General features: G+C 49.4%; 6 protein-coding genes across 14 annotated transcripts; 3 read left to right on the top strand and 3 right to left on the bottom strand.

Annotated features, from left to right (window-relative positions):
* The first annotated feature begins 4,900 nt into the window (after positions 1-4,900).
* Positions 4,901-6,412, top strand: FNDC11 (fibronectin type III domain containing 11). Its single transcript, XM_030503145.1, has one exon. It carries the CDS (start codon positions 4,916-4,918, stop codon positions 5,837-5,839), a length of 924 nt encoding a protein of 307 aa, XP_030359005.1. The 5' UTR covers positions 4,901-4,915; the 3' UTR covers positions 5,840-6,412.
* HELZ2 (helicase with zinc finger 2) lies at positions 6,384-27,449 on the bottom strand. Its single transcript, XM_030503030.1, is given in 20 exon segments — positions 6,384-9,761; positions 10,347-10,514; positions 10,954-11,110; positions 11,412-11,630; positions 11,809-11,943; positions 12,422-12,614; positions 13,098-13,214; positions 13,899-14,040; positions 14,286-14,453; positions 14,682-14,813; positions 15,191-15,276; positions 16,030-19,531; positions 20,794-20,869; positions 21,309-22,092; positions 23,095-23,727; positions 24,092-24,615; positions 25,231-25,308; positions 25,310-25,339; positions 25,948-26,131; positions 26,222-27,449. Coding segments are annotated over 20 exon segments (7,938 nt in total). The 5' UTR covers positions 26,707-27,449; the 3' UTR covers positions 6,384-9,636.
* Positions 27,450-37,816: 10,367 nt separating this feature from the next.
* Positions 37,817-53,078, bottom strand: GMEB2 (glucocorticoid modulatory element binding protein 2). Of its 4 annotated transcripts, none has more exons than XM_030503073.1 (10): positions 52,888-53,078; positions 50,188-50,332; positions 46,674-46,771; positions 45,775-45,902; positions 44,148-44,251; positions 42,717-42,874; positions 41,101-41,172; positions 40,412-40,549; positions 39,753-39,875; positions 37,817-39,645 (listed from the first exon to the last, which is right to left on the bottom strand). In XM_030503073.1, exons 2-10 carry the CDS (start codon positions 50,316-50,318, stop codon positions 38,999-39,001), a joined length of 1,599 nt encoding a protein of 532 aa, XP_030358933.1. In that variant the 5' UTR covers positions 50,319-50,332; positions 52,888-53,078; the 3' UTR covers positions 37,817-38,998. The 4 variants fall into 4 exon arrangements, with proteins under 4 accessions (XP_030358933.1, XP_030358931.1, XP_030358932.1 ...); XM_030503071.1 differs by having other exon boundaries at positions 45,775-45,905; positions 52,888-52,968; XM_030503072.1 differs by lacking the exon at positions 52,888-53,078 and adding an exon at positions 51,693-51,772 and having other exon boundaries at positions 45,775-45,905.
* A 3,234-nt stretch (positions 53,079-56,312) lies between these two features.
* STMN3 (stathmin 3) lies at positions 56,313-73,188 on the bottom strand. Of its 2 annotated transcripts, XM_030503139.1 has the most exons (6): positions 73,095-73,188; positions 72,784-72,949; positions 63,542-63,637; positions 62,949-63,124; positions 62,046-62,237; positions 56,313-61,539 (listed from the first exon to the last, which is right to left on the bottom strand). In XM_030503139.1, the coding sequence occupies exons 2-6, from the start codon at positions 72,800-72,802 to the stop codon at positions 61,480-61,482; spliced, it is 543 nt and encodes a 180-aa protein (XP_030358999.1). In that variant the 5' UTR covers positions 72,803-72,949; positions 73,095-73,188; the 3' UTR covers positions 56,313-61,479. The 2 variants fall into 2 exon arrangements, with proteins under 2 accessions (XP_030358999.1, XP_030358997.1); XM_030503137.1 differs by lacking the exon at positions 73,095-73,188 and having other exon boundaries at positions 72,784-73,081.
* Positions 73,189-77,014: 3,826 nt separating this feature from the next.
* RTEL1 (regulator of telomere elongation helicase 1) lies at positions 77,015-118,537 on the top strand. Of its 4 annotated transcripts, none has more exons than XM_030503033.1 (36): positions 77,015-77,037; positions 77,336-77,453; positions 78,491-78,689; positions 79,059-79,152; positions 80,059-80,140; positions 80,474-80,534; positions 80,783-80,858; positions 81,557-81,641; positions 82,326-82,391; positions 82,773-82,926; positions 83,498-83,536; positions 84,166-84,244; positions 84,886-84,983; positions 85,674-85,729; positions 88,098-88,172; positions 88,931-89,009; positions 92,311-92,443; positions 92,602-92,715; positions 94,459-94,499; positions 95,347-95,432; positions 95,713-95,790; positions 96,422-96,499; positions 97,735-97,878; positions 98,721-98,836; positions 99,668-99,791; positions 100,811-100,964; positions 102,560-102,714; positions 105,549-105,644; positions 107,417-107,627; positions 107,893-108,030; positions 108,575-108,691; positions 110,587-110,829; positions 112,410-112,577; positions 113,113-113,289; positions 113,816-113,919; positions 117,546-118,537. In XM_030503033.1, the coding sequence occupies exons 2-36, from the start codon at positions 77,352-77,354 to the stop codon at positions 117,618-117,620; spliced, it is 3,897 nt and encodes a 1,298-aa protein (XP_030358893.1). In that variant the 5' UTR covers positions 77,015-77,037; positions 77,336-77,351; the 3' UTR covers positions 117,621-118,537. The 4 variants fall into 4 exon arrangements, with proteins under 4 accessions (XP_030358893.1, XP_030358892.1, XP_030358894.1 ...); XM_030503032.1 differs by having other exon boundaries at positions 108,572-108,691; XM_030503034.1 differs by lacking the exon at positions 95,713-95,790 and having other exon boundaries at positions 108,572-108,691.
* A 1,504-nt stretch (positions 118,538-120,041) lies between these two features.
* On the top strand, positions 120,042-132,622 carry TNFRSF6B (TNF receptor superfamily member 6b). Of its 2 annotated transcripts, XM_030503115.1 has the most exons (7): positions 120,042-120,158; positions 124,269-124,908; positions 125,203-125,343; positions 125,802-125,966; positions 126,515-126,893; positions 128,954-129,151; positions 131,746-132,622. In XM_030503115.1, the coding sequence occupies exons 4-7, from the start codon at positions 125,922-125,924 to the stop codon at positions 132,018-132,020; spliced, it is 897 nt and encodes a 298-aa protein (XP_030358975.1). In that variant the 5' UTR covers positions 120,042-120,158; positions 124,269-124,908; positions 125,203-125,343; positions 125,802-125,921; the 3' UTR covers positions 132,021-132,622. The 2 variants fall into 2 exon arrangements, with proteins under 2 accessions (XP_030358975.1, XP_030358977.1); XM_030503117.1 differs by having other exon boundaries at positions 124,269-125,343; positions 125,805-125,966.
* Positions 132,623-134,537: the final 1,915 nt, after the last annotated feature.

The raw sequence follows: 134,537 nt of genomic DNA, 5'->3' as shown, positions 1-134,537 counted from the left end.
CTTCTATCTGGAGCTCAGCGACAGGACTAACAAGTTCTTTATTTTGATGCTGTGGACAGGACAGGGCACAATGACAAACGTGGCAGACAAGAGCTGTCAGCTCCGCTGCAGAGAGCTCAGCTGACGGGAGAGGGGGGAAAAGGTGCTTCAAACACATTTGGTTTGTATTAATGCAAAGGGGTTTGTGGAGTGCTATAAACTCTGGTGGTTGAATCGATCCCTGGTGCAAAGCTACTGAAAACAGTAAAATTTCACCTGCAGACTATAATCAGGTTTAAGTTCGTATTCCTAAAACCAAGACAGCAGCTTGGGCAGGTATGCAGAGCAGGGGCAGCCAAAGGGATCCCATTTTTCCATACTAAATTTGGGGTGAAGTTTATTGTTTAGAACAGTGAGTACAAGCAAGCTCAGTGCAAAAGTCTCTTCACAACCCCAGTGATAAACCCTGAGCACAGAAAGTGCTCAGGTGACATCCAAACCCTGCCAAAGCGAGGAGCAAAGCCCAGGACTTCACCTCTGCTGTGTGAGATGCTGCACTTGGCTCTCAGCACTTGCATCTCCTACCTCCGGCCTTTTCAGGTCAGTTCTGGGGTACGGGAGCACTGTGACCAGCGCGGAGCTCGCCAGCTCGAGGGCAGACGTGCTCCATAGAGAGTTCTTACATAGAAAGACACCAGCACATCTTTAGAAGCTTAACCCCCACCTCAGCATTGGCCGCGGCTGGAACAGGAGCTGAGGTTGGCTGGACCTCCACAGGACTCTTCCTACATCCTTAAGCCCTGACACCACCAAGGCCAAGGGGGAAGGAGAGATCCAGCTCCCAGCACACACAACCCTAAGGACAGGATCGGGATGCATGACATGAGCATGATCACTCGCTTCCTACAGAAACCTGGCATTAATACCCAACACTGATCTCTGCTACTCGCCCCCCCCAAGGCAAGGCCATCAACCTGCCGTCATTCATATTTGTTATCTTCCTTGTCTGTTAGAAATCACACCTGACAACTGTCTAGTTAATCTTTTGGCAGCTGTGGAATGAAATGGTAAGCTCCAGCTGCCTTGAGAAGATGCATTGATTTCTTAGAATGACAGGTCGCCTCCTCCCTCGGTGCTCAAGCAGGAGCTCTGGGCTGCTCTGGTGGATCTTACCTATCATTCAATTAAAAAGGCTTAGCAGAGAGGCACCAGGTAAGCACATGAGGCAGCATTAAGGCTAAGCCCTGACCCAAAGATCTAATCGCAGGGAGTATGAAGGCACCTTCAAGACACAGGAGGCCTGGCCAGTTTGCTGATGAACACACACACCAGGCATGTATTGAGCTTGTGAACCAGATGAGCCAGTCTCTTCTCCACAATAAAACAACCAACTGGCCAGTCCTGCAGCAAAGCAGAGCAGGAAAAGCCCTTCCCACCCAAAAGGTAGTTTGCTGCACTTAATGGAGAAGTTTATATTCTATTTCAACATATCTCTAATGAGGATTATGTGTTTAAGTTCACAAAACTCCTGACGCTTTGTGGAACAGTCTTATCTCACTGTGGAGAGCAAAGCACTGGAGTGTGTTTGGCATCAGATGTAAAGACTGCAAAGTCACCTTTGATAAGAGAAAATATCCCCACCCACAGCATTCCATGAAGCCCAGCAGCCGCCATTAGTGCCTCAGAATTCCTGATGCTTTCCTGGGCGAATATTAACATCTCCAAAGCAGCAAAGAGCAAAGCTGAAGCACATCTGTGGGTGTCCCAGGTCCCTCCCATGCATGACTTTAAGGTTTCCCAGAATGGAGCCAGCTTCTCTGCTCAGTGCTGTGCTCACTGCACCTTGTGCTGAGCTAGCATTTACCATTTCCTGGCTGTCATAGAATGGTTAGACTTGGAAGGGGCCTTAAAGAGGGTTGGGAGGGACCTTAAAGGGTCCCTTTGCTACTTCATCTCTGTCTGCGGAGACTTAGCTGAAGGCCACGTCCCTGCAGTTTGCTGCAGAGGTCTGGGTTTGGCAAAAGAGAACAGAGCTTTAAATCAACCCACAGCAGCTCAGTGGCTCCTTGGAGCTGGGGCACATAGAACACTGAAGCTGCTGCCTGGTTCCGTGGAGCAGAGGTGAAACACGATGGAGGAGCAATGAGAATGTCTCGTACGTGGAAGCAAAGCTTTGGAAATCATATGAACGCAAACCTGCGGTGCTCAGAACACCCAAATCCCCCACGCTGGGAGTGGCATCACGCTGAGATCACAAGAGCCGGGAGTTCCGTTCCGCTTGTGTTCCGTATAAGAGCTGCTGGTGGAATCAAGGAGGCAGAGGGGCAGCGCGGCCGCGCTCCTCACACCACACACCCACATCTCCCCCGGGTGTCCCCGCACCCACCGGGAACCACGTTTCCTCCGGGACCGGAGAAGCAGTTTATGAGGTGAAGGTACAAATGATTCTGGGGCCGATAGTTGGGGTACGTCCCTATAGCTGGGGACATAGGCTGAAAGGCTGAGAGCTGGGCTGGGTCAGCCTGGAGAAGAGGAGGCTCCGTAAGGGAAGACCTGAGAGCAGCTCCAGTGCCTAAAGGGGCTCCAGGAAACCTGGAGAGGGGCTTTGGACAAGGGCCTGTAGGGACAGGACAAGGGCCTGTAGGGACAGGACAAGGGGAAATGGCTTTAACCTGCCAGAGGGGAGATTGAGTTGAGCTCTGGGGCAGAAGCTCTTCCCTGTGAGGGTGCTGAGGCGCTGGCACAGGGTGCCCAGAGAAGCTGTGGCTGCCCCATCCCTGGCAGTGTTCAAGGCCAGGTTGGACACAGGGGCTTGGAGCAACCCGCTCTAGTGGAAGGTGTCCCTGCCCGTGGCAGGGGGTTGGAACTGGATGAGCTTGAAGGTCCCTTCAGCCCAAACCAGTCTGTGATGCTTCGATTAAACCACTGCCACCAGGAGCAAAAAGCATCACAGTGAAAAGCAGAAGCTTGAGACAGTGGAGCTGAGGGCCCTGTCCCAGGACCGCACACCACACTGCATCACCATGGCAACGGGGATGGCAACCGGGGCCACGGGAGGAAGCCACAGCTCTGGGCTTGAGCTGGGTGCCCTGACTCCCCTGAGTGCCCCCGGTTGCTGTGGGTGCCTCCTTCCATCCCGTCCAGACTCTGGGTGATCTCAAGGCAACGCAGCCCCAGCTTGGGCGATTGCATCCTCCTGGCTACAAACACAGTGCGGCTACTGGGAAACCAGCCGTTTCTGGCAAGGAAAACAAGGCATATAAAAAAAGAAAGGGAAAACACGCACAATCCCTGCTCTGTCTGTGGGCAAACTGGCTGCTGGAGAGAGCCAAATCACTCTGAGAGTGGGGTACCATAACCCGGTGCATGTGCTGTCCCTGGTGCGCTCCATACAGGGATGCTGGGAGCGGGCTCTGCTCTGGGTTACGTGGGTTTTTGGTGTGTGGAATGAAAAAAGGGAAATGGAAATTCCGCTTGTTTCTGAAGTTGACAGCTCCCTTGGATAAAAGGTTGCTGTGAATGAGTGAATTAGTATAAATTGCACAGCAGCTAAAGGCCAGACAGCTGAAAGGTTTACAAACACTTGAAACCCCTCCAAAGAAGTGTTATTAGTTCTGTTATGTGTTTAGCGAAAATGAGGCTAAGAAAAATGGCTCTGTCAATCAGATACCACCATCCAGCTTCTACCAGATACCTAAGAATTAAAATACCCCAGTTAGATACAAGAACTTAAATGTAAGCAGAAAATTACATAGGAGGAGAGTTACCTGCTGCTGGATTGTATCAGCACAGGCTGATTGGGCACACAAAAATCTTACTTCCAGGTTTCCCTACTTCTTTCTTTTTCAAATCAAGCAAGTTCAGCTTGTGAAAGCCACATTTTCGATGTCAAGCTGGGTTCTCATGATGGTATCACCAACAACAGGGACACAGGCATTTATTTAACTGATTTCTGTCTATGAGACGTAAGCTGCATGAGCACAACAGAGAAACCCCTTTGCCCTGGCACCATCGACCAGGGCATGTCTTTGCCAGTAAATGAAATACTGAAGGCTGCGACAGCAGATAAGGCATTGCAAAGGACCACCTAAACACCTTCTTAACAGCCAACTCTGATCTGTTCACAGTTGCTTTGCATGTGTTTCATGCTCTTACTGTACATTGTTTAGACACTAACAGCATCCTACAAGAAAGCAAGTAGTTATCATGGTCCAAGGTGATGATGTAAGCTAAAATCTAAGAAAGGGAGAGTAATACAGCACTGAAAACACCAGGTTATGGCTGTCAGTCCACTCTTGAAGGTAGAGGACGCAAGGAAAAGCACCAGCTTTCCTCTTGAAAGCTGTTGTGAGGCAGCACTCGGTGTATTGCGTGGTTCTGGCTGCTGAATCCCAGCTCACGTGGGGGGCAGAGGGTTAATTTGAATCACCAGGGTGATTATGTAGCTGCAGAACTGGGTTAGAGGATGGGTCTCAAACCTCAACAGCCTGGCAGATTACAGAGAGAGAAAAATAGACATCTCCAGAGATGTAGAAGAATGGAAAGAAATTGCTTACAGGAGTACAAAGGCATCTAATTAGAATGGAACAGAAGATAATAAGATACAGAGGAATTTTGGCAGAGTATATCAGAGAATAGTTCCTAACAGTGAATATTATTAAGCAGAGGTAGAAACGCTCAAAAGGGGGAGGGCAGAAGGAGCCCAGCTAGGTGGAATGTGGAAAAGTAGACTACACAAAACATCAGAAATCGTACAACTAGAAAGGAAAATTCCTCTGGAACTACATGTAGTCTAACAGCTTTTTCCCATTTAAAATTGATAAAGCTAAGCTTGAAGAGAGTCACAGCCGTGGTTATGCTCCCTCACAGCTGCTTTTCCTATGGTCGTTAGTGTTGTTATTGCTGTTTTCTTGCGCAGCAACCGAGCTTTGGAATCATGGCTGCGATTTCCAATAAGCGTAAGAGCAGCTCGGAGCGCACTGCGCACAGGGAAGAACAAGGCAGTGCCAACTGGGAGCTGTACTTGCGAAGGAGAAGCCTCATCCAGCAGTTCCTGCACTCCAGCCTGAGCCTCCACTACCTCCAGCAGCAACAGGACAAGGTTCAGCTTCTGAAGAGGTGTTCCTTTTACTTGGATATTGAGCCCAAACATGTGAACGTGAGAGACCAGAACCACGTGATGCATCGCACCGAGATCCTGCAGCTCATAGACCGCCAGCGGCTCCAGAGGATGCGGAAGGTGGGAAGAACCCAGACCGAAATCCAGCTGTTGCTTCTAACGGAGCTGTTGGAACAGCTGCAACAAGGTTGGGAGGAGTTGAGCTTCTATGTAAAGGCCTGTGACATGCTAACTTTCCTCTCCCACTGGGACGTGATTAGGCAGAAACTGTCGAAGCTCACCGGATTTATGGAAACTCTCCTTTCCTTGGAATTTCCAGGGAAGATCTGTGTCAAGCACAGCCTGGTGTCCCATGCGGACCTTACAGGTACCAGACCCCCCAGCATTAGGCTTTCCCTCTATACCAAGATGCCAGTGGTTTTCGATCGCAAAGAATCTTTTGCACACAAGAACTGGGCCAGGCTCAAGTGGTTTACTGAGAATCAGGAGTCACACGTGGAAAAATGCGAGCTGAGCTTTAACTTACTGACCGTCGGCTTGGAAGTGGGATTCGGTAGGACCCACCAAGTCAGCTCCAACTCATGCATAGTCCCGGACCTGAAGCCTGGCAGATCATACGAGTTCACCATTAGAAGAGTACCCGAACGTACACTTGTCTTTGGAGAGTGGCGTGACACCATTATTCTGACAACTTACACCGCAGAAGACATGGAGAGCAGCACTTGTGCACCAGAAGGATGAGGTGACACGCAAGAACATGCTTCTCATTTTATTCATTTGGAGCCATATGAGTGAGAACTATTAAAGGCGAACTTAATTTTTAAGCATTAGGAGTAAACCTGACCTCGTTCTTGTTTTGAACAACAGTTTTATGAATGGCTTCCCCAAATCCTTCCAGGTTCCAACCTTCTCACACTAAACAACATCCTTTGGCAGTGTCAGGACTCAACACTTCCCCCTGCCAGAACTCACAGGTGGCAGCAGCGAGAAGCAGGCAGACACCTTGGAGTTAGATGATCTTCAAGGTGCTTTCCAACCCAAACCATTCTATGATTCTATGCAAAGCACAGGATATAGAAGCATCTCCATCACCCACGGCTGTCCATCCACCGAAAGATGCCCAGTGCCAGCTCTTGCAATGCTGTTTTGTTTCTCCCCCCACCTAAAACACCTGAACTGAATCCTAAGCTCTCAAATCACTCACTTTGATTTATCTCCATCTCTAGTTCCTCTCACCCTCTACGCACTGGCGTGTACTGCAGTTAATGCAGTACCATTTGGTTCAGTCCATACAGAGCCATCCCCACACGGATTCCAGTCAAACCATCACAGAAACAGAGATTTTAGTAATAAAATTTATTATTTAAATAAATCAAAATCATTTTTACAATTATGGCTTAAATATAAAAAAAAGGGAATGTTTGAGGTTCATTCTTATAAACGGTAGGAGCAGGTAAAAATATCTGTATCCAAAACATCATTTGAGGTTTGCTGCAAGTCACAGACGTACAAAAGATAAAAACCTGCCCCGTCTAAAGTTCCTCGGTTTCATACTTCACGACACATACCATTTCATTTCTATTTAAAAAAACCCCAACAATTTATTGCAGTAAATTGATTGTCCAACACACGTCTGTCCAAACCCTCAAGAACAGTCCTATGGGCCTCTCCTTTGCCAGCCAAGGAGAGGTTTCCTTGTTCTGGATGCCTGTGAGGTCACTGCCAGCCCAAGGAGGACACAGGGTGATGGCTGCAACCCCATGGACCATCACAAGCTGACGCCTGGCACATTGCTTCCTGCTTGCACAGGTTCCCCTGATTCAACTCAGGCCCAAGCTCTAGCTAGTTCTGAGGAAATTAAGTTTTCCTGTTGGATGAATCTACATTTGTATCCTGCAACAAGGTTCTTTTGTCTGTGAGCTGCAGAAAACATAGAGCCTGTGATCAGACAGTATCCTGTGCTGCCAGTGGATTCCTATTGGAATTACCAAAGGTTTTTGGTAATTGAAGAACATGTGCTTGAACATAAAATTCTTTCAGAAGTAAATTCCAAGCTCTGTGTGCAAATGAAACTGGACTACTTGGAACTCTCTTTTCTCTATTTCGATGACTCTCTCTATCCATTCATATATTCAGCTGTCATTAACAGTCTATAAAAAGTTGGATTAATTGCACTTCCAGCTATCCCTGACTCCTGCAGCTGCAGGACCAACTCTACAGGTACCTGCTCACAGGCCAAGCAGCCCAAGAGTCCAGCCCAGCTCGGGTGAACTAGGGCAGCGTTTTCAAACAGTGCCTATATAATGCATCCTCAGAGGGACAAAGATGACGTATATTGTCTTGCAACACAGAGGTGACCAAGCAAAGCATCTCATGACCCTCCAAGGGGTAGCAGTAAACATTTTTTCCCCACCGAGAGCAAGGGAGATGCTTTGTGAGGTCTCTTTCTTGGTCTATACAAACACATGGGCAAACCCCACACAACAGCACTGGACTAAGCCACCAGTCTTGGGGTGAGTCACCTCGTTTGTGCTACATGGAATGAAATAACCAGCAAAAAACACCAGGGAGGAGCCTCTACGCTGACATTAGATCACGAAAATGAGACCCGCTGGTTCTAAAGAGACCAAGGTGACATTGTTGGAATAATGCTGGCCCCATGCTAAAGTATTTATCCCAACAATTCCAACATCTTTTGCAATTCTCCAATCACCTTGGAGATACATGATTACATTTAACAATTAGATTAGTCCACAAAAAAATTCCTATGCAAGATTATTTTGGAATTGCAAAATCCAGGCTGGTGCAGAAGAAGATCCCAACCAGGATGACTTCAAAGAGGAACAATAAACTTTGCATCTTACCAGCTTTTATCGAGCATCTTTAGAACAAGCAGGAGATACTTCCTATGGGTTTTGGTCCCTCACGGAATCACCAGCCATATGCCTGTTGTTATGCTTCAGTAAGACAAGAGCAAGCCTGGGTGGGCTCTTGCGTACAGATCAAACCCACCACATGCAGAAGTGCAGGAAGGTAGTTTAAAATAAGAGAACAACAGAAAAATTCTCCATAGGTTCTTGAGTCAAGTCTAACACAGTCATGAGAAGAAACACACCGTTAAAGGAGGACTTTTCCAGACACAGCGCTTCCTTATTGCACATTCTTCCACACTGGAAAGAGCCATGCTGCATTTTCGGTTGCAAACACAGGACAGCATTCACCCCTGCCGTTGTGCTGTGAAGTCCTGGGGACCCCTCGCTTGCACCAAGGAGGACTCGTGTCCCAGCACAGTATATACTTGGTCTAAAACCACCGGGATTGCATCTTGGCTCCATCCCACAAGAACATCTAGAGACAGCCACGCGTGTGGTCTCGGGGAGAGCTGAGGCAGGCACTTCATACATTCAGGATTGAAATGAGATAAAAGACCCCCTCCCTCAAAACTACCATGCTTCAAAAAGCAGCTCCATGATTCAGCAGAGAGCTCTACACCTGCGTCAGCCATACGTTACTGGGCGAAAGCAGCCTGCTCTAGTGAATCACAGCTTCCAGTTCACAGCAGTTTGGCTACTTACAATAACAAAAGTACATTATACACATATAAGCTGTGGGCACATTGATCAATTCTCCATCACCGCTCTTAAAAACTCAGGCTATAAAACTGTGAAACAAATTCACAGAGTTAAAAGTTAATAAATTAGAAGCAGCTTTAAAAAAATCGTGGGGTAGGAAAAGTGGGGGCTCTCCCAGGAGGAGATCCCAAATGAAACCCAGAAGAGATTAAAATACACTTACAAATGCCAACATTTCCTGGAAGGAGTGGCCCTTGCTTTTCATTAACGTTACAATGCTGAAGACAACCTCCTTTGTACAAAGAAGAAGTAAATCTATTTACAAAATCAACTTGGCCTTGGCTCTGTGAAATTTACATGCTCAGAGAACAGCGTTTTGGCTAAACAAAGAGTGGAACATGGTTCTCTTTGCTTTCTTCCTTCACTTAAAAACAACAATAAAAAAAACCACATTGGTTTTCTGCTTTGAGAAACGAGAAGCCTTAAAAATCCCCTGGCCTTGGTTTTAAAAGGAGTAGTAGCACTCAGAAGCTTTGGTCCTCTATGGCAAACAGCAGCTTGCTGCGTGGCTCCATTGCGTGCAGGAATTCCACCCTCAGCGAATGGACTGAGCATTTGGTCCCCAAAGCACAGCTATGCTTGCAGGCAGGATGGAGGCTCCGCTGAGCATCTTCTGGTTAAAAAAATAGCATCATCATCAATAAAGTCACACCCCCATCCATCCGTTTCCAATGTTTTTTGGTTTGCTAGAGCTGAAAGTTCCTATCCAAGGTTGCACTGATTTAAAAACCCCAAGATGCCAAAGCACGCACTGAAGCGGAGCTGTGGCTGTGCAGGGAGCATCCTGCACACGGCATCTGGCTCCATGGGTGATTCAATAATGGAAAGATTCCGTCCTTCCCAAGGCACACGTAACACAGGTCAGGTAGAGGAGGTACTATGTACTCATGGAGGTACAGCCCATCCTCACCGGTGGAAGGCTAAAGTCTTCGTGACTAAGATCCCATGGGCTGCAGCGTAGCAGTTTTGCTGTCTGTAATGCTGGAGCAGTCTCCTCCACAAAGGGTTGCACTCCAGGAGGTACCGGTTCCCTGGTGGCACAAAGTGGGAGCAGCAGGTTAGTGGCCAGAAGAAGCTTGAACAACATCACGGACCACTCAGGGGAACTCCTATCTGACTCTTCTAGCCTAACGGTGCTGGGTAACTCATAGGGACATCTCCTTCAGCCAGAGCTCTGTGAGATCCCGGCTCCCTTTTCAGTGCTGTCATATCTGTGAGCAGCTTCCCTACACATCGCAGCCTACTCGTGATTAGGAGGAAACTAAGCAGCCAAATTCTGTTAGGAGATTGCTCCAGCATGCAAGTGACAGAAACCATGTGGTCCCAACCAGAGAGTGAGAAAAAACAATAGGACACATTGCATATGAGCTGTGCACGATCTCCACTTTCCAGATTGCCCAGATAGGCCAGTTGCAAAGCCATAGATGCTCCAAAGGGCGGAAGAATAAAGCAAGACCATCAGTCGTACCAGTCTGGACCTGCCCCCCTTTATCTTAGAATGGTTTGGGTTGGAAAGAACCTCAAGATGATCTAGTTCCAATGCCCTGCCATGGGCAGGGATGCCTCACACTAGCCCTGTTTTCCTGCAGGCCTGTGCATGCTTACAGGAGACCCACCTAAGATGCAGAGTCCTTCCCGAGCTCGTGTGATGCCGACATTGACCTGGTTTGGGTCGGTAACAAACCCCAGGTACTTCTTCTGCCAGCTCTTGGTGGGCTTCCTGTCAATCTCTGCTCGGGGACAGGAGCGTACAGTCGACAGGATCACGTACCTCCACTCACTTCCTAGAAAGCGAAATTGGATCATGGGTTTTTTAGAAGGAAGCATCTGGCCACCCCTGCACCCCACAAAACACTCGGTTCTCTACAGTGAGACACACAAAACTGCAGCCACCGTTTGGGTTCCTCCAGTTTTGGAGGCCAGCAGACTCCTGATGACTGCTCTCCAAAGAGCATGTGTTATGGCAGTTCTTTAACACCCCCTCAGACATCCTCCACCTTCTCATCTTCAGCAGTCTCACCCTGCCTGAGCACTCTTAAGTCATCCAAAGGATTTGTTATAATCACAAATCACCCCAAAATCTGGCCCAGGGGATGCTTCCTCCATGGCTGAAATGACCCTGGTGTAGGATTTGCTCAAAGACTGTCTCTGTGAGAAGTTGCTTCAGTCCTCAGGAAGGCAGGAGAGAACAGAACCAACCCTCCCCTCTCCTGCCAGCCTCACCTTGGCTCTTCATGATGGTGCAGACGGTCACCCCGCGGATGCTCTCCTTCTGGAGGCCCTTGTTGATCTCGGATACCTGAGCGTTGTAGGGGCTCAGGATGGCGATGCTCTCCGGCCGGATGGTGCCATCTAGTGTCAGCTGCTTCGCTATCCTCACCTGGGGAGACCACGGTCTTCCTCACCTGGGAGCAGTGGCCGGAGGGACCCAGCGCTCCAGCACCCTGGCCCCTGAGCAGTGATGGTGCCTGGCTGTGCTGCTGCCCCTGCTCTGGGTCACCCTTCCCTATATCTGCCTCTGGCCAAGGGCACCCTGGTGTGCTCCAGACCCGAGAAGACACCAGGCAGACACAGCACCCCATTGATCTCTATCCTATATGGCTACTCATCATCCCTCCATAATCCCAGCACAACGACCCCTGCTTTTGCATCTCCAGCAATGCCCCAAGGACCCTCCTCACCGCCTGCTCCACTTCTTCTGGGTTTGCTTTGGAGTTCTCATTTCCTTCCTCTGTAGAAATCATGAGGCTCTGCTCCTTCCCCTCCACGTGCCCAAAGATGATGGGGCAGCAGTTGTTATCTTTGTGGTGGAAGACACTGGGCTTACGGAGGAGCTGGGGGCACGTTTTCAGCCGCATTTCATAAAACTCCTGGGATGGGAACTTGCAAATGCTTTTGTGCTGGTAGAGAAAAGGGGAAAAACTGAGGTGAACAAAACCCAAGGAACTCCTCAACCTGCAGCATCTTTCTAGGATTGAAATGAGAAATGAGAAATGAAACCTGCCTTTCTAGGCAGGTTGTACCTGCAATGCCATTCTGCTGTAGCTGGCAAGAAGGAAATGGACTGGAGGAACTCACCATGCGGTACTGCATGTCCAGCATGTGCGCCTGATTCCGGTAGCGCTCAAAAAGAGACGTCTCCATGCCAAGAGTCTTGCAGAAGTCATTGTTGACCACAGGCCGCAGTTGTTTGTGATCCCCAAGCAAAACAACCTGCAAGGAAGAGTGGACACCTTAGCTATGAGGGTGGAGGCACTGCTGAAGGCATCCAGCTCTTTGAAGGCTGTTTGTACACAGACATTTGTTGCTACCTATTTATGTTATGGTTACAGCAACCTCAACCAAAGACCATGTTGGATGTTATATAAAGATCCTGACTGAGATAATGCAGAGTCTTGTTCCCATCTGGCAGGAGAAAGACATCATCTAGTAAGTCTACTGAGATCTGCTCTATGCTTCTTGCCACGTTAATACTTTGTACCTGGGTCAGGGCACTTTTTGGTAGCAGTGATACCCACCCTGTAAAGAAGCACAAGGCTGAAGCATTGATAAACCATCCTAGATACTATCAAGAACAACCTTAAAACCTGGTAGAACTTGGAAGAGCAGCATCGTAAGGGGTGGAAGACATGCAGAGGTTTGAGAGCCCCAAGCAGCTTCTCCTAGAGACGCATCTTTGGAAGGGACTTACCTTCTCAGCATGGCGGTGGCTGACCAAGGGGATGAGGGTCTCGGGCTCCGTGGACATGGCACACTCATCGATGATTATCTGCTTGACATTGAGCTGCTCCAGGGAGGTGGCAGATGCGGCAGAGCACGTGCACAGGATAACATCGTGTTGTGTCAGTTCATACATACGAGCAGCTGACAACTGGATTTTGTACCTGGTGGTCAATGCAGAAGACACCAGGTTACACATAAAGAACACACCTGCAGGTTCCTCGTGCAGGAACCAGGCTGAGGCTATGCTTTCCCAAATGATTATGGCTCCATCTCCCTCCCTGGGATGAGCTGGTTCATCCAGAAAAGGGCTTTGCATGGATACTGTAGGAAACATAATTTGTCCTGAATAAAGTAGGGCAGGGGCTTAGGGTGGAGGATGCATGTGTCACAAACACATAATAGGACTTTTGGTCCAGGTGAACAACAGCACCAGAGCACAAGTGTCCTTGGCTTCCGTGAGCCAGGATAAATCCACTGAGTTTCCTACAGTCTATGAGTTTTTGTCAGTTGAGGAGTAGCAGGTATAGCCCGAACCTCTTCTCATAGGGGCAGGAGATGGCTGCACTGTGCTCCTCGAGGCAGTACTTCAGGGGTGGGACATGGCCAACGTCAGCCATCTCTCACCAGGGCCTCTTTCTACTCACTTCTTTGTTTCTTCTTCTGTTATCAGCTCTCCTTTCTTCATGCGAGCATCGAAGTTGCAGATCTCCTGCCAGTAAGGGTTGGGCGGCCGCCGGATGCGGTGGTGCAGGATTATTTCACTGAATAAAGAGCCAGCATATAAATAACTTCCCCCAACACAGACCCAAGTGATCTCTACACTGAAGCAGACCTCACCTGTCTATGTGGAGAAACCCCATTAGTTAGTCACAGCCAGACTGTTCCATTTTTATAGACCTAACACCTAGCTCACCCTCGAGGGCACAAAATGCAACCACTTTTCTTCAGCAGTTGGAAGCAGGAATGAAGATCTTAGGCAGAAGCTCTTCCCTGCGAGGGTGCTGAGGCACTGGCACAGGGTGCCCAGAGAAGCTGTGGCTGCCCCATCCCTGGCAGTGTTCAAGGCCAGGTTGGACACAGGGGCTTGGAGCAACCTGCTCTAGTGGAAGGTGTCCCTGCCCGTGGCAGGGGTTGGAACTGGATGAGCTTGAAGGTCCCTTCAACCCAAACCAGTCTATGACTCCATGATTCTATAAACTCAGAGACTTTTAGAGCCATTCAAAACCAAAAGATGAAAACTGTAGGATCTTTTCAAGAACCTGGGCTTCCTGACCAGGTCTTACATTAGACTATACACCTTCAACATGGAAAAACTAATTACAAAGCAGGTTAATGATGCTGCTCCACAGCAGGAAACCACATTTGCTCTGGCTTGTTGAGCTTTACCAGTGCAGAAAACATCCCTCCCCACCACCCTCAGAGCCTGCAGGGCCACGTGGTCCTACCTGAGCTCATATTTTGGTTTTGCATCCCGCAGGGCTCTGCGATAGAGGTGCCGCTTGCTCCCTGGGTATGGGTATTCCATTGTCTCAATGGCCTCCCCATAAACCCTCAGTGGTTTCAGGCTCTTCATCTTCAGCAGCATCTCTGAGGAGGGAGAACAGGTCTGCTCAGACAGCACCAGGCATTGGTGATGCTCAGAAAGCTCATGGCCTGTGAGGTGCCCTCTTCTCCCCACCCCTCACTCACCAACCCCACCTTCACTGTTCCTCGCCCTGCAGCGAGGGGTCTTCTGTAAGGACTGTCCCTGCTTTCTGTCCCCCCTGCTCACAGCCACATGTTCTCCTTCCCACCAGTATGAGCCACTTGAAGGGCTTAAAAACAACAGTTACCAGCAACAACATCAACAGACTTGTTGGATGGGCCACAGTACAAGATGCACTTTCTCCCCTTGGGCTTTTCTTCATCAGAAGATAGTATTTTCTCCTTCTCAATGCTGTTCTCATTCAGCTTATGGAACCAGTAGACAATATGAGTTCCAACAACGGTCTTCCCTGTGCCTAGAAAAACAAGGTGGTTGTGAGAACACTGTAACCGTGACACCCATGCTCTAGATCAACATCTGGATGATCAGCCATGAAATAAAATCAAGAACTGAGGGGTCTGCCCTGAACAGCTCTGGGTGATGCCAACCCACGCTACCTTCTCCTGTAGCCAAGGGTCCCATGGAAAGCAACAGATTAAGCTGTCTCTCACAACAACGTACTTGTGCTGTCCCCCAGCCTTACCTGGTGGGCCTTGGATGAGTGTGAAGGACTTCTCCAGAGCATTCAGAATAGCCTGGTTCTGACTCTGGTTCAGCCTCCTGTCACTGCCAGGGAGATCAAAGGATTTTCGCTGCAGGATTTTGGATGTTGTCACTGGTACAGCAAAGAGCCAAGAAAACAAGTTTAGAGAAGGTTACAGGAGACGGCACAAAAGCGATTCACGAGGGGGATGCAGCAGGTACCAAGCAAGTGTGACCCATTTACAAGACCACCTAAAAGTAATCCTTGTCCCGTGCCAAGATGTTCTGCCCGGGAGCCTTCTCTGTGAGCCCTGGGGATGAAAACATCACCCATGCCACTCTCTGGCGGAGCATCCTCTATTACCATCACTCTGCCAGGCCAGCAGCTCCTCTCCTCCCCTTGCCAGTGAAACCTCCTGGTCTGGGAGCTTAACCCCAATGGCAATGACCCCCAGAAGCTGGCCAGAAGCAAGCAGCCACAAGGTAAGAAAGGTGAATATTTGCACCTACCTTTTTTAGGAGGTTCGTGGCCAAGGGCGATGCTTTTAGCGAGTTCAGAGGCATACTTAAGCCTCCAAATTGCCTTTTCTTTCCGTCTGACAGACAGGGAAAAATAAGAATTAATGGAATGGGGCATAAACGACTGAAAACTGTCCTACAGCTTTGTACAACTGTCCTATTTATCCTTTTCTCTCTGCTGTGGTGTTGCACTAAATCCTTCCACAAAGAACTTAAACCAAACCAACTCTTACTCTGCTCTTTTGCATCTCGGACTATTTCTCAACTGTCTGAAGAGCTGAGCTTGTAAAGATGCTGAGAGCAAGGAGCACAACTTCTGTCCCAGCTCCGTTTTATTATGGCCCACCCCACTTTATTGAATTAGCTTCCAATTTTTTCCTAAAATTCACACTACAAATGGAAGCACATTCTGTCCTGATAAAAGTAGAGCAGTCATGGGTGTGTACAGCCCATGCTGTGTGCGCAGAAAGGTGAACCAGACATCAGCTCTGCTTTAACAAGAGCAGATCTTGCCTCACAGCAACAGCAAAGGGGAAGGATTGGGAAATCAGGGAGCACTTCTACGCAAACCCTGATCCAGTGTTTCCCACTGCATTTTATGACACATATTGCAGCAATCCAGTAGTAACATAAGAAACAGATGCCTGGGGAAACCTCCCCTATCTCCCCATTCTCAAGGTCAACCAGCAGAGCAAGTGGCCATCTGGATTTGTCAGGGGACCAGCCACATCGGCGAGCAAAGCCCGTCTGGATGCAGCTAAGGAGTCCTGCAGGAAGCCATTTGTCCGCATGGACACGTTAACCAGAGCACACCCACTAAGCACACTTACACGTCTGGCAGCATCTTTGGTATGAGCTCCACCGTGAACCTGGCCGACGCCTTCAAGATTTCCGCGGGGATGTTCTCCATAGACATACAGTGGATGTAAAAGTTCATAGTCTGCTGGCTAGACCTGTCCGACTTCTCCTCGTCGCTGAACTCTTCGGTCACCCCGTGAGCCACCCAGGTGTAGGTATCTGGATCAACCACAAGTTTGCTCTCTGACCTACCCTTGTTAAGAAAAGTCAGATTCTGGAGGCTGTGGCTAAGGCATTCCTCATCGCTTTGAAGCTTCAGCCCACCCAAGCGAATGCACAAGTAACAGTGGTTGAAGTCTACTTCGATGGAGCACTCCTCCAAACACATTTTGTTGAGGAGGAAGCTCCCTTGCAGCTGTCCTTTGCTTGTCCTTTGCTTTGCCCAGGTTATTTTGACATCGTGGAGGACAATGGAGTCATTTTCAGCCACTGCACACGAAGCAGACTCCATGGCACTCATCGGCATCCACACCTTGTTATACTCCACTGCGTGCTTGTAGTTGTCTTTGGACGGCAGCGTGGCGTAGGCAGAGAAGCAATCAATGGGCTTATCCGTGTGCTGCAGGCAGACGTCGAACCCCGGCGTCACGCACCACAGCTGCACGAAGGGCACCAGGAAGCCCCGGCAGACATCTGTGGTGAGCTGGAACTGCAGCGTGTCGCCAGCTTTCAGCTCCAGGGAGAGCTCCATGAAGTGCGAGCACTGGCTTTTCCGTACCCAGCCCATGTGCCGCTGGTACAGGTCCTTGCTGTTCTGAAGGAGGGAGGCAGCCTTCTCGAAATTCTCACTCCTGATGGCTGCGAGCACCTCTTGCCAAGTCTGGGTGCCCAAGAGGGTGACACTGCGGTCGCGGAGAGGTCCTTCCCGCAGGCTGTGCTCCTTCATCTTCTCCGCAGAGTACACCCTCCTCTTCCACATCAGCCTGATGCTGCTCCGCTGCTGGATGAACATGGGCTGCTCTATCAGCTGAAGAGACCTGTAGTTAATGATCTGGGGATCTGGGAGACTCTCTTTATTCAGTGGAAACAGGACTTTAAAATACTTGTTCACCCCTTCGATATCCACTACGAAGGCCACTTTCTGCAGGACTTGAGCCTTCAGCTGGGTGGTCATCTGCAGGCAGCGGGCTCTCTTCTCATACATCACTGCCTGGGAATTCTTCCTGTTGAAGTCATGACAGAGAAACTCAATGTCATCTGAAGAATAGATGATGGGCTTCTTGCCGAGCACGGAATGAAGGTGCCGCTGGACCACGACATCCACGTACCGACGGATGGGAGAGGAAGCCCACGTGTACGAGTCAACGTGCAGGGAGTAATGGCCCGCTTTTGACTGCACAGTGGAGTTGGAGCGACTGAAATAGGAGCGGCTGAGCAGCCTCCTGAACTCCAGGGCCACCGGGGCCAGCTTTGGGTGGATGTCATCAGTAACGATAAGGTCTAGCATCTTGTGGAAGTCACGGACAGTAGCAGCTGACTGGAGGTGCTCCCAGATGGGGGCCAGGAGACTGAACTCCACGTTTTTAGAGGAGTCTTGGTCAGGAGTCACCTCTCCCAGGTGATGCGAGAGGTGGATGGACAAAGGGAGCATGTGGCTGTACTTGTTTTTCATGTGCATTAACTGTTGAGGGTTTGGCTCACACTGACACCGGAGAGGAGTGACATTTCTGGTGTCCTCCTGGTTGGTGAGGAACTCAGCCACAAAACTGTTGAACATGATCATTAACTCCTCTATCATCTGATGGGACCCTCTGTTACCTGGGGAGCTTTCCTCATCCAGCCGGTCATAGAAACAGTCCTCCTGCAGCCGAAACTTCCGATGGATCCTGGAGAAGTGATAAGCCACCGCTATGCAGTCCTCCAGGGTATTGAAACAGAGAGCTGCTGCTCCCTTGTAGTGGTCCTTAATGCAGAGCTCTGCCTCTTCATAGGACAGCTGCCTGTCCGAGCGGATCACAGAGAGGGTGAAGACTTCCTTCAACATCTCATCAGTCCCCTTTTCTATGGTGACAAACAAGGAGATGACCCGACGATCCTTCTGCGGCAGGAGGCTGCAAACGTCTTGGCTAATGTGGGGTGGGAACATGCACAGAGGCTCCTGGTTGGGAGCGTAGTAGGTGACCCCCCGCTTCTTTGCTTCCAGGTCCAAGGCGCTGCCTTTGGGAATGATGCCAGCCACATCTGCAATGTGGATCCCAATCTCATAGTGATGCCCAAGATCCCTGACACTGATAGCGTCATCCAAATCCCTGGCACCCTCGGGGTCAACAGTGAAGGTCAGGTAACTGCGACAGTCCTTCAGATTTTCCTTGGTGAAGTTCAGTTTGCTGCTGGAGGGGTACCTGGCTGACTCCTTGGTGACAGCAGCTGGGTATTTCTTCTCCAGACCATACTCTAAGTCGAGGATCTTTAAGCCTTCTTCCAAAGTCAGTGCTGCATGCATAATCTCCGTTATTATCCCCAAAGGGTAGTAAAACCCTTCCCGCCAGGAGATAACCTGGACGCAGAATAACTGGCATCTCCTCATCTCCTGGCTGATCTTCTCGCAGCTGACCACTCTGTACTTCCCACTGACAAGCTTGCGGATGGGAATGACGTTGGGTTTCTCTTTCAGCCCTGGGACGAATATCTTGGTGACAGTGGGATCGATGGGTATCATCACCCGGGGATCAAATTCATCCATCATGCAGATGAAGGTGCGTTCTCTCTCCCCACGCTTCAGGATGCCCACCACCTTCCCCTGAGGACGGTGGCTGCCGCTGTCAGATGTGCTGTTCTGCAGGATTTCCACCAGCACCTCATCCCCAGTGAAAGCAGTTCCACAGTGAACTCTGCCTTTGATCTGAATGGTCATGGCAGGGGAGTCGTTGAGAGTGAAGGCAGAAGCTCTGTCAAACCCTTCTTTGATCAGCTCGCATCTCTTGTACATTTTGGGGTGCATGTGCAGGTACTCCTGCATCATCTGAGAAGAGAAGCTGACGTATTCCTGCCTGTCTTCCCAGAGGCTTGAAGACTCAGACTTCACATTCAGCAGCCCTTCCTCGGACACTGTCACCAGCACGTTCTTGCTCTCATCTAAGAGCTCCTGGAGGATGGGATCATCGGGATTCATGCTCTCAGCCTCAGAGCTCCAGGAATCCGTGTCGCTGTCATCCTCGTCCCCCTCTGGGCTCCTCCTGCTCCAGCTCTCCTTGTCGCACGCAGCCTGTTTGATCTGGGCCATCGTCAGGTCCTCTGGGAAGACACTCTCCTTCTCAATGCACTCCTGGATGAAGCGCTTCCACACCTTGCTGCACTGGCCGTGGGAGCACAAGGCCACCGCATCCCCCACCGCAACAACCAGTGACTGTGCCCGTGTCATGATCGTGTTGAGCACTCTGGCTTCATTGAAGAACTCCAGGTGGTGGGAGGCCAGGAAGCGCAGGCTCTCGCTGGTGTGGACCGTGCTGATGATGATGACCCGGAACTCCCGCCCTGCACCAGAGGGGACAAGGGAGAAGTCACTCATGGGGACCCTATAGAGAAGATCCTGCCCATCTACGCTGTGTTATGTGGCCATGGGCTGATGTAACCTCACTTGGCTGAGTCATGGGAGTGACCTGATGTGATTAAGCAGCTCTTGGGGATCGTGAGGGCCTCCAGGCATGAATGAGGATGGACACTACGAAGCTACCACCACCCACATGCCAGGGAGGGAAGGGCAGCCTGGAAATGGGAGGAAGGCACTGGGGCAGCCTATGGAGCAGCCCAGCGTGCTGAGTGCCTGCAGCAGCCCCCACCAGCCCCTCCTCACAAGCACAGAGTTTTCTGTGAATCCCAAATTCCTCAGGGCACCGAGGGGAACAAGAGCAGTGACAAGAATCCCTCTCCCCTCAAGGACAAATAACAAACAGCAAGAGGCACCCTGGTGATTTCAGAGCTGGGAAGAGGCTGCAAAGAAAGGGTGTGGAGGTCAGAAACACACCCCAGGGGTCAGTTATTCTCACCACGAGGAGTCCCAGCTGCACAGTAAAAAAAATAATAATAAGAAAACCATGGATGAATCATAAACTAAGTCCTTGAGGACAAACCCAGCCCTGTCTCTCTCCAGTCATCAGAGCAGCAGACGCCCCCTTCAGTGAGCTGGTCTGTGATTTCTGCTGTGACTGGTACCCACAGGCCAGCCTGGTTTCAATTCCCTTCTCTCACCAGCCTCTCCCACGGAGGCTTCACATGATTCACACATGCTCAAGTCCCTGGGATCTCACTTACAGGGTTTTCACCCTCCCACAAAGCAAAGGCCGTATATTTGAGACGAGCTGACAGTTGGGTGCAGACTGAATTCAGTGGGAAATCTTATTCACTAAGGAAAAGACGAAATTAAAGAATTGCCAACCAGAAGGGGATGGAAATCAGCCAAAGGATTTCTAGGCACTCCCTCCTAATCAGCGCTCTGTGGGCTGTGGTGGTGGCAGAGCCACAGGGAAGGGAGCTCTGCTTCAAAGTACCACAAGCAGCCTCCCAGGGAGGTATTTTGCTATGGGATCAGCCTTTATTTTCCATTTTAATGAGGACAACATAAAGATGCTGGAAAGACCTCTGCTAATGACCTGGTGTCTCCTCCCTCTGTCCATGACACAGTGGCTGTAGCTGCTAAGGACTCTCCCGTCCCCCAACGCGGCTGCAAAAGTTCTCCCTAGCACACAGAAGACCTCAAACGCAGCCAGACCTGACCAGCTACTGCCCAAGACACAAACCTGGCAGGTTTTCATAGTTTTCTACCACCACATCTTGTAGCTGCTTTTTCCTCAGCTCTTGTCTCACTGCAGAAACCTGGTAAGAAGGAAAGAGGCGCAACTGAACACAGTTCCAGCTCAGAAATGTCCCCACGCAGCACCAAGGTCCCTCACACTTCTCAGCTGCAGGTTCTCCAAGAAAGTTACTTGGCAGCAGCCACACATCCTGGGCTGACTTCACCAGTGCCCACAGGCTGCCCTATAGTTAGCCTGCCCAGAAGATGCTGAAAGAAACCTTCAACTAAACCATCCCACCGTGAGGCATCTCTGCTCTGACCACCCATGACATGCTACCCAAACAGGGAGCACCTCAAAAAACCACTGTTGGCATGCAAGAGCCCAGATTCCTCACTTTTACTAGCACAAGAGATGGGTTTATCATAAATAGTCCAGCATTTACTAGGGAGTGTTCATAGCATGGTCAGCAGTGCACGGGTAGCCCCTTCAAGTGGGGAACGTGTGGTTCCTCTACATACCTGCATCCCATGGGAGACCACACAGATCCTCTTCAGATCTCGGACACCCCACTCATCTGGCCACCTCCGATAGATCTCCTTCACCTTCTCAATCACTTGTATGATCTCGGAGGTGTTGTGCCAAGAAATCATGGACATATCCCTTTCAGCCACACCAGACACATGGCAAAACATGAGTGGGTATATTTCTGGATGGGGTGGGATGTTCCCACTGGCTGTGATAGCATTGCCTTTACCAATGTAAAAGTGCTTGGAAACAAACTCAATGATGCCTGCAGTGGAACGATAATTCGCATTGAAGATGATCCTGCTCTTCATGGCAACTTCATGCTTCTCTCTCTGGTAGAACTGGAAGAGTCGGTTTAACAGAGTGTGATCAGCAGATTGCCCACCTCCAACAGAGAACAGCTTTGGGGTTATCTGCATGTGGTCCCCAGCAAGGACAATCCGGGTCTCAAAAGTGGCATAGGAGAGTGGAACCAGAGCTTCACACTCCAGCATCTGAGCAGCCTCATCAATCATGATGTGGGTGAAGTAGCCTGGGGGAACCTTCAAGTTCTTGGATAACATGGAAGTGGTAATAATGATGTGGTGCCTGTCTATCTCGGCCTGCGTGGGGTGCCGGAAGGAGCGCTGGTCTGGAGAGAGGCAGCAGTACACCTGCGTGATGGGGTCCGTCAGGTTGATGGGACGGTCAGTGGATATAATCCTCAAGGGAACAGCCCATGGATGCCCGTTGGTCACGTAGTTATGGAAGTACTCCCGGATGTAGATGTCAGCAGCACTGGAGGGGAACAAAAGGGGAAACCATCAAGGGATTGTAAGTGCTGTTCCCAAATGCTGTGACCATCATCCCAATGTGCTATCTCACCATTCACCAATACACACCCAAACTCGTCCCCAGATTTGGCTCACAATATTCTCATCCCAAGAGATATTCACACATGCACAGAGAAGGTGCTGTTTATGCAGCCACCAATTCCAAGCCTATTTTGAGAGTATGGTTTAAACCAGGAGCTGATACTTGAGACTAGGGCATCTCTTGATGCGATATGCTCCACAAAACCTGTGGCCCTGCTGCTCTCTAGGGCCAAGTCACACAGAGCTCTCCTCTGACAGCCGGGGAGGGTGATACAGGATCTGCAGAAGAAGCTTCAGTGCAAGCAGACAGCCTGAAACAGGCTAAGATTAGCAGTCACCCATCTATTATACATTACAAACGAAGGTGGTACCAGCCTGCAGGATCGGATGTGGACACTTTTTCAGCATAATTGCTCTAATTTTAACAGTCTTGCCCTGGTTTCTCTGAGGGCAGATTCAATGGCAGTCACACCAGATCTGCATTTCCTCTTCCCCAAAGTCTCCCTGGAAATGTCAAAAAACTGGCATGTGCACAGAGCACAATAGTCTTCAAGGGCAAGCAGAGCACCATATTATCCCAGCAAGGTCAGCCAACAGCTTCCCACTCCTTCCAGTGCACAGCAAAGGCTAGAAGGAGCTGTCTCTCTATCCCCATTTTATAATGAGGCAGGAACATGCTGCCTCTTCCGCAAAGGCTTCCACCCGTGTCAGGCTTCTTCCTAGCAGGAAGTGCTACAGCAGTTTAAGACATATTAAATAAAAATGAACTTGTTTAAACAAGTAATTGAAATGCATACTAAGGAAAGGGCAGCTCAGCTCCATCTCACCCATCCTGGCTCCCTCTCATCCCACCAGGCAAGCAGCAGACCTGCTTGCTTGGACCTGGCCCACAACTCTGGTTGCCTTTTCCTTCACCCCTGCTAACCTGTTAGTGTGAGTGCAGATCAGCACCCGTGTGTTGGGCTGCCTGAGGATCTCAATGGTGGCCATGGCCAAGGTGAACGTCTTTCCTGTGCCAAAAGGCCCATAGATGAGAAGAGGTGGGACCTGCCGGCTGCTGGTTGTCTGGCCTGCGATCAAGGAGATGGCGAGTTTCTGCTTGCTGTTCCCTTTCTGTGGTGACCCAAGAGAGTAGGGGATAGAGCAACTGGCGACATCTGGTAGGACCAGCTTCTCATCCAGCAGGCGGTCCACAGCCTGGTGCCACTGCCGGAACAGCAGCTGGTCGATTTGGAACTGGATTTCCACTTTATGGGATGTGTTTGACTGGAAGTTCAGCTCTGAGCAGCATCTCTTTGGTATCTGTAGCCAGATGGTCTTCTCCGTGGTGGCTTTATGCTCCACACTAACCTCGTAAACCCGATTGTCTACAGGTGGGTCAAGTGCCAGGAAAGCAGTGGGCACAGACCTGCTCAGCAGATACCCCTCGTCTGTGTCCGGTGAGAGGTTATAAGGGGTAGGCACTTCAGCAAACAGCTCACCAGAGAAGGCAAACTTCATCCCCATGGAGAGGCTTTGCAGCATGGGGGTCAGCGAGATGACAACCCGCAGGTTGAGTCTGAAAGGAGGAAACACCCACATGAACAGCAGAGAACCGGCCCAAGAGCTCAGCAACCGCCCTCCCCACTGCAGAGAGGGGATTGCCACCTACACCTAGAAAGGGTCTGCTGGCCCCTTGGGCATGCAGAGACAGAAGCTGTGCTTCCAGCTAATTCAGGGCCACAGGACAAGACCCAGCCCTTCCCCTGCTATCACTGCCCAACAAGCCATCTTTCTTGGCAGGTTTCCATTTTCCTGGGAAGGCGCCTCAGGACCCAACCCAGAAGGGAGAGACTTCAGTAGCGGCATAGCCCCAAGGGTTAGCAACAGGCCAGTGGTCCACAGCCACGAGGAACCCCTCTGGGTCCAGACCTGGCACTTACTTGGCAATCAGAGCCTGTTCAGCTTCTTCCTCATGGAAGAGGAAGTTGTGCATCCTTTCCCGATAGTTGAGACGGGTGATGGGAACGGTTGCACCACCCTCACTTTGGTATTCCAGCGCCAGAGCAGGAGGTTTGTACTTTGCCAGCAGAACCACATCTTCAGCAGTCCTCGTCACGCTGGGAACGATGATCCGGTTACCTCTATCCCATCGCACGAAGTTGACGGCGCGGCTGCTCTCCCTGCTGCTGGGGACGTGCTGCGGGGTGTCCCGCCAGCCCACCTTCACCTTGATCTTCCGTATGAGCACGGGGCGTCTGCCAAAGTCAAACACCACCCACTGCTCGAAGACACCCAGCGTGCAGCTCTCCATGCAGACCTCCACCAGCGCGGTGCGGGGCGAGGAGGGCAGGGTGGCCACGTGCTCCCCACAGACGTAGTGGAGGCCCCGGGAAAGCCCATTCCCAGAGAAGTAGAAGCTGACTCCAGGTTCCCGCTTCAGTAGTGCCACGTGCTGTAGAGGCATCTGCCAGGTGAGGAGAAGACAGGGACATGGTGAGGGCAGCCCATGGGAGAAGCCCAGCGGCTGATGAGGTCCTCCCAGCAGCATTTCCAACCAAAAGCTGCTGCAGGAACTGATGCTATGTTGGACCTATAGCGCACAGGAAATTCTCCTTAAAGGAGCTTCTTCCTCGTGCAACCCCACAGCAATTATTTTGAGGTCTTAAAGAACCTCAGCTTTCAGTTCTGTAGCAATTGAGCCACTCTGCCGTAGACAGGAAGTGTTGGTGTTGGAGAAGACAGTTAGACCCAGGCTCTTGCACCAACACCCACAAAATCCGGGGCAGGAAAGGAGCTGAACCTTGTTATTTGTGATGACACATGGGAGGTGATGAGAGCAGCCCCACTGCAATGAGGTGAGACAGGCTTCACTCCTCACACATGGCCCCAGCTCAGGCACCACCTGAGCCCCAGCTGCTCCTGCATCCCAACACAAGTCCTCATTTGGACAGCCCCAAATCCCCATCCCAGGGCCCCTTCCAGAAGTAAGAGTTAACCCAAACACCCCCCCAAGGCCCCGGGCTGTGCACGGCAGCAGGCGCTGCCAGCGGCTCACAGCCTCCCGCTGCACTGGGCTTACCTGGGAGTGGACCCTGAAATTCCACTGGTATTTCATCTTCCTGTCCTCCAGCTGCACGAGCAGGGCTGCCTCACACACCCACCCTGACACCCTCGACGTGCTCAGACATCTGTGGAGGAGGCATGAGAGGAGTGAGACTGAAGGCAGCCCCTCAGGGACGCACTGCAGAGCTCTCCATGGGGCCATCTGCATCCTTTGCCTTTATCCTACATCCTCCCAGGAGGGGACTCTCAGTAAATCCTCATGCTCAGTCCTCATGTGTCCCAATGCAGCAGCCTTGGGGAACAAAAGGACCCACAGCAGTGTGGCCAAGTACCCTGAGCAGGCTCTTGGGTTGCCATCTCAAAAGGGGATGCAATATAGAATCACAGAATGGTTTGGGTGGGAAGGCACCTTCAAAGGTCATCTGCAATGAGCATGGACATCTTCAACTAGATCAGGTTGCCCAGAACCACATCCAGCCTGGCCTTGGATGTCTCCAGGAATGGCGCATCCACCATCTCTCTGGGCAACCTGTGCCAGGGTTTTACCACCCTCATTGTAAAACATTTCCCCCTCACATCCAGCCTGAATCTCCCCTCTTTTAGTTTAAAACCATCACCACTCATCCTATCACAACATCCCCTTCTGCATCATCATTAGCAAGGTGATGCTCTTACACAAGAGGCTTCTTGTGATGTGCCACATCACCCCACTCCCACCCTGTCCACAACTCACAATCAACACCTCGTTGGAGCACGTCCTATACTCAGCAATGAGCCGGTCCTGGTAGGACAAAAGCCCTTCCTTGAGCGCTTGCTTCTTTTTCTTCACAGAAACCTTCACTCTCTGGATCCACTCCTGCAGCTCCTCGACGGAATGCGCCTTGGTGCAGCTATTCCCCATTTCACACACGTCCACTCTGCCGGGAGAGAGGTGTCCCAGGTGCCATGGGGTTCCTCATGGACCCAGCCCCTGTCCCCATCCCTGCTGCACCATGTGGGTGCCTTACCTGCTGCACAGCGAGAACTTGGTCAGCCCGAGCGGCGGCGCACGGTGCATCCACTGCACTGAGGTGTCAGCCGAGAGCATCTGCAAGTGCTCAACAGACAAGCAGTGGCTCTCGAAGCTCTCCTGCGAGTTGAAGGTCACCATGCAGAACCGGCAGTACAAGTGCACCGGCGTGGGTGCCACCAGCCCGCCGTTGGTGCCGCAGCTCCCCGCAGCTGGTAGCAGGTCGGAGCGGACCAAGCCGTGCTCCCTCTCGGCTTCCCACACGGCCATCTCCACGTCGCTGTGCGCGTACTGGCAGCGCTGCGGGCCGTGCTTGCAGGGCTGGCCCCTGGACACGAACTTGCAGTAGCTGAAGGTTGACATGAACTCGGGGCAGGGCCGGATGGCCGTGTACTGCTGCTTCCTCCGGTTGTCCGACACCACGTGCACCAGGAGCGGGTCCCAGGCACGATGGGTCTCGCAGAGCCGGCCCTGGCCGCCCATCGTGATGCGCTGCGGGGCAGCTGAAGAAGCATCGCCGGCAGATCTCCTGAAGCACCCCCGAACTCGCTGGTGATGTCGCAGCGGTGCCGGCCGTGGGTGCGGCGGTGGCAGTGGGGTGACCCCCGAGCTGCGCCTGCAGGACCGCTGCCTTCAGCCGGCGCCGCTCCAGCTGCTGCTCGCGCTCGAAGTTCCACACCATGGCCTCCTCGGGGCTCCAGGCGAAGGTGCACTGGCTCTTGTGCTTGCAGCAGCCCAGCCCCATCACGTAGTACCGGCACACGGCATAGCGCGCCGGGTTGGGGAAGCCCGGCCGCCTGGACACCTTCCTCCACGCCGTGCTGCGGCGGCTGCGGCAGCGGGCCAGCAGGATCTCGTACATGCACTTGTGCTCCACCTCCCGCAGCTGGTAGGTGATCTCGTTTTCCTTCACGCTGCACTTGGAGCAGACCAGGCACAGCTCCAGCTGCTGCTGGAGCCTGCCCAGCGGCACCGCGGGGCCGTTCGCCGTCGGCATCCTCAGCGCTGGCTCAAGTGGAGCAAAACTTAACGGTGGGAAGTTCCTACAAGGTGATGCCAGGGGGAGGAGGTGCCATGGAGCAGCCGTGTCCTAGCTCGCTACGTACCTGCCAGCCATTGGTGCGGGGTCACAAAGCCTGACAAAGAAACGAGGAACAAGAGACTTAGCAGGAAGCATCGGCGGGTCCCTGGCTGGGCACAGCCTGGCCCCACTCACCACCGAGCAGCCACGAACCTCACCCAGCACCCAAACCCACTACACACTCTCAGCACTCAAGCACCGGGGTCTGCCCCCACCTTATCACCCATCTCCCTTCTCCCACCAGCCCGGGTCCCAGGGGACCATGTCCCGCAGCTGAGCAGTCAGGGCTCCCCATGGGGCTCAGCTCGGTCCCTGGTGTGCCACAGCCCATCAGCATTTACCCAGCACTGGAGCCTGTCCCTGGGGCCCGTCACGGTCCCCGCCGCGGCCACCAACCTCCTCCCCGACCACACGATCCGACTTCCTCTTCCCGCTGCCGGCGCCTCCCCCGCCCCGGTTGGCTCCTGCCAACTTTCTCTTTCTTTTCCCTGCTTTATTCCCTGGGTCCATCCTGGCAGCCCTGCACCGAGTGGGACAAACCCAGCTCCAACCCCTGTCCCATTCTTCTCTGTGGTATGAAGGCTTAATTGGGATTAATTAATCAAGCAGCCGCCCTCTTTGCTCCTCAGATGCAGCACCTGAGGCCAGGGACTGGCATGTTGGAACAGAGACCTGCCGGCATCTCCTGCGGCCGACAGCTCGGCAAACATCCAGCCAGGAGCCTGGCGTGGTGGTGAGAAAGGTGAGGAAGGCGACCCACTGCTCCCTGCCCTCCCCGGCCGCACTTGGGCAGTTTCCTGGGTGACCGGAGGCCAGGAGCATCCCTGGGAATGATGCCGCAGGGTTCTGCGGCTTGGCCATGCAGGGTGCAGGGAGCACGCCGGGGCAGATCTGTGGGCAGGGTGTGCTGCCAAGGAAAGCCACCAGCCTCGCGCTCCTGACCCGCAGCCACCAAGGACCAGCTCTCCAGTGACACAGGGAAGAGCAGCATTCACAGCTGCAGGGGTGAACTGCTTTGCTGCTGCAGAAATACATTTCGCTTTTAATTCATCGAACCACAGGCTGGTTTGGGTTGGGAGGGACCTCAAAGCTCATTCAGCTCCAACCCCCTGCCACAGGCAGGGACACCTTCCACTAGAGCAGGTTGCTCCAAGCCCCTGTGTCCAACCTGGCCTAGAGCACTGCCAGTGCTGAAGCTGCTGCTCCAGCTGAAGCTCCAGGCAGCAAACACGGAACTGGGACCGGAGGGTGGAAGCAGCCAGAGCATCACCCACCCTCCCAGCTCATCCTTAGCGAGCTCCTCACATCCCATCCCAGCACCGCAGCACCCAGCTGCTGCCAAGCGAGGGAGAATCACCTAATACCTACTCCTCCACCACTCCTCAGCTTGGACACGCGCTTGGTGGATAAACACCAGCCCTGTTTATCTCCCAAGGTCTGGCAGTGGGCCTGGCGCCGGGCACAACTATGGTTTCTGTTTCGGTGAGCTGCAAGACTCTGTGGTGGAGTCCCGCAGCAGCTCTGGCTCTTCCTCTGCCATGGTTCGGGCCACTGTGCCATGCCAAGACCTAAATCACTCCCACTCATCTCTGTGCCTTTGCTTCCAAACCTTTACTTGCAGCATTCCCGTGCAGGCAGCAGCGTGAGCTTGTTGCTGGATGGGCAGCATGGGCATGCCATGGCTCTGCCTGGCCTCTTAGCTACGAACTGACCAAACCTACAGCATCTGCAGGGACCAGCGTGGTCCTGCTCAGGCAGCATCCTCACCCCTGTGTTGCATCCTGTGGGTACCCAGGCCCAAAGCCCCAGCTGAGCTGGCAAGTTAAAGCCATCCCCCTTAAGAAGATAAAGAAGACGCTTTGCACTGAAGTGAAATAACTCAGGAAACAATCGAAACCTAAGAGAGCAGCTCTGAACAGTAAAAAGGCAGGAGGGGGAGCGGGAAGCTGTGCGTGCTTCCCAAGGGATGCTCCACTGGTCCCCTGTGAGACCGTGAAGGTAACACAGCACTGAGGCTGCAGATCCTGCATCTGAGGCTGCTCCTGCCAAACCCCTGGCCCTGGGAACCGAGGCAGAGGTTTGCGGGGACATGGTCTGTCCTGAGCACACCCAGTGCGAGGCTGCAGGAGGGGAGGGAGACCCTGCACCTCTCAGCTTCTTTGGAGCTGGTGGGGGTGAGCAGCGTACTCCCAGCTGAACCAAGGCTAACATCTGCAGCCTTGGGAACACTGCGGTTTCCCTCTGACAGCAGCTTCACCTTCCTTCCTCTGGAATTCTCTTCCTTAGGACAAGCCCTCCTGGGAAAGGCACAAAGGCACTCACGGTCACGATTTGTCACCAGCTGCACAGATGTCGCACAACTCCAAAATACCTCTGTAATACACACAAGAGAGGATGGAATCTGACCACTGGCACTCAGCTCCATGGAGCAGGAGCTGAGCTTCCTGGTCCCAGTATGTTCACAGCCACAGAGCCCAGAGGAGAAGCAGTCCTGCAGCAACAACACTAACCTGCTTGGTTAAATGCCCTAAGAACTACATAAGGATCACCCAGGACAGCTGGGCTGCTGCTGGTATTCATGCCTAGGCAGGGCATCCCAGCTTGCAAAAGCTAAGAGGGAATATTCCGCCTTTAAAGGGTCAATTCTGTTGCTGTTTATTTTAAGAAAGCCTTGGATTTGGAGCAAGCTGCCAGGACATGCTCTGGGTCTGGCAGTGGGAGGGAAGAGGAAGGGGAAGTGCAAACCCCTCTTAAAGTCTCCGCACAGCATCAGCAGTTAAATTAAAGCCTTTTTCTCTCTACAACCCTCTTATACCAGAAAAGAAAGGGGAAAAAAAGCAGAAAAAGCTACGGGAGCTTTTGCAACACAGGCTGGGGCGGAGGAAAGATGCAGGCATGAGGAAGCTTGGGAAGGTGCACCAGGAGATAGCTGTCGAACCGATAATAAACCTCTGATACCAACAGGGCAAAATCCAAGAGCCCGGAGGAAAGTGAGAGCTGATCGATATCACTATTTACTAGCAAGCCACAAAGCATGGTTTGCAAGCTGAATACTGCACGTTTTAAGCAAAACAACATCTTCACAGTGGTCCTGAGCAGCCCAGCCTGGTGTTTAAAGCCACTTGCATCCACTGATGGGTGAAACAAGCCACTCTGGCAGGCTGGTTTATTGTACACCCAGCTCTGCCCCCACTCACAGCCCTGTCCGGGTGAGAACCGGCCTCTCCCCCAACTACATGTGCCCTCACCAAGCACCAACACAGCCCATGCACCCGCTGCAGCCTCGCTGCAAACCAACCCGACCCACACCATCGCGTTTCCTCCGTGCTCAGGAAGACGCTCCAGATCAGGGCCAGGCCACGCCGTGTCCCAGCATGATCCCCAGGGCCGCGCTGACGCCAGGAGTAACCACATCTCCCTGGGAATGGCGAGTGGAAGCGTGGCCGTGGCGGAGGAAGGCTCCCTGTGACCGAGCGCTGCCGCTCGGCTCCCGCCGCCATCCCGGGAGGAAGGCGGCCTTTTGTCAGGTCCTGCCTGATTAATGATTAACAGGGATTAGGCAACGCGCTACGCTGGAGTAAGCCAAGTGCCCCTCGATCAGAGCGAGCGACGGGGGTCAGAGTGCCGGGATGGGGACAGGCCTGTGGCACACCCGGGGATGGGACCTGAACCCGGTTACTGGCCCTGGCTGAGCACCGGAGCTGGGACTCGGGGAATTCTTGCTCTCAAGTGTGAGCGCTCGGAGCAGCGATGTGGGACCAGCGCAGCATCTCCCAGCACCCCATCAGTGACCAGGCAGGCTGGAGGGGTTTGGTACCGGAGGGAGACTGGAGGGCACCACGGGTGCCACCCCATCAGCTCCAGTTACCCTCCTGCCTGCACCAAAACCGCAGCCCCTCCGGTATTTCCCTCCTGGGCAAAAAGCAACCTTAGAGGTTCTGAGGGCCCCTCCTCACCCCAGTCTTTTCCATCAACACAATTCACACCGTGTCCCACCCAGGGAGCTGGCACCGTGCTGGCTGCTGCCAAGTGACACTGTGACACCGCTGCCCAGGTGCCTGCCCCCTCATTACCGCATTCCCATTATCCCAGTATAAAAAGTTCACTTTATACTGGGAGCTGCCAGCCCGCATCCCCAGCTAGGGCAGAGCTGATGAGGGTGCTCCCTGTCCCCGCGCCCGGGGCTGCGCACCCCAAGACCATCCCCCCCGAAGGCGCAGGGATGCTGCGAGCTGGGGCAGGACCGGGATGAGCCCTCCCGGAACCCGCCGCGCCGTGCAGCACCCCAAAGCCCGCTGCAGGGCTACCGGGAGCGCCGCTCCCCCCCTCCCCGCCGCCCTGGTCCACCGGAGCCCCCCGCGCCGCTCTCACCGCCGCCGCCGCCACCTCGGGGGTGGGCCGGGGTCTCGCCGCCGCCGGCGGTTTCGTTTCTGGGGCCTCCCCGCATTCAAACCGGGGCCGGACTTCGCGGAAATTGCATCACGGCGGCCCCGCCTCGCCCCGCCCGCGGGCACCGGGGGGAGCCGGTGCCGGCACCGGGCGGCGGCGGGGGGAGCGGGCACCGGGCGGGGGGAACGCTGCCCGCACCCCGCTGCGATCGGGACCGGTGGTGCCCACCCCCCACCCCCCCGGCCCCGGGGGTACCGGTTTCCCACCCCGGTCCTTCCCCCCCCCGCGCATCACGGTCCTGCCCCCCCCAGCCCCGCCGCCGCTGCTCACCCGCGCTCGGTCTCTTGCAGCGCTCGGAGACGGCTCCGGGGATAACAAAGCGGAGACGAGGACGCGAAGCGGCGAAGCGACGGTCCCGGCGACGGTCGCGGTCCCCAGCCCGGCAGCCGCGGAGCCTCCGCTTAAATAGGGCTTCCGGGAGGGGCCCCGCTCTGGTTTCCTTTCGGTTCATCAGCATCACTTTCGTTTTCCTTTCGCTTCCCAGCCAAGGTGCACCCGGCTGACAAAGTCCAACCTCCAGCCAAAAACCACCAACATGAAACTCCAAACGAGCCTGCTCACAACGAGGTGAGCCGGGTCCCTGCTCTGTGGGCTGCAGCACCCACACCTCGGGTGTCAAGACCTGCACCCCCGTTTGCAGGCACAGGTCACTGCACCAGCAGCATCACCCAATGCTGAGCACCCTGGATGCGGGGGGTTCCTCATCCCTCCAGCATCACCCCATCACAACCCCCTGAGCCAAACCTGCAGCAGCTCAGCACAGCCCCAACATGGCCCAAGTGGAGGTGGTGTCAATTTGAGGGTGATACACACCGATGGCTGGGAAGTGCAGCAGCCCAAGACCCCCCCAGAACACACACATATCCAAGCAAAAGGCTCAGGAGGTTCCTCTAACCCCCTGCTCCACCCTCAGGACCACACCACAGCACTGGAGCTATGGCAGAGCCTGGGCACAAGGCCTCAGAAAGCAGAGACCTGCAGAGCAGATGCTGTGCCCAGCGATGCAGCCAGGTCCCAGCCTTCCCTAATAAAGTTATCCTCATTCCAGCAGCCAGCTGCATGCCCTGGAAAGCAATGGCACAAAACTAACACACTTCCAGCCACGAGTGGCTGTAAAAGGCTGCAGGCACCGGAGGTGAAGTTTCCCCACTGGCAGCAACGCTGTTAGAACCCTCCATTGAGGGGTGGGCACGTCGTGCTTGGTGGCACCATGTCCCGACCCAAAGCCAATGTCAGCAAGGGTAAAGAAAGCTCATCCTCAGAGCAGGAAAAGGAAGCACTGAGGAGCCAAGAGCCGAGAGCAGAAGGGGAAGGAGGGCAGGGACCATTTTCTGGCATGTCTGTCAGCACTGGAAGGAAGAAGGAAGATAAATGATGTTTCTCAGCTTCCAGCTTCATGTGGTTGCGCCCATTGGGTGCCTTGGAGGGAGCCCCCACTCCGCTCCCATCCAACATCACCCCAGGGTGCCCCAAGGGAGAGGGGCTTCCACACCAGGAATGCCCAGGCCTGGGGGCACCGGATGGACTCCACCAGAGCAATGGGCAGTCGTGGGAACCGGCTGTCTCTGGGCAGCAAACCCACTTGGTCTGGGCGCTAAAGCCCTGGTCACTGCCGGAGCGGAGGCCACACCAGCTCCCAGCAGCAGGACCATGGTCTGCCCCGTGTTTTGTCAGCCAGGATCAAGTGGGTGGCTCAGCCTCGCAGCAGGAGGTGACCTCATGGAGCCCCCACATCGGCTTTTCTGCTCGGGAAGGAGCTTCCCGGCCTTTTCCTCACAGCTGCCATGAGAACTGCCCAGCTGGGGCAGCGCGGGGGCCCCATCCCTGCTCAGGAAAGGAGCGGTCCCTTCCCCTGTGAAGATGCTGCTTCGCAGCCAAGTGAGGCCAAAGGGAAAGTGTCAGCTCGGGAAGCGAGCACAGGCACCAGGACATGCAATAGCAACAGAGCCCGTCCCTGATTTGCGTAGTGTGGGCAGAAATCATCCTCTCCACAGCACTGACTCTAAACCGCAGCAACTGTCTCTGTAACATCCCAGGCATCATCAGACAGCAGCAAGAACCAGAAACAAACTCCCCCCCCCCACGATGTCAGAGCCAGGCTCACCCCAGCACTGGGGCTTTGCTTGGGTTTTACAGAGGAGGTTTGGCTTCACGGGATAAAACCCCCCCGGTAGCTGTTGGTCGCATCGCTGCAGGAACGGAAAGCGAAACTCGGGGCTTTCCCGAGGAGGTTTGGCTCTGATTTTACAGGTGGGATATTGCCCTACAGCTCCAGCAGCAGACAGCTTTCACTACCTCGCATACAGCCTCTAGCCCTGCTCTGCTCGCGTACAAAGGCGATAGGAACAGGGAAGCAGCCCAGGGAGAAGCCGGGATCTGCTGCCCTTTATCCCCTGCCCGAGCCCGGCAGCCGGAGCAGGGAGGGGGCAAAGCTGCGTCACCGCATCGACCGCGTCAGGGTGGGGAAGAGCCGAAACCCAGGTTTGCTCATTTTCGACACACACGGAGGGAAAGCCTCGAGTTTCGCTTTCCATTCCTGCAGCGATGCGACCAACAGCTACCAGGGGGGTTTTATCCCGTGAAGCCATGGCTGCTGCCCTGGGGGGGGTGCTTGGCTGCAGCCCCCCCATCCCCGGACACGCTGCATCTGTGCACTGCACGACTGTCCCCACAGCTGGGACCCATTCCATGAGGATGCTGGAGCATCTCCTGCCCTGGTAACCCCTCTAACCCAGCCCAGAGAAACCCAGCAACGGAGGAACCAGTGCCTGGCAGCAGCACAGGCAGGACCACGGCACGGCTCTGCCCGCACCGCCGCCGGAGGGATGCCCGGGCAGCAGGAGCCTCTCCTCGTCTTTCCCAAATGCTTCAGGCTGCTCCCGCGGGTGCCCGGAGGAGCAAACACAACCGGCCGCGCTTCCATCGCCACAGAATCCAGGGAAAACCAGGGACTTGGTACGAGTCATCCGCAGCCCTTATGTAATTTGTCTGGGGATGTGAGTCCTGCACACCCGGCTGCAAGCGGAGCAGCCCTGGGCTCCCCCCGGGATGCTGCCCAGCCCTGCGATGCGGAGCAAAGCAGAGAACGGCTGGGCACCCCGGGAAGGCAGCTCCCAGAACGGGCTGACAGAGTGGGCACCAGGGACCCTCCGCTCATGCAGCAGGTTGACCCCCTGGGATTCACCCCAATGCTCCAGTTATGGGGTGCACGACACTCCGCTGCAGCCCTGAGAGCCCACCCGGGCTCCGTGGCAGCATAGACTCCCTGGGGAGGACAGGGCTCAAGGGCTCTCCAACACAGAGCCCCAGATCTCGGTGCTGCTCTTGGTGTCATGGGGTGACCCTCCCTCTGATCTGCAGGTGGGATGCGATCCCCATGAGCGATGCTTCACCCCAACTGCTCAAACCTGGGCTGGAGAACCAGGAGACAAACCACTCATGCACACCATGGGATGTCCACCCTGGCCAGGGCATCCTGCAGTGGTCCCATCCCTGCTGTATCCAGCCCAAGGCCAGTTACCCACACACTAACTGATGATCTCCGCTTGCTGCAGGCGACTTCCCCTTGCTTTTCCCTTTCAAGCCTCAGCCCTACCATGAGTTACCAGCATCCCTACAAGCACCCAGCCACCCTCTGCAGAGCGGAGAAGCACTGTGGCATGCTCAGGAGTGGCACAGCCACCACAGCACACTGCCGGGGCATCCCAGAGCATCCCAGCCCATCTCTCCAGGGATACAGGGCTTCCCGGAAAGCTGCTGCAAAGAGAGGGGAGGATTGCACCAGCCCAAATCTGCCTGAAGAGCTTTTATTACTTGGAGAACTGTTTACATCCCTAGGGAGCCTTGCCTTGCAGGGCAGAGTACATCCACGCTGGGAATGCTTTGCTGGAAGTGGTCTATAGTCTCCAGGGCAGGTAAAGGTGCATGGAGCCAGGGAAGAGCTGCTGCCTGCTCTGCCCCGGCACTCGCTGCCCACTGCCATGACCCCAGCACTGCTCACACCACCGTGGGGATGACACAAACCTGGATCCATCCTCCTCTCAAACGCCACCTCTCTGATACCCATAAAGAGGAGCCCAGAGAATCGCCCTCTCCAGCCATATTCCAGTTCAAACCTGGCCATCTCCTCCCAACCCGCAGCCCTTGGATAACCTGGATGGGTTTGTCCCAGGCAGAGGTGGCTGGTGCAGGATGCTCAGCCTGCAGCTCTCAAGAGCTGGGCAGATGAACCGATGCCTTTTAGTGCCCAGCACTGCTGGAGACAGCAGCCCCGTGACCGGAGGGACCTTCACTCACCATCGCAGCGCAGGAGCAGGGGGCTTTGGGGTCGAAATGCACCACCGGATCCAGCTCAGGATCGCTGCTCACGTTGGAGAAGCAAGAGGCTCACAGTGACCACAACCCTTTATAGTTCCTTGGTCTGAGGTTGTCCCAAGTACAAAGATAAGGAGGGAGAAAAGACTGTGATATCTTAACAGCAGGAGGCAGGGAGGGAAAAGCCTCTGATTACACAGGACTCCTCATCGGCTGCAGCCCCGGGTTCAGGCTCAGCTGAAACGAAACAGAATCCAACACCTTAGAGGAATAAACCACTTTTCCTGCTGACTGCATGTCAGAACTCTCCTGAACACAGCTTGAGGAGGTGTTACCGGCACTGGGTGCAGCCGTGCCATGGAAAACCAGACTTCGGAGCCACGTTTGGGGCTCACCACCCCCTTGCACACCCTGCCCATGCTGGGGACACTCCAGGGCCAGCCCAGCACCCCAGAAACAGCTTCATTTCTAAGTTAAAACTGGTACTTTGCATCAGGACCTTACGGGCAGCACAGCAGCAGGTGCCTGGTGCCGAGTTTGCTGCTTGTGTTGGGGATGGAGGCACCATCGAGCCCCACGAGCACCCAGTGAGGACCCCGCTGCCTCCTGCACCGTTTCAGGATGCGGACGGCAGTGCTGGCACGGCTGCAGGGAGGTTTCTTCCCAGGATGCTGCTGCATCCAGCCACATTCAAATCCCAGGCAAAGGGTGGAAAAAGAAACCTAAAGCGATCTGAGCATCCCTGAACCAGAGCAGATGCAGAGTCCCTAAAACCCAGCTTTTTTAAAGACTCCTGAATTACTTCCAGGAAGACTCTGCCGCTCACAGCACCCACCATGACCTGGGGATGCACAGGCTGGACCGGTGGCGTTCAGTGGGCACAAAGGCAGGATGGACAGACAGAGAGACATCCCTCCTGCTTCACCCACCTCACCCCAGCATCCTTTCAAACTCCAGGCAACTGCCTCCTCACATCTGCAAAGTGCTCCCTTCACAACATTCCTGTTCCTGATGGCCACATCCATCTCACCAGGGTTGGATTTGAGAACAAAGCTCATTCCATGCAAACTCCTGACAGCCCTGAGGGTGCTGGGACACTGCCACAGGCTGCCCAGAGGAGCTGTGGCTGCCCCATCCCTCAGGCAGGACGGGTGATCTCCATGTGGCTGCTGCTCTGCCACGCTTCCAGCCTTCCCAGTTCCTGAAATTAAAGGCATCATCTGGAAAAGAAAACCAAGATAAACCCCTAATTCCATGAACACATTTGGGATGAAACTGCTCCCACTCAGAGTTAGCACCAAAATCACTTAAATTCACGTGTTTGTCAGGGTCTGTACTGATGCCAAGAGGTTTTTCTTCCAACAGGAGAATTGCCCTCTCCTAACACAAAACTCTGCTCTTGTCCTCCTGTAACAAAACCCAGGCTTTTCCCCCCAAATTTCATTCCTCCCAGTCTATCACGAGACCAGCTATAGATTCAGACACAAAACCCACCCCGTATCTTCCCTATGGTTAACAACCCCCCCAAACACAGCAATGCATCCCAATCCAGACTCCTTAAACACCCAGACACAGTCAGAGCATCACAACGTGCCCACAAAGGATCTGAAGCATCGTTGCACACATGTGGACAGCAGCAAGCACAGAGCACATGTGCATTTCTGTTTCTTAGGCGTATTCCTGCCCTTATCCCCACGTTGCAGCCCCGACTGTCCCAACCAGACACAGAAACACACTCAACCAGCAACGCTCTTTCAGAAAAATATTTATTAGCTCACTGAAGTGACCTGTCATCGCTGCTGCTGCTGCCAGACCGAGTGTGTAGAAACCCCAGCACATCAAGCACCCGAGTGAGCATCGCTGCAGCCACACGTGTGCCCTCGAACAGGGCCATGAGACACGCAGCGAGCTCAAGGGTCAAAGGAGTCCCGGGGGATCGACCACCCCGTTCCAGAATAGCTGCTCAAATCCAGCAGGGAGGGAACGGCAGCACCCGGCTCCCATGGGATGAGGCACCCGGCGAGATGCTGGGGATCAGCCTGATCCTGCACCCTTGTTATTAAGTGCAAGCTCCTCGGAGCATGGTTGAGCTCAGCTCCATACATCCAATGTCTCTGTCTCCCAGCACGACCTTCACAAAGGGCTTTGCTTAAAAACTGCAGTTTGCATAAAAAAATCCCCAAAAAATGGATTTTTGTTTCAGAGAAAACAAGAAAGAGACCCTAAATCCTCACAAGTTACAGCTCCTCCGGCTCTCTGGGTTTCTCTCCCTCCTTCCTTCCCCCAGCAGAGCTGGGCAATGCGCCGTGACCACCATCACAAGCTCCCACTTGTTCCTGCCACCCCAAGCCAGCGTCACTCGCAGAAGCCAAGCTCCCGGGGCTCGTGCCCGTGCTGCCATACACCACCTCTTCCTGCTCCTGATGGACAACCCGCTCCCGGCATCCCCGCTCCCTCCCTGCATTCCCCAGGGATGGGGAGCAGCATTTCCCTGACACCCATGAGTCCACGGCAGCCAGATCGGTGCCTGCTCAGTGCTTTGCCTGCTCCTCCTTCCGCTACCTCCTTCTCCCTGCCCTGCATCCCTGCTCCTCAATGGACACTGCTCCAGCTCCGCCTGCAGATGAGGCAAGGCTGATGAGCCACAGCAGAATGACTATTCCAAGAGAACAGGGGAGGAAAGCTTTATACAGAAGTAAGCTTTTTGTTTCTCTTCTCTCCTCCAAACAGGGCATTTCCACCTTTCCCTTCTCCAGGCATCTTTCCTCCCTCTCCTTCCCTCTGACCTGCCCCTGGTTACCGACGCTGAGCCGCTCTGAGTCTCGTTAACCCGTGCCCCTCATTACACCGCTCCTCGTCCCACAGCGCAGCCAGAGAAAAGGCAAGTTCCACCCAGAGCACGGCCAGCGTCCCTCCAGGCACGTCCCCCCTTCACTTCTGCTCCGCCTCATCAGCCACTGCGGTCACCTCGATGGCGGCGGCGGCGTGTTCGTCCCCGGTGGCCTCGGTGGCACCGGATGGGACAGTCACAACCGTGCTCCCGCCGGGAGCCATTTGAGTCACGTTCTGGATGGTCGTGCCGAGTCCCGGCAGCGTGAGCAGCTGGAAGGGGCTCACCACCTTCACGACCGTGCTGCCGTCCTGCACGGCGGCCGTGCTCAGCACCGTCAGGTTGGAAGCGTCCGGGTGGATCTCCACCGTACCGGGGAAGGTGGAGCCGGCGGAGGCCAGCACCGTGTACCCCCCCAGCAGCGGGGAGGCCGGGGAGCTGGTGGCAGGAGGCTGGGACGGGCTCTTCCCCAGCACCGAGGGTTGGAGGGCTGAGACCACTTTGCCAAGAGGGAGGTTGGCGAGCTGGGAGACGGGCACGCCGGGGGTGACAGCGAGCTGTGCCGGCTGGGACAGGACCTGGGAGGTGATGGCAGCGGGTCCAGAGGTGGCCCTGGTCAGCCTGGGACGTTTTAAAGGTGTGGGGACGGAGACGGGTGTGAGGGTCATCAGGACGTTGTTGAGATGCTGTGCTTTGTGCTTCAGCTCCTTCGCTCGCTTGCGGTGCTCGTCACACTGCTGCTCCAGAGCTGGAAAGGGAAGCGGGATCAGCCCCAGGGATATGGCAATGCCAGTCCCACCATGGCTGGTTTACCATGCACCAGCTTTAACACAACCCCCACTTCCTTGCACTTACCTGCCAAATCCCGTGTGTACTGCTCCCTCGAGCGATCCATCTGACACTTGTGGCTGGCCAGGACCTTCTTGACCAGATCCAACATCCCAAAGTTCTGGACTACGTTGTTGAGTAAAACAGCATCTTAAAAACAAGACAGAGATCTCTGAGGGAAGCAAAATTCCCTGTGCAAATTAGTTACAGCTTGGTAAAAAGCCACATGACAGTGAACACATTCAGCTGAGACGGCCAAAATCTCAGGGAGGGTAACACAAGAGGCTGGGGAAGAGGAAAGGACAGGAGAAGTCGTGAGAAAGTGCAAGAGGTCACTGGAGTATAAACAGTCCTCTCCTGCTTAGGGGGTGATAAGAAATCTGCTGGCACAGTAGCTGGTTGCTGCATCGTTATTCTAAAGGCTTAAATTCCACCTCAGCTCCCAAGCCAAGCGCTTGTCCAGACCCAGAGCCAGCAGACTGGAATCCCCAGGCGTAGGGAACGGGAGAACTGAGGCCACCTGAAGCATCCCCAAGAGCAGCCAAGAGCCTGCCTGGGGAGCAGCCAGAAGTGGGATTTACTTATGATGAGAACTACGTTCCCTGTAGTGCCACCAGATACCCCAGAGGGGAAAAACCCAGGATCCCTTCTCCCGAGATGACCCTGGGCCATGCCCAGGCCCTTACCACCGAGCTGCAGCGGGGGATCCTGTGCTCGCTGCTGCAAGCCCTTCATGGTCTCCACCAGCTCCTGGTGGAACTCCTGGATCACTTCTTCCAGCAGACCCGTGTCCTTCAGGCCTCGCCAGAAAGCGAAGGTGTCATCTGGAGAAAGAGAAAGCAAAGGAAAACCTCAAAATCCTCACAGGAGTTTTTACAGTGTGATCTGCTCTGCGTTCCCCTTGTGGCCTCCCTAAGGGTGAAGATCTGCTTGGCTGCAGGCACAGGGTGCTGGGGCAAAGCCCAACGAGGGGCAGATGGAAAAGGACCTGCTTTCCCCATTCTTTGCCACACACAAATAGGGCACTGACGCTACAGAAATGCTCAGAGTGCACTGGAGCAGCGAGAAGGATTCTGACTCCTCTGATTTGATTTTCTTTTCTCCCCTAGAGCCACAGCAAGCATTTGGCCATTGCTTTGACACCTTAGTGCTGAGGAACAACTTCATCCCAAGACAATGCCACAGCCACACCTCACATAGGCAGGATGTAACACAGCACTACATGCCCATAAGCAGCAACCAGATAATCCCAGTGGATCCTCAAGCAGAGCTGCTCCAGCAAGAGGAATGCTGCTCCTCATCCCTGCTGTTTCCCTCTTTCCCTGCATCTCCTCCACCCTCTGCAGTGCTGAGCCCAGCAGATCCCAAGCCGTACCTCCGATGCTGGTGCTCCAGTCGCTGGCATCCTCACACGTTTCTATGGTAATTGTAGCCGGGGATCCGTTCACTGCAACCAATAGCAAGAGAAGAAAAGAAAAAACCCCAAATCCTGGTTTTCCTCTGTGTGTTTCACAGGCTGTTTCCGAGGGAAGCATTCCCTCCCTGCGCTCCTGCGACTTCTCCTTTTCACTTCGATTTGACCAGAGCTCTCGGTGCGGTTGCTGTGCCAGCACTAGTTATTTTTTCCACACTGGAATGCATCACCCCAGGGATTACTTCTGCAACCCCTGCACAAGAACACATGCCCAGGAGCAGCACTTCCCTCTCATTCCCCTGCACACTGCTCAGGGCAAAAGTCAAACAGATTTAGAGTCTTCATTTCTTTTGGCAATCCTTTTTTTACTCACTTTGCAGGACTGGGATGTTCGGAGGGTTTCTAAAGCCTGGAAGAGGAGAGTATCCCTGCATGGGATGAAGGGGGCTCCCTCCCTCCCTCAGCTCTGCCAAATCTCAGGGATTTTGTTACCATAGAGCCAAGGGAATTGGCGTCATTTGAGCCGTGGCAGGAGCAGGATGAATGGGAATGTGGCCAGAGACCCACAGTGCTGCACAGATCGTTTAATGCTCAGCCGCTGCCATTAAACCAAATTACTCTGCTCCTTTACTCTGCAGCCTTCAGGGCTCTGGTTATTCCAGCACAGCCCAGCAGCCTGGCAAGTATCTCCCCTTTAGTGAGCTGATGTCCGTGTTAAATGGAAGGGCTTGGACAGGCTGCACCGTGCATTGGCACCAGCATCCCCACCACAACACTGGGCCATGGTCCCAAGGGACTCACCCTGCCCTTGCTCTGCTCCCAGAAACCATCAGGAGCACGGGGTGTGGGGCTCTTTGGGGGCTCAGAAGCAAAAGGAGTTAAGAAACACAGAAGCACTTAGAAATTAGAAAGCTTTCCAATAAAATAGCTGCCTGTAATTATAGGTCAAATTAAATTTAGGGCTACAGCTGCGTAGCCACAACGGCATTTAAATCCAGTTTTATGAACTGCGTATATGAGTGTAGATTGAAATAAGACTCTATTGTATCCCCTAGTTCTATTTAATCTCTCATCAGACAAAGCAGCCAGGGAGCCTTAAATAAAAACCTCTAAATTATTCCAGAAGTCAGGTTATTGCTGGGAGGAGGAAGGACTCCTGCTCTGGCACCCTGCATGGCAGGAGAAGCCAAGCTGATCCCTGCTTCCCAGGATGCGCCCTATGGACACACTGCCAAGGGCAGAAGGGAACTTCATCGAGCAACCACTATTGTTTTCTTACAGATTAACTGCAGTCTTCTGCTTCCGCTACACAGTTAGGGGTAAGGCAGGACAGCTCTTTGGGTCATGCAGTGTTCCAGAGCAACTACGTGAGTTACTGCATCTCTGCTGAGATGCTCTAACAACAGCTCTGCCTGGCTCTGCTATGGGGAATCCTGCAACAGAGCAGGGAGAGGAAACAGAGGATGAAACAACCCCCAAAGCCAGGAAGAGGCAACCATATGGACAGCTGGTTATGCATTTTTGTGCTTTAGTGCTTCAAAGCCCCTGTTTTGGGGGTGAGGAATGGTTGGACGTACCATCCGCAGAGGCAGGAGTGAGAGGGATGTACTCAGTCGATGTCTGGCTGGTCAAGGACACCCTGGCTCCAGTCAGGTCAATTTTGGTGCTCCGACACGTGTTGGAACAGACCTTTGTGTGCTGGTAGAAATCCAGCTCTCCTGAGTCCATGATCTTCCTGAAAGACATGGAGCAAGCACAGGGACAGGCACATCAGTAGGAGCAGAGAGCTCTGAGATGCAGCTCCCAGCAGCCTTCACCCCCAAACTTCTCAAAGTCCCAGATGAAAAGCAAAAGCCAGGAGAGCAGACAGAGGCAACAGGGTGACTTTCCCTTGCTGGGACTGATGAACTCCTGGCTTGTTGAGGAAGGAAGAAGAGAAGGTCCCAGACTGGTCTCACCAGCACCTTCCCCCTGTGCACGGCTGCAGCTTCCAGCAGAAGGGTGGCTGAAGTCTCAGCTCAGGGTGAGACAGCAGGAAGTCTCCTCCTTCCCTTTTTGACTCTACACCTCCAAAATAGACAGGGCATAACCCTATTTATAAACTCAAATAAGGTCTCTCAGCTTAAGCAAAGGAGGTTGCAACATTGGTGTATGTCATCTTCTCAGTAAGCATGTTGTCTCTAAAGCATCCCCAGGCTTTGCCAGCCAACAACCACCTGAGCTTCCCAAGATTTGCTCTCATGGGTTTGCCTCCACACATTCCTCATGAAGTTTTTTTCCCCTGAAAGATCTGCCTTGCCAAAGCATAAGCCTATTATGCAAAATCTATGTGGAGCAAAAGCTGCTTAGAAGGAATATGGGAGATGCCTGCACCGAAGCAGAAGAATGCAGGCGAAGGCAATGTCACCCTGTGAAAGGAGCACAAACCCACCAACAACTCCTGGGGAAAGAGGTGATGCTTTTTTATCCTGCCTGCAGGCAGAGGCAGGCTTTAATTAAATCACAGTCTCAGGCTGGTGCTCATGAAGACCACAGAATAATTAAATTACTGTAGTTAAGACTAGAGAAGAGAAATGCTTGCATAAATAAGCTTTAAACAAGCCCTTGGCGCAAAAAAAAGGAAGCAAACTGAAGCAGACATGCTGCAGTGGGAGCTTTAGTTGATGACCAGAGTAACTTCCATTTGATGGGTCACGCTGAGAACCCACAGACAGCATGGCCAGACCACCAGAGGCCATTAAAATCTTCAGTGACCTTATGTGAGCTGGGAACTTGGTGTGGTTCAAGTCCTGAAAGGACTGGGGAAATGCTTCTCACCCCCAACTATTCCCTAGGCACAAGGATAAAGCAAAGCCATTGGACACACCACACTTGGGCCAGGCTGTTATTGAGAGAAACATTCAGAGCATTTGCTCCCTCAGAAGCAAGACAACTATGCCAAAGGCTCTGTTCTATCCCACTGTTATCCCCCAGGAAGAAGGCTCCACTGTTGCTCTGTGGATACAAACCGGAGCATGATCCCGTTCATCCGGATCGCCCGCTTCCAATCCTTCAGGGTCGACTTGCCCGCCAAGTGGACAAACTCCTTGGGACTAATGAGGTGATCATCAAACTGCAAAGGGTAGAAATGCAGCATCAGTGTGACAAGCCATAAACCAACCAAAGCACTGCCCTGCGAGCACGATGCTCGTGATGCCCAGATGGCATTTCCTGGTGCCCAGCAGTGGGGTGCAGCCACATCACAGCCTCCACGTGCTGTTTAAAGAACACCACCAAACCAGATGGCTGACGCATGCTTCCCCACCTTACAGAACATTATTAAAGCCAAATATTGCTTTCATGGATGGCTGGTTAACAGCTGCTCAAAGCCAAGGCTTTCGGAGGGTGTGGAGCAGAGGAATGTGCTGCGTGACCAGCCCAGGCAGGAGGAACACCCCATAGCTTGTGCAAACTACCATGAACAGCAGTGACCTGCCCATGCTCCACTCATGAGCAGGCTCACAATGAAACCCAGGCTGCCACTGGTGACGTTTCGGTCCAGGGGCACTCCAGACCCCACACAAGTGAGGGAAGGAGAAGCCTAAGTGGTGTTTGGCCTCCTGCTACCAAGTACAACCATCGCTATCAGGGAAACCTCTGGCCTCTCTCCCAGCTCACACCCACTTCCACCAAAAACCAGCTGCAGGGAGTTGGCACACACTGCATCAGCAGCCAGCTCTTCCCCCTCCTGTTATTGCCCTGCACACCCAGCTGTGCCTGAACCCCTGTGCTGCCCTAAAGGCAACCTGCGGAATCATAGAATACCCCGTTGGAAGGGACCTCAAGGATCATCTGGTCCAAGCTTTGTTGGCATCTAGACTAGATGGCCCAGCAGCCTGTCCAGCTGAATCTTAAAAGGGTCCAACACTGGGTAAGTCCTCTAAAAAGCTGCTTTACAGCCCATCTCAAAAGATTTCCTAAGTCCAGGCCTCCTCTTTTCAACGCCCATGTTGACCAGCATGGAGCTCACTCATCATTACTGCACGAGAAGTTGCTTCTCTGAACATGTACATGGGTTTCAGTGCAGAGAGAAGACTGATTCTAGGCAGCAGCAGCATTATCTGCAGCAGGACTTGTCCTCTGCCTCAGGGATGGAAAAGACCATCCTCTTAAAAATGGCAAAGGACCTTTGGAAAGCCCTTTTGCAACAGAGCCCAAAAGAGACGCTCCCTCAGCAGGGTATTGTTTAGCTCATGTACAAATGCCAGCAATGGCTCACTCATGGTATGTTCCTGAATTCATGCAAATTTTAACCATGACTTATCCAGGACCCAGCAGAAGCTGTTCACTTGGTCCCCTACCAACAAACTTCTCAACTTTCAAACTGAGCAGACACTGGAAGTGCCCAAATTTCCCAAACTTTCCAATAATGCAGTTAAATTGAGGCCGCATCTCTCCAGCCAGGACTGCTCAACTTGGCTGAGGAGACAAATATGATGTACCACAGTACCAACAAAAACTTCCTCCTTTCCCACCATGACATGGTTGTGATGTCAAGCAGCTTACCAAAGCTCATCAAAACTAGGAGAAGCCAGGTGAGCTGGCAACACAAGCACGGGAAGGCACCAGTCCAGCACTGGGGGGCTTCATTCTCACCTGCACACACTTCACGTTGATCCCAGGACACACAAACTTTCTCCAGATGAGGTTGGCTTTGCTGTCCCCACAGGTGATGGGGTAGACAATCTCTGCCTCCAAACTGTCCTCATCTTCAGCCATCTTCACTTCTCACAGGGAACAGCGGAAGGGACAGATCAAAACGAAACATGAGTCACAGCCCCCGATTCACCACCCCAAGGCACATCTACAATAAAGCAGTTTTAAAGCTCAGGATTAAAAACCACATATGTAGTCAGTGCATGGTGGGGTGTGATGGGGTTTGTGGCCACCACTTACTTGCACTTGGCTACTAAAGCATCCAATCACCCAAATTTCCCAGGCAAAACAGCCCAGGCAGGTTTTGCTGCAGCTGAGTGTGTGAAATGTGAGAAATCAGTGGACAGGGCTGGAAAATAAATATCAATTCTTGATAAAAACCAAAAGGAATTGGGTGTTTGGGCAATTAAAAAGTCATCCTTGCTTTTAAACTGGCTTTAAGTCAACTCCAGCCCAGCTGGTCATAATCTTTGCTCACTAACTTCACTTTTACTGGTAAGCAAAGCCAGTGAGTTTGCTGCAAAGCTGAGATCCCCATCACGAATGGGGCAGGAGCCAGCAGCAACAGCCAGGCTCAGGGACTCATCCTGCACCAGGAGAGGGCAGCAGCAGCCCAGCCAGCAGCTGCCAGCTTCTGCCACCCAGCCCCTGCACCTCTTGGGCTCCCCTGTGTGCTGGGGAGAGCATCCCTGGTACCCCAGGAGAGCATCCCTGGTACCCCAGGAGAGCATACCCGCCAGCTGGACCTTCCCAGCCAGCACCAACACAGGGTTGTGCCACGTTGGGGTGGTGGAGCTGGCACAGCTCAACCAAGGGGCTGCATCAGGGGCTGCACCTACCTAGGACCGCTTCCTTCAGATGCGTGGAGGCTGTAAAGGCAGCAGCAGCTGCAGCGGCTGCATTTTCGGTCTCCAGCGTGTCTTCATTTATGTCGCCGCTGGTAAGAGAGTCAGAGAAGCAGAGTTAAGCCACATGGACAAGCCACCCCCACGCCCAGTGCCCCATGGAGACACTGCTCCGAGCCACTCGCACTACGTTTTCCCACAAGAGCTTGAAGTCAGCTCTGGTTTTGAGAGGCTCAGCACCGTTCTTCCATAGGGACATGAAGAGCCCCGCAGCAGGACCGCAGCCAGCAGCCCGGCTGGCTCTGCCTCGCCTCCCTTTTAATCCCGGCCCAAGCGAGCTGCCTCCGGTGCAGCCTGTGCTGGGGAGCTGGCGTGGAGGGATGCTGTCAGCACGGCCCCTCGCTCAGAAGTCGCTGCCAGCCTCTGACAGCTTTGCTTGAGAAGATTTCCCCGGGACAAACATGTGTGAAACATGCCTGGGCGACGGACTGGCTGAATCCCCTGGTACACGGGATGCTCTCAGAGCAGAACCTCAAAGAGCTGCAAACGCACTACAAAGGAGCTTGACAAATCCTAACAGCAGATCCAAGAGCAGAGATAACAATGTGAGCAACAGACCCTCACGATCCAACCTCTGAGCCTCTTTCAACTCAATATACCCATGATAGTAACTAATAGCTGGGCTTGATCAGCCTGGAGAAGAGAAGGCTCTGGGGAAATATGAGAGCAGATTCCAGTGCCTAAAAGGGCTGCAAGAAACCTGGAGAGGGGCTTTGGACAAGGGCCTGTAGGGACAGGACAAGGGGAATGGCTTTAACCTGCCAGAGGGGAGACTGAGATGAGCTCTGAGGCAGAAGCTCTTCCCTGTGAGGGTGCTGAGGCGCTGGCACAGGGTGCCCAGAGAAGCTGTGGCTGCCCCATCCCTGGCAGTGTTCAAGGCCAGGTTGGACACAGGGGCTTGGAGCAACCTGCTCTAGTGGAAGGTGTCCCATGCTGTTACCCATATGATCTGACCTGTGCATCATAGCCAGCTCTCAGCATGGACCATTCCTAATGGGTTTTAAGATGTGTGTTTGGTTTTGTTATGGAAGATGTCTAATTACTGTAGCAAGCTTGTCCTGCAGGGGTGGGGAGGAAAAAACAGTTAACTCTTCACACACTTCAGCATATAAACTTCCTAAGGAAGGCTGTAAGGAGAAAACAAACCTGCATTCTACCCTGGTTTGGTACCAGGTGAATTAAAAGATTGGACCTAGTGACTCACTGGCAACCACACTCCCCACCCGCGGTGCCACAGAGACAAGCAAATTCAGGAGCAACTGGTTTTTCCATCCTGGCCTCCTAACACACAACTCAGGTGGAACTGAAGGTTCAAAGCACCCTTCCCTTGCCAGCTGCAGGGCAAGGGAAGGTGAGGAGCAGCACCAAGATAAGAGCTCAGCCTCTTCAGCTGAGTAACTCAGGAGACGCTGCTTCAGAGGAGAGCTGAAGGCAGCCCCAGCTGTGGAGGAAAGGCCCAGTGGGATGTCACACTGCCCCTGCCCAACCACACAGACCCTGGAGAGGGAAAGGTGATGGGCAACACAAAAGGATTTGAAAAGGTGAACTCAAAGCTAATGCATTTGCACACGGGTGAGTGTTAGAGGTGGCAATTCGGCATGAGAAAAAGGGAAGAACTGTAACCTGGGGTTTTCTTCATCAGTTTGTTGCTTGGTTCTTGCATTTCTCCAGATGCATTTGGAGACAAGCCAGCAATTCCACTTCAGCAGGGTGCCAAGAGGCAGCAGCCACATCAGACATGCAAAGCCCAGCACTCCCTGACTCTGATCTGCCACCAGATCAAAAACCTCCGCTTATCCAGAAGAAACACACCAGCAGAAAGTCAGCACCTGAAATGGAGCTTCTTCCTCCAGGACTCCATCGCATTCACACCGCTCCAAAAAGTGACCAAAAGGCACGACTGGACTGGGATAAATAACCCAGCCCACATGTGCCACCCCATCCTCCAGAGAGAAACAAGCTTCAACAGCTTGTATGAAAAGCAGTCTGTGCCTGCCATGGAGATGTAATTGGGTGGGGAAGAGAAAACCACAAAAGACGGGTGAGTTTCTCCACCTGCTTCCCCATCCCGTTCCAGAGGGACAGACTGAGGCAGATGGAAGAGCAGGAGAAGACTCAAACACCTCCCAAGCCCCGGTGGTGCATCCCACCAAGCCGGCCCTGCCTTCGCCGGTTGCCATGACAAAGCCAGGGGAGGATGGCTCTCATCTTCCTCCCCGGGAGGATCCATCAGCCAGATGGAAGAGAGTGTGTGCTGATAAAGCAGCGGCCTTGTCTCCTATCTACTCCGCTCCTGCCTTGCCTGGAATCTTGAGAGAGAAAACAAAGTCTCCACCAGAAACCTGCACTGGGAATGCTGATCAGGAACACAAGCACCCTCATCAGAGCCTCAAGGACAGATCCCTTCCAACTGCAGATGAAAGAGAAAAGCTTCTTGCTGGTTGTTACTGTTTTCCCATTCCCCTCTGCCTTTTCCAGTCAATCTTAAGAACACATGAGCTAATTAAGCTCTTCACCATTGGTTGCATAATCTCTTTTTTTAAATAGCAAAGCCATACCCAAAGGAGCACTGGAAAGAAGGAGGCAGCAACCCCCAAGCTGAGGTTGGTTTCTAAGTGCCACACCAGACAAGTTGAAAGCCCACTTCCCGTGTGAGCAACGACTGAACCTAAAGCCGAGGAATCCCGGCCTGTGCTTGCAGCCACTTTTCTTATGCCTCCCAGCGAGGGGAGTCCCAGCAATTGGCACAGTAGGAGTTGGACAGGTTTTGCTCTATAAGCCCAAGATGCCCATCAACCTGCTACTGTCCTGGAGCACGGGGGAGCAAGGAGCCTGCCCACCAGCCCTTCTCCAGAGAGATGCACGGAAAAACCCCAGGGAATCTCTTAGTGCCTGCCAAGATATGCTCTGCTCTGCTGCAACTAAACAAAATTCATCCTCTCTTCGCTGTGTAGAGCTGTCCTGCTCCCAGCCATCCAGGGGACATCCAGGAGAGGATGAGAAAAGGTTTCCAAAGAAAAACAGGAGGGGAAATAAGAGAGAAAGGAAACCAAACTGCTAGAGCCAGCCCCTGTGCTCCTGGACAACGCTGCGCTGCTGCACATGGGTCTGCAAAGGCTCAGAGCCACATCAAAACAGAAACCATTCCACATCCAAACAAAGCCACATCCCAAGTTTCACATCTGCCTGCCTCTCCACCGAGGGAACTAAGGAAGTTCCTGTGGGGCAGAAAGCAAGGAGCAGAGCCTTTCATCCTCACCATCCCAGGGGTGCCAATGAAGACCTAACAAGGAACCTGAGACTGCCCAGGCATCGCTGAGGTCCCCGCTGGGAGAAGTGATGCAGGAGTAAGGAGCAGGGGATTAAACACACCCAGCCCAGCTCAGTACAACCAGGGTGGGAGGTTTCCCAGCACATCACCTCGGTGAACATCAGTTGTGTCTCTTACCCATGCTGGGACAGGTTGGTGGTGACCAGCACCGTCTTCACCTCCTCCACGCCGCCTCCATCCACCGCACCGTCAGGTGTTGTCACCACCACCACCTCCTCCATGTGAACACTGACGTCCGGGGTTGCCATCACGAGGTCTCTGCCTGTGGAAACACGAAGGGAAGCCCCACGTCAAGAGGTCTCCTGCTAAAATCGGTCATGAAAAACCATCAGTGTGGTGGGAGCAAGGAGAGAGTGGGCTGCAGGGAATCTGTGCTCTGAAAGAGAAGGGATTAGCAAATCCCCAACTGCTCCAGCCCAAGAGGAGGGATGAGGGGAGGCTTGTAATGCAGCACACTCTGGTGAGGGGCAAAGTGTGGGAGCAGATGGGAAGCAAAAAACTGGTCCTGGCCTTCACCAGAAGCTCTCTGAGGACACTCAGTTTGAAGGTGTGCTTCCAAATGTATTCCAAACTGCCTTGGAAGGGTTTCAGGAGCTCATCACTGCCTCCTCCATGGCAGAAATGGGGACTGTCCCCTCCTCCAAAGTCACACATACAAAAAGATCCAAATTCAAACAGCACTTCAAGCCTGCAACACAAAGTGACACCTGAAAACTAAATCAAGGTGTGATAAACCAACACTGGATCTCAGAGCTTCAGCGCTTGAAACCCTGCACAGCCTGTACTTCATGTGCAAGAAGAACCTGAGGGGAAATCCCAAATCCTGGTTAACTACAGGCAGGAGGAGCCGGGCACCTTCCTGCTCTCATGGTTGTGCTCCATCCCCACTGCTGCAGGCTCCACACCCGGAGCACAGCGCGAGGCACGGGGGGAAGCCCCGGTGCTCGTGAACACGGGAGAGCACTCGCTTGCACATGGATACTTGAGTATGAAGAAGTCAGTGACCACAACACATCTCCCACGGCACCAATACGTATCCCATAGCACCAACGCATCTCCCCTAGCACCCACAGCACCGGTGCAGCCCCTACAGAGACAGGGAGGGTTCAAGTGCTCCCTGTGGCCAGGTCTGGACATCCACACTTGGAGTCCTTTGGCACAGAGCATGGTGGATTTGCTGCTCGGCTCATACCACCCTTCCAGGCCACCACTGGAGCCGCGCAGGGACCTGATGCGACTCTGCAACACAATTCACGTCCTGCCTGACCCACAAGATGATCTTCCCCTCCACGGAGCCACAGGGTTTATCCCAGCCAAGCTAAAGGCAAAGCAGCCAAGAGAAGCGCTTCAGTCTCTGCATGAAGCAAGGAACAAGGCTGGACCGAGGGCAAAGCGAGAGAAACCACAGGGTTTGCTACAAACCAGTACCTGAACCACTGCAGAACCAGGCAGGCTGCAGGGCACAAGCTGCTCTCAGTCCTTGCTCCTTGTATCGGGATAAAAGCCTGTGCTGGGCGCTGCGGTTGGTGTGATTTTTGTTGCTGCTCTACCCCTACACCCGTCTTTCATCCTGGGATAAAACCCTTCCTGCAGCCGCAGCATCACCCATGGTGGCCTCTTACCCCAGTGCCTGGTTTTAGGATGCTCCAGACATCCCGCCCGCACTGATGCAAGGCTGGATGCACCAGCACCACGGGAAGGCTTCAACTACCCAAGCACCACGTGTTGCTCACACGCCTCCAGGCAGGAACCAGCGCGGGACGGACTGAAACTGGGCTGAGAACACCAGTAATGACCAGCAATGGGGTGCAGGGGGGGACAGGACAGGGAGCACCCGGCTCGCCCAGGGCTCTGCACCCCTCCTGGTGCACTTTGGGTGGTGCTGAGCGAGGCTCAGCAGCTACAGGAGAGATTTGGGGTGAGATGAGGGGGGAAAGGAAAATAAACAGAATTGCAGCACGCAGAGAGGGGGAAGAGATTTTTGGGGTGCCCTGTCAGTGGAGGAGGGCACAGAGCTGGGGGGCCATGGCTGGAGGACAGGGCTGCATGGGGGGGCACAGCGTGCATAGGGGTCGCAAGAAGAGGGTGCATGGGGAGAAGGCTGCATGCAGAGAGGGTGCATGGGGGGAGCACAGGGGTGCATTAAGAGGGAGATACATGGGGAGGGGGCTCCATTGGGGTGCAGAGGGTGGCTGGGGAGGGGGTATGAGGGCGCAAGGAAGACATAAGAGGTTGCAAGAGGGTGCGGGGGGGGGGATGCACAGTGGTGTGCACAGGAGGGGGGGATGCACAGACCGGGGTGCATGGCAGCATGCACAAGGGGGGATACACGGCGGGGTTGCGGATGCACAAACCCGGGGTGCACGGCGGAATGCACAAGGGGAGTACCCGGGGGGGGTGCGGATGCACAGACCGGGGGTGCACGGCGGCGGGGGGGGGGGGGAAGGATAAGCTCGGGGCGCCCCGCTCGGCGCGGTACGGGGCGGACACAGGGCGCTCCCCCCCTCCCCCCCCCCGCAGCGCGCGCTCCCGGTGGCGGCGCCGGTCGCGAGGCAGGCGGGGGGGGGATTACGCGGGGGGGGGGGGGGGGGTGTGCGCGTGGGCGCGCTCACGCTGGCAGCGCCGGGAGCGCGGGAGGGAGGAGGAGGAGGAGGAGGAGGAGGAGAGGGGAGGAGGGGGGGGGGGGGGGCGGCCGGGCGCTGCCGCCGTCGTCTCCTGCCGCTGCCGTAACGTCCTGACGCTCCGCAGGGACCCGGCGGCCGGACGGCGCGTACGGAGGCCCCGCGGCGGGCGGCGCCAAGGCCCAGCTGCGCTTACCTTCAGACCGGGGACCGGCGGGCCCCGCTGCCGGCTCCGGCGGCGGCCGCTCGGGCTGGGCGGTGGGTGCGGGCAGGGGCGGGAGGGCGGCGGGGCCGGGGTGTGAGGGGAAGGGGGGGGGGGTAGAGGTGGCGGCGGGGGAGGGGGGGGGAGCGGGGCTCCGCCGCGCGCGGATCTCGGCCCCCCCGCGCATGCGCACGGCCCGGCCCGGCTCCCGGGACTTATTTGGCGGGGGCGCCGCGGCCCGCGCTCGCTGTGAAATAGGTACCGGGCGGGCGCCGTGCGCATGCGCGCGGACGGGGCCACGGTGTGCGCTAGAGGGGGGGGTCCGTGGGGGATTCCCCCCCCCCCCTTGGGATCCCTGCGTGTCCCCCTCCCCGCACCGGGTCCGTGCGTGCCCGCGGGTCCCCCCGCACCGAGCCGAGTGCGCGGCTCCTGCGCCTCCAAACGCGCCCCGGGGTCCCGTGTGCGCCCCCCTGAGCCCGGGGAGGGGGATGCACTCGGGTGTGGAGACACGGCGGGGTGCGTCCCTCCTGCCCCCCAGTGCCTGCACCGAGCCCGGGGGAGCTGGGTGGGCGCTTCATGGCATCGCAGCCGGGTTCGGGTTGAAGGGAGCTTAAAGCTCCTCCAGCTCCAACCCCTGCCACGGGCAGGGACACCTTCCCACTAGAGCAGGGTGCTCCAAGCCGCGTCCGACCCCGCGGGGGTGATGGGGGGGTGCGGTTTGGGGGTGCAGAGCTCTGCCTGTGCGTGGCTTTGAGGCAAGGACCAGCTTTTGGTCCTGCCGTTGCTGGTGGGCACAGTGTGTGCCGGTCCCCTGGCGTTTTGGGGTGCCCGAGGGGGTTGTGCTCAGTGGTGGGGACACACGTCATGGAGCAGCCAGGCTGGAGCCTGCCAGGACCCAGGGGAGGCATCGAGGTGACCTTCCATCCTCTCCATCCCTGAAGGGAGAGCTTCAGGCATCCGGATTCACTCTGTCTACAGTCCGGGATGCAGCGCTGCTTTCACTTGATTGAAAAGGCCTAATAAAACCTAAAAGAGCTAAAGATGTTCTCTGAGGATGTTCTCTTATCTGCAATGAATTACAAAAGAGGAGATAAAGAGTGTGTTTCGCGCTTGGCGGGACACCTCCCTCCTACCTGAGCTGTCCTTCTGCTTTGTGAACTCTTAGTCCTGTGTCATGTGCAAAGGCCTTTAAGGGGCTGAGAAGGGATGTTGTCCATAAAGGAGGGGGCTCCACATGGTACCCGGGGGCTGTGACATGTATGGGCACTGTACAACACCCCAGTGCTGCTGTTGGACCCCAGATCAGTGATTTTCCTGCCCATTGCAGAGCTCAGGAGCCATCCCTGAGCTGCTGCACTCAAGACATGCTGCGTATCAGCACTAAATACCATGCTGTGACTCTGCTCTCTGGGTTCCCCCCTGCTGCCTGGAGCTCTCATGGGTTTTGGTGTCATTTCTGCTCTACGAGCTGTGCCCACGGGGTCCAGGCTTTGAAAGGCTGCAGTGATTTTTCGGGGAGGGGACTTCTCACACGATCTTGCCACATCTCACTTCTTCTGCAAGTGGGTGGTTAACACGTTCTGAGAAAGGAAGAGCCAGACCAGAGACCCGAAAAGTTGTGAATCCCTCTTTGAAACACTCACGATGTGTTTTAGTTCCAGCAGCTTTTCACACCTCCTTGGCAAGTGGCTTTTTCTGCCTTGTGTTTAGGTGCGTGTCTGATCTGCTCAGTGGCATTTTTTTATAGCAATTTCTAATGAACCTGATAGATTTGTAGTGGTTTATTTAATGCTTATTTGTCTCAAGGCTCTTCCTTTTCTTTTTTCCATCCTCCCCATCCAAACCAACCATCTGCCAGCTCCATTCCCCTAGTGTTCCTTTCTGCTTCCCAGTTTACCCAAGCTAATACTCTTTAAAGCAATACCTCACAAGGAGTTGTGTTTCTTTTCCTTCTCCAAGATAACCAGTGATAACCAGCATTGTTAATTCATTGGAAATGGTGATGCTCTTTGCCATGGAAGCCTGGCTGTGTTGCTACCAACACCACGGTCACCAGCTCCCTATGGACCTGCGCTGGCAGCTCTGTCCTCATGACCTACGTAGGGCCAGATGGGGCAGATAAAAGGTCTCTCTGCCACCGTAACCAGAGCCTGATGGCAGAGGGATTATAGAGATGGTAAGAAGGCAGCAAACCCACAGCGACGCTGCCCCGCTCTGGTTTCCCCAGCAGCCTGTGGCCTCTTGGGAAGCAAACCCTTGTTTTTGCCGTCAGACCCCAGGCACCAGCAACAGGAACCTCCCCGGGCTCCTCCCCAGCACCCACAATGGGAGGAATTCACCTCCTGGCACCTTATCTGCTTGCTGCTACCTTCTCTGCCCCTTTATCAGCTGATGGACTCGCTCGCAGCCTTAGTGCTGGGCAGGTTGCTGAGAGAGAACAGCCTCGGCACAACAGTTATTGTGTAAACCTTTAGTAAATTACTCTGCAAAAATCTGTTATTTTTTTTTGTCTGCCCAGATGTGCTTTTGCATTTATCTTCCCCTCGCTCAGACAGGGGGAAATGATGCTTTGTAGGGATCTGATGCCTTATAGGGATCCTTCCAAGAGGTCCTGAGGTATTTTGCTTTCTCGGCCTGGTTTTGATGCCTGAAGAAGCATTTTGGTGGGCGCTACAATCTGCTCCAAGGCTTCAGCATCGTGTCTTTAAACCCTCTCGGTGCTGCCTGTGGGTGCTGGGTCCCGCAGGGCTGCACATGTGGGCAGAGGCTGAGGGTGGTGGGAGCATCACTGCAACACCCGGCCCCCTCTTCCCAACGGATCCCATTCCTCTGCCTTTTTCTCCTTTAGCTCACAAGAAGATGAAGGACCTGACTTGAATTAACTGGTTAGAGAGTGACCATGCTTGGTCTGTCTAATATACCTTGAATTTCATGACACCAAGGACTGTGCCTATTTTCTTAAGCTAAATGCAGAGGTTTTGCTTCACCAAATCCAGTTTTAAGAGCCTGGGCCAGTGTCTGTAGCAAACCTCAGAGGAAAAGTGAGCAATGCTGCGTTTGCAGTTAGGATTTTATCTCTAAAATCAGGAAGGTCACACTGCAAAAATAGAATTCCTGTTTGTGCTGGAATTTGTTTCTTGGGAAAAGCTCCTGAAGCAAAAGCTTCTTTTAAAACAGAAGCTCATGTTTTCCAGAACTGGGTTTATTGTATCTGCAATTGCCTTATATCTTTTCAATCTTCCTCTGTAAAGGCTTTGCATACTCTCCCCTTTCCACAAGGGATAGCAGCAGCACCCTCCTTCAAGCATTTCATTATGTTTTTCCTCTGAGAGCGGTGATAAACTGTGTGTCTTTATGCTGGGTGCAAAGTACTCATTTAGCATAGAGGTGCTCAGAGTCTCTTTTGTCCAATCTTTAGGTCAGTTTTCCATTTAATGCAGTTTATTGGTATTCTCACAATACAAAGAGAAGCCTCGGAGCTAAACCAAGCGATGGAGAGAGATGGACACGTGGTTTCATACCAAGTTTATTTCTTTTTTTTTTTGTTTGTTTGTTTCATAATCACTTCTTTTGCACAACAACAACCTCAAGTTGACAATGAAATGCACGTGGTAGACCGAAGGGAACCGGACAAGGCTCTGTTAGTGATGGAAAGCCCTTCCACGACACCACGCCAGCTCCCACCCGCCACGAGCAAAGGTGTGAATCCTGCCCGGGGTGCTGAGCCCTGGGGTTACAGCTCAGCCTCCCAAACCTCTGCCTGTGGCCATGGGCCGGTTTGTTCCTCCCGGGCTTGTGAACCACGACTCGGTCCTTTGGGAACTTTCCATTCTCAGAGCACTTTGGATGCGTTGGCTCTCCCCTGGTCCAGCATCAGCGTCCCCTCGTCATGGGGTGGGGAAACTGAGGCCTGGGGGTGCCGGGATGCCACAGTGGGTCCCGCTGCTTCCCTGGGGACCCCGGAGCACCCAAGCACTGGCCAGTGCCCCTCTTCTGCTTTACTTAAAGACAACTGACTACAAAGGTGGAGTTTATTGGTCTTACTATGTCATCTCATCCCTGGCATGGATAGTAAGGAATCTCTAGCACCGTGAACAGCCATTCCCTGACTCATTTGAAGTGGTGTTAAGGGTGTATGTGCATATCTCGTTTCCACGTCTGCGTCTGTGTGCGTGTGTGTGCAGCCACGGCGAGGGAGGGAGGGAATATAAGCAACCCCAGGAGAGAGGCTTTGCAGAGCCAGGGCCGGAGTCACGCCGGGCTAAGCAGAAGCAAGCAAGCTGAAGGTTCCAGTGGAAAGGGAGCAGCAATACCAACCGACCCCCAGGGTAGGACGCATGCAGTCGTGAAGTGCCGCCGGCCCTGGGAGGTCAGCTCAAAGGTAACCCCACGTCTGGGTTACAGCGAGGGGTTGTAATGGCTCAGAAATGATAAGACAAGGAATAGGCTCAGTCCAGAAGCAGTCTGAGGGGGCAGCATCCTTGAAAGCACCCATTTACAGACAAAGCTGAGCTCTTTGCTCAGCTGGGAGCTCATTTAGCTTCGGCTTCTGTCCCCTACATAAATCAGAGGCCTTTCTCCAGGAGTGCTCTTTGAAGGTTGTATGGATTCACGGGACAAACTGTCACCATCTCTTTGCTCCCTCACGTTCGTGGTCCAGGCAGGGATGCTGCCGCCCGCCTTGAGGATGCTCTCCCTACCAGGCACAAAGTCTCGTGTCCATGTGCTGCTGCAGAAATGGGGCTGCTAAGTTACAAAGCTTGATTATAAACATCTATGGGAATCAACGAAGAACTTTAAGCCCTACCATAAGGAAGGTGGTCCTGGGAATCGGGGGGTTCATGCCGTGTCCATGACCGCGGTACTTGGGAACAGGCCGGGAATGAGGGAGGCTGGGGCAGTAAGGATGCTAATGAGGATACTTGATTAGTCTCAACTGAGGCGTGAAGTATGCTGCTGCACACAACCATTAGCAACCCTGGGATATGGAAAGGCATGAAACAACCGTGATCCCGGCCCGTGCCACGTGCTGCCAGCCAGGCACAGCGCTGCATCCGCAGTGCGGGCATTGATGCAGCCAAAGCAATCACACATTTCCCTGATAGTGTCCAGTGGCACTGGACAAACACCGAGCTCCCTAAATCCCTGTCATAAGCATCTGCACCGGGCAAACATCGCTCTGCCACTCCTATGGATGAGGTGGTTTCCTTGGCACAACGCGTCTCGGCAGCAGGTACCCGACGTTACTGGTGCAAAACTCTCCCTGCACATCCCTGCTCCTCCGACCCTGCAGGAACACGTTTTCCAGCCACATCCACTGTCCCTCACAGCACCGACCCGACGGAGGGGAGACAAATGAGTTTCCCAGCGCTCACACCGTGTGCCAGGCCACTCTCCTGTGCGTTTCCCATGGGATCATTTTTTGCCAGGCAAAGCTATTGCAAGAATCAGTCCCTGCCTGAGATCCAGGCTGGCCTCCAGAGAGAGGGGGGAAGCGCAAAGGGCCGAGGTGGGAGATCCAGGCAGGAACCGAGCCCAGAGACTCAATGGCTGTATGGGGAGGATGGCTCTAACCAGCACAACCCACCACCAACCACTTCTCCTTCAGCTCACACCAAACCTCAGGGCTCCTCCTGCTTCCCCTGGGCACAGCCGGGACCCCTCGCACCAGGAGCTTTGGGTTTACACTAAATTATATGTACTAGAATTGAAGCATCACCTCTATTCCACCGCTCAGCCCTTCCTGAGGAGCAGCCTGCCCCTGCTCCCACCGCCCTGCCCGCAGGACTCAGCTGCTTCCAGCTCCCGGCTCCATGGTCCAGCATCCCGCCCTGCCCGTGCCATCACCCGGCCCTCATCCGACTCCATCTGAGCCCCCAGGAGAGAGTGGAAACGGTCGTTTCTCTTGTTTTAAACCCCTGCTCATGAGTACAACATTTCTGATAATAATAATCATAATAATCATCATAATCGTAGTACTAAAAACAGTATTTACAACAAGCCTCAGGTCAGAATTACACACCAAGCAAACACTCAGCACCACAGAGAGTAGGACAGGGTTAATATCTCGCAGATGCCTTCTCAGATCCCACCAACGCGGGACACAGACATTTGACAGGTTCAACCATTTCTTACACACAAACATTGTTGTTTAAATTACTTTTAAAGTATTAGTAGTATTTTTTTTTTAAACTTTTTAAAATTTCTTGCCACTACATGATGAGGTGATGCTGGAGGTGATGCCGCTCTACAATGATGCTCATCTAAGACAGCTGCTACTACAAACTGATCATTAAGCTACTGTTAAGAAATTCAACCCTCAGTTTCCTTCTCTTTGCCCTCTTTGCCCTCAATCCTATGGTTTGTTTTTAGTCACTGACAGCACTGGGGCTTTCTAACAGTCCTGTCCCCTCCCCAGCCCAGGCGGAGGGTGTGGGAATAAGGTAGCCCTTCCTTTTAGGAGCAGAATTCCCTAACATCACACTCTGGCCATTGAGGGATCCCTCCCGAATTCAGCTGGGAATCCTGGGGAGATTAGCAAAGAGCCCCGGGGTTTGTTCTCTTTGGCTTTCCATGGGGTTTCTGCGACTGCCTGATGCTCACCCCAGGCTGAAATCGATTCTTTACCTAATTAAAGCACGGGGTAGACAGAAAACTTCAGCTTCTGACCAGAATCAACAATAATTCCTTTCTTAGAGGGGCAATGGGATCGTTATTCCCTGGGCAAACCCTTCATGTGCTCTAGCTCCTCATTGCTTCCAGCAGAGCACAGCTCCATGGAGCCCCGGGCTGGGCTGTGCCCATGTCTGCATCCCTTGTTTGCTTAAATCATTCCCCAAGGATCCTGCCTCCCGTGCCCAGAATGGCTCTTTGGAGGCACAGCACAGGACACCAGTTATTGATAATTACACATCTCAGTGCCTTGAATGCCCCTTTGGTGTGTTCTGGGGTCTGTGAGGGCAGCCAGGACAGAGGGACCCAACCACTGCCCTGGTCCCTTAAAAACTAACAACCCAGTAACCTCGAGCACTGGTCAGAGTGGGAATTCTTTTACCTTCTGCCTCACAGGAAAGCAGCTTCCACTGAATCCTCTGCAAAAGCTGGTGCAGGGCCGTGCTCCCGCAGGGCTGCATCCCCAGCACCATGTCCTTGTGGAAGGTGGCCATTCCCTGCTTTCCAGATGCAACATCTCCATTTGGTTTCTCCAGGCAGGAGCTGGGACAGGGTGAGCAGGTCTGTGGGTCTCGGCACAGAGTCCCTTGCAATGCGTGGTGGCTGCTGGGGCCTTGGCTACCTCCATAAGCTGTGACACTAGAAGATGAGGAAGTCCATGGGCTTTGACAGTCACCTATTAAATCAGACATCACTGCCGTGCTTGTGTGTTCTCTGCTCATCCCTACGTCCATCAAGAGGCAATTTTGTCTTATAAGTAGGTTTGGAAAAGCTAAAGTTAGACAAGGAACGAGTGTGGGGACATCTCTTCACCCTTACTGTGGAATTGCTCCTCCTCAGCTCCATCTCATCCAAAGCCACAGGTCTGGAGGTACCGGGCAGCTGCCGTGTCCTGCCTCCTAATGGCACTGAAGAGTCCTACATGTCTTTGGAAAGAGGGAAGGAGGATGATTCTGTTCACTAAAAGGCTGTTTCACAACCAGGCACTGCCTCTATTGGATTTGCTTTCCTACTGGACTGAGACCTCATGTTGTGGGAGCGCTGGAGACCTGCAGACCGAGCACCCTCTCCCAGGGCTTCCATGGATTTGGGGATGCAATCATCATATGTGGGTCTCCCAGGCTGCCTGGCCAAGACTTCTCAGTCCCTGCTCTGTGGGGAGAGGGTGGCTCAGTCCACTGGCTCCTGCTGCTGCCAACCAGGACATTCCCAGTGTTGGGGCACTTGCCATGCTGTGGGAGCAGAGACCCTCACCTCCTTCCTCACGGGCTATCAAAGAACCATGCAGAGATGAGGACGTTGGGTCACTGCCTGCCTGGGCTGGCTCCAGATGCAGCCAAGAGCTGGGGGGTTCTGCACACCACGGCTCCTGCACCATCCATCCCTCCCATTCCTCTCTCCTACCACTGGCAAACACGGGGCTCTTCCCTATTCCACCTCACACACAGAAATTACCACTTAGTCTGAAACTGATATTTGGCTCAGAGCAAACACCAAGAGGAGTAAAAGCCCCGGGTAAGAAATCTGTATCTCTGTGACACTGCTGGTTGAATTTATTAATATCTTATTAATTTTTCTTTTTACATCAGTTTAAGAAATATTTGTTTTTTAAAAAAGGACAAAACCCTCCAAAGAAGCTGTTTGATTGACTGATCGATCGATTGATTCTCTATTTCATGTGAACTAGTTGCTATTCTGCTTAGAGGTCCCTATGATCTGTGAATCCTCACAAGTACTGACATTAAGGATGCAGAGATAGAGAAGCGTGTAGCTGGGGGACGAACACCAGGGGAGGGGTGGGGGAAGGATGGAGAATCGAAGGTCGCATCTAGACAAACAAAATCAAATGTGTTGGTTGGTCGATTGGTTGGTTTGTTAATCAGGAATCAGGTGCTAGATGTGTAGAAAAGCCCTTTATCCAGAGATCTCCTCCCGCTGTTCCTTGTTCCTGCGGACCTCAGCTGCGTGCAGTTCCTGCAAAGATGGGAGAGATGACACCAGGATGATACTGTCTGATTGTAAGATCTCTGTTCTCCTCTCCTGCACGCTGGGTTTGCATCAGACAAAAGAAGAGACCAATTTCCCATCTGACACACCACGAGGGCTGTGGGTTATGCCTACAAGGAGCAAAGCATCACATCTGCGGGAGCCTGGAGGTTATGGGAACCTACAGTGAACACGTTCATGTCCCCTCTTCTGCAAAGCCCTCTGTCCAGGCAGCCCATGGGCACGGGGTGGGCCTGATCCTGTGCCTTTGAGCTTGTGCTTATCAGCAAGATGGTATTTTCTCCATTGACCTTGAAGGACACATCCCCCCTGTTTGTGCTGCTCCGGGGTGGAGCTGCTCCACAGCTTTCCACCAGCAGCAAAACGCCCGCTCCCCTGTGCCCATCACACTGGGACAGCCCCGCAGGGACCAGACCCCAAATTCCACCCCCTGGGAATCACCCCCCAGCCCTCTCCCGGGGCACTGCACTCACCTTCTCGCGGAGCCGCTCCCTCAAGGCAGCGAGATGTGCTTCACGGATCTCCCTGCTCAGCTCCATCTTGTAGTTGAGCTTCTCCTCGGCCAGGCGGCTGAAGTTGTTGTTCTCCTCCAGCGCCTTGTGCAGCACTTCCCGCTCGTGTTCCCGCTTCTCCGCCAGCTGCTTCAGCACCTGAGCCTCCTGGGTCTGCGGGGCAAGGCGTCGGGAGAGCCATAATGCAACCCAAGGGGCTCTTCCAGCCTCCGACTCCCCACAGGGGCTTCCTGACCATCTCCTCTGCTCAAACCCACTCTGCTGCCCCCCTCCATCCTGTAATGCTCTTGCTTGGAAGATGCTTTGGCACCTTTTCCTGCCATGGGGCAATGCCTGTGGGACCTGATGCTCTGGGGAGGCAGGAGATGCAAAACTGAGGTGATGTGCAGGTGGGCACAGGGTCCCCTCTCTGAGTGTCACCTCATTTGTTGTTCAGCCTGGAGAAAGGAAGGCTCCAAGGAGACCTTAAGGCAGCTCCCAGTGTCTAAAGGGGCTACAAGAAACCTAGAGAGGGGCTTAGGCAAGGGCCTGTAAGGATGGGACAGAAGGGAATGGCTTTAACCTGAGAGAGTGGAGATTTAGATGTATCTTAGGAAGAACTGAGGACTGAGAGGCCCCATACTGTGTGGTTTTAAGAACAGGAGGATGATGATGATAGAGTGCAATTCCCTGCCTCAATCAGGCTGCAGAACCTCACTCTATGACTCCCATGTCTCACCTGACAATTTACAGTGGAATATGGTGATAAGTGTAAGAACACTCTTCCCACCCATCTTAGACCAATCCTTCTAAGCCAGTTTTGGGGTTTGGTGCAATTAGGACCCATCACAGAAAAGTCACTGTTGCTGCAGCACATCTCGTTACCTTCCTCCTCTCCTCTGCAGCCTCCAGCCTCCTCTGCAGCTCCTCCAGGGACAGGTCCTTCTTCTTGGGGGGGGAGGAGAGGATCGGGCTCTCAGGAGATAGATCTGAAGGGGACTTCAGGATCACTTCGAAGCTCTGGCCTGATGCCCTCTTATCCAGCTGCTTCACCTCCATATCTTTGGGGGGGAAAAAGAGGGACTCTGTGGACCCGCAACACTCAGGAAAGCATCAGCCTGAGGGCACTGAGCTCTACACACAGGAATTAGGGGGTTCCCATGTCCTGACCTGGGTGATTTTGTTCTATCCCCAAAGTTTCCCAATCAGTGATCAGCTTCATCCTCCCATGTCAATGCAATAATTAAGATTCACAGCATAATTACAGGAAGGCCCTAGTGCTGTTAACCCCCTGGATGTCACCTCAGTTCAAAGCAGTCAGACCCTGCAAGCAGTTTCTTTCTGGGAAAATGCATGTAAGGTTAATAAAATAAACTATGAAAGGAGACTGAACAGCAGGATCCTGGGCTGAGACATGGATTGTTCCTCCAGGATAAGCTCCCACGTTGCCTGCAGGAACATCATGCCAATGTACTTACCTCCATACTGGTAGATGGTGTTAGGATGGGGCTGGGTGTGGAAACAGGAGCAGATGAGGGAGAGCAGAGACAGCTCCTTCATTTTCTCCTTGTAGGCTGAAAAATACAAAGCAGCAATGAGGAGAGAGTCTAAGGGCAGTGGCAGCTCTTTTTCATGGAGAAGTGAAGCAAGGAGACACAAGGAAACCCCATTTGCAGCTACCAGACTCTATGGAGGCTTTTCCAGGCTGCCATAGCTTGCAAAAACGTGCCCAAGGAGCATCTGTTCTAGAGCAGATAAAATTAGCTGCCAGGGTGGCAAGTGCCATGGGAAGACACGCAGCAGGAATTTAGCACATCTAGAGGTCTAAGTGCAGGATTTTCCTTCCAAAGGAGCTGAAATGCTGCAGCCTGTGCAGTTATGACGTCAGGACAGACCCTTCCTCTATCCCATTTCCAGACTCAGAGGTAAAATGATGCCCATCAATGCCTGGAAACATTGCTCAACCCCTGGCAAGTCAGGAATATTTCACAATGCAGCAGTTCTGCCATCAGGGGGAAGAGGCAAGAGGCAGCACCGTGGAGAACAAGTGGGCATTTGAGTGAAGAAATGGTTCAGGGTGCTGCTAACGGGGGACGTGCTGTAACCAGCTTCTCGAGGTTCCTCCTTCCCTGCAGAAGCAGATCAGTGGATTCTGTCACCACCTTGGCCCACGCAGGCAGAGCTCGATATTGGTCTGCAATCACGGTAAATGCCATTCCCACAACCTTCTGCAAAGGAAGGGGAGATATGCAATCTCTTCGGGCTCTGCTGCTGTGAGCCCTCCAGTTGGCTTCTCGTTCCTGGGACTCAGTGTTCAGCAGCACCCACAGCTCGCAGTGGGTCTGTTTCTGGGGCAATCCTCACCTGTATTTTTGGAGTTTAGCACATTTAAGAGAGCGAACCGATAGCACACACTTGACAACCTCAGAATAGAAGGACTTGAAAACAGAGAGTGCTCTGTCAGGCTGTCATGTTCTTCATCAGGAGTGTAGCCCTCACAGCATCACTGCTGTGTCACAGGCCAGTACCTGAGGCTCGGCACTGGGGGGCTGCTGCCTCTGCCCTGGGCTGGCTCCTTGGGGACAGCCAGGCACAAGGGGACAGCCTTCATGGGTACATGTCCTCCAATCTTGTTCTGAGGCCCTTCCTCCTGGGCACAGCATTCCCATGCTCTACCTTGGCTTTGCCTCTGAGTTTCCCACATGTCCTTGTGCTTCTGGCCTTGGTTCGCCCCTTCCTTACCCAGCTCCAATTCCCACCTCCAGCCAGAGGGAGCCTTGTGGCTGCCCAAGCCACCTGCATAGCAAGACCCTCCATGGGCCAGGGAAGGGAAAACCCCAGAACCTGGTGATAGGAAGAGGCATTAGACAGAACAACATTGAAAGAAGTATCATCCTGTGTACCACGGGCCCTCAGGAACACCTTTCAGATCATCTCCTCTGCCCTCCTGCAGCTGCTAGGCTGCATTCACATGCCTGCTTCATACTTGCACTTACTTTTCCTCCTAGGCACAGAAATTGATCCCAGTTAACACCCTCCCTTTGCTAACGACAGTCCCTGAAGCTCAGATCTTTACTCATCACTTTTTTAGCTTGCTCCACAGTGATTTTAACACCCTGCCCAGTCCTGCTGTTAAACACAAACCAAGCAGGAACATTTACATCAGCAGTGCCAGCCACAGAGCAGGACATCTGTGATGCTGTTCTTAATGACAAAAAGTATTTAGAAAGCCTCTGAGAGCGCTGCATCGTGCTACACGTTGCGATGTGCAGCAGTAAGCTCATGTGTCTCACAGTGTGCTGCCAAGAGCCCTGAGGAGGGTCCCCTGCACTAAATGAGAGACATTATCATTTAATATAAACCTGAGGTCCTTGATCCAGCATTATGTCTGGTCCTGGGTGAAACCAAGACATTAAGAGACGTGTCGCACTCCTGACCCGCTCAATTAATCATCTCCTAGCACTTGTTACGGAGCACAGTGCTTGTGTATTTCATTATTTGGATGCCAGTAGGTCTGCCCAGTGCTGGTTTCATGGTCCTTGGTGCAGAGGAGTGGATGCCGCAGTGGTTGCCGCCTTTCAGGAGGGCTCTGTAGCGATTTCACAGCTGCCTCCATTCCATTGGGATCTTCCCTGTCCCGCTTTCCCTGCTGCAGAGCAAACTGACCATCCCTCGCTGTCAATTAAAATGAAAAGGAGCGAGAGGACAAAAGGACATCGCTCCACTGAGCTGCAGCAGCGCTTTAATGAGCTGTGGAAGCGCTGCTCATCCTCCTCCCGACACCGGAGCCTGCAGCTGCGCTGGCGCCAGCCGTCAGATGCAATTAGCAGCATGTGGGCACAGGGCTGGGGAGCGGGGCTGGGAGCTGCCAGGGCCTGGACATGAGTGGGGGAAGATCCCAAAGAGCCCATGTATTGGGTTTGTGTACCAAGGTTCTGGTAGCAGGGGGCTACAGGAGTGGCTTCTGTGAGAAGCTACCAGAAGCTTCCCTGTGTCTGACAGAGCTAATGCAGCTGGCTCCAATACAGACCCATAGCTGACCAAGGCTGAGCCCATCAGCGATGGTGGTAGCGCCTCTGGGATAGCAAATTTAAGAAAAGGGAAAAGTTGCTGCACAGGAGCAACCGCAGCCAGAGAGAGGAGTGAGAATATGTGAGAGAAACAGCCCTGCAGGTCCCAAGGTCAGGGAAGAAGGAGGAAGAGGAGATTCTTGGGGGACCAGAGCAGAGATTCCCCTGCAGGCCACGGTGCAGACCAAGGTGAGGCAGGCTGTCTCCCCACAGCCCATGGGGGACCTTGGTGGAGCAGATCCCCACCTGCAGCCCACGGAGGACCCCACGCCGGAGCAGGGGGATGCCCGAAGGAGGCTGTAACCCCGTGGGAAGCCTGCGCTGGAGCAGGCTCCTGGCAGGACCTGTGGCTCTGTGGAGAAAGAAGCCTACGCTGGAGCAAGGGAGGAGTGTGAGGGGTCCTCCCCTTAGGAGGAAGAAGCGGCAGAGACAACATGTGATGAACGGGAACGGCGGCAGGGGACCGGCACCCCCGGCCGGTACCGGGAGGGTCCGCGGGCCCGCCCGGGGCTGTCCGTTCAGCACAGCCGGGCGCTGTCCGTTCAGCACCACCCCCGGGGAGCCCCCAAGCTGGGGTCCAGCACGAAGAAAGGGAAGGTCTGACCCCCGAAGAAATCATCCTTGATCCTTGCCCCGGGAAATAGATGGACCCCTGAACCCCCTGGTCCAGGAGGTTACATCCCTGGGACACAGAAGCATCCACAGAGATGCCCTCATCCTCACACGCTTCTGATCTGACACACTCCGTGACAGAGAATAGCTGGTACTTGTGTCCAGCACCCTGTTGATAGGCTAATATAAGAAAAAGCATCCTGTGAGGAGAAGCAGATCCTCTAATTCAGTAAATAAAAGTCATAAACATAACCCCCGGCTCACTATTTAGAAGACCGTGTCAATGCAGATCAAACCCAAGATCTCCTGAAGCAAGACCATGTCTCAAGCACAAGTGCACCAGAAGGAGCATGCTCAAAACTCTCAGGGGTAGAAGATCAGCATTGCAAACCTCAGCACTAAAATTTACTTCAGAAGTATCTGCGCTCACATTTGCCAACAGATAGAAGGTTTTGAGAACATATTTATGCCAGTGGACAAAACCCTGGAACCAAGATAAGATATGGACAGAATATGATATGGCCAACAAGTCCCTTCCAGGAAAGACCGTATGTTTTCCAGTGCACAAAGGTACATATTTTAAGAATAATTAGACAGGAAATGCTGAACTTCTTATTTAAGCATCTATTTGCATTCTTCTTCTGCTAATTCAGTAAAAATTCAGCTTACATGGAGCAAATACTGTGTATGTGTATGAATTAGGAAGGCTGACTCAGTTCCTGAGGGGCTTCATACCAATGCGCCACTTGGGTCTCAGAGGTACAACAAGAGCTTTGTCTTGCTGATGGGTAGAGGACTGGGCCAGGCTGCTCAGCCAGGTATGAATTACTGGCACCTTATGTTTCTGTTTAGGCAAACACTACAACAGGAGGATCAGTAGCAGGTTCATCCACTCTGATATGGTCTTCACCACTAAGTCATAACACTTCACTGCTTTCGTATTAGAATTGGGGTGGAAATAATGGAGCTGTATAAATTAAGAAGTTAATAAACTGTAGAAGCTATAGAAAATTAGGTACCTTCCAATACCTAAAGGGGCTACAAGAAACCTGGAGAGGGGCTTTGGACAAGGGCCTGTAGGGACAGGCCAAGGGGAATGGCTTTAACCTGCCAGAGGGGAGATTGAGATGAGCTCTGAGGCAGAAGCTGTTCCCTGTGAGGGTGCTGAGGCGCTGGCACAGGGTGCCCAGAGAAGCTGTGGCTGCCCCATCCCTGGCAGTGTTCAAGGCCAGGTTGGACACAGGGGCTTGGAGCAACCTGCTCTAGTGGAAGGTGTCCCTGCCCGTGGCAGGGGTTGGAGCTGGAGGAGCTTTAAGGTCCCTCCAACCCAAACCAGTCTGGGGTTCTGTGATTCTATGATTAAGCTACAATCCTACCTAAAAAGATGCAGTCAGATCCTCAGCATTTCTAAATACCTGTGCCCTGTAACCAGCACAGTCGGGTCCTGCTCTGTTTATATTCCGTTGCATACCCCAGGCAACAATTAATCTTCCTGAAAATTTTTCATCTAACTTTTCTCTTTCCCGTATGCACTGCCTGGCCAGAACTACTTTTCCCTGTTGCAAGGGGAAGCAGGTTGATCACCTGGACCTTCACCAAGCCCCCAGGAGGGCAGGGGTGCTCTCAGCTTCCTTTCTCTCTAGTGACTCCCTCTAGTGCTGCGCAGTCCATACTGCACATCCAGATCCCTGCTGCTTCGCATGAGCATTATACGCAGCATTTATCCATGTAAAGTGTTTATCTCCACGTTAACCTCTGGAGACCCTACCCCACTGCTCCCTCAGCAGCTCCAGTGTGCAGGAGATGCACTGGGGATGGGCATGGAAGCAACGGGAACCATCTTCCCACTCATGATATGCCTGGACAGTGGGGCTCACCGCCCATTAATCATTGAAACTTTTGTTCTTTGCTTCCTAACCAGATAAAATTAAACCCTGGACTGCTTGAGCAGCCTGGCTCTTTGTTCAGTGGTAAATGACATCCAGCAAAACAGAGTGAAGCCATTGAAGCACAACACTGATACCGAGTCATTCCTAATGAACCAGAGGCACAGCAGGACTCATTTATGTGAATTCAGGCAATTTCAATGGATGAGGCTGGATGTGCTGTGTCTGATAGCAAGGTCAAAGGAAGGTTATTACAAAAAGATAATTTGGTTTGCGAAGATAACTTTGGAGAAGAAAAAATTGCTTTCATAAAGAATATTATATCATAATATAAATGAGAACAGTCCCATTTCCAATTATAAATGTAGCTAAAGCACAGACGGAAGGTGGAGAAGCTGCAGAGACAGGGAACCAGGTCCATCAGCACAAAGACTGCAATGCCACACACATAACAAAAGCAACCATAGTCCTTGATAAGCCTTGTGAGAACAGCAGACTCCAAATGTTCTCACCTAATCCTAAAAACAACGGCCAGACCTTCACTTCAGTCTAACTCACATCCATCTTCTTGCTCCACAGCTTCCAAAGACCACGTAAGCAGAGCTCATACCACCAGAAAACACTAGTGGGTTTTTTTCAGCTCAGCAGTTGTACCCCCCACTGATGCCATTCCTCATCTCACCATGAGATCCGAGGCCCAGAAGTTACTGTGGGCTCATGTGGAATCATCCATGGAAGCAGGCTGCGTGGTTTTACTCTGCCTTCTGTCAGGCATCTGCTAAGCTATCACCCAGGAACAGTTTCCAATCCCTGGCTCCTTCCCCTTTAGGTTTCATTGGCAGCTTGTGAACACCACATCAACTGCATTAGGCACAGCCAATGGATTAGCAAATCACTCAAGGTGGAGCTCTGGAACATGTGGGCTGCTCTCTGGAAAACAACGAGGGGAATCTCCTCTTCCAAGGGCTCAGGAAGAGAGAAGGGCCCAGATTGTGCTGCAGAGACCCTGGGCTGGGAGGGGGGAAGCACGGCCTGGGGTGCTTGATGAAGCAGAGGAGGAAGCCAAATGGAGGCAGCTGTCCCAGAGTGCTTGTGCAAACACAGGTTCAGACAGTGAGGTCTGGATGAGACAAAGAGCTACAGAGGAGCTGGGGACCGGATAGGGCCACAGTTCATGAGACAAAGACAGGAACCTTGTCCTGGTTCTTACAGAGTACATGGTGCCATCAGAGAAGATACGATTTATATTTTACAAAGAACAAATATTTCCTAAGGATTTAGATCCTTCATTTGGATACAGTGATAATATGTTTTATATAATAAAACATATATTAAAAAATATTTTTATATATATTAAATGCCTATTCTTTTGGCTTGTAAAACTGAAATCCCACTAAAAATACCATACATTTCTAAGGCCATATAGACTCCATCAACACCTGAAGAAAAAGAAAACAGTGATTTCTTGAGAACACAGAGCAATGGAGAGATTGATAGAAAGGACTCTGACTCTCCATCAAGGGCAGTAGAAGTGTCAGGACAGGTCAGTGCCGTAGGGTGTCCACCAATACCACCCAGAAAAGGGATTGCAGGGATAACCCAGACCAACACAGAGTCACACAACTCTTCAGTGTAGGGAGGGAAACCTCAGGATCTGTCACTGCACATTTACCATGCCCAGTTGTGAGGCCAGGAATGACAAACCGGTGTTTCCTCTTGGCTCCACCTTCTCAGACGTGCCACCGTCACAGAAAAGCCCCCGAGGCTGTCACCTTACTGCATCATTTCATAATCTCCTGTCTCTGTTCAACCCAGATGCCTACAAACAGTGGGGAGAGTTACACAGCCCCACAGGATCCAGCCAGACGCTGCTCTGGTGGGGTACAAAGGCACAAAGCCTGGGGCAGATGCTTGGGGAGGAGGTGTGAGGGCTCTGCCCTCCGAGGGCTGCCCGGCAGCGGGGCCAGCACCGCAGCTGAGCCTGCACTGAGCATGTGCTGCCCACCCGCTGCTCCTGCACCCACAGCAGCCACCAACCACCCAGCCACGGTGGTGGGGAGACAAGACAGGGGGCTGCTCCCTGTTTCTTTTCATCCCAGGGATGTGTTTGTTTGAACAAACCCAATAAAATCCTCCCCAAGGGGATGAGCCCCTGGGCATCAACTGCAGACACTGCAGCTGCTCTCTCCTCTGCACAGATTTGCTTTTGCTGTGAATAAAGAAGGAAATAATGAAGAACGCAAACAAGACTCCATCCTTCCATCCTTAATTTAAGGATTTGCTCGCCTTTTTCTCCTGCTGTTCCCTGCCTCTCTCTGAAGTGCTGTAGGTGATGGGGAGCTGCTCCCTCTCAGGCAGCTGGGCGAGGCTCAGCCCTGCTCCCCCCTTGGCAAACACAGCCCTATTCTCCTTTCTCCTGCCACAGCACTGGTTTCCCATGATTTCCTAAGCCTTGGAATTGTTTCCCTACTTGATCCGAGCCACAAGGAGTGCGGTTTCCCTGAAACACACCCTTCTTCCCAATCCTAAATCTCCTTTGACAGTAAAACTGCATCTTTGGGAAGATGAAATATGCCAAAGGCATGCAATGGGTTGGGAATGCACCAGCTGGAAAATGCATGTTACACCTCTGTGTGTTTCACCCTCATCCATCTCAAGTTCGATGCAACCTTGGGTTAGATGGCTGGTGAGGCTGAGTCGTCCCTCCCACCCCACCCTGCAAACGAGGTCCAATCCTGCTCCATAGGGAAGGCAGGAGGATGGGTGGGACCTCCCGTGTGGGCACCGCTGCGCACGTTCACCGAGACACGGATCCTCACAGAAATATGTTCAATAATCAGAGATTTTCTACCAGAGACACACATTTTTACAGCGCTGCTTTATCATCTTTCCTTGCAGGCAAAGCCCACTCGGGGTCAGGATCAGCTGCACCCTCACACATCCCCCACACCCCTCCATCTCTGTCCTTCTCTCCCCTGTGTATAGTGGTCTTTTAAAAGGAGAAAGGGATAGAAAATGCACAGCAGGAATCACGGCAAAGGCCAGTGAAGGAAGCAAGAAGTGTTGCCCGGTCTCCTCCTGGCTGGTTCCCTGCCTGGGGGGCACAAACCACTGCTTGCTTTTCCTTTTTGTCTGCAGCTCCCATTCAGCCCTCCAGCCCAGCCCTCCAGGATTTACCTTCCCCCACCCAAGCTCCCCTTTATACACTGCAGAATTCAGAATTCCAAGAGAAAACTTGGGTATTTTAAAGAAAAGAACCCTCTAAACCCACCAAACCCACCCACCGTTCATTGTACCACTGCAGGCTTTTCTTCTCCTTCACCCCCATTCCCAATTCCAGCCGTTTGAATCCCTCTTCCCCCGTTAAAAGGGACAAGACAGGTCTTTAGGGACCGGCTGGACCGAAGCAGCGCAGCATCCCGAGGGCAGACTGCCATCCTGCAGCCCAGCCCCAGGCTCCTGGGCAGCCGCGCTGCCATTCCCATCACTGCTGCAGGAGGGAGGAAGGGCTTCCCTTGCAGCATTTCATTTCTCCCAACGCCATCAGAGGACCGCTCCCCTGTAGCACCTTCCAGGGAAGAAATGGGAGCTGTGGAAGAAATCCGGGGATGGGAAGCCCTGGGAATACACAGAAACCCATCCAGGATTTCCTGATTGGGTTTGGGGGATTTTCTAGGGCATTGCTGTCAGTCTCTTGTCTGCGTCTTTCTTTCCATTACCCCTTTAGGCAATACAAGCTCTTCACAAAACAAAATGTGATTTCTATTTCTCTGCATCCAGCTACACAGCATATAAATGGTTCTTAGGGAAAAACCAGCTGTATCACGCTACAGAGATAACAATTAACTGCCAGGCAGCAGCATCCTCATACAGCACAATGGAACGGCAGCAATATTTTACAGCGGCAAGTTTATCACATGTGTATTCATATTAAAATAAAAAGCCCACCTGCTATCTTGCATCAGAGGGGTGTGTGTATGGGGGAGGAAGGGGAACAATGCTGCCATACCCGCTGCCTCCTCCTCAGAGAACTCCCCTGAAACGCTCAGGAAAAACCACCCCAAACCCACAGAATAACGCTAAAAACCCCCAAAACCTTGATGGTTCTAGAAGAGCATCGATGCTGAGTGCCCCAAAAGATGCCTGTCCTACCTGAGACGGTGCTGGCCATGCTGCTGCGGCGGAGCAGAGCGGGTGCTGCAGGAGCAGGAACGCAGGGAGCTGCGGAGGTGCTGCAATGCTGCGGGGAGGGAGGATCGGCTCAGCTGGAGGGGGCTGCAGCCATCCGCGGCAGGGAGAGCCCACAGAAAGGGAAGGGCTGGGAAGAAGAAGAAGGGTCACTAGTTCGGAATATTAATGAGTGGATCGGGCCTCCTTTCCTGGGTGGCTCTGACGGCAGATCCCTCCCAGGCAAAGCTGCCTGCCAGAAACCCAGACCCAGCGAGGGGGGGGCAGAGACACACCCAGCCCAGCGCTCCTGGAAGATGGTTTTTCCTCCTCTTCCTCCCTTTCTTCTCTGCTCTGGATGAGCTTTTTCCTTTGCTTAAAGCACAAATAAGCAGAAATAAGGGTGGTTTTTTTTGTTTTAAACCATCCACACCAAGGCGGTGCCCACCCGCAGGGCCAGGGCTGAGCTCTGGCTTAGCTTGGGCTGAGGTGGAAAACACACACCCCAAACCTTGCAGCAGCTTTAGGCAAGCAGCAAGGGGAGGAAGGATCCCAGGCAGGCTCAGCATTTTTAGGCATCTGTTTTTTTGCACCAGGGCACAAAAGAGGCTGCAGTTCTGGGGTGGAAACTGCTGTAAAAGTAGAGGAGGAAGAGCAGAATGGAGCCTTCTGATGTCAGTGGGACAGCTCTGGGTTTCTACTCTGCATCCCCAGGCATCAGAACCTCTTTTTCTTTTCCTTCTCTATTCTGTTTATATCATTTCTACCATTTCCTTTAGTGGCTGTCGCTAGGGGCCAATGCATCTGTGCCTGCAGAGCATCACACACACCTTTGGGGCCAAGGAACCTCTGCAGTCCCTGTGCCACACGGCTGCACCGAGCCCACCTCAGGGTCTGCAATCCCCCCCAGACCCTGGTCCTCTCATCCCAGGCGTTATCCTGCTGCTGCACGTCCCATCTGCCTGGGAACACCCTGAATCTCCCAGCACGCTGCAATGCAGACACTCCCAAACAATTCCAGTGCTGCAGGGAACCACAGGTTGTATGAGTAGCTGCTGGTGCTTTGGCTTGGCCAGGGCAGGAGCCATGGGCAGCAACTACAAAATTCAGTTAAAAAGACAGAGGTTTTTCCTTTTTCCTTATTTTTTTCCCTAATCTCCATGTGGCCTATTCCTACAATGCTGTATGTAAAAGGAGAAAAAAAAAATATCATAGAAAATAGGTCTAATTCAGAATAATATTAACCCTATCCACAAATCTTCAGTGTGTGTTTGGAACTGGAGCTTTTTTATCACCACTGACGGCTCCCTGTTCCGTCCAAGGCATGTTTTGTAGTTGCAACACCCTCCACTTTCTCCTTGGGTTGAATCTCTCAGGCTTGAAAGGTTATCTTGAAGCCAGAAGGCTGAAGTGTGTGTGGTTCAAAACCACCCTCCCCGTTAGAGCAGCTCCAGTGCCTAAGGGGCTACAAGAAACCTGGAAAGGAGCTTTGGACAAGGGTCTGCAGGGACAGGACAAGGGGAATGGCTTTAACCTGCCAGAGGGGAGATTGAGATGAGCTCTGAGGCAGAAGCTCTTCCCTGTGAGGGTGCTGAGGCGCTGGCACAGGGTGCCCAGAGAAGCTGTGGCTGCCCCATCCCTGGCAGTGTTCAAGGCCAGGTTGGACACAGGGGCTTGGAGCAACCTGCTCTAGTGGAAGGTGTCCCTGCCCGTGGCAGGGGGTTGGAGCTGGATGTGGTTGCAGCCACAAACAGTGATTACAAGTGTGCTTCTTGTGCAATAATCCTCTGTGCTGCTCTGACAATCTTCTTTTAATCCTTTCCTCTTCTTCCTCTTCCTCCCGCTCCAAACTCTTGCCTTAAAAGAACTCCAGGTTCATCCTAGGGATCCAAATGCCAGAACAACAATCCAGGTCTAAGACCAATACCTTTATTTATCGGGTCTGTATCCTGACCTAAACAGATGTTGTATCTTCACTAAACCTCCCAAATTCTTTCACAACCTTAATAAGAGATAGATATTTCTCTTTAAACTCACAAAACTGCGTTTCCTCTGTTCTCAGGAGGAACTGGCACATGGTGCTGACGAAGCCTCACCAATGCTGATGCTGCAGCCCTGGTCACGTAAGGTAAGTGGTGCAGAGAAGAACCCCCCCGGAGGGTAAGGAGCACTCAGCTGGTGCTGAGTCACGTTTGCTGCTGGACATCAGCGCGTTGCTGACTCACACTGCCTCTTTGGGTCTGGTAACCTTCCAGCTCGCCTCTCGCAGAGGTAACACTGCTTCAATCGTCACTTCAGTAAGTTAAAATAACCTGATTTGACACACTATGATATTATTCTTCAATGTAGGAAAGATGTATTCACAGGAAATAATGATGACACAGTATTCCACGTATTTATGAGCTTTAAACCTTTATTCTCCACTATAAATACCTCATCCCACGCTCTCACTCTACAACCTTTACAAAGCTGTTTCTTTTGGAGCTTCATCTTGCACAACTGGCATCAAGTTAAAGAGTTCAGAGGCAGAAACAGGAGCAAAATCAGCTGTCACATTTTGCATGGAGCTCCGTGAAGATCCAGAGGAATAACTCGGTGCTCTCAAGCCCAGTTGCTACAACTAAAGGCAGTTTGCAATCCAGGCAAGTTCAGCTCAAGGAGCTTAAAGGCTGGTGACCAGAACAGCAACACCCATAGGGTGCCCTATCCAAACACTGCTATGTCCCAAACACTGCTATGTCCCAGAAGTTTGAGAACAGGTTTCACAATACACGCAAGTTTAAGGACTGTTCCTTTTAATAGTCATTTTTCTTTCAGTATCAGAACACTCCTACATAGAAACAAGCTGTGCAGCTTGCTGGGAATAAATGCATCTTAAAGTTAGCATAAAAAAAGCCACATCCTGGTATACATATACACAGTCACCATCTAACAGTGTGAGATGCACTAATAATAAAGTACATAGAGATGCATATGAAGTATTTTTATCCTACTGTCTTCCTCATATAAGATAGGGTTTGAGGGATCCAGGTAAACCATGGCTATCCATTTACTAAAATACTTGAGTATTTTCATCAGTCCAGAGCAGCTCAGGGGTCACTACAACACATTTGGAACCATCAAGTGAAACACTGATGCAGCTGCTCCCAGCCTTGACACTGTGAGGGAGCTGACGGCTGCAAGAATCACGTTGAGAGAAAGCAGGGAACAAAGGGGCAGCACATTCACCCCTGACAAGAGACATTGTTCTCAATGCAGATGCTACAAGGCTCAATGTAACGACACAGAAACCCTTGTATTTTACAAGCTGAGTTTCAACAATGAATGCTGCAGTGCTTTCCCTTCTTATGCAGCATCACTGAAGGGCAGCAACATGCAGCACAAAGCACAGCAGAGACCTGGAGACAAACTCTGGTCAGGGCACCGCTGGTCACTCGTCTCATCTCAGTGGTTATGAAGGGAGACGCTCCAGGGGAAGCAAACAGGGCAGAGATGCTTTAGGAATCACAGACTGGTTTGGGTTGGAGGGACCTTAAAGTTCATCCAGTCCCAATCCCCTGCCACGGGCAGGGACACCTTCCACTAGAGCAGGTTGCTCCAAGCCCGTGTCCAACCTGGCCTTGAACACTGCCAGGGATGGGGCAGCCACAGCTCCTCTGGGCACCCTGTGCCAGCGCCTCAGCACCCTCACAGGGAAGAGCTTCTGCCTCAGAGCTCATCTCAGTCTCCCCTGTTTCAGTTTGAACCCATCGCCCCTTGTCATATTGCTCCAGCCCCTGACGAACAGCCCCTCTCCAGCTCCTTGCAGCCGCTTTGCAGCCTTTAGCACCCAAACCGCCAACCCTCTGCCTCTGCGGGGCCACATCCTGGGTCCCACCCGGGGCACGGCGGAGGGACGCGGCTCAAGGTCCCTGCGGCTGAAGCACCCACCCCCTGACGGGGCGGGGGTGGCTCTCCCCAAGCCCGGGTCCCGCCCGTTCCAGGCCCAGACCCCGCCGGGCTCGGTCCCCTCCTGCCCGGCACCCCTCGGGTCTCTCCAGGAGCAGCTCCAACCCCCTCACCCCGCCTCGGCCCAGGCCCCGCCGCTATGCTTAGGCCTCCCCCCCCCCCCCCCCCCCCCCACCCCGTTCCCATGGCAACACCGCAACTCTCGCGAGAGCTCCCCGCGGAAGATACGTACCCACGTGAGGGGGGTGTCACATGATACGAACGCGGGGATTCCGAACGGCGGAGCGGGAGGTGAGGGGCGAGCGGCGGGAACCGGGGGCGCGGCACCGGGGGCACCGGCTGCGGCGGGGGGGGGGGAGCCCCGGTCACGGCCCGGGCCCCGGTCACGGCCCGGGCCCCGAGTACCCGCGAGCCTCCAGCCCGGGCCCGCCGGTGACGTCCCGTCCCGAAACACGAGGTGGAACCGACGCCTCTCGGCGTCTCGTTGCGCACATGAAGCCGCCCCGGTTCCCGCTGTCCGCTCTCCGCGACCCCCGCGGTGCGGCCCCTCCCGGCGCGGGGTGAACCGCGGGCTCCGCTTCCTTCGCAGGTGCTCACCGGGCAGCATGCCCAGGGTAACGCTGAACGGCATCACGGTGGACTTCCCCTTCCAGCCCTATGCCTGCCAGGAGGCGTACATGGCCAAGGTGCTGGAGTGCCTGCAGAAGGTGAGTGCTGCCTTGCCTGGTGGCTGTTTGGTTCCGTTACTCACAGTGCTCCATCGCTAACCATAACAAATGACCTCTCTAAAAAGGGGTTGCCACAGTTTTCTTTTCCTCTGTCCATACACCACTGCTTCCAAATTGTCTCTGACCTTCTTTTACCTCTGTTTTTATTTTCCTCTATAGTTACTAAACCCCAGACATGTGCAGGTGGCAGTCAGTGGAAGTGTAAATAGAATGTTTCTGCCTAATTGGGAAAAGGAAGAGGAGTAAAGCAAATAGCCCTTGTGCTCACACAGCTTGTACTTTGCTCTCTGGGGTTTCATAGAGTCACAGAATCCTAGAATCCCAGGTTGGAAGGGACTTCAGGGACCATCTGGTCCAACCTTTCTAGGCAAAGCATGACCTAGACTGGATGTCCCAGGACCCTGTCCAGTCGAATCCTAAAAGTGGCCAACACTGGGGAATCCAGCACTTCCCTGGGGAGATTATTTCAGTGGCTGGTAGCCTCAGTGTGAAAAGTTCCTCTAGTGTCCAACCAGAATCTCCTCAGGAATAACTTGTGCCCATCACCCCGTATCTTTTCCATGGGACTCCTTGTAAAAAGGGAGTCTCCGTCTTTGTAGCCACCTTTTAAACACTGGAACATGGAATAAGGTCTCTGATGAGCTTTATCTCCTCTAGTCTGAAAAAGCCCAGCTCTCTCAGCCTTTCTGCACATGGCTGCCCAGTCCTTGGATCATCTTTGTGGCCCTTCTCTGTACCCTCTCCAGCCTTCCCTGCCTGAACTTCACGAAGTCCCGTTGGCCCACTCTTCCAGCTCATCCAGGTCGTGTGCAGGGTGGCTCTCCCTTCCAAAGCGTCCTCTTCCCCGCTCAGTTTGGTGTCATTGCAAACTTCATGCGGGTACCCTTGATCCCAGCATCCAGATCACTATGTTGTGCTTTAAATCCAACTGGTCACCAAGTACCACACAGCCGCTTGCTCCCGAATCTCCAAGTTACTCATTTGTTCCCTTTTTATTTTCTTTCTCTTCAACAAAGAAGGTAAATGGCATTTTGGAGAGCCCCACAGGCACAGGGAAAACCCTCTGCCTGCTGTGTTCCACTCTGGCGTGGCGGGAACACTTTAAGGATGCCATCTCAGCCCGCAAGATTGCGCAGCGACTGACTGGGGTGGAACTCTTCCCAGAGAGATCCCTGGCATCCTGGGGCAACGCTGACACCGATGGTGATATTCCAAGTAAGTGCTGTCATTCTCATCCTCAGCAGGGGCCATACAGGAATGTTAATGAACACTTTTATCTACTATGATAACTCTGTCATTGTAAAAGTCATGGAGCAGTTATTTAGCAGCTGAAGCACAGTTTCATAATTTTGTAGATTTTTTAAGTGTTCCATGTATTTTTAATTGTTTCTTAGAACATTAGAAACTCACTTAGCTCATTCTCTGTGTGTGAACAGTTAGATGACAAAATATCTTGCTATCTCTACAAGCCAAACTGTTACCATAGTACCAGCTGGGAAAGGAAGCTAATAATATCTCCAGTTCTTCTTCCTGTGTTAATAATGGTTTTTTGCCTTTTTTTTTTTTCTCTCCTCTATTTGGCAGTTTATTACACTGACATCCCTAAAATAATTTATGCCTCCAGAACTCACTCACAACTTACACAGGTCATTAATGAGTTAAAGAACACAGTCTACAGGTAAATATGATTTAGGATAATGTTTCCATTCAAAGAAAAGGTGGAGAAACCCATCTGATTTAGTTATTGCTTGAGTTTATGTGGATGTGTGTATGAAAAAATGATACCCAGTGAGATGCAGTTCTCTTAATGTGCATGTGTAGAACCTGGATTTCTTTGTTGTTGGGTTTGGGTTTTTTGACAGCTTCTCTTATTTCCTTTAAAGATAGAATTGCCTGAATTTGGTCTGGTTTTGGTTCTTCATACATTTAGTTCTAAATTACCTTTTGTCTTTATTTTTCCTGGGGCATTTCTTTAAGGCAGTGGGAAGCCTTTACAAAATCTAATTCCTTAGGCTGATGTAAATCTATGAAGAACTTCATGGTTTTGCTGTACCAATGTCTCAGTTTTCAGCTGCTGACATACCAGTGCATTGTCTGAGCTCTTTGAACAGGCAGTAATCATTTGTTTACATGTTTCTTGTACAGACACAGCCTTGTAATAGGCAAAAGAAGTATTGTGAATGTTTGTAGTGCACTAGTTCCTGTCATAACCTTACTCTGAAAATCCCAGCCAGCTTGGAGTAGCTTATCAGGGATGACAGGCCCCAGCTGATTCAGCTGAAGTGTCACAACAGAACCCAGATTTCAGAGTGGATGATGTAAGCTGCTGCTCGCTACCTCCTGCTGTAAACTGCTGCTTGTTACCACCCACTGCTACCAGGAGAAATGCAGTACCATAAAGTCAGATAACACACATAGCTGTTGCAGACTAACTTACTGTTTCTGGTTCTCACCCTTAGTTTGGGCTCACTTATTTCTCCTATGGTTTTTTAATGATATGTTCTACCCAACCTAGACACGTACAACTCTGTCCTTCTTTCTTGTCTTACTTTTAACCTCAGTTTTGTGCATTCTGTTTGAACAGGCCCAGGATCTGTGTTTTGGGTTCCAGAGATCAGCTTTGCATTCATCCTGAAGTGAAGCGACAAGAGAGCAACCACATGCAGGTGAGATCAGAGCTTTTGAAGCATGCACAGTGAGAATGTGGAGTGGTTTTGTCCTGGTGGAGGGGTTTTATCCTGATGTACAGTATAATGCCAAAGATGACTCTTTTGAAAAGTATTAGTGGCAAAATATAACAGAATTTCCTCTGGGCATCTGAGTGTCCTGTTGCATAGGGCTTTACTTTTAGGGTGGTCAGAAGACCACATGATTTTAAACTGAAGAATCTTGATTAGCATTTATTCATTAACTGGTGTTACAGAAAACTAACAGCTCTTCACTCCTTAACATGCTTTAGGCTGTGCTAATCTTGGCTAAAATACACTGTTGTTTTACAGATCTACATGTGCCGGAAAAAAGTGATGGCTCGTGCTTGTCATTTCTATAACAATGTGGAAGGTGAGTTTGGTTGTGGAAGTAAAGCCCTGATTTTTGGAGAGGGAGAGATTTGCTGGGCAAGTACAGAAGTTTGGGTTAGTTGCTTTTGTGTGTGTGTGTGTGTGTGTGTGTGTATGTTTTTTTTCTCCATGTTGATGTCTTTCAAGAATGAAACATTGGGAAGTGCATGAGTGTGATGATCAGGGAAACAACAAATCTTGTTGTGATCCCTTTACCTAAGCTTGTGGTTGTGACTTCAATTTTCACAGAAAAGAGTTCAGAGAAAGAGCTGATGAACTCAATCATGGATATCGAAGACTTGGTTAAAAGTGGAAACAAGCACAGGTAAATGATCCCCCCCGACCTTCCCCCCCCCCTTTCTGAAAATAGTGAAAACTATTTCTCTGCTCATTTGCATTAATACCTTGGTATGAACTTGACAAACACTGAAGTAGTGGAACAGTGATGAGAGCAAAGTGAAGCAGCTAAATATGGTGCAGAGACAGCTTCCAACAAAATCATGTATGCACCAAACTTCTGTTACTGCAGTTTTCATCATACAGCAATTTATTTCAATCCTTACTTGTGTAAAGACTGAACCAGGTCAGAGTCAGGCTCACCAGTATTTTATTTCTCACTTGAGCAGAGGCTACCAACATCATCTGACATGACAAATGATATTGCAGTTCTGTTTCTGATCTGAGAGGCCGAGCTGACTGATTTGCTGAGATAAAATAGTCTAATGCAGCATCTGCATATAGCCTAAAGAGGTGAAATGAAAATGCAGTAATGAAATGCCACTCTTTCTCCTTTCCTTTATTCTTCCTTTCTCTTGTTGAGCTGCATAGATATTATTTTCTACACTTTTATTTGCTTCTGTGAATAGAGATAACCACCTGCCCTAAAATTAAACATGCCAGCTTCAACTCCTTAAGTTGATTAGAAACCCTTGAGCATATGAAACATTGTGAATGTTGAATGCACTCTTGATACTTCTGCAAGTCTTACTTTATAGTTTGTACTACTTCTTCTTTTTTAAACAGAGCTTGTCCTTATTATCTGTCTCGAAGCCTGAAGCAGCAAGCAGATATTATTTTTATGCCTTACAACTATTTGCTAGACTCAAAGGTAACATGTATCTTTGCTTTTAAATGCAGTTGTATTTCTATTTACCTTATCTTGGCTTTTGGTGGATTAGCTATGAAGAACTGATGCACAGTGGTCGCATTATGGGTTCTAATCAAACCCCAGTTCAAATTCAGAACCACAGAGGATGCCATTTTGTGGGTTTCTCTGTGACGTTCTTTCCCACAGTTAATAAATACTTCAGTTTGCCCTTGAGGTCTTGCTGTTTTTATAGAATTAGCTTTGCAGAATGGGGTGCCCTTGTTGTTTGGCAATATTCACCTCCTGGGTACAAATCCTTGGTCACGTACCATACAGTATCTTTACATTCATTCTGAGATGGTTTTGTTCCTGCAGGCAGCTGCATGATTTCTAGAATAAGGAAACTTTTCCAGTAGAGATCGGATATCTCTCTTGGAAATAATTGCTGGCTTTGTGGGTGGAAAAAAGCTATTGCAATAAGTTGTCCATATTTCAAGGATAGGAAATTAAGCCTTTGAAAACTGTTGAGGAAACAAATCCACTGACAGCTTTGTGCAACTTGGAGTAATTAATGAATTGTAAAAGCCAGATTACATCCCACTCCACTGCTACAAAAGGCAGAAAGACCAAATGTTTAGTAAGTTAAGAAATAAAACCAGATTAAGTGGCCTTTGTCCATTCTCTCATTCTCTTTTTCCTCTTCAGAGCCGCAGAGCGCACAACTTGGACCTGAAGGGGACAGTGGTAATACTTGACGAAGCTCACAATGTGGTAAGTTCTCAAACAGTTAAAGCTTTGTAGTTTAAGCAACAGTCCTTTGACACTACCATGACTTTTTACAAGGTGATAGTTTCTTCCTGAAGGTGGTTCTCCACCTTCAGTACGTTATGAGGGTGCTGCATTCCTTGTTTGGAGAGTTCTCTTCCAGGGTGAAAGAAATCATGAAAGATCCATGCTTGAAGCTCAGCTGCATCAGCTGATAAGTGCTGTACATGGTGCTGCCCTTTAGGTGTTCATAAAATGTCCTCTGGCCTGAGCTGGAGGTCAGAAATGAAATCAAGTTTGGTCACTGGGACTTCATCACCTGTGAAGCTGCCTGAGCACATAGCACCCTGAGCAGTCCAGATAATGCTTCTGTTCCTTATATTTTAGGAGAAGTTGTGTGAGGAGGCATCTTCTTTTGACTTGACACCCTATGATTTGGCTTCGGCAATAGATGCTGTGAATGTCGTACTGGAAGAACAAGCCAAAGTGGTTCATCAGAATGAAATAAATGCTGAGTTCAATATGGAGTTGGCCTGTTCAGGTGTGTTGACAACCACAAACCATTGTTTCAGTGGGATTATTGGGTGCCACTACCAAGAACTGGAAAATAACTTTTCCGTATGGCTTTAAGCTGAAAGAGGGAGATTTAGATTAGATATTAGGAAAAAAATCTTAACTATGAGGGATGGTGAGGCGCTGGCACAGGTTGTCCAGAGAAGCTGTGGCTGCCCCATCCCTGGCAGTGTTCAAGGCCAGGTTGGACACAGGGGCTTGGAGCAACCTACTCTAGTGGAAGGTATCCCTGCCCGTGGCAGGAGGGTTGGAACTGGGTGAGCTTTAAGCTCCTTTCCAACCCAAACCATTGATTCTAGGAGCTTCTAGGACATTCATTATTGTTATTTAGTTATTACCACCAGACAAACATGAAAACATTTGGCCAAATAAATATGACATGAGGGGTCATGAAAGAGAACAGTGAGCGGAATACAGAATATGTCTTTCCATACACACAGTTCTAACCTTCATATCTATACTTTTCACAAAGACATAAAGAAACTGGGAATGAAAGAGACATGAAACATCCTCTTTGAAATCTTTCCTTTCTTCCATAGGACTGAACATGGAACTTGAAGATATAGCAAAGATAAAGAGTAAGGTTATTTTTTGTGTCCTTGAAGATTGTTGTTGAAACAGTTTCAGAAGGCAAACCGGGTTCATGTGGCATTTCTGCAGACATTGCTCATAACTGAGTAGTTAATGGAAGTTAAAGTTGTCTCTTTTTTTTCTTGACGCTTTGTGGAATGTTTAATTATAGTATTTTCCCAAGCAAATGAGTGATTTAGCAGATGAGTATGTTGCTTCTTTTTTTTGCTAGAAGTTCCCTTGGTTTCTAATCTTGTTGGTGTGCTGCAATTGCATTAATTGCATCATTCTGCTGTGAGAACATGATGCTACGTAAGTCAGTAGCAAGAGCTCAAGCTGTCTCATGCTTACAAAGCATTTCCAAGAACAACTTTATCTATAGAGAAGAGTTTAACATTTAGCTGATGACTTTAGCTTATCTAAGAATTGAAGTCATGGAAGTTCTTAAAGTTGAATATGAATATTTAGAGGTGAGACCTAGGAAAGTGATTTTGCTTTGCTTACAGAATCAAGCAGCTAGGCTGCTGCCTTTGATAACAGCCTTAGTAATAAAGTACATTTGAAAAAGAGGCTTGGATGTGTCCCAGAAATGAGTTTCTGTGAATTCCAACTTTTTTCCCTTTTGGTTCTCTTAAAGAAATTCTCCTTCAGCTCGAAAGTGCCATTGATGCAGTGGAGCTGCCACCGAATGATAGTGGAGTCACTAAAGAGGGAAGGTAAATTCTCATTAATATTTCTACGTGTTAAAAGTGCAGCAGATTCTAGACCTAGGTGAAACTGGGTCAGCTGTTAGGATAGGCAGCACTATTCCAATTTCTGGGAATTGTATTTCTTCAAGGTTCTGGGTTTCCTGAAATCCACTTTCTGTTATAATCCCTATTTCTGGTGGAACTCCCTCTTTCAAAAGTGGAAAATCCAACGCTCCGTGTATGGCTATCATGTATCCTGAACTGGAAGAAGCTCCTCACTGGGCTTCTTCCAATTTTGCATCATGATTTAAACAGAGGTACCAATGCTGCAGTGATTTGGTTTGAGGTACCTCAGAGCTCTGTAAATCTGTTTCTAAACCAAAGCATATTGTATGTTGTACAAAAATAATGGAAATTGCATGCAAATCTGTTTCTAAATGAATGTGTGTTGTAGAGAAATCATGGAAGATGTGCAGGGTGTGGTCCGTGTGCTTTCTGTCATGTCAATATTGTCTGCTATTTATTACCAAATACTTCTTTGTCCTGTGAAGTCTTTCTCATGTTTTGCTATTAGATGGTGAAATTGTTGTCATGAAAGAGTAACAGTAATTGTGCCCACCATTATTTACAGTGTTTTCCCATTTGTGCTTTTTCTTTGTGCATTGCAGCTACATCTTTGATCTGTTTGCAGAGGCCCAAATAACATTCCAGACCAAATCCTCACTCCTTGATTCACTGGAGCAGATTTTACAGTATCTTTCAGGCCGTAAGTATGAATTTGTTAGTTGTTCCACTCAGACTTTTCACTGTAATGCAAGTAAGTGGAATTCTGCATTGTTTGGGGAGAGGAGGAGAAATGCTTCTTTAAGATTTAAATGATAAAGCTTTTAAAAGCTAAAATCTGACCCTGAGGACCTGTGTCTTTTCATTAAGACTTGCTTCAAGGTCAGATTCTCATCATCAGTGTATTTTGCATGTTCTTTTAAGTGCTCCTTTGTAGTCATTGGTTTACTCGTACTAGAAGCTTGGAGGTGGTTGTAAAGGGCTCTTTATAGCTATGGCAAAGGTTAGTTTTGGCTCTCTGTATAAGTAGTCAGTTTGCTATTCTTTTTTAATGAGACTAATATTAGTTGTGCGAGCTTTTGAAAACATAACTCAACAGTTTTAAGTGTACTTATCTGTTTTCTTTATCTGCTTTCCAGTTTTAACGTAGAAGAGTCTTAAGTTTAAGTAAGTGTCGTGGTGACAGCTTCCCAATGCATCAGAGGCATGAAGCTGCCCTTGGAATGCCAGTTTTAGCATTTCTCATTGAATAATGATGAAAAACTTGAAACAATTTGTTTCAGATAATATTTTCAAGTCATTGTAGTCAGCGTTGTGCTGCTCAGATGGGAGATGGATATATACAAATGGATGTAGATGTGTGTTGTAAAAGTTATTGTGTTATTCTCTCTAGGTCCTGGGATATTTGTCAATACATCTGGGTTGCATAAGCTCTCGGATATTATCCAGGTAATAATGCTGCTTCTATATGCACCTGAAGGATGGAAGAGTTGGTTTAAAAAATATGGAAAGACATTGGATGCATTTTATTCTTGTGTACATCTTATTCTGTGTACACTTGCGCAGTGATGGAAGTTTGTGAGGTTTTGAGGAGAAAACTGCTGTCTAATGGGATGTTCTACATTGATTTTTACCCAGGTTGTTTTACAGTTCCGATATCCCTTTTTGGAGATGCTTGATTTAAATTTGTCTGGTTTTAACCTCCACAAGGTGGAGCTGGGTTATTGAGCTGTTTGCTTCCGAGCAGCAACGTTTGGGAATGTGGGACCTCATGAAATAACAGGACTGGCCAAAGAAAAAAAACCCACCCCAAACAAAATGTAATTTAAACATATTTTATTCATTTGAGTATTAAATTAAGGGATCTGTAAAACAAAAATCTTTAGTGCCACAAGAACTAGTGACCACTTGTGGATATCCTCATGGTGCTGTCAGTCCTCTCCCTGGTATGTACCTGCAAAACAAGGGTTATGAAAAATTTAGGCCCCATAAAATTAGAAGGTACAGTGGGCCAGTGGCCTGAAATTCCCTCTGAAGCTGACCAAAGCTGTAATATTCTCGAGTGAGACTGAAAAAATGGAGTATATTTGGACAGCTTAAAGTTCAAGCAAAAGAGCATCTCAGACGTATGTCACATATTGGAAAATTTTCTGGCCCTTGGGATTATGTTCACTATTCCCAGAATTTGGTGATTACAGAGCATCATCTTGGCCTCAGTTACTGGCTGTCAGATTGAATTAGACCTTTTCCTCACAGTGAAATAAGACCTTCCCAAATACTTGTGGGTGTTTTTGGATCAAAAGGATCTCTTCCCCTCCATCTTTAGTAAGTGGGTGATAATAAGGTTGACATTTTAATGTGTGTTAATCATTGCTTTTCTGTCTTTGATGATTATTTCTTTTTTTAATTAAAAATTATAATTCAGTCACTGATGCAAGAAATTCCATGGCATTAAAGCCTGGAATCTCTATAAAATAAAGTCTGTCTTGGCTGGCAATGTTCAGTCTCTTTGTGGAGTTATCTGCTTTCATTTTACTCACTGGTAGCCTGCCCAATAGATCTGCTGCCAGCCGCTTTCAGAGATCCTTGATGACATAGATATTTCTTCTGGAATACATGCTGCTCACAAATGTAATCTGTGCTTCTAGGAAGCACTGGAATGTCAAAAGGTGAAAAACAATGGACACACAGGCAGGAGAAGAGTAAAATCTATTGAAGAGCAAAAATGAGGAAGAACATAGCAATTCACTTCATCTGGAGAGTGTCCAGCTCTGCATTTGGCAGCAGCAAATGAACTCTTTTTTTTTTTCCTTCCTCAATATTCTCGCTCATTTCAATTGTTCATTATTGTTCTTTTTCATCTAAGGATTTACATGCTATCTTAGCTTGGTTGTGAATCTTTGTCTAGAATTGGAATTGAATAGAAAAGGATAATCTTTATAGTTTAAAGTTGCTTAAATGCCAAGACTTAATAATGAAAACAAGCTGGTTATAAATTAATATTTTTTTCCTCCTTTAGAAGAACCCTTATTAAAATATTCTCGTACACCCACTCTCTGGCTATTTTTCAGAAGTTAATATTAACAGGAATTATACTTGTGTTTTGACGGATGGAGATGTCAGCGGTTTCTTATTGCAACCCACTGATATTCTTCTGAGCTCAGATAATTCCTGTTAAAAGTCTGAAGACATTTTGTTTAGAAATATTATCAGAAGGTATAAATAGTTGAGAACCACAGCTGTTTTCATTGAAGTTGCTCTGGAATGCCATGTGTGTAAAAGAACATCACGCTTAGTCATAAGGTATCACGTGCAGGAAAGGGGAAGAAGTGTAACTGGAGAGTTGGTGGAAGCTTTTAATTTAATAGGTGGGCAGCTAGATATGATTACAACTTGATTTATTTATTTTCTAAGGAGAGTATTATTATTGTAGTGTGTCATGCCTGAAACTTTAAGGGTATTCAAAAAGTTCTTTTACAATCAGCTGTGACTCTGATCTCATGAATGTGTAGTTTGGGTTTAACCACAGCCAGAAGTCGGGAAGAGTATGAATAATGTCATTTGTGTAGTTTGAATGTATTTAGATACTGGCTCGTGTTTGTTGGAGCAACGAGAAAGCCATGGGTTAGCAGGAATTGCTTGTAAAGATATATTCATTCAAGATTCTCTGCCTTTATTTAATAAGAGGAGCAAGGAGATCTGTTTGAGGTTATCCCAGCAGTAACTTTTATGGAGATGCTTCTCAGTGCAAAACTATGTTAGGGGTTTTGCTGGAAACAGTTGTTAAATCTTTCCATTTGCTTCCATCCTTTCCCAGACTGTATTCAACATCGATCCTCCAGAAGGTGCAACAGATTTCAGGCCACATCAGTCGATATCTAAATATTATAAGGTATGGGATGCTTTGTGTTCTACATCCTTCCTTGCTGGCATTTAATGTCTCTGCTTAGTGCATCCAAGAATATCCATGTGGTTAGTTGAGGATCCAAGGAAAAAGGGGAGCTTCTTTTTAAAGAAACACTAAAACAAAATTAGGAAACTGCAGCAAATGTGAATCACTGAAAACTTTGATACTGTGTATTATGCAAGAATTGATGTATTCTTCCAGTAACTTCTCTTTAGCCTACTACCAAGCAAGTGCACCAGCACCACTGAACCTCCCCCAAACAGTCCTTTAAATTAATTTAGAGTTTGAGACCTATGAGCTGTGATATAGTGAATTTTAGGAGCGGATCTGTTTTAGATAAAAGGGAGCTTTCATGTGAAGTCCAAGACACTCTTTCTGTTGCCAAATGAAGCAAGTCTGTCTAACACAACAGTGTATTTTTCTCCTAGTCTGGGTGTTTTATTGTGGTGGACAATACCCAAATAATTGGGTTGTTTGCTCAGGGCAGTCCATGAAAAGCTGCTTCCATAAACTGACTTAGGATGGTTGAATAGTGATATATTTCTTTGCTCCTTGTTAGATATGTTATGAAAGACTGGAAACAGAATAGGGAAGACAGACGGGAAGTAATACAACCTTAGTAACATTATGAAAGTGACACTAATTATGTTAATATCCTTAATATGAGCTAGCTGTTTTGAGGGATGAAGTGCTGGTTCATTTCTGTTGCCATCTCTAGAAATGCTTCTGTTCTTTTCCTTTAGGTACATATTCATCTGGATGACAGCAATCAGAAGAAGAAACAAAGGACAGATCTCTGGAATTCATCATCTACAAAAAAAGGTATGGGACTCAGTCTTGGGGAGGCTCATGCGAAAACTGGGTTGCAAACTACTCGGCTGCTCCTTTCTGATTCAAATAAGAGTGAACAGTTGAAGACATCTAAATCTTCATTACTTCACATCTGTGAACAGGGAGTCCTCTGGCAAAATCTGCAGTGTCATCGTAGGATTCTGAGTGAGACACCACTTGTGTTATCTTAAGTGTTAAAAATGACTCTGAGAAATAAAGGGCTGAACAATAACTCAGTGAAGTCACACTCCAGATCTGTCTATGTGCAAAAAAAAAAAAGTATTTTAAACCCAAATGGCACAGTAGTGTTCCTATTCATAGAGCTGGAAAGTCTTAACCGCATGATTAGTATGCCTTGTTGCCATGGTCCAAGTTAAAACCATCTGTAGATGTGGGATTGAGAGAGATTTTGGTTTAACTCCACTTAGCAGAGAACCAGTTGGTGATTTGGTTGCTGCAGGGTTTTCTTGGACGTCGTCTGTAAGATGAAGAGACTTGGAATGTTACTGTTACCCCCGAGCTCTCTTTCTCTAGAACAGGGTAGGTTTTAAAGGCTTTGGGACTTTAAGTTTGAAGAATTCTAGGACTGTTTGAGGGTGTTGCTCTGCAGTTTTATGTTTCCAAGCAGTTTCTAGTGCAATTATTCCAGTGAAAGACAATCATCTCCATTGTGAAATGGTTGCTTTTGTTGAGGTGGAGAAAATCTTCAGACCAGCCCAAGAATAGGAAACCCCCCTTCAGGATTGACGCTGAGGTTCATGGAATATTCTGTTATAGTCATACTGGCTGCATTCGTCTGTGTAACTGTGATGTGTTAAACACAAACTTAGTGTTGCTAAGGCTGTAATTACCTTTATCTTGTATATAGCGGAGGAGTTATAATTGGTTGGTTCATTCTGAAGCTCTGTGATGAAGGTTCATGTGATGTGCCAGAGAAATAACGCTTCAGAACATGAATTCTTAGCCAGAAAAATGTCATGCCAGGTAATACCCTGAGGACACACTTACCTTCTCTGAGATATGATCTCTTTTTGAGCAACTCCCTAAGTTCTTCAGAGTATGTTGTCACTTCTTGATAGTTTCAGTCGCAATTATACTTCTAGTCCTCCTTGTTGAACTGAGATTTGTCCATTTCCTTGTCTTTCTCCTCCCATCTATTTTGTTCCTTATGCTCTGCAGAACTTAGTATCTGGGACTACCTCAATATCACCATGCTTCACAACAACATATTTAGAAGAAAAGAAACTTAGCTTCTGTATCAAAGGCTTATCCTAAGGCTCCTATAAGGCAGCACCACGCTTGGCTTTGTTTGGCTCCAAGATTCCTTCTTTCTGATACTTTTTAAATAAATACAGTTAGGGAGAAAACAAAACACTTTCTGATTAGAGAAGACAGATGCAGATCCCTTTCCTTAAGCCTTCTTAGAAGAATATTCTCCAAGGATCTTTGTAATTACCTTGCCTTGTAACTATCTACTTAATTACTCAGTTAAATGCTCTTGAGAATGTAAATATTTGGTTCACAGAAGTCCTTTTCTTAAGGACAAAAATAACATTTCTTGAAGAATGAGTTTCCATGAATTTAGTGGGTTGGCACATAATGTCCCCTGAAGTGTTCCCACAAAGATCTGTTCTGTTTCTGAACAGAAGTGTGCTGCTTGGTACTCTGCCAGTATTATTTTCTTGAGATACTGTTCACTTGGAGTTTGAAACTACAGCAATAATTCTAAGTAAGTTTTGTTAAACTTGTGTGCAGGAAAAGGCTGATATAAACACATCAGGTTTATTGCATAATTTGGAGGATTTATACACAAACCCAATACGAAGCAGTCACACAATTCTTTGGTGATTTAGTAGACACATACCAATATATTAATTTTTCAGATAAAACCAGTATTTGCAAGTACTCATGCAACAGACGTATGTTGAGACTTGTGCTGTATGCAAACCTCACAGAGGCCAGACCAGACTGAGCAAGTCTCCAGTTCCCTGTAGTGACATAGCAGAGTGTATGGAAATAATGCAAACCTTTTAAGAATAGCTGTTTCCAAAGGGGTTTGTGGAAATTACTCACTTGAGCATCATTCTCTACAAATGCTGGAATTTCTTAGGCTCCTGACATAAGTGACTTTGCTCCTGTGTGTAGATACTTACTGCCCTGTTCATACACAGATCCTAGCTGTAATTTGCACCAATTCTTAGTGTGATTTAAAGATGTAGATTTTGCCAAATTTTGGAATGTGATTCTTCTGGAATCTAGACACCATCTGGGTGGATTTGCCCACATGAGATGGAAAGATAAAACTTTAGCTAAAGATAAGTGTTCTCTTGTAATTCTAAGCAGTGACTCACTGGGCACATGTTAGTGGGGATTTCCTGAAACTGCCAGCTCCTTTTGGAAAGCCAGTCTTGTGATGAAGCATGGACATGTAAAAGACATGTACATGATGCATATATATATGTATTTCTTTTTACTGAAACTAATCATGCAAAACAGAATCAGAAACAAAAGCTAATGTTTTGTTTGGCTGATCTTGTTCTTGGCATAGATGATTGTTTCATTGACTGTCTCTTAAAGTTTTCAGCAAGACCAGCAATGGCATGACTATAAACTGCAATGAGAGAAATGACTGGTGTGATTTATCCATTTTCCTTTGTCCCCTCTGTTCATAATTTGTAACACACCAGACTTTGTGTTGCACATCTATATCCACACCACACAAGATCTGAGCGGAAGTTGGAACATTTGCCAGTTAACTATGGGGAAAATGAAATGTTTAGGCGAAAGGTTTACAGCTGTTGGAAATTCCTGATGGAGAAAGGGTTCTTCTCTTTTCTAGCAAGAGCAGGAATAGAGATATGTTTAACTAACTTCAGTCATTTGTCCTTCATCTCAATATTCTACACTTCTTCTACCATGCTTCCCGTTCCAGTTGGCCTTGGCAGCAGGAAGTGAATCAGTGGATGGAGGACCAAATAGTTTTATCTGCTCAACCTGCCTGTAGCTTGCCAACAATGAGATGTGATGGTCTGTCTTTAACCATCCTTTGATTAAAAGTGTAATCTGTTTAAGGTGTGAGGCAGCAATGACCTTTGAAACTATATTTTGAATGGGTATAGCAATAAAATCTGAGAAGGACCAAAGCAGAACATACCATGTGTCTGGAACTTTGCCTTCAGCTGCTGGCCAGTTTACTTTCAGGATTTCAGATGTAATGTGCTATTTCAGAGTCATATTCTAATTTTTCCACTAAGAGACTTGCTTCTTAGTGTTTTCTCTTTATTTGATACAGAAAAGACCTTAAGCTACTGGTGTTTCAGCCCTGGCTACAGCATGCATGAGCTTGTTCGACAAGGAGTCAGGACAATTATCCTTACTAGTGGGACACTCTCCCCCCTCTCATCATTTACAATGGAAATGCAGATGTAAGTACCTATATGTGTGAACAGGCCATTACTGGAAATGCACAATCTGCTTTCATGACTTTTGATTTTATATCTGGATTTTTGAGTGTTCTGGACTGGCAACCAGTAGCGAATCACATAATGAGTGTGACTGGGATCTCACTTTTGTGTTTCTTTAGCCCTTTTCCTGTTCGCTTGGAGAATCCTCATGTTATCGATAAACACCAGCTCTGGGTTGGGATCATTTCTAAGGGACCTGATGGAACTGTGCTGACTTCTACCTATGAAAGAAGGTAATGAACTTCCATGTGGAATTCTGATTTGAAGTCTTGTGTTCTGACAGTTTGGGTTCTGCTTACAGGAGGATGCCAGTGAAATAAGTGGTCTCTGTAGTTCTCTTCCTGTATAAACGCTGTGCTGAGTAACACCACCCTCTAACTACTAGTATTAAAAATTGAGAACTGGAGGGCTGGAAGGGATTAAATGCCAGGGCACAGAGTGCACTAAAGTCCTTAATGGCCAGCCTCTCTTTTACCTCTGTGTTGCCTTCTTAAGTAAAATATATCCAAATGTTTGTCAACAAGCTTTTCATCATCATTTTTCTTGCTTTTCTCTAGTATTTCTTCATTTTGCCTCTCTCTGTTCTTCAGTACTTCTGGTGCCAGCAAAGGCGGCCAAAACTTGACTTAATTGTGTACTGACTTCTTTGTGCAGTATGATGATCTCGCTGGCATCTCTGCATACAGTTTTAGAAGGCAGTTTCATGCTTTAATGCACATGGCAGAAGGTTCTGTGCTTGCTAGTTCTCTGCAGTTACTAAAGAGAGCTGTCACATGGACGCTAGAACCGTGTTTAGGGGTATGATCCTTCTGTAGTGTTTCGAAATGAGAATCAGTTCCTTGTGTATGATACATGTGTTCTTCCATTTAACTTTCTTCCGATCATTCTTCAGTCTGTCTCAATTTCAGCATCATAGAGAAAGCTCTGGCTGAGAATTCCATGATTTAGCCTGCTGCAGACCTGGCTTACTCATTTTTAGGAATACAGAAAAATAGGTCTCAAAGAGCTTTTACTGGGGAAAAAACCCACCAAATCAGAGCAGAGGAATGCCAGATGTTCCACAGAACTGGAAAAGAACTCAGCAATTGTAATTGATTTTACAGCAAATAAGTAGTCTGGAAACCCCTCAGACTGTATTTTTCACTTACAGAAGCTTACTGTGCTGTTTCAGTCTATTTTGTTGAAGATACTATCTTTTGAAGGGAGAAGGTTGGGGATCCCCCTCCTAAGGCCTAGAGCACCTGATTTTTTGCAGGAAGGGATTTCACAGTGTTTGCTGTGTTTTGACACTGTGTGATGATCCTGGTATTTTTAGGTCTTATAAAAATAAATACCTTTTGGTTTTATCCCTGCACATAAAAGTTTCCAGGGAAAACAGTACCCAGAACTACAAGGCACTAGAAAGAAAGAACCACAAAGGCATGAGAGCACAGGTGAGTTGTCAGTCAGGGCTGGAAGGCACAGGAATACTGCTCATTGTAGGGCAGTACTTTTTCAGTCAACCCAAGAGTGATTTGCTTTATGCCACAGGTAAATAATAACCATAGTAACCAGATTCACCCTTTTTGCCTGGCAGCTTCACCACGCCTGATTCATCAGTAATTCATTTAAACAGTTGTAATGTTAGTCAGGCTTGGCGGCATCTCCACACTTTTTTGGCAGAGCCTTTAATTGTTAGTATTAATCATAAAAGGCTGCCCATTTCCACTTGTTATGGTTTGATACTATTGAAACTTGGGTCATCTGCAGTGCTAATAAGAAGAATATTTAATAGTTATATGTAGTCAAGGTTTTACGAATTCTGTGTCCTTAGTGTGGGTGCTTGCCACACGAAGGAGAACAGTTGGGAGCACGGATATGCTGGTTTAGATGAATATCACATGTGTGAAGTATGTGTGAAATACACAATATGTGTCAATATGTGTGAAATGCATAGAAAAGGAAGCACATTTATATTACTTGGTTTTTATTTATAGGTTTTCAGAGGATTATTTATCTTCTCTGGGGAAAACAGTTGGTAAGTGAAGTGTGTGGATTTCAAATGGGTTGTTGCATGGGGTTTTTAGAAGTGTTCCAGGAGGAGAAATACTAAAGAAGCCTTGGTAAGACAGAGAAGGGTAAAGGATTGCATTGAGTAACTGCTCTCTGGTTCTGCGTGCTTCTGTTTGCTCAGGCAGCTGGCTGCTCTGATTGTGTACAAATATGGGTCTGAGTCCTTGGTTTAATGTTTCCAAATGAGGAGTTATTTTTATTGTCAGGTGTTTGCGTTTGGGTCAAAAATGGGGTTCCTAAACACGGTCAGAAGGTGGCGCAGACTAGAAAGCAGCGCACGGAGATGATGCAGCCGGGCATCCTTTGCGGGGCATTTGAGCATCACAAGAAGTCAATGCAATTTCTTGTGGTGTTTTTAAAGGTGCTGTGTCAAGCCCACCCTAAGTCTGTTCGACTAGAAAAGTGTATTCCATGTGACTAGAAAACTCTTGAAAGCAGTCTCATGGAACCTCATCCATTGCTTTTAATGTTCAGACTGTGGTGGAGAAAATGATCTAAAAATAGATCTTGCTGTCACAAGGGACAATGTGGCAGATGATGTAGTGTTTGGTGTAGCTCATAATATCTTTTATTCTGTTAACACTGCCCTTTAGAAAGCTAGTTAGGCATCTGTATTAAGGCTTATACCTTCATGACAAGATTATTGAACTGATTTTAAAGATCTAAAGCAACTTCTAATACATAAATATTGGTGTCAAGAAAGTAGGAAAGATTTTGGAAAGAGCCCGTGCTGTTATTTTGCCTCTGCAGTCTGCGTACACCATCCCAGGATGGAAATGCCCTCAGCTACTCACTTGTCTATCTCATTGCAGGTAACCTTGTGCGAGTTGTACCAGATGGACTGTTGGTGTTCTTCCCATCGTATCCTGTCATGGATAAGAGCCTGGAATATTGGAGAGTATGCTCATTGCTCTGCCTTTATTAGATCTTTGGTGACATAGGTCAGACAGTTTGTCCTTGTGCTGTCTAAGCATGCTCATTAAAAATACTTTGTTAATAAGTAAATTATAAAATCTGGAAATGAAAAACTCAGGTCAGACTTCTTTTATTTTGATCACAGTACATTGAAATGCAGTGTTGTGACAACCAAACTCAAAAGGGTCTTAATACATTGTCTCATCTGGTATGTGCTTACTTTCACATGGCTGTTTCTGATGTGTTCATGATCTGTTTAACAGGAGCATGATTTTGCTAACAGAATAGAAGAAGTGAAGCCAATGTTTGTGGAGCCCAGGAACAAAGGGAGCTTTTCAGAGGTGGATTATTTGCATTACATACCTGGAACATTTTCAGAAGCTTTTTATGTTTAAATGCTTTCTCTAAGATGTGTTTGGGTTTGAAACACCCAAAATTTATCCTAGGATAAAATTGATTTTAGGACAAATTCTTACCCTAGGATAACAGTAACTGAAAAACTGGGATCCTAGTGTCACTTCACCAGTCAGAATCTCTTAATGTCCTGCAGAACGTTTCCTCCCAGCTTGTCGTGCTTTATGTGCTAAGGAACTGTGCAGTATCATCTTGTTTATTTATAACCATTCTCTTTGCTTCTTGGAGTAAATAATATCCTTGGATTGCTTTCCTAGTTTGCTGGTTTACTCAAGGATCTGCAGAACCACACAACAGTCCGTGTTTTACCTTCTTATCAGAAGTATCTGACATGAATCTTTTATGCTTACCCAGATGTGTTCTAGATTTCACAGTAATGGTTTTGCTAAGCAAGCGGCTTCTCACATTTGCAATTAGTAAAAATAAAGAAAATGATGCTAAGCCAAATTAATCATATTTTACATCTTAGCGTACAAGTCAAAGTTAGCTAATACAGCTTTCTACTTACGCAAAGGATAATAACGTTCCTGCTCTTGCTTAAACTTGTTTACCTTTTAGGTAATAGATGCCTACTATAATAAAGTTGTCTGTCCGAAGTCCAGTGGGGCTGCTTTTTTGGCAGTATGTCGGGGGAAGGTAATGTAACTGAGAACTCGATTCATCTAAGTTCAGTTTGTATAGCTGATGGGGGAAAAAAATCATTGATCTGGATTTCCGTACATTTCTGTTACTTGAGTGTAATTACATGTGGGGAGATAAAGCTAAAAGAAGTAAAACACCCTGAAGCCTTGAGACATATATCAAGTTTATATATGCCTCATTCCTGTTTTTATTAAAGGAATATGTCTTTGAGTTCCTTAAAGGGGATGAGCTTCATGATACTTGCATTTCCTGTTGGCTGCTCACCGAAAACTCAGCCCGTTAGATGAGAACAACTGTTTAGGAGGAGAACATTTGTAATTAAACATTTGTAATTAAACATGTTAGAACAACACTGCTGGAAACTGGAAATATTGCTTGGCTTTAAAACATTTACATTAACTTCAGGTCCATTTGGCTTTTCATTTACACTTTCCAGTGCTGATAAATGGATTTGTGATTAGCAGTAGGAATATTTGCAAAATCATAGATTATTCTTAAAGCCTTTTTGCTGCTGCTTGCTGCCTACCAAGAGAAGATTCAATTTCCTTTGAACCTTCAGTCCCAGTCTCCAAAGTGGCTGTCAGATCAGTGAAGGAAAGACAGAGCTCTTAGTGGTGGGACTCTTAGCTGAATATTCCCATCCTTCCAACAGCAGTGTATTACCCTGAGAGGAATAAGGTCTGTGGAGAGATCATGCTTTGCAGTAACGTGCAGTTGAAGGACAGACTGTTTAGTTTGTTGAGAACAAAGAGTTAATTGTATGACTACAAAATTGGAACTATTTGAGAAGATAAACCAAAAGACCCACGTTGTCAAAAGCTCTAAAACTAGCTCACTTCTCAGCCAGATTTCCATTATTGCTTTGAAATGATTCTGTTCGTTTTTAATGTCAGAGAAGGTTTTATCATGTTCTTATTATGTCTTGTTAACAATTCAGGCTATGGAAGGCTTAAACAGAGGTATTGACTGACATTTCAGACATCTGAATACAGCTGTTCATTGATGGTGTTGGCTGAGAATATGCTTTGTCAGTGCCTCCTGGAGGAAAAAGAGAAGTTTAAAGTCCTGATATTAAAAGGAGAAAGTCTAGTTGAAGCTATGCATGTCATGTTCATATGCTACACTTGGCTAGGGATTTAATTTAATAGAGGAAAAAGGCCAATAACTGCTGAATTGCTCTGAAATGTCACTTCAAATCCTGTTGATAATGGGGAACACTGTCTCCTCAGGCCAGCGAGGGCTTGGATTTTGCAGACAGAAATGGCCGAGGAGTCATCATTACCGGGCTCCCATTTCCTCCTCGTATGGAGCCCAGGGTCGTTTTGAAGATGCAGTTCCTGGATGAGATGAGAAGAAGTGGGGCAGGTTCACAGGTAATACTGGGAAGCATTTCACTGTTGCCTGTCTGCAGCTTCGTGTCATTGTTTCTCCCTCTTGTCGCTGTGGATTTTGGCTTTTTGGGTGGCCAGCCTTGTGGGACCACGAATATCAAAAAGTCGAAGAACCTTGGGAGGTTGTCACAAATACAATCACTTTTAGTTAGGTAATGTTAAGGGTTCCAAATTCTCTCTCCAGTGGCATGGTGTCAATCAAATAGAGGCTCAAAACCTGGTATAATTAAAGTTTCAGTCAAACTCTGTGTATATGGATTATCCATCCATCTTTTGAAGGGAATTATTTCATCCAGAGAGAAGAGTGCACAGGAGGAATTGCATGTGCTGGCTGGTTTGGCTTTTTACAAGAGCATGGAGGGACAGGACAAGGGGAATGGCTTTAACCTGCCAGAGGGGAGATTCAGATGAGATCTTACGCAGAAGTTCTTCCCCGTGAGGGTGCTGAGGCGCTGGCACAGGGTGCCCAGAGAAGCTGTGGCTGCCCCATCCCTGGCAGTGTTCAAGGCCAGGTTGGACACAGGGGCTTGGAGCAACCTGCTCTAGTGGAAGGTGTCCCTGCCCGTGGCAGGGGGTTGGAACGGGATCAGCTTTAAGGTCCTTTCCAACCCAAACCATCTCTAATTCTATGTTTGAGTTTTTTGTGCACCATAAGTCAGGTGATGTTCAAGTCAACCTGGTTTTGGATTTCCTAGGCTTTCAGAGATTTGTCAGTAGATCTTGCTGGGTATGATTTATTATTTCTTTAGAAATAGTGACTGTACAGCAGAGAGAATAAATTTTACCTCATAATTAATGTTAATTCTTCCTCCCACCTATTGCAGTATCTATCTGGGCGGGAGTGGTACAATCAGCAAGCTTCCCGGGCTGTTAACCAGGCTATTGGCAGGGTCATCAGACATCGCCAGGACTACGGTGCTATCTTCCTTTGTGACCAAAGGTGAAACCTGGGCTCTAGAACATAAGCATACATCAACATCTTTATATCCCTTTATTTATCCTTTATCTTGTATGTAAACGTGCTGATGTTACTGTTTGGAGAAGGCTACGGTTCATAAGTAATTCAATTATTTTATATAACGGGCCATATGAATACTGCACTACTTTAGGAAAGTAATGAGATTGTCATCTTCTGCTCCCAAAATATACTGGTTTTGGAGCTGCAGGAAAAGATTAATGGTATTCATGCAGAATAAGCCAATTTGTTGAATTCCTGTTTGTAATGCTGCTGGAAATTACGGATAATAACTTACAGGTTTGCATTTTCTCCATCTCTCACTTGAGAAGGCAGTCACTAGCACAGCAGTATTTTGTGAGGAGAAAAGATTGTATTACTGAAACTAGGTATTAATATAGTAATATTATATTGCATTTATATCCCTTAATATCAATTAATATAGCATGTATATGATAGGCAACAGGAGTTTAATTGATTGCCTTCAATGCTGAAGCTCAGCTGGGGACAGTGGGCACATAGTTGGACAGGGCCTTGAGCAACCTGATCTAGTGGAAGGTGTCCCTGCCCATGGCAGGGGGTTGGAATTGGATGATCTTAAGGTTCTTTCCAGCCCTAATGATTCTATGGTTCTATGATATCAACAAAGCCCTTTCCTCCTGAGTGAACTCATCACCCCATTGTATTTACTGCACTGTTTCAATCTGTTGTTGTCTTGCTGCTCATTCCTTGTCCTTTTGGACCCTGATCAAGCATTTGTTTAATTCATTTAGGCCAACGTGGCAAATAATTCTCCTCTTTTCCAATCTTACACAGGTTCTCAACTGGTAATGTGAGAGGCAAGCTGCCTTCGTGGGTCCGCCCCTATGTGAATGTCTATGATAACTTTGGGCATGCAGTCAGAAGTGTCTCCATCTTCTACCGTGTTGCTCAAGAAGTTGTAAGTGTCTTTAAAAAAACCTCCATATATTTTCTTGATAGAGTTGGAAACTGGGAATACTAAGCCAGGTAAGAGCTGTGATGGGGTAATTTGTCACTTCTAAACACTGGAAGATTTATGGGAAAGGAGATATGCCTCATCTTTCTCGAAGAGTGAGCTAGGGCAGGATGTGTTGTCATGCTGGGCAACTCATTAGGTTAGATCACAAAAATAACTTCCTTTTCCACTTCCTTCCAAATAAGCACAGCTTTTATTGGGTGGTATGCAAATACTGGAACTGATGGTAGCATCAAAAAGCTTTCTGTTTCATCCACAGGGAGAGAGTGTATGTGTGGAAGAATCAATCAAACCCTTAAATTTAAATCAAAACTGAGTGGCATGGAGTGTGAGACAAACCCATCAGTTATTGATACAGTTCGTCACTGGGTCATCTTTACCAATATGGCTTCTCTCTTAGCATTAAGAAACTTTTTCTCACCAATAGTTCCTTGATTTTAGAAAGGAATGTTGTAAAAAGACTTTCTAACTGACTGGAGAAAGTCATAGCAAGAAGTGGGCTGGAAACCAGGATGCGAAATTCTCTGTTCCCAAAATAGAAATTAAGATTTAAACAAACACGATTTCACATACAGACCTTCCTGGGAAATGCTTTAGCCAAATGCACGTTGTTCAAAATATAAAGTTACAGATGGATGATACTGGGTGACTTGATGATCTTTTCTGATCATAAATGGGAGTTTCATGTTAAAGAAGAACCACGATCCAACGAGCTTTGCCAGAGGAGCTGCGTTGCAGGGGCAGTGTTAGGAAGCAATTGTTCTTTAGCAGGATCATTACCCTTTTTCTGTTACACAGATCACTTAGTGCTAAGCCTGCCTACCACACTTCATCCATCAGTCTTGCTGCCAAGGATTATTTGGGAAAAAGGAGATGTCTTTGCGTTGTTGCTGAGGTTTCTGGCTGCAAAGTGGAGTGGAAGAGTAGATTTTGCCTGCTGTAACTTTGTAAACTGCTTGCAGATGCCCCCACCCCTGCCACAAGGCCCTTCTGGCTCTGATGGTTCCCAAAGTGAAAGCGATGCGGCACCATCTACTTCATCTGACCAGATCCTCTGCCTGAAAAAAGCCAAAAACTTGGACGACCATGTTCCCAGTTTGAAGAGGAAAAGAAAAGGTAGGTGTGGGTCCTCACAGCTGTACTTTTCTGTTTTAGACTGAACCAAAAAAGGAGGAGCAAGAGACTAGAAACTGGAATGGGAGAGAAAGCAAGGAGGGCTCAAAGAGCAATGTAAAAGTCTGATCAGAGGGTACATAGCTCGCTAGTAGAAAATGGGGGAAACCAGTTGCAACTATAGAGCAAAGAGGCAGATGGGGCTTGAAAAACTGTCCTGCAGAACAGGAGGAGTTTGGTGGAATGTCATAGATAGCTTAAAAAATAAGAACTGACGTCTGTTTCTGAGTAACACTGACCTTCATATGTCTGTCTTCTGTCCTGTTATACAAATGATTTTTACACTGTAATCTGACTTAAGAAAACAGAAATATGGCAATTACTTTGGAACAAAAAAATGTCTTAAGATCTGTGGTTAGCTCATGCCAGAGTGCCAAGTATGTCCCATGTCAGTTATTCTTTGGGAATGTTCTGCTCTAGATTGGTTGCTGGTTTGGAACAGAACAATGAAGTTGTGTTTAAAACTGTGGTTCCAAGGCCGTTATGAGTGAGCACAAGGATGATTTCACATTCCATGGAGGCCAGTGTGACTGCAGGCTGTCTGGAGGCATTACTTTGGCCACCACTTTTTTTTCTCCCCCAATTCCCAACCATGTGCTTATGCTCCTTCATGGATTTGAAGCCATCTGCTGTGTAACTGCAGAGCAAGCAGATGAGCTTGCTGAACCGATTCACCTTTCATCCATGTGACTGGTAGATCCACCTCAAAGGATGGGCTGGAGCGTGTGGCTGGAGGTGAAGGGAAGAAGCTGCCTCCTGACATGGATTTTCAGCTTCATTGCATTGGCTTTGACATCAAACTGCACTTGTAATCATAGTTTTGGCCAAAGAGTCTCTTGTACTGATTTTTTTAATTTACAGTGTAATATACTTCTCAAAATAGTGACTTCTCTTAGCAACTGACTGTTGAAGTCATTTCACAAAATAGTGGAAATATATTTTGAAGAGAATGCATTTCAGAAGTCGCAAATTGATACTAACTTTCCACTACCTACAGCTCTAAATTCTTATATTTAAAACCAAATATACCTGGATCCTGATTAGTGGCAATATGTATTCTTGGGACCTGAGTGTGTCTGTTTCTTATAGGTATTGATACTGTGAGAATTGTAGCCTTTAAAAAAACTTGTTCTGTTTAAAAATAATAAAACACGTTTCATGCCAGAATCTCTTAAACTCAGGAAGTCAGTTTTTGGGAAATCTATAAAGCTAAAGTAGTTAAACACAGATTACTGTTGCAGTAAGAATTTTTCCACTGATCATGTACTATTTTGAGGTTAAATATGACCATCTCTTAAGGAAAAGTTTGAGAGAAGTCCACCAAATTGTGGTAACAAATGCTTGAGCAATGTGAGGAGTAATTAACCAAAGCAGTCTTCTTACTAAGTCGTATAAGTTTTGCAAGATGGGGGAGATTAAATGAATCAACAAATCTGTGTGGATTGCTACATAAGATTCTGAGCTATTACTAAGGCAAAGAAAACACAAGAGAGAATGTGGAATGTTAATTTGTCATCTCTATCATGCTGTGATGGCAGTAAGTGGAGATGGAGCATCCAGCCTGTGCATGGAATATGAACAAGAGCTCGTCTCACCCAGAAGACCACGTATCGGGCTCTTGGATGCGTTGGAGCGCAGCGAGAAGAGCAGTGAAGGTACCGAGGAGGAGAGTGACTTGTCAGGAGAGGAAAAGGTAATGGCAAAGCAAAACACTTGCTTCTAAGCGAAAATTGTAGGTTCTAAAATGAAATGAGTTTGGCATTGTTTGAAGAGTACCGCTTCAACCCTCTGTCAAGAAAAACTCACTGTAATCAGCACTGGTAACTGCAAGTTCTCATAATTAAGCTTAATCAAATGGTTTCCTTGCCACGTTCAACTGGATGACCAACAGTACATACTTGTGCTGTGCTCCATGGCTGCTGACCACATAGATTCCTGAAGTTAACCATGCTCTCTGGAGAGCAGGGAGCTCTCAAAGAAGGGGCTGGTAGATACACAGTTCCTCCTGGGTGGAATCTGTGTCAGCACTTGGTGTTTGACCAGATACTGAATTTTAGAAAGGGTGGGGAAAGGGTTTAGGGATTAGAAATTGCCCTTTAAGATTTAAAATCTTTGATTTGACTCAGCGAATGAATCTTGTAGACTTACAGAATATTTTATCTGAATCAGAAAACCACTCCTGCATTAAGATCAACAAAGCTACTTCTGTGCTATTTGTTTTCTTTCCTCTTGGATTGGTATTTTTAGTACAGTGGTGGTTAGGCTGTGGTGTTCTCGCTTTCCCAAAATCCCTGTCTGCAGCAACCTTACCTGCCATAAGCAGGAGTGTTGTAGGGCTGGCTTGCAAGCTCTGCTTGGCTGATGACCAGTATGTGGACTCCAGGAGTGCCTATTGCAACATACCTAAGAGGTTTGCTTAGGGGAAGAATGCCTGAGGCAAAGTGTGGAGGTTTCTGGAGTATCTGAGGAGGCCTAAGGGAGATGGCTGGAGCTGTGGACTAGACAGAGGGGATGTACAAGCTTGGGGAAGCAGACAAGGACAGTGAACGTTTAACTTGTCTGCAGCTGAGTGAGAAATTGGCTCCATCACTCATGGGCCACCACAACATAAGTGCCAGAACTTGTTCTTTGGAAAGCCTGGCACATCTTCAGGGCATTGGTAACTCAGCTGCGGTATGTGGTTAACACACAGCTTTTGGCATAGCTCAGCACTTCCTTAAGTCTGAGAAGCTGATGGGCCTAAGGGCTTGGCAGGGAGTCAGCTCATACTGCTTTCTGGATTGGGTGTTACTACTCATCTTGTAGTATGGCAGAGACCTGTGAGGTCACCCTGTGCTGCACCAAAATCAATGACCTTTGGCACTGGAGATGTGGGGAGCGGAGCCCTGAGACATGCAGTGAGTGCCTCTGAAGGAGCAGCTTTCATTCCGAGTCCAGCATTGAGCTGGTTTTAATCAGCACTGGATTTGGACTGATAGTGGGGTTGGTGTGCTTTATATCTCCCTTCACCACCCATCATAGTATTCGTGTTACCATTTGTTCTTTTATCAAGGTTAGGCTGTGCCCTTGTTCCCCCAGTAAGGGAAACTCAGCTGCTGTCATTCTGCAACAATTTGCTGGGGGCAAAAAGGAAGAAAAGAAGCATTAGTCATCTCAAAAAAAATCAAAATACAAGAAATAGTCCTTCAATCCATTTAGAGAATGATTTGACAGTTCCTTTTAATCCCTTTTTCCTTGAGGAATGCCATGCGGAAACTTGTCTTTCTGAAGCTTTATTTCTTCTGGATCATGCTATTCAAGGTGGTTCCTTTACGTAGTCCAGGATTAAGAAGACAATTTTGATGGTTTTTCTGACTTATTGCATGTATCATAAATGTCTGATTTCCTTCTTGTAATCCAGTTCTTTATCCTGTTACATGATGCTTAAATATATTTAAATGTGCACTTAAATCATGGCCAGGCTTGTCTGGAATTCCATATCATTGCAATATTATGAGTGCACTTAAAGTTGTATTTGAGTATCAGCAACTGACTCTACAAATGGCAAATCTGAGGGTATTGGCTTAGGGGTTTGCTCAGTTTTAGTGTTGCTGTTTTAGTTGTAGTTAATTTGACTCTGAAGCTTTGTGATCTGAATATACGTATTTAGAAGTCAGAGTGGAACATAGGGCTACTGTTATGTTTCACTGGTTCCTCTCACAAAGGAATGACCCTGTTCTGTAAATGCACCGATACTCACATGCTGTGAAATCCTTTTATTAGGCAAGAGCAAAGTAGTAAATCACTTCACAAACCTGCTTTTTCAACAGGTATGTAGAAATCAGCTGGCAATACGGGGTGATGTCACAGTTTCTTTTGTTATTTGGGTTGTTCATTTTTAATGTGGTTGATTCTGGCTTGATTTGATATTGGAGAGACTGTTGTTAAGCAATTCCACCCCTCTGGCTTATGACTGCTCACTTCTCTTTTGGACCTTTGTATATACCAATACTCCCAGTCCCTGCAGTACAAGTGCAATTTGTTGTTACTGGGGATGGGAGGTACTAAAGAGCTTGTCAAGCTACGAATGTTTCTGCTACTGTCTCATCTGCCCTGTCTCATCTGCCCTGATATTTTCTACAAGACCACTTAGGCTTCCCTTCTCAGCACCCCAAGAGAAGCTTGAGACAGGTTTTCTTTAGAAGATGAGTACTTCCAGAAAGGGGCACGTGAGACATCAGTCCCACACAGGTATGTGCACACTCCAGGGCTATCCTGAAATGGTTAACTGTAAGTCCAGTTTTCCCGCACCTTCAAGACAAACTGTCTGTAATTTCCTCAGTTTTGGTTTCTCTTTCTCCCTTGTCCAGTTAAGCGATTACCTTCCAGAAACACGTGTGTCTTGCAGGCTCTGTTGCAATAAGGTTGACTTGTTTCACTGTCTGGAATGGTGTCACAAACTTTACTACTGGAAATGGCTGAATTAAGTGGACAATAATTTTAAAAAGCAATTTTTTGACCTTTCTTCTTTTCTTTTAACCTTCACAGGCACAGCGTCTGTCAACACTTTCCCTTCAGTATGAGAAGAGGTTGGCAGATGAGCAGAAAGGAGGAAGGAAGAAGATAAAGCTAGTCAGCAATACAGTACGTGTTTTCATGTGTCTATGTCATCCCTTTTGTTCTGTAGACTGCTTTAATTTGAATTGGAAATTTCCAGGCAGACAGATGACTGATGCCAGAACAACTGTGTCTTTCTTCCAAATCGTAAATATTCATCAATGCACAGCTGAAATCTTCCTGTCATGCTCTTTTTCAAATCTAGACATCACAGACTCAATCAAGCACTTGTCTAGGTAGGGCTGGTAGGTGAAAAGAATTGTTTTCTGGCATTGGCTGCCTTGTGAACAGCAGCCTGGAGAAGAGAAGGCTGCGTGGAGACCTCATAGCAGCCTTCCAGTATCTGAAGGGGGTCTATAAGGATGCTGGGGAGGGACTCTTCCTTAGGGACTGTAGTGGTAGGACAAGGGGTAATGGCTTCAAACTTAAACAGGGGAAGTTTAGATTAGATATAAGGAGGAAGTTCTTTACAGTGAGGGTGCTGAGGCACTGGAATGGGTTGCCCAGGGAGGTTGTGGGTGCTCCGTCCCTGGCAGTGTTCAAAGCCAGGTTGGACAGAACCTTGGGCCACATGGTTTAGTGCGAGGTGTCCCTGCCCATGGCAGGGGGGTTGAACTAGATGATCTTAAGGTCCTTTCCAACCCTTACTATTCTATGATTCTATGATCTCCTCCCATTGACCAGGTGAGATAGTTTTAGTCTTTTTGATTAGAATAGAACAGAATAGTTCAGTTGGAATGGGCCTACATTGGTCATCTAGTCCAGCTGCTGGTAAATTCATGAGCATCCCCGTGGGGATTGTGGTGCCAGCAGTTGTCCAAGGTGCTGCCCTGGTGCTGGCTGCTGGCAGCCTCCCAGCCCCCCAGCAAGTGAAACTGATGGAAGTCATCACAGATCCTGAAGCTGATAATCCCCAAGGTGTGAGGAAAGGAGCAGGTTCATTGCAGAAAGTTGCATTTGCAGTGTTCTCTCTGATGGCATGATGAGTCAGTCTAGCCCTCAAGGTTTGGTGTAAATGCCATTTCTCTTATTAAGCCTTCTCCTAAGAATAGCATTGTGCAATGAGACTTGGCTGCCTTCTCTAGGAGTATTTGTCTGAAGCAGTCAGTTCTCTTAGTATGGAAGGTGAGTAGCATGTCTCTTCTCCTGTGAGGGAATGAACGCTCGCAGATGTTAGAAGGATTGATGTTTTAGAAATATAATGATCAGCTGGGGAAATAACAATATGCATGTGCCTCAAGGGATTGCCCCCTTAGATGCTGGTTTTTGTCATGAAGACTTGTGACAAGGGGCCCATGGCTTGTACGTTCTTATGTGAGTACACTGTGATGCATAGGTACTTCCATAAAAGAGAGGTTGTTCTGAATCTTTTTCAAGTCCCTGCTGCTTACGATTGCAGAAGATTCTTCCCAACACAAGAGAGTAATCTGGTTTGCTCATGTGTATAGTGTCTTCAAGAAATGTCTTCAGGGAACTAAAATACTTGAACACCTTCTGTTCTTTGTATCTCCTGTTTCAGAGATGTATGTTTTTCAGTTAATTGGGCATTTCCAGGAGGTAGGCCAGTTAGATTTGTGTTTATTCTGTGGCTCTGAAACTGAGGTTTGGGTTTTATGGAGGGAATAACACATGGATACATGGGTGACTACCATAATTGCAAGACACAATGACCTGTTAGTTGAAGGCATTCATTGTTCTGTGTGCTGGCAGAATTGTAAATATATTGCTTCCATTTGAATTCCTGTGGGAATATCTCTTCAAGTCATACTATTTACTGGGAAGTTTTCCTGTCTTCATAGCAAGCTGGAAAGAAACCCAACCCGACAGATCCAAAGAGGGCCCGAGCAGCATCATACATGACAACAGTGAAGAAGACCCTAAGCCAAGAGAACTATAAGCTCTTCTCTAAAGCCCTTCAGGACTACAAGATGACAAATGACTTCCCTGCTATGTTATCTCACATGAGTGCTCTCTTTATAGAGGATGAAGAAAAGCATGTCTTGTTACGAGGTACAATGGCTTCCCCAGTGTCCATATACGACCTTTGTCTTTTGAATAGACTTGGGCACTTTGGAGGTGTTTTAGATTTGAAGTACAGATCAAGCAGGATGATAATCATGAACATTCATCACTTTATATCCCTATTTATCTCCATGTTACCTAACCTAGAAGTCCTGCCATTGTAGGTCTCTGTGGCATTTATTACCTATTGTGGGCTAACTTTTCCTTTTTTGTTTTTTTCTTTTCCTCTCCTCTTCCCTCTCTCCAATGAAAGAATTTTACCAATTTATTCGACCTCAACATAAGAAACAGTTTGATGAAGCATGTTACAATCTGACTGGAGAGGGCTGTGGCTACAAACCTGAGCACAGCCTCCCGTGGGAAGAGCAAGAGATCCTGGCCAAGAAAATAGGTGAGGAGCTTGTTTCAGCTGTATCATTTGATGGCCATTACCCAACTGTAGAGCAAGATGTGTCTGATATGTAGCAATGAAAGGATGGAAGCCAATTTAGTTTAGTCAATATTCAGCTAAGTCTTCGCTCTGCATGGTCCTCTTGCCTGCCTTCCCATGAGCATACACAGAGCCTGAGCATTAGTTACTACGTAGTTACTATACTGCATGATGCCATTTTATTTCAAAAGGGGATTTAAAGATCTATTTAAATCATGAATTTAGTCTGTGGATTTAAGATCTTTGTGCGTGTCATCTTTGCTACCCACATAGTGCCACCAGAATTGTGAATAGAGGGTAATCGTGTCCTCACAGAGCTTGTGAAATCTTTGAAACCCTGGAACAGTAAAGCCCTAAATAAAACAGGGTGTTAGCTCATCCCCTTGTATCAGAGAAATGCACCTACATCTTCAGGTGTTCTCAGCATGGCACTGCACACTGAAATGCATTGTTCTGTGTTCATTCTTCCAATGTTCACTCTTAATGCACTGGTTTGATTTAGCAGAAGAACAACAGAGTCAGCAGAAAACTGCCTTCTCAAAGGACTCGTGTGCTGAGCTAAACACTGAGCTCCACCTGAACCAGGGAGGCTTCCACTTGACAACAGGACTGGATAGTGCAGGTAACTTCATGTTAAATAGAACCACAGTCCCAAGGTAACATGTTATGTTTGATTTTGTCACTGACTGTAAGCCCTCCTGGTGGGAACCAGTGTTTTTTGTGTTCACCTAGCAGAGGGCTCACTATCGTGGGTAGAAGTGATGGTAATTCAGAATTTTCAGCAAGGATTGTACAAAATGAACCACAAAAGCCAATAAATTAAAGCCAGGTCGATAGGAAAGAAACCAACTGAAGCCAGAAGTTTGTGCTGGGGACTGACCTGGCATGTGCCAGTGAGGGAAGGGTGAGTTGAGCACAAGACTGTGCTGGCTTCCTGCTTGCCCACGGTTTGTGAGGGAGCCATTAAAGGAATATAATTTTAGATGAGGTCAATATGAGTCCAGGTATGAAGAAGAAAACACTTTTGTTTTGGTATTGGTAATGTGTACACTCCTCACGTGGTCACTCTGTTCTTCTGTAGAAACAGAGGCCAGCAAGTGTATGCTCAAAATTGCACATATTCCCTCTAACCTCACTCTGTCCAGTGTTTATCTATGAAGTCAAAGGCTCAGTTATGATTTGATCACAGACCTTCCTGAGAACAGCTGGGAATTTCTTGTGTTTCTGAGGCAATGAGTCGGACAGTTGCGCAGCTCAGAAGTCTGTCTTCAGAGGGCAAAGAACAGGCAAAGGCTAACCCTTTCTTTTCAAAAAATAACTAAAAAGCTGATGTTTCTTGGAAGGCTTTGAAAGCTTTTCATGTGTGAAGCCAAGTTGTTTATTTTGCTTTGATTTCCTGTTTTGTTTTCTGTGGTAAGAACATTTGAACAAAACAGACTCTTTAGTAATTACTTTGTCCTGAGGTCCATGAGATTGATATTCACAGAAACTTGTTTCCACTGAAAGTAACTGAGGAAATAATCGCAATAAATGCATGTATAACTTCTGTTGCTCACTGTGAAAGTGTCAGAAAGCTGTTAGATATGCAGCAAGAGATACTGATTGTAAAATTCACACCCATGGTTTTTCCCCTTTCAGGAAACTGAACTAAGCCCATCTTTTAAAACTGCCTTATCTTCTTTAACTTCTCTAAAAGTTTTTTAGCGAAGAATAAAGATCTAAATGCCAAAAGATGTGGCTGGTTAATTTCAATCCGTTTCTTAGCATATAAGTCATCTATATTTGCATGCCTGTAATATGCAAACCAGAACTTTTTCCTCTAAAATGTATCAGAAATCAAAGACTGATGTTTTGAACAGAAGTCTGCTTGGAGTTTAGCATGATGTTCACAGCAGCCCCTACCTTCTGTTGTCTTCCTACATGGCTCTCGTGCTGTCTTGTGTGTCATTTCAGGTTAGTTATTCTTTTTTGACACTGTTTTCCTGTTGGGAAATGCCACACGCACAGAGGCACACACACACAGACACAGACATGCCTTTTCTCCTTTTATTAATAAGAGATGACAAATCTATTCTTTAGTTGCTCTCAACAGGTTACATGCCTGTGTGTCAGGCCAGCATAGTTGGTTAAGCAATCTGTTTAAAATGCTTCTGCTCCTTCAGCATAGCACAAAACCTGATTTATTGCTGACTTCCATGCACAGTGTCTTTGAGTCACCTTCTCCTCATTCTCTAGTGACCATCTGAATACACACTTCTCCATCTAAAAAGTTGAAAAAAAAACCCCCCTCCAGACAATGCTAAAAGCCATCCCCGGAATTGATTTGCTCAGTTTCCAGGCACAGGCGCTGGCTCTGCCCAAGGTCATGCCAGAGGGAGGTGTGTGGCTCTGCAGGCAGTGTTGGTGTTACCACTTTGCAGTGGTCCAGGAACCCCCTTCTGAATGAGAAGTTGACACAAAGGAGTGATTTGTCTCGGTTCCTCCCCAAGCCCTGCTCACGTGTTCTTTGTCTCTCAGGGCATGATGCTGGTCAAGCTCCAAGGGAAGACACTGCAGAAGCTTCGAGCTCTATGAGAGATCACTACAAGGTCCTCAAGACCACCTACCTCAACGAAATGAGAACAGCTCTGGGGGAAAACATTTACAGCTATTTCCATGATGCTCTGCTAGTTTACAAGAAGACAGATAGATATGATGTTATGATAGTGGTGTTAGCAACCCTCGCTGTTGAGAGGCCAGAACACGTTGATCTCCTGCAAAGTAAGGAATGTTTTAAAAATCACTTGTGTTTGGTTGAAAAGAAGATCTAGGTGCTGTGATCTTGTGTCAGCAATGACCTTTTGCCGGTCATTAGTTTGCATATTCTCTACTTCCAGGAAAATCTTTTGGCATTGGTAAACTTCAGCAAAGCAGATAAATGGAGCAGCAGGAAAGATCATAGAATCAACTAGGTTGGAAAAGAGCTTCTGTTCAGAGAGCAAAAAAAGTCGAGGTTATAAAATCTTAATCTCTGTTTGCTCACTTAGAAATTGGTCATTGAAAACCTTGAGATAAGACTTCAGTAATTCCCCTCTCAACCTTCTGTTAAGCTAATTTCAGTCAGATGATTTCATTACCTTTTGTTCTCAGTTACTACAAGTGGTTGCTGTTTCGACAGTGCTGGCTATTGAACTGACTCAATTGTATTCTCATGACCATTGATTACTCTACTGGTGCTAAGGTCTTGGATCACTTCCCAGTTTTGGGATAAGCAGTCACACTTTCGATTCACTGTTCTTCTACAGAGCTTTATCTGGGAGTAGTTATGGAGCTGTGCCATAATTTAGTATCTTTATTGATCATAGTAATTTCAAGCTGATATGTATTTTCTCAGAAGTGGTTTGGTTTGGGGTTTTTTTTCCCTTTCCTGGGTTTAATGATGAAAGGATTTAGGAAGCTCTGAGTTTTCAGAATTTGGAATTGGGCTTTATTATTGAAGAAGGATTAAATGCTGGTCTTGATGGCCTCTATATGCTGGTCTTGATGACTGTGGTGGACATGTCTTGTGCTATGTAACACCTCAGTTCCACCTGTTCCTGTGTCTCTGGTGTGAACTCCTCTGCAGAAAATGCTGCAAACCGTATGCTGGGAAATGCTGATGTTGTTTCATTTTGTGTCTTCAGGAAATACCAATAAGTATTCCACTGACCTTGAATAGATGTCAGAGCCTCCATGTTTTTAGAAAATAGGGTTTTTTCTGGTGCATTAACTACTCAGATTAGTCCTGCCACAGTAAAGAGTGGGAGGGGAGCGAATTGTGTGGCACTGTGAGTCACAATCTCCCCCTGAGCATTCCTGCTCACAGGCAGGGAGTCGGTGTCTTTACCAGACAAATTCTTTGACCTCAGAAGACTTTGTTGTAGAACTGTCTGTGCTTGGCAGCAAGTCACAGTCGGGACTTTTTAGAGTTTCTGTATTATGTGTTGTGAATCTTACTGTTGTCAACCAAAGAGTAAGAAGAAATCACCTTTTTGAGAAAGGCATTTTGGGTGTTGTGTATACACCTGATTTCACTAGATCAGTTTTCAGGTGAAGGGCTGGGTCAGGTATTTGTGCTTCGCTGTAGAGAACAGAAGAATTTCAGGGTAAATTGGGATTATTTTCAATACTTATCTGTCTTCTAGTAAGGAAAACCCCATAGTTATAAAAGCCACAAAAACATGTTCTACCAACCCGAAGCTACTGAGGAATATGGCTGATATTGTTCAGCTTCCAAAGAATTTCTCCCCTCCAAAGCAAGGAGTCTTCCATGGCCAGGCATATATTTCCTGATGCATTTGACCGTGTTTCCTTCTGGACAGGATTTCACATGTTTGCACGTCCTCATCACAAAGAGATTTTCGAAGAGCTGTGTGAGAATTTGCCTCGAATGGCCCGTTGTAAGAGAGAAAACCAAGAGCAGCAGCAGGCGTGGGGTGGAGTGAGTCTGGAGGGCTGGTGCACTGGAGAAGGAAGCAGCCACATGCAAGGTTGGGAATGAACATTGTCAGTTCATAATCAGAATCTTGGTTTTGGTTATGATGGGTAGTGTCCCTGCACTAGGTGTGTAAAGGAAGATCAGAGCAATTGGCTGTGTCTAAATTGTGTTTAAATACCCAATATGTGTAAGATAGAAGGCAGTGTGAGATCGGAAGTATAAGGAAACAAGAGAAAAATTATTTCTAGTGATACCTTCTTTAAACTGTGAAGTGTGTTATGGGTGAAGGCAGAATTTTTGCACCTAAGCGGGGCTGGGAGCAGGAGTGGGTCAAGATCCACTCTGTCTAGGAAGCATTTCCACAGAGCTGTTCCTATATAAAGAGTCCCTTTCAGTAATAAAGCATGTGTTAGTATCAGAAACTTCTGTTACCAAGCAGTATAGCATTAGAAAATAGTTATTCAAATTGTGGTTTTCTTCTGTACAATGCGAACTTACTGAACTTACCATAATTGTGCTTTGTGGAGTCTGTGTTTTGTGTTCTGTGTACACTGCTTTGTATGCTGATTGTCTTGTTTTAAATGCAGATGCAGGCACTTCTGAGGCGCCGGAGAAAATTCAGAGGAAGATTTCCTCCTACTTTAACCAGAAAAGCCAACTTGAACTGTCAAAGACCAAAGTATCAGAAGAAACCGTTAACGTGAGAGCACCCACAGACTCTGGAGTCATGCCTATCTTTCCCCAAGACATGGAGCCAGAAAATGGTAGGTATAGGTGAGATTTTTTGGATGTAATTCCCTAACAGTCGGAAATAAAGATAAGTTGTAGAAATGAGAATCATGCTAATGCTCTATCGAATGATGACTGGGCCAAGCCTGTATTTGCTCAGGTGCAATGATGATTAGTGGGATTTGCTAAGTAGAATTTGTACTTTCGGCCACTTGCATATGTTCTCTCAAAGTACTTCACTGTTTTTATCACAATGGTGTAATAGTTTCTGGAGAACTTACGGATCTTTCTCAAACTTCCTCGTAAGGCGAGGATGTCACCTCAGGTTCTAAATGGGGATCTGAAGCAGCAAAGGCTGAGTGAGGTCGTGTGAAAGAAATAAGGTAGCAGGGCAGGTACTGCACTGTTGAGGTAGTTCATGGTCATTGTTTTCTGTACTACGCTGGAAATGTGAATGAATGAGAATGTCACAGGTGATTCCAGTGAAATTACAGGAATTTAGTCATTTCCTCCCTCTCTTTCTCTCTCCCCTTCTCCCTGGTCCCCCTCCCTCTGTTCTAGGGAGATACTTCTGCTCCAACTGCAAATCTGAGGATGATGTGCCTTTTAAATGTCCATTATGTGACTTCACTTGCTGCAAAACATGCTGGGAGCAGTTCTTAAAGGTCATCTCGTTTGTCGGTTTCACTCTGTCCTGAAACTGCTGGTGAATTTTGTGCTTTTCAGAACCATGTGGACAGCCCTGGCAACAGAATTCCTCTCTTTACAGAGATAACGCCCAAATCCCGATGGAAGTTTTCCCACTTGTTTCATTATTTTCCACATGTTCTGCAGTGTGACTGGAGGCAGACCTTTGCCTTAAGCTGTGGGTTTTAAACCTCCATGTTTCTAACCCACTCCACATGTTTTCCTGTCTAGAGCTATGCAGGCAACAAGCTGTGGAGTCAACCTGGAAAAAATAGGGTGTTTTTCTTGCATCTGAACATTTATTTTAGGGTTTTGTTTTTTCTTGCTTAGTTTCATAATCTTTCCCATCTAAAAACCTACCATAAAGCACTATAATGAAATGAGGCAAATCAGGAACAGGCTGCCCAGGGAAGTGGTAGAGTTGCCATCCTTAGAGGCAAGGTTTAGTGGTGGACTTGGCAGTGCTGGGTTAACCATTGGACTGTAAGAGTATTTTCCAACCTAATGATTCTATGAATGTATATTCTGAATTCATGCTCAAGTATCTCCTGTGTTATCCTGTCTTTTGGTTTTCCTGGCTGAGTAAATTGGTGGATGAAGCTCTTTAGGCAAGAGGGTGTAACTGATCCCACTGATACCAAGAGGGTGGTCAAACACTGGAACAGGCTTCCCAGAGAGGTGGTTGATGCCCGTAATAACATGCTTTAATGTTTGTTCAGCCCTGAAGTGGTCAGGCAGTTGGAATAGATGATCATTGTGGGTCCTTTCCAACTGGAAGTATTTTTCCTGTTCTATTCAGATATCCAATACAAAATTATATTTGGGGAAATGAGTCATTCCCTGTGAGTAATTAGATGTTAATGGCTTCCATACTTGCCGCTTACCTGAATAATCTTGCCAAGTTACAGTGAAACTTCATCCCATGTTGTACCAGGTGATGGCAGGGGAAAGAAAGTATCTGTGTTTTTCTTAGCAAGGTGAGTCAGAGCTGTGCTGTGTGGTAGCGTATCACAGCCCTGGGAACTGCATTCAGTCTTATATGTTGTAAAGATCAGGAAAGACAGATACATTTTGAGGTGAATAATCCCAACATAATAGCAGGCTTACTGAGTCAGAGGGAAGGTGGGTCCAACCCAGCATTCTGTCTCTGACAGTGGCCAGAAGAGGATCACGAGGAAAGGATAAAAGAACATGGCAAGCATGAACCATGGTTCTGGCAGGTGAGCTCTCAGCCCCGAAGCTATTTGCAGCACAAGAACTCATGCATTTTGAACACAAAGGAATGTGTCATCCCTGCCCTACAGCAAGCACTTCCACAGCTTAGCCAAGTGCTTTAGAATCATGGAATAGTTTGGATTGGAAGAGACCTTTAAAAGTTGTTTAGTCATTTAGGTGAAGAACCACCTCATTTTCTATTGTCGTTTTGAACCTGCTTCTTGCTAGTTCAGTTTAATGCCCCACTTGCTTAAAAAGGACAAACAAAATACTCCTCCACTGGATACCCTGTCCTTCGTAAGTGCACCTTTGGAGTCTCACCAATGCTGTCACCCATTTGTCTCCTCCATAGACAACAGACACCAAAGTCCTTATTTCTAAAAATGGGGTTTTATTCTTATGCTTTGAACCACAACCTGTTGGGCATGGGGAATGTAAGAAGCATCTTCTCACCAGCTGAGACTTCTTACTTCGCTGTCCAAGGAGTCCTCAAGGCTCAACATCACTAACATTCTATAGCCTTTGTTATGGAGAACATGAAACTGTGTGGTCTTTGTCACCTACACCTATGGCACACCTTTCTAGTGGTGAATGGTTCTCAGGATACACTAATGTTAGCATGCTTGTGATACGATTCAAGTGTAATTGAGTTAATGGAAAGTCAGATATCTTCTAGTTTGGGCTATTGCTTGATGACTGATGCAGACACATCTCCCAGTGATGAGGCACAACTCTCTGCTAGCCATGCAGATGGGAAGGAAGAATAGCCAGGTTGACAGCACAGGATTGCAAACAGGAAGGAGATTATTCCATGTTTCTCTGAAACCAGTCCCAGAGGAGCCATCTCCTTCACTTCCATCCGCATTCCCACCTGTGTGTTGATTGAGTTTACAACTGACTGGTGGCAAGGGCTGTGTTTGTGATTGAGGTGCCTTTACCAGGAAATGAGCCACCCTGTTTGTTATGTCTGAGCTTGGGGCTCATCAGATGCCCTTGGGCTTTGTCACCCCTGCCTGGGCTGGATTGGAAAACTCGTTTCTTTTCTTTGCTAACACGTTACTCACTGTGTTTCTTCAGTTCCAAAGTGCTTTGGTGCATATTGGCCTATGAGGAAGTGACTAACAGCCTGTCACTCAAACTGCAATGACTTGGGTTTTGCAGATTGTGATTCTTTTCCAGTCTGTTTTACTGAAATACCTTAGTGGTGAATAATTTTGGAAACTTTTGGAGGAGCAGACAGAATTCCCTGCAGCTGGAGAGGATTTAGAGGGATTAGTCCTGGTGCATGTCAGGTCAGTGTACATGGAGAAGCCTTGCAGAGACTGTACCAGTATATGCTGCTTTTGGCTTGAGTTTTCTGTGCAGTGCTTAAGTGCATCATTTATTCATGCTCTTTTTGAGACATGAGTTATTCTCATTTGGACTATCTGTAATATGGGCAAATAGTATAAGATTTCACAATTACTTCTTACATTTAAAATGTTCAGAGCTCTTTGACAAATCACTGCCTCCTGGGAGGTGAAGTGAGTTTTCTTTTCCCTCCATCCATTAGCTTTTAGAGTCAAAATACTAGTGCCTGGGCCCATCTTCTGTTGCAAAGATTAACTTCCATACCATTGGGAAGCCTGCACAGTGACACTGATGTGAGTAACCATCATTTTAGCCTACAGAGGTGGCAGTTTTCTCACGGAGATTGAATTAAATATACTTTTGAAATGAAGATTTTAGTTTTACCAGTGATTTGCGAGAGTGAAAAGTACGGTTGAGGTTCACCTGCAGGTCAAATGGCCAAAAAGCAGCCTTTAAACTTGAAGATGAGTGAATAAGCAAACTGAAACCTGGCTGGAGAAACAGTTGCCTCATGTCCCCAGGTCTTCTGCTGGTAACTGAGGAAACGTGTGGGGTTGGTATGAAGAAATGAACGTCCTTGGTTCCCCTACAAAACCATGGTCACATTTAGCACCAATAGCTGGGTATGCCCAGAAGATTGTTTCCTTCTCGTCTGTGCAAGAGGAAGCAGGAGTTCAGGGAACTTCTCAGTCATCTTATGGGATTTTACTAGCAAGAGGAACATTTATACTTCACAACAGCTCTTGCAGGCTCTGTATTTCCTTGTTCCAGTGTTTTAGTCTTCCAGATATATCATAGCTGTAATTAATCCTAGACAACTGCTGTAAAGTTTGTTGCTACTTCACTGAGAGGTGTTCTTCTTCCTTTTATTACTAGTAATTAAATACCTGCAGGGTAACACTGCATTTAAAAATAGCAGATATGGTATCTTGGGGACTGTGAAATGACTGGCGTGGCTTCTAGTTCTTATCAGACAGTTGCAAACATGATGGAGAAATTTAATGTATTATCTATGTGTTTTGTTCTTATATTTATTTAGATGGCAAAGAAGTGCCCAGGGTGCCACAGTGATGTGAAGAGGCAGCGATTGCTCCAAGCTTTCTTCTGGTTATAACCACCTTGACAGAAAGAGCAAGTACTTGGTATCAGCAAAGAGAAATCACTGCGCTCAGGCTCTCCAGCTGCACAGAAGCCAGAGGAAGGTTCATTTAAATCTCTCTGGTCCTTGGCTCTGCATTACATGCTGTGCACCAACATGTACCCTTTCTTCCCGCAAAGGTGATGAAGTCTGAAAGGTCCCTCTCCACAACCACTGGCAGGAGACAAAGCAGAACATTGTCCTCTGTGGAGCAAAGAAGGTTAATTTCTTACTTATTTCAGCTTGTAAATGCTACTGTGGCCGTGCTTAAGCTGAAGTTTTATGCCCTGGAGGTGGCTGTTATTCGTGGGCCCTGCAGGTAATCCCAGATCCTGGAAAAACCCTGAACCATTCCACTGTGGTGGAATGGAGCTGGCACACGAGGAGGCCAGACTACCCATTTACCACACTGGCGTTCCTGGAAGAAGTGATTCGCGTTCACCATTTGGGGTTTGGCAGTAGCTGTTGTCTCACTTAGCAGAAGATACTGAAGGGGTGATTGTTTTACACACAATCCAGTGTTGGATAATGAACAGAAACACTCCCCTGCATGTGCTGTGCCCCCGCAAAGCCCAAACTCCTTCCACCATGCTGGGAGTTCTGCAACGTGCTTCTGAAGAGGCTTTATTTCCTGCTCAGAGCTGATATTTCCATTGTGCTGTGTTATCTGATGCTTAATTCCCAAGAAAAAAAAGGAACAAATTGATTTCAAACGTTCAAGTAAATCAAGTTAGATGGGTTCAAAAAGATCCTTAAAGAGTTCCTCTCTCTATGAGTAGTGGGTACAAGGAGTTAACCTGAAAAATTGTATCACTTTTAAATCTTCAGTAGCTGCTGTAAATTAAACTCTAAATATACCATTTTTGTTTTAATTGGGTTTTGTTTGATTTAAAAAACAGTGATTTTTACTAGATAAAATGTGTGTGGAGCCCAATGGCCCTGTGGGGAGTAAGCGGAAGGGTTTGTACTGTGGGGGTTTTGACACGTGGATATTATTGTTTGACAAACATGAGGAAAGGATTGGATTCTCACTTGGTGATTAGTTCTGTGATGACAGAGACACTCCATACAGCTTAAAGAATGTATTCTTTAATGGCTTTAGGGGTGGTTTTTGCTCTGCTGTAGGTAGATTCCATACCAAGGGAAGTTTGGAAAACTTCTTGTTAATAACTGATAACTCGAATGTGAACTGCATTTTAACAGAAACTTTAAAGGTTCTTATTTCCCCTGGTTATAGAATTCAAACCAGGTGTCACTTCACATCTCGTAGTTGCTGGATATTGGTCCTTGTTGAGACATTCCTTTTTCCAGTTTGGAATCCACTGGACATAGAAACAACACGAGATACTGTACCCCTCATGCACTGAAGTGCTGGGTAAACGTGTGTACCCAGCTCTGGGCTTACTGTGATCAGCCTATCTGCAGAACAAGAAACGTGATGGTTTTATGTGACAGTGAAATGGGAACTTTCTGTACTTTATATACTAATAATTAGAAATGAAGATTTAGACAGGGATTAAGGTCATTTGGGGCTAACGTATATTCTGACATGTTTAAATCTGTGGGTGAATTTTATCTTCTATCCATATATCAAATGTACTACTCATAGTGGTTTAGATTCTGAAAACAAGACTAAATAATGCAGATGAAGCCCTAGAGATTTGAAATATAAGTGGGACAAATTACAGCAAAATGTACCTATGTATAGATGTGTTGTGTAAGACTGAACAGCAGAAGGTTTGGAGCGATGGTCTCAAGGAGGCAGTAGTGTTAAACTGTTCTTCAAAAGGACATTGAGTTTTGTAGTGTGCTGTGTTAGGTTTAATGACGGCAATGCCACATTTTGGAGTGAAATCGTGCCAGGATCACGGAAGGCATCTTTGTTTCCTAAAACCAAAGCACCTCCTGAAATGTGCCTGATTTGATTTGTCAGGATGGGGTTTTTGTTGAGGTTGCATTTCTGCAGGTTATGCCCTGAGTGTTCTTCATCACCATTAGTTCCCTTTCCCGTTTTTAACCAGCACAGCAATTAATAGAGCATTACAATAGAAGCTTTCGTAGAGAAAAAGATGATGCTCGCAGGGGGAGCAGCTCTGGCTGATGCCAATGGTTTGCAGTTGGTGGCTTTGGGGGGATCTGGATTCTCTGTGCGGGTGAAGCCTCACAGCTACTTCCAAGCAGATCCCGTCTCGTGGATGCTGGGTTTGAGTTCTCGGCCTGGGCAGGCAGTGGAACGGGAAGGCTGGGTGCTGAGTGCAGGCTGGGAGCAGTAAACTGCTATTTAGTGATAAAGGCAGTTCAGTGCCTTGTCTATTGCGTGAAAATCTCTCCCTGGGGAGAGCTGCAGCTTCTGCTTATGCCACTGGAGGGAAACCCCAGCACGGGACATGAGCTTTGAACACATCCAAAGGCAGCAAAATGATGGCGGTGTTCAGGTTTGCCTGTTGGAAATCGTCTGCTATGGACTGCAGGAATGCTGTTGGATCAGCCAGGCTAAATGAAATGCTTACAAAGGTACGTGTGAGCTGACGGGACAAACATTATTACGTTCTTTTCCCCCTCAGCTAGAACGGTTTTCTAGCTGTGCTTTTCTCTTGTTGCTGGAGCTGTTTTAGTCCTGGAGGCTGTTCCTACCTGGGAATGTGCTTTCACTAGCTGACCCCAAGCTCTGAAACAGCATCCCCACCAGTGAGTCTCCCATGGAATTGATTTGGAGTTGATCTGGGTTTGTTGCTGCTTTCTGGTGTGGTGGGGACTGCTCTGCAGCAGCTCCGAAGCCTGGATCCCTGCTGCCAGCATCTCTCAGGTAGGATGGGTGGATGCAGACCGGTACTGGTGTAGGGAGAGCAGGAGGTTGTCCTTGTCTTCAGCTTATTTGCTCATCACTTAGCTCTAGTTTTAATAACAAACAGTATTTAATGATTCTATCATTCTTGACCTATCTTGGAGAGGTTTTATGAAGTTGTGTCCATCAATTTAAAAGAAATGGCAAGTTGCTGCAAGCCCGGCCAGGGATGAGCAAATAGGCTGCTATATGGAATTGTCCTTGGTCAGGTTTTGCTGTAAACCCAAAGGAATTCTGAACCTGAGGGTAGGTCTCAGGTTCTTGCAGATCTACTCAGATCTACCCCTGCAGATAACTTGGTGTCACTAAATAGCAACTCCACTGCCTATTAGGAGAGTGGTTGTGCTGAGGCATCCTTCCCTGGTTTATGGCCAACCCCCAGCAGCAGCATTATCCAACCTGGGGTCACCCTTCCCATTCCCAGCATTCCAGCCTCTGCCCAGTGTCTAAGCACTGTGCTGACTGTGCACTCCCTGGGGTCAGCAGCATCACTTCTCCAAATTGACTGCATTTCCGCTTCCCATCTTCCAAAGAAACGTTGAGATCCTTGTAATGAAAGATGTCACTTCATCTTTCCTGACCCCAGAATGCTCCTCAATGTGTTTAGAGTGTTGCTTCCTCCCTTCATCCCAGTAATAAAGCTGCTTCCAAGGAAGCCTTGAAGAAAAGGGGTCTAGGTATTGGTCATCAGAATGCATTGCAGATGACGATCCTCTGTCATCTTGAAACCAGTTGAATTTACGAGTGGGAGAAGTAGATGGTGCATTATTTATGAAGACCAGATAATGAGAACAAGGATTGTTTCATAAAAACCTACGTTGCTACAAGTGGTCAGAGGGAACTGATCCAAAGAACCCGACACTCAGGGAGAGGAAAACCCATCACGGACACTCATTGCTGATTTTGGGAAGCAAATGACACATAAGTTCCAGATCATGGAGGAAGTAGATCGTAATCTCTCTTTGTTGCTTCTGCCTTCCAGTGCTATGACTCCCTGGAATATTGTCTCCAGTTTTAGTGGTGTGTCATTCGAAAAGCTTTTCCCGCTGTTTTTCCCCACATAAAACTGGAAAGACTTGGGAAAGAGACCAAAAATAACAAAGCGACTGTTTCATCAGGAAAGAGATGATCCATGTCTTTGCTGGGAGAGGTGGCTACTGGCAGAGAGTGAGCAATTTCTCAGCTTTTCATTTTTTTCTATGAATATTAGTGAGAAACCTGATTTTGCCAGAGTGGTTTTGAAGAGCACGGGGCTCTCAGGAATGTGAAGTGCTGCCCTGTGTGGGGAAGTGAAATCAGAGCCATGGGAATGTCATGCTGAATTCCTTTCCTAAGCTACCTCTGCAGGTCAGAGTCGGTAGCGAGTTGAGTTGTTGCTTTCTGGTGCAAACCCATTCTGGGGGGTTTGTTGGGCAAGTAAAAGTACAGAAAGAGATCGATCAAAGGTGGTGGTTGCATCAGATTCTGAAAGGCAGAGGCTGCCTGGGGAAGCCCTTTAGTCCCATTACTGGGATATTTCACTCTGTAAAAATATAAATCTGACAAATTTCTATCATTGTTAAATTCATAACAAAACCAATCGATGGTTTTGATGATGATTTCATGGTGAATTGCTGTGTACTTCAAGTTTCCCAGTGTATTGCATCCACCCCGGTGGTTACCCTGACTAGGATACTGCTTCGATACTAGGCCAGGTTGGACAGGGCTGGGAGCAACCTGCTCTAGGGGAAGGTGTCCCTGCGCATGGCAGGGGGTTGGAACTGGATGAGCTTTAAGGTCCTTTCCAACCCAAACCATTCTACTTGATTCTATATGACACAGGAGTGCTTCATCCTACAGAGGGACTATACCTCATGGTAAGGTGCCACCCAGGATGTGCCTCTTACGTTTGCTTTGGAGATCTTGTGGGTTTCTCCATCCGCACGCAGTTGTAGGCAGGTGTCTTCTGGTGGTTTGCTTTTGGTCTAAGCAGAATACTGAGGGTGACAGAGCAGAAATGAAGCCATTCAGATCAAGTCTTTCAGTAACCCTTCTGTGAACACCCCAGCGTGACTGTTCATCACTTCAGCCGACTCACAAATTTGCAAAAGGCTGGATGGCCCAATTTCTGTTGCAGCTTCTTGGAAAAGTCTGGATGTGTCAGCAGTTGGGCTGATAACAGGCAAAAGAACCACGTGAAATCCATGCTAGGAACACTGAGATGAGCTTTCTTCCTGCCAAGAAAGGGAACATGTTGCTGTGGCACCCCGGGGTGCTCTGAACCATCAGGCTGGTGTGGATGGGGAGAGCCTCTGCCCGGGTGAGCCGCAGTGCGGGGCTTTGGGCTCAACTCCGGCTATAGTGGCAAGTTTCACCTCAGATACCCTCAAGATGACGTGCGCAGTCCCAGGGGAGTGCTGGGAGATCAACTGGTACATTTAGTTACTGGGATGATGCACAGTGATAATGCAAAACCCCAGCAGTCCTTGGCTCAGGGACTATGTCAAAGGGTATTACACATCTGGAGAGCTATGAGCGACGGGGATAAACCAGCAGGAAAATTAGAAACCACTGAAGAGTGGCCTGTGAAAATCAGCCCTTCACCTGAGCGCAAATAAACACAGCCCAGGTTGTGCTGTCGGACCCCTTTGACTCCTGCTAGAGTATTTTCTTTAACCATGATGGGTAGAGGCTGAGCTTAGTATCAGGAGCGTTGGATTCCTTCTGACCATCAGGGTTTACTTCTCTTTCTGGGTAACAGAAAACTGGTTTTGATTTTCTTTCTTTGTAAGTTGTGTGTTGAGCTCTCGTGGGTTTGATCTTTCACAGTGTTAATAATGAAGTCCAAGAGATTCACTGGCCACAGATGGAGTGACTGACAACTGGAGGTGAGAGTCTGGTTCTGGTGTTAACATGCTCAGATGTTAACTCTCTGTAACATAAACCTCCCCATCCTCTCACCTCCTTGCTGTGGCTCCTCCACCTTTCCAGAGTCTTTGCATTTGCTTTTTGAGTGTGTGATCTGGTTTTGACCATTCCCAAATGCCTGTTTAGTGTCTCTGAGAGGGAGATGCTGCTGCCTCCCTGGGGGTTGCTGGAGGATGAGAGAGGCTGGTGGGAACGAGCTCCGCATTCCCCTTGCCCCAAACACATGTGCCCATCTCAAGGTACATCACACGTTTCTTTTCAGGACACCTACAAGGCAGTGTCTGGGTATAAACAAGGTGTTTGTGCCTGGGCTGTGTATGTGGGGTAATATTAATGTGATGGATGTGACTGTATGTGGAGGGAACAAGTGTGAAAAGAGTATCTGGGGACACTGGGTGTTGAGAGATGAGGGCAGCAGGAGACCAGGTCTTGGAAAAGAGGTAGATCCTGCTATATGGGATTGCAGCCGAGGCCCATGGCTCGGTCACATCTGCAACAGCTCTAACAGATGCAAAGTTTGGCACTCTGTGTGTTCTCAGCACACAGCAGAGTCCAAAACTTCGCAAACTAAACATTTGTGCAATTCTACATATGGGGAATGGAGAGGGGAGATTGAGATGAGCTCTGAGGCAGAAGCTCTTCCCTGTGAGGGTGCTGAGGCGCTGGCACAGGGTGCCCAGAGAAGCTGCGGTTGCCCCATCCCTGGCAGTGTTCAAGGCCAGGTTGGACACAGGGGCTTGGAGCAACCTGCTCTAGTGGAAGGTGTCCCTGCCCGTGGCAGGGGCTGGAACTGGATCAGCTTTAAGGTCCCTTCGAACCCAAACCAATCTATGATTCTATGACCATATCTCACTCTCTTGCTCTTTTCACAGCTGAAGGTGGCAAACCACGGCATAAGGGGGTGCAGTACAAACGCCATCACATTCCTCAGCTGAGTGCTCTCTGTGTTGGGGTGTGATTTGTCTGTAGGTACATTTTCTTCTCTTCCACTGACTCGAAAGTTAAAGAGCAAGAAAAAAGCTAAACTATTTTAGCTATTTGGAATCGGTTGCAGCTTTCCCCTTCTGTGCAATGTGGCACCATTCCTGATGGGAGAAGTGATGTCTGGCAGGTTTTCAGGCTCAGCGAGGAGCTCTCCTGTTACACTAAAGAGCAGGTAAATTCTGTGCTTTTTCCTTCTTCCCCCTGTGCTTATGGTACAGAGGGATCGGAGCTGGGGCCGCTGGACACAAGTGGTGCCTTCCCAGCACATGGAACACTTCACAGGGGTTTCCTTGGGTTATTTTCTTACCTTCGGAGGGAATCTGGTGAGCCAGGGCAGAAGAGAAGGCACATGCATCTGATGTACTTAAGCAGAGGCAGCACAGAGGGAGCAGGCACTCCTGCTCTGATAAGCACTGTACCTGTAAGGCTGAATTCAGCTTCCACTGAAATTTGTTGTCCAGGATTTATGGAAAACTATCACCTGTAAGATATTGATACCAGCTGCTGGATAGCGTTATCCCACGAAAGGTAACTCAAAAGTGTTTTAGCAATACAGTTGGAGCGATGTCCTCAGTGCTCCCGAAAGGAGAAAGTTGGAGTTCTGATGCCTGAAGGAATTCTGAAGGAATGCCGGTGCCAAACCACCGGAACGGGGCTGTTTCAGCGGGGTTGGCACCTCGCGGTGTGTGGCAGCAGGACGGGGCTCGCAGTGGGTTTGCTGCTGCTCTCAGAACCGGCGTATCTGGGCTGTGGCTGGGGGCAAACGGTGCCCCCCAGCAGGGAGACAAACGCTGTTACTGGGAAGTTATTTAACTTTTACAGGGAACGGAATGTGCTCGGGGGAAATTCCCCGCCGCTCCCCAGCAAAAACTGAATACAAGCCTTAACGTACCGCTGTGAACGCTGCGGCGGAGCAGACCCACGTCCCTCCTCGGCGGTCCGGACACTGCTGCCCCGCTGCCGGTGGGTGAAGGCAGGAAGGGAGCGCGGGGAGCTGCGGGGCCGCCGGGGAGCGGTGCGGGGGGCGGGTGGGAGGCCGGGGCGCCGCGGCCGCTTGCGCAAGTGGGTCTTTCCCATGGGCTGCGGCTATAAAGGTGCCGCCGGGCGGAGGGGATCGGCGCAGCGCGAACGGTGAGGGATGGGGGTGTGGGATGGAATGGGCCCATTTCTGCTCCCTCCTTGGCCGCAGCATGTGGGTCCCGCCCGCTCCGGTGCTGACTTGCCTCCTCCGAGCGCGATGCGTGCGGCAGGAGCTCGGTCACAGCCTTGCCCGACGGGCCGGCTCTTTGCTGTGCTGTAAGAGGCTGCTGCGGTGCCCGGGTCGGGGAGAGCGGTGTCATCCTCAGAGGGAGGGTCTCTGAAAAGCAGACGGGAAAACGCAGCGTTTCCTGACAGTCCTTCTCTCTCTTTCTGTTCTAAAGCAGGGCGGATTGGCACCGCTGCTGCAGAGCCCAGCCGCTGTCTTCGGAGCCAGAACCAACTTTTGAGGCACCCCCCGTGCCTCCCCAGGCAGCTCACGGCGCTCGGAAGTCCTCAGTGCTATGTTGTTATCCTGCCACGTGCCGAATTTAAGGCATCCATCCAAGGTAAAGTACCATCCGCTCTTAAGCCTGGGCACACGTGCTTTGGGAAGGGAGGATAAACAAGGCTCTGGGGTTCTCTGGTCTTATACTGAGTATCTGGGTGTCAAAACAGTTGAGAGTCCCTCTGGAGCACACTGTGTATCTGTTCGTTTGGGAAACTTCTGCTTCTTCATCTGCAAAGGTTTTTCTTACCCCAAATGGTGGGGTATTGAGGGGGGTGAAAAGAGAACGTGCTGGAGCTGCTTTTAGTACTGAGACAGGGGAATTGGGTTGTGAAGGCATCCCAAAATAGGCTTGGGAAGCATCATTTGGGAAGGATGCTTTGTCAGCTGGGGTGGCAAGAGGAGGATGATGGGGAAGCACATGGGGGAGCAGCATCTGGTCCCTGATACCGCTGTTGCTTTACCCCTGGGGCTGGGGACAGCATGAGGTGGGAGAATAATCCCTTGTACCTACACCAGTAAGGAATTCTGTGATGCAGCAGTTGCGTTTGCTGCTGCTTCCTCTGTGAGAGGACGAGCTAAGGGCTCTCTCTGCTCTCTTTGCTGTAGTGGATGTTTGCTCCTCTCCTCCTTCTCCTGGCCAAGCTCGGCTGCAGCGCCCAACCCACTTACCAATGGAGAGATGCTGTGTCGAACGCGCAGCTCACCTGCCAGCAGTGCCCGCCGGGGACCTTCGTGGCACAGCACTGCACCAGGGACAGGCCGACGCAGTGCGAGCCCTGCCCGGATTTGCACTACACACAGTACTGGAACTACCTGGAGAAGTGCCGGTACTGTAACGTCATCTGCGGGGAGAAGCAGGTGGAGGTGCAGCAGTGCAATTCCACCCACAACCGCGTCTGTCAGTGCCAGGACGGCTACTACTCCGAGATGGAATTCTGCGTCCGGCATTCCAAGTGTCTGCCGGGCTTTGGCGTGGAGAAGCTGGGTGAGTACTTCTGCATTTGCGGTGTGTGTGCTGCTGAGGCTCTTGTCACATCCCCAGACCTCTGCTGGAGCTGAAAATCAAGCTGAAATACAGCACCTGATGGTTGCCCATAGCCTGAGCTACTCTCTTCTTGCTCACCAGTGCGGTGCTGTCCTTGCTGGCATGTGAAACTGCTCCTGGATTCTTCTCAAAGGAGCGATTCTTGGCTTTTTACCCCCTGCTTTTGCTTCGAAAGCCTGTGAAATCCCCCAGCGCCACATTCAGATGGGATGTGGTGATCCTGGTTACCTGCTGCAACAGGCAGAACCATGATCATCCCCCCATCCCGCAGCAGCAGGTCACCCTGCCAGTGCTCACCATGGGTGGAAAGGTCTGAGCAGCTCCTGCTCCTCCATCAGCCTCCTTCTCTTGATTATCCGGACTGGAAAAGGTTCTGATGAGGCCACGGTAGGGCTGGCGAATGTGTGTAGCTCTGGGGCTGGGGTTTGTGGGGTTTATTGAGCAGTTTGGAGAGGCTGTATTCAAAACATGAAATAGATACTCAGGTTCCAAGAGCATCAAATCAGCCTTGTTTTGCTTCACAGCTGGGGGAGATTCACAAGTCTGAGACTCCATCTCCTGGTGAGATGTAAGTCACAGGGGATTTTAGGGGGTTTATTTTTCCATTGGTTTCCCAGCACAAATTCACCTGGTCCCTTGGCTGTCCCCATTCAAACTTTCTAAACATACAAGTTGCCTGCGAGTGGTTTCACTCTCACCCAGGACCAGGCTCTGCCTCGAAACCACAGCCTGGTATAATAATAATAAACCAGCGTGGGCAGCAGTGACAAAACCAGCATTACCTTGCTTCATGCTTTAATGTGTGGAGGCTTTTGAAGTCTTTCCATGCGTGGTGAAGAGCTCCAGACCCACAGGCCAGAGGAGAAATACCTGTGGTCTTCAGCTGATGCTTATGGTTGAGGTTCAGGGTTTAATTATTCTGTGGGATGTGACTGTACGAAGTGCAGTAATGCAGGAAAAGGTTAAGTAGGTCTGCAAGTGACGTGGGGAAGCCCTTTGACATGAACCATCACATTTGGCTGTAGGGCTGAGGAGCCACAAGAGCAAGAGGGGACGTATGAGGAGAAGCTCATTTTTTAGTGGTTGTTATTAATTTTTCATAAATGGCTTTTCATGTGGGGAATGATGCCCCAGCCCAGACATCTGAACCCCCAGCAAGGACTGAGCACCCACTGCGAGCAGGCAGAACCCTGGGGCTGTGAGTGCTGGTGTCTGGATGGGGATGATGAGGACCCTGCGGCATGGGTGGGATGGATGCTTTGATCCATGTGCGGTTCCTCTGGGGACATGGGCTTTATTTGGGATATCCCATTCACAAATACAGACCTGGGTGCTGGAGTCATCAGTTGGGACTTCTGATAAAGCCAAAGTTATGGCTTGAAGTGGGTTGCGACAAGGTAGAAACCTTGTTCTCAACTAGATGTATGAAGAGGAGATGAAAAGGGGTGTGAAACCCGCTGCTGTCTGTCAGCACCGTTCCCTTCTCCCAAGGAACGTGTGGGTGCCCTGGTGCAATCTCACTCGCGTGGCCCTGTCCCTGTGACACAGCAGCGGGTCTGGCCCCGAGCCTGGGTGGGAAGCAGCAGCTTTCACCTTCTGCCTGGCTTTTACTTTCACTTGGCCAGGAGCTCCTGACTCTGCTGTGAATCAAAGGGTTGCTTTGGCACTCGGCTTAGCCAGTGTCCCATTGGGTGTCCCCAGCGCGGGAGGTGGCTCTTCTTAGTGGCAGATGAGATCTCCTCTTGTCTCTGGGTGCTGGTGCCAATTTATCAGCATGTGCCAAGTGCTTTGGCTTGGGAGATGATGGGGGAAAGCATTGCTCTTTGTCCTGTTAGAAGACACACACTTCCCAAGGGAGTTGCAGGCAGTGATTGCTTCCAAAACGTTCCCTCTGTGCTCGAATGGTGCCTGACACTCTGCTGGCATCATCCCCACCTCCTGCCCTGCTCCTTGCCAGCTCATCACCCCAGGCTGACGTCCCCTTCCCTCCGCATTCGCAGGTACCCCCTTTGAGAACACCCAGTGCCGCGCCTGCCCCCGCGGCTTCTTCTCTTCCTCCAACTCCAGCACCAAGCCGTGCCAGCCCCACCAGAACTGCGAGCAGCAGGGGAAGGTGGTCAACGTGGAGGGCAACCAGTACCACGACACCCTCTGCACCTCCTGCAGACGGGACAGAAACAACAGCACGCAGGGACCAGGTGAGCTGTGGCTCTGTGGGGATGCTTAATCCATGATGCTGCCAGGGTAAGAGTGAACTTTCTGATGGCTTTTTCCTACTTAGATGCAAAATGAGGTGAAACAGCTCGTAAAAGTATGGAATGACCCATCATTAATAATGGTTATGGATAAAATCTGGTCTGTCTGCCTTCTTCCACCTTCAGGGTCGGTCCTTTAGGGCAAGGGCAGGGTGCAGGGCTCACGCAGAGCCTGTGCAGGCTGCTTGCTCAGAGACAACAAAGAGCTGGCAGAGAAATCCCACCAGTTCTTACCAGAAACTGGGATAACTGGGGATTCTGGGATGCAAGGACAGTTTTGGCAGCCATTCAGCTGTAACTGGTAGCTTGCAGCAATAACCAGTGCTTGGGTCATGTAAACTGGCTCAGTGTGGAGGACTGAGATGCCCAGCTCTGTTCCTGGCATGGCTCTTCTCCTCCGGCATTCCCACTTCTCCTGGGCTTTCAGCTTGTTTTCCAGGAGCTGTTGCTGTGGCCACAGTCTTGTCTCATGCAGGTTGAATGGAGCAGCATCCAAGGTTCGTTGGAGCTGAGCACAGGGTGGATTTTGATCTATTAGGTGACAGAGACATGGTGTCAATTGTGTCACTGTGATTATGCTGAGCCTCGGTGGAGGCTGAAGGCAAGTAGGCACAGATCAGAGAATCCCAGGTTGGAAGAGACCTCAAGGATCATCTGCTCCAACCTTTCTTGCCTAAAGCATAGGGCAAAGGAGCAGGGGAGAGTGATGGGCTGGCTCAGGGAGTGCTTTGTAACATGTACCCCAACCAGTTAGAGGATGAGAAAGGGTCTGAAAACCATCCCAAGGGTGAGGGGACGCAGGCAGCAGTTCCAAACCAGCCACTCTGCCCCAACATCAACCAAGATACACGGGAGACAAACTCAGTGTGGTTGATCTGGGTGGCAGTGATCCTGCACCTTGAACTTCCGAAACAAATCAGTCCTGGAGCGACAGGATGGCACAGGCTGGAAGGGACTTTGAAAGTTCATCTGGTCCAACCTGTCATGGGAATGGGAACATGGATGAGGTTATCCAGCATCGTGTCCTGCCATGTCCCAAAAACCTCTGGCAATGGGACTCCACTGCATCCCTGGGGAGGTTGATCCTCTTGCCTTTCCAGCCTCTCCTGGCACTGAGCATTTGTCCTTACCGAGCCTGACTCATGCTACAAGCTCCATGCCAGGAGCGTGATCCCACTGGAGAGAGGAGCTGGAAAGCTCTGTCGTCAGCAGGGCACAGCCAGGCGAGAGCAGCATCAGCAGCACCTGTGGTCTGCCTGGCCTCCAGCTATTTATAGAGGAGAGGAGGATGTCAGCCGTGGAGCTGAGGTGTATTTTTAGCCCTGTTTCATCATGATTTCACTGGAGAGGAGTGTGGGCACCTCCCTGCTCCAACAGGGAGTGCTGGAATGCTCCACTTCCATACAGACCTGAGTGTGGAGGAGAGAATCTGGGTGAGGGAGCCCGACCCACCCCACTGTAACCCATGAAACCGTTCCCAGTTTGCAATGGCATGAAACTGGGCTTGTCTCTACCTGACTAATGGCTTGGCTTTGCTCTCTTCAACATTCTGATTTCATCCCTCATTGGGTGCACTCCAACAGTGCTTCAGCCAACTGGGACTGGGGTTCTCCAAAAGCCCCAAATGGGGCTGAGCTTGAGCTTGGTCCTGCCTCGAGACGTAAAAACCTGCATGGGAAAACTGTCAGGACAAATAACAAGTTTGAACGCTTGCTGCAATGACTTCAGATTTTCTGGAGTTCCCCTTTTCCGCTGCTCCCGGGCAGGGAGGAGCAGGGGGAAGGTGTATTTGGTGTTTTCAAATTTACAGGCACTTTTACAAGTTGTTTTCTAACTGCTTTGTTATGGGATGGGCTGCTGCTGGGAATTTCAGGCTGCAGCGAGAGCTGGACCCAGCCTCCCCGGGCAGTGAGCTGCAGAGATGGGCCTTGGCCACTTAATGATGCTGTATTTGGTGTTTTCCTCCTTCTTTTTCCTTCCAACCTCACTTTTTCTACTTGCACAATGCTCATTCTGACCCGCTGGTTCCACCACACGCTGCCAGCACCACAAGCCTTGGCTTTGGCAGAGGATGAAGCTGCTGTGAGCCAGATGCTGCTGCATCCCTGGGCATGGGCAGAGCAGGGCAGGTGGTCCCATCTTGTGCTCACATAAAGTATGTGGCTGTGTGAGCTAAAATACCCTCTCAAATCTGGAAGATGGGTTGAGAGAGGTGGGTTTCCTGGCTGAGCTCACGGGGCTGGGACCCCCAGTCTGAGCTGTGGCTGGAGATCAGTGCCCAGGTGAGGACCACATCATAGAATCATCGAATACTTTGGGTTGGAAGGGACCTTTAAAGTCCATCCCATCTCCTTGCAATGGGCAGGGACACCCTCAACTAGACCAGGTTGCTCAGAGCTGCATCCAACCTGACCTTGAATGTTTCCAGGGATGGGGCATGTCCCACCTCTCAGGGCAGATGGTCCAGGGCTGTGACCTGCTCTCCTGCTGTCCCACCTCACCTTCCCCCTAACCTCTGGGTGCTTTTCTCCCACCAGCTCCAGGCGATGACGACTGTGAGCAAGCCCTGATAGACTTTGTGGCGTACCAGAACATCCCCATCAGGAAGCTGAAGCGCCTGCAGCAAATCCTGGAGCACTCACCGAGGAAGCAGGCGCTGGGCACCCGGGCGGCCATGCAGGAGAAGTTCAGAGCTTTCCTCATCCACCTCAGAGAGGGGCACCCGGTCACCAAGGAGCTGCTGGTGGCTCTGAGGACTGCCAAGCTGCACTCCATCGAGGAGCAGGCCCGCGAGCGCTTCCTCCTGCGCTGAGAACATGAACCGGACTTTTCGGGTGGTTTCTGGTTTGATTTTGGTCCTGTGGCTTCATTAATTTATTAACCTTTCCGAACACCAAGGGCAGCGTTAGAGATGGGTCAGCTCAGTAGTGCTGGGTCGGTGGGTCCTGCTCTGCATCACTGCCTCTGGGGTGGGATGTTGGGAGCAGCAGCATCCCCGTGCCAGCAGCCGGTGCAGCTCCAGCTGGGTGCTGGCCATGGATTTTCCAGCACTCAGCAAGGGTCAATGCTTTATCAGAAGAGAAACTTGCAGCCAGGGTCATTTGTTCTGAGGAAAAACCCAGCTAGAAACCTGCCTGGCTTTGTTTTAAACGTGGGGGTCTGGTTTTGTTGGGGGATTTTTAGTTATTTAACAGGTTTTCCCCTGGAGAATTCACTTGTGTGTGTTTGTCACGCTCTTGTTTTGAGAAGGGAGTTTGCTGCTGAGGCACGTTGGGAATAGGACGCTCCTGAAGTCACTGGTATAGCTGGCCTTTTAAAGTTATTTCTAAACTACCTGGTTTTATACCATTTTTTCTAAAGAGATGAATGTTTAAAATGTAAAAAAAATGTTTAGATGCTTTCTGAAGAAACAAACCAAAGAAGTTATTTTATTACACAATTCTCTGTCACCAGAGTCCTTTCCCAGTCTCATTTGGAGGAGAAAGATGCTGTTGCACATCCCAGACCCATCATCTTCTGTCTCCACTTACCCTTGCCCTCTCCCTGCACATGCTTCACCCCATGACCACACACCATCACCATGACGTCAGCCTCAGTATGACTGCATATGAGCGGGATGCAGTCTGACTGCGTTGGGATTTGCCACCAGTGGCAACCCAAGTGTGTCACCCTGAGCCCCAGCTCTGTCCCCAAACCCTGTAGCAAACAAAAGAGTTGCTAAGTCAGCCAAAACCTGTGCCTTGGGGCGCTGATGCTGACTGCAGACAGGGCTTTTTATGCCTTGTAGATGTCACTTAGGGAAGTCACCAAGGGTGACACTCTCAAGCGTTTCCCAGCTTGTAGCAATGATGAGACAGCGCTTCCATCTGCTGCCTGGAATGGGCTTGGCTGGTTTTTTTATAGCTCTTTTTTATCTGAGTAGCTGCCAGGAATAGTTTGTGGTTTGAAAGAGGAGTGTTTTCCCCGTTAGGAGCTGTTTAAAGCACTCTGAAACACGTGCTGTGTGGAAGTGCCCCACACTTCTCCCTGAGAGGAAAACTGACATAACCGAGCACAGGAGGGGATTTTAACCTCCCCTTGCTGCGCACAGGCACAGCCCAGGCTCTTCCTGCTGCAATGAGCTGTTCATCCATTGCAGGCCGGATGAATGGGGCTGATCCTGGGGGCAGCATCCTCACTGCTCCAGAGCTCTGGAGTCCTGGGATGTCTGTTTGCTCTGGTGCTGCAGGCAGGATCTGGGGATCCCAGGCTGGCAATAGTCTCACCCTGGTTTTGGGCTCTGGGCATGAAGCAGTGCAAGGATCCTGACACTGCCCTGGGTCGGTTCACCCAAGGGACAGAGAAACAAAAGGCTGAAAAGCAGCAGAGGGGACCCTTTGTTCCCACCTCTGCCTTGAGCCAGGACTGATACTTGAGCCAGGACTGATCCTGGCAATCCCCTCGCAGCTCTGTTAAGCCTGGCTTTGAAATCCCACAAAGGAAGCTGCACAAGGGACCATCGCTCCGTTTCCCAGCGCTCAGCTACCACCACATCTCATCTCTGCCCTGCTGAGCTGCTTTATTCCAACGAGCTGCAGCCGTTATCTTGCTCTGTCGAGGTGGCTCTGACCTGGCAGCAGCTCAGCGTGTGCGTGGGGTGCTGGTGTTGTACAACCCAGCGCGGGCAGGTTGGAGCATCCCTTTGGGAGCTTTCCAGGCTGGTGGTGTTCTGGGCACCGGTGCTATCTGTAGGCTCATTGTCGGCAGTGCCAGACCCCTCTCCAGGTCTTCCCGCTCCCATTATCTACAGTCTCCCTCCAAACCAGATCCCCTCATGCTGAGTTAGTTGGAATCTCTGCACAATAAGGTTTCTCTTTGTGTGGCCTCACACACAATGTGACAGCAGGGGATCTCTCTTGTAAATATTGGCCTTTATAAGAGCATCTAAACGCCCCAGCACGAGCATCCTGCTTGGCTTCCAGGAAACAGGCTTTGCCGGAAAAGCCTGCAGGAGCACCCTGGCGTGCAGCAATTCCCCACCAACTCCCACCCGGACCACAGGAGGCGGCCACAGACCGACCTCGGGGGGATCATAAGGTTAATTAGTTGAAAAGGTGAAGAGGATAAAATCCCCTTTTGGTTTACAGTGACATTTCCAAAGCCAGGAGGGAGAAGAGGAACAGTCGGCAGCTTCCTGATAACTGTAGTGACTGCTTCCCTTATGAGCTGTGGCTGAGGGACAAGTCCATGATAGCATTTAGATGTGGCTGTAGCTCTCTCCAAGGGATGACTCAGATGGTTGGTGCACAGAGGATGATCTTCCACAGTGCGACACGCAAAGCCCACGGCG

Source organism: Strigops habroptila, chromosome 13, assembly GCF_004027225.2.
Source record: "Strigops habroptila isolate Jane chromosome 13, bStrHab1.2.pri, whole genome shotgun sequence".
Classification (NCBI taxonomy): Eukaryota; Metazoa; Chordata; class Aves; order Psittaciformes; family Psittacidae; genus Strigops; species Strigops habroptila.
This window is presented reverse-complemented; position numbering and strand designations above follow the sequence as displayed.

Excerpts from the sequence above, each read along its gene's own strand:
- TNFRSF6B (XM_030503115.1), top strand. The coding sequence starts at position 125,922 with ATGTTGTTATCCTGCCACGTGCCGAATTTAAGGCATCCATCCAAG. Across the intron at positions 125,967-126,514 it reads ATTTAAGGCATCCATCCAAG|TGGATGTTTGCTCCTCTCCT; the intron begins GTAAAGTACCAT and ends TCTTTGCTGTAG. Across the intron at positions 126,894-128,953 it reads CTTTGGCGTGGAGAAGCTGG|GTACCCCCTTTGAGAACACC; the intron begins GTGAGTACTTCT and ends CCGCATTCGCAG.
- GMEB2 (XM_030503071.1), bottom strand. The coding sequence starts at position 50,318 with ATGGCAACCCCGGACGTCAGTGTTCACATGGAGGAGGTGGTGGTGGTG. Across the intron at positions 41,173-42,716 it reads CACTCCTGCCTCTGCGGATG|TGAACGGATCCCCGGCTACA; the intron begins GTACGTCCAACC and ends TATTGGTTGCAG. Across the intron at positions 39,646-39,752 it reads GTACACACGGGATTTGGCAG|CTCTGGAGCAGCAGTGTGAC; the intron begins GTAAGTGCAAGG and ends TTCCCTTTCCAG.
- FNDC11 (XM_030503145.1), top strand. The coding sequence starts at position 4,916 with ATGGCTGCGATTTCCAATAAGCGTAAGAGCAGCTCGGAGCGCACTGCG.
- RTEL1 (XM_030503032.1), top strand. The coding sequence starts at position 77,352 with ATGCCCAGGGTAACGCTGAACGGCATCACGGTGGACTTCCCCTTCCAG. Across the intron at positions 79,153-80,058 it reads TTAAAGAACACAGTCTACAG|GCCCAGGATCTGTGTTTTGG; the intron begins GTAAATATGATT and ends CTGTTTGAACAG. Across the intron at positions 112,578-113,112 it reads AGGAAGCAGCCACATGCAAG|ATGCAGGCACTTCTGAGGCG; the intron begins GTTGGGAATGAA and ends TTTTAAATGCAG.
- STMN3 (XM_030503139.1), bottom strand. Across the intron at positions 62,238-62,948 it reads CTGCAGAGGAGAGGAGGAAG|ACCCAGGAGGCTCAGGTGCT; the intron begins GTAACGAGATGT and ends CTTGCCCCGCAG. Across the intron at positions 61,540-62,045 it reads GGGAGCGGCTCCGCGAGAAG|GAACTGCACGCAGCTGAGGT; the intron begins GTGAGTGCAGTG and ends CCATCTTTGCAG.